Genomic DNA, 104,109 nt, shown 5'->3' with positions numbered 1-104,109 from the left:
CTATGTGGTTCAGTGCTTGGATTTTGTCTGCAGTTTGTGTTATCAGAAGTAAGGCACCATTTTTAATGAGGCCCCTACCTACCTTATACCATTTAGAATAATGTACACCTGTTATGGCAGAGGCACCTTTAACGCTCCCTTAGGGGCCAGAGCTTGGTAGAGACAGATACCACTGCACCCTTATAGCTACGGTCCTGTGTGTTATACCTCACACAGCAGATACTGCAGACAGATACCATTCATACCGAAATCAAGTGTGACCTATTTCAAGAGGGGTACTCTTGCCTGTATGTGGTGCACAGTGAGTTATTAGTTCATACATACCCTTTGAAGGATATAGTTAAAAGGATATGAAGTTCCTCTAGCCTCAGCATGGTTTTACTGAAACTTAGGCAGTTATCTATAGGTGGTGGTAGAGCGTGTTCCATTATTTCTATTAGGAAGGACTTATTTGCCCCCCTTATTAGTACCCCTTTTATGTATGAACACACATTTATACGAACAGGTGTGTTGTGAGGATTGTATTATGGTCTTACAGTTGTATATTGCCCTCAGATGGGTTATGTATAACTTGTGCTGACCTACTGTCTGAAATCTCGCACCTTCTAGACTTTAGAGTAAGTTAAAGAATTGTGCAGGTTAGCTAAATAGTGACATTCTATAGTGATGTCATGTCCCTCGGCATCAAATGGAATTCTCATTTCACGTTATAGAAACTACATCATGGTGCAGCTTTAAAGAGGACCTACTGTATCTCCACCGTCACCATTTCAAGTTCTTAGTAATTGTTAATAGTTGCGGGTTTAGCCTTTCCTCTCTAGTCTCCACTGTTCCTGAGCAGCAAGTGCAGTTAATTTTGGTGTCTGATGTCCTATTTAACTTCTGTAATGTCAGAGGGGGAGTGTCAGGCAGGGGGTGTGACTCAGAGCACCAATCAGAAGCAGCCAGTATCAGAGCTCAGAATCGCACCCCGTGTCTTCTCCTGCCTGGCACCGCCCTCCTGACAGTACAGAGTCTAAATATCATATCAGACACCAAAATTAACAGCATTGCTTGGGAACGGTGGGGACTAAACAGGATTAGTCCAACTGTGCCAGAATTATTGGAAGAGCAGTTATTAAATGACTAAATCTAGGGTCACACTATTTTTTTTTTTATTTTTTTTCAACTAATTTTTATTGAAGATTTTTACATAACAGAATAAACAATGAACAGAACAAAGTGAGAAATCAACAGATCATCAAACATCAAATAATTTAAAGACAAAAATGACCAAACAGGAACAGACAAAAAAAAAAAAAACGGAAGGTGACTACACATGGACGAAGGGGGGGGGGGGATGAGAAGGAAGGAGATCTAGGCCTAGAGACCACAGAAGGTACAGTGTGTGTCCCAAGGATGGAGTGGAAGGCGTCAAGAGTATTGAGACTAGCAGTCGGGAACTCAAGGCTCCTCACATCCTTAATATGGGCCAGAAGCTCAAAGCTAGATGGAGGGTTCACGCTTTTCCAATTCTTAGCAATGAAGGTCTTTTACACATTTTTTAAGCAGATTCAGGGATTCTGTGGGGAACAGTAACCAAGCACTGGTGTGAACTCAGCTTTTAAATAGCTGGACTTGGAGGTGTTGAAAGGTCCTCTTAGAAAACCTCAAGAAACACAGAACTTAGAATAAGTTCAGTGCGCTAAACTGAGAACCGACATTTAATTCACTAGGAATTTGTTTCACAAAAATAAGAACCAAAAGATTCTGGTCTCTGTACAGCCTAGCATAACCCACAGAAAAGCTGTATCCAAAGGCAATGAAGACATATACTGTAGTATTTTTAGTTTTAGAATTTACTATATTTATATTCATCACTTTCCAGCAGGGGGTGCCAAAATACTGGGATGTAGCAAACGCTTTTGAGAAATTTAGTTCTAATGTACTGGAAACCTAGAACATTTAGGCAGTTTGTTCCATCTTTGGTATATTTATGCACTATATAGCATAATTTTGGTCATTCTTGTGCTCATGATGTGAATACACTGTTTTGTGCTGCTATTTAATCCCTTATTTGGATAAAAACTTTGACGTTGCAGATATGTCTAGGGCATAGCTGAACATATTTCTTCTCGTTCTTCTTAAGTTGGGAGCAACTGCCATTTAATTTTTTAAGGCCAACCGGTCATGATCGATGGACTGTGCAACGTACTTCACAGAAGATATCCTGCTTTGATACATTGAAAGGGAGGTGTGACATGTACCCCACTGTACATTAACCAGAAAAGCTCTGCTTTCCTTTATGCACTTGTCAAATTATCTTTTCTCCTCAGTCACAAAATTGACTGACTATACTTATCACTTGTTTTGAGGCTTTGACGGCTTTGTCAGTTTAGTAAATACTTGAAAAATGTCATAAATATATATATATATATATATATATATATATATTTATTTATTTTTTAAGGCTCTATTACATATTAGATTAAAGTCAATGAAAATTTAGGATCTTCACTAAAGTCTTCATTCTTTAGGTGAAATGAAACAAGAACAATTTTTTTAGCTGACAGATCACCGATTGTCAACATCTGAAAAGACATTGGAAGTGTTCCAAATTTTTTGGACACTAGTTGGATGAAAGATCCGTTATCACTAGTTGAGTCATAAAAAGACAATGTTCCTAAGAAGACATCCACACTGTCTGTCTTTGCATGTTTTCTTAAAGGGGTTTTCTGGAAATATGATATTGACCACCTGTCCTTTAGGATATGACATCAATATCATATTGCCGGGGGCACAAGTGGAGCCAGCACAAAATCAATTGATTTAAAGGGCTGTGCATTTAGACAAGTGCTGTGACCTCTTCACTACTTACCAAGTACAGCACCAAACATTATATAGTGCAGGGGTAGGGAACCTTTGGCTCTCCAGCTGCTGTGAAACTACAACTCCCAGCATGCTCCATTCACTTCCATGGGAGTTCCAAGAACAGCAGAGCAAGTTTGCATGCTGGGAATTGTAGTTTTGCAACAGCTGGAGAGCCGTACGTTCCCTACCCCTGATATAGTGGTTGTGCTTGGTATTGCAGCTCATTTGAATGCGACTGATCTGCAATTTGGCCTTATGGCTAATCGACATGATGTCACTGGCCTGAAAAGTCGAGATCTTCAATCATCTGATCAGTGGGGTCCTGGTCTTTACTGATGTAATACTGGTGATCTATCCTAAGAATAGGTCCTCAGTATCATAGTCCCAGAAAAATCCTTTGAGGCTAAGGCTTCACTGGACATCCTGCAACAATTAATAAAGTGCTGCGGGAAAAACCGTGGCAGTGAAGCATCGCAGTTCTTGCAGTGGACTTTTACAATTATACCTATGGGGAAACCACCAGCGTTTCCGTAGGTATAATTGATATGCTGAGATTTCCAAAACTGCGGCGTATCCACACTGTGTTTTTTTCCCGCAATGTGGGCATGGGATTCCCATCCATTTTGCCTGTACTGTAAAACACTGCGATGTTTCTGTACAATGGGGCCCCCGGCCTAAAGGGAACCTGTCACTATGAAAATGTGGTATATTCTGCTTGTTATAGTCCAAGAGCTAAACAGATTAAAATATAATAAGTCATGTATTCATTTAATTCTCTGTGCTTTCTAAGCTTAGATGGAGTAATTGAGTTCAGTCGGTGGTCCTCCTAAAAGTGATTGACACTCTAACTGTATACATAGGCATAGAAGGGAGGCTGTCAGTCAATGATAGAACCCGGACTACTGGACTCGATTCTAAGCATAGAAAAAAAACAGAAATAAATGACAAATTACACACTCAGACATCTATTCTATCTATCTATCTCTACTTGGCCTCTCCTGCTCTATAACATGCTGCCTGCAGATTACAGCGCATTTTCATGGTTCCCTTTAAAGCCACCAGAATTGGTTACATTACCCTTCTCCATTGTCTGTTCTGGCTTGTTCTTCTTTGTCTTAATACGGATGCTAATGCATATCAATAATTATATATTTAATATACATCTATCACATAACCAAAGGTATGAAATACTTGTCATTTTAGGCCATTGTCCCTTCTGTCCTTCTTACTGTAATGTACCACTGCTTAGTGTTCAAGCTAAATCTAAAATCACATCAATCCCCTTCTTTGTGCTCTTTGCATTCAGATGAAACAGACTGTGCTCAGCGGAGAATCTGATCCAATGAATTAAAACATCCTGTCTTTTCACATGCAAGAATTCCAAGTTTTGTCAGGCTTAATGAGACGTAGTAACTTGCTCTGGCGTTGTCAGATCCTGAGCACTTTTTCCATAAGGCGTCCTTTCTCCACCTTTCAATTTTGCTGAGAAAAATGTGGGAGGGCTAAAGAAAGACTCCGTAAGGTACAAGCAGCAGCTTAGGTGTCAACAGAAAGCGTCTGGTAGCAGTAAGAGGCTTGCACACTCACAAGCTTGCACACCCACTGGGGCTTGCTACTCCTTACCATGCAGTTTTGATCTTGTAACACCAGTGGTCATGCTGCCTCATACAAAAATTTGGGTGTGCATTGAAGACGTCTGCTAGAGGAAAGTTCACGGGAGAAAAGAAGAGAAGAAGCTCTCTGTGGTTTTCATTAGTCCCCAGTCTGGTTGCATCTTGTCACTATGACCTCTGGATTACAGTACAGTCTTCTTTTGTTCCTAATTTTTACAGGCTTTCAGGAGTCGCAGGCGGCTCAGGTAAGAGATTCCCTGTAAATCTACTGAATTGTACAGTCATCTAAGTAGCATGAATATAAATCTGCAAATCTTCGAAAATTGTTTTTGGATGTTAATGTTACTGAAGATGTGTGAGGCAAGTAGTGACCATGGGGGTCAGATATTTTTCTATATGTAACGTGATGAACACCTACATTTAGCTTCTCACTAGCCAGAAATAGCTGATAACAGAGAATAACAGATCAACATAGCACATAAGATAGGTTTGGACTTTCTATAAGAATCTAGATCTTTGCTTGCTCTGATTCAGTGTCTGCTTCCAGACCATGGTCATGTCATGTGATGAATATACAGGTGCGCGGCTCATTAGGGCCCCATTCACATGGCAAATTCTGCTGCTGATTTTGAGGCGGAGTCCACCTTGATTATTTTAAATGGGAGGCAGAGATAGCCCACGTTGACATCTTCTTTTGGTAATCCGTTCAGGGTATCTGCATAGGGACCCCCCGAAGAGACTACCAAACGCATTTGCATGCGCTGTGCAGTAAAAGCACATGGACCCCATAGACTATAATGGGGTCTGTGTGCTTGCCATGAGATCTCCGCTCGAGTCATGCGGAGAGGAAAGTAGATTGTGAAGTACTATCCTCTCCGCACTTTCCCTGCGGAGATCTCGCGGCAAGCACACAGACTTCATTATAGTCTATGGGGATCTGTGTGCTTTTACTGCACAGCACTTGCAAATGCGTTCAGTATTTCATTCGGAGGGTCTCATGTGGACTCCTCGAACGGATTACCAAACGCAAATGTGAACGGGGGGATAGAAGCAGGATTTGGGGGTGGAAAATGCAGAGGAAAACAGACATGTTTGCCTAAAATTCCTCTTCATTTTTTTTCAGTGTGAACTCATCCTTACACTTATAGAATAGAAATCAGAGTTCTGTCTTGTAACGAACTGTACACCTGTGTGATTTCATACACAAAGTATATTAGAAAATACAATAACATTTTATTATGCAAATAATGACATTTATTTGCTGAAACTGGACACTCCCTTTAAAGGGGCTGTGACAATACAATATATCCCGTATGCACAGGATAGGAAATAAATGTCAGGAGAATGAGGGATGAAAGTCTCCTTGTGAAGGAAGTGTCAGTATGTGGCTGGCACTCTATTCACTCCAGTGGGCTGCCAAAACTGCAATCTCTGACAGCCCCATTGAAGGAAATGGAGTGCTGGCCAGGCAAGCATATTGGCACGTCATTAGACAACACACTTCACTGGCACAAGAAAGCTGAATGGGGGGGGGACATTAGAACCCCTGTTCTCCTGATTGCTGGGGGTCTCCCAGTGATCTGACACTTGGCCTTGAACCTGTGGAAAGAGAATAGATGTCTGTAATGGCACAACCTTTTCAAGCTCTTGTTTAACATGGTGTTGTGTAACCATAGCCTTAAACAGTCCATATACAGTATGTAGTAGGAAACATGTATATTAGAAATGGAAAACTTATTTGCAGTTGATCTTTATGAAACGCTTTGTTTGATCACATTGGGATTCCCACAAATAGCAAATCCATCTTACATGGGGGTGAGTCACATGTACTCTGACATCCGATTGCCAAATATGGATAGAGGTTGTTCTGTAAAACTCTAGCACTACCATGCACATTATTCTAAACTTGTACTATGTTTCTGCTGGAACCCCTATCAATCATCAGAATAGGGGTCTTGAGCACCACATTCCTCCTTAGTGAGAAGGTCCTTGGATGTAGCATTGTTTTTTTTCCCCTTGTGCATTGTTGCACAGTTGAATGTCTATGGGATTGATAGAAACAGTCGAGCACTCTGCTCATCTGTCTGCAAATACTACTATTATTGTAGTTTCATTTGCTTATGTCGGGCCGCTGCTCCATTCAAAGTCTACCTCATTGGAGTTGTGCAGGGAAGTGGAACAAGGGGCAGTGGATCCTGTTCTAGTGATTTGGGGCCGTGAGCAATAAGACATTTATCACCTATCCCAATTAAAAGTCCACGGCGAAAGTGAAAACCTTCATGGCTTACAGCTAAAAAAGGGTGATAAACAGTAAAAAAATTGCATTTAAAAATATAACTCTGAAAAATTTGTAAAAATGAAATAAAATCAGCTACAACAGTTGGCTAAAGGAAGCAAAACTAACACCTAAAAAAATCTTTAAATATATAAATGCAAAGAAAACAAGGTAGGTCCTGTAAATAATGGTAATGGATAGTTGATCACCGGGGAGCCAGAAAAAGTATAGCTACCAAATGGTTTCTTTAGTTCTGTGTATACAAAAGAACAGGCAGTAGTTGATGTCACCAATGCTGATAATACATCAACCAATATACTAAAAAGGATAAACATAGCAATGGTCCAAGCCAAGCTAAAAAAATTACATTTGAGTGGGACTCCAGATCCAGATGGATTACACCCACGGATACTTAAAGAAGTCAGCCCAACTATTGGATAAATGTATGTAAAGTTATGCATCTGGGTAAAAATAATCGCCATGCAACATATGTCCTGCTGCTTCTAAGGCCAGATATTGACATGTAAAAAGGTATGGACTCATGGGACAGAAATATAATATTAATAGAGATGAGCGAACACTAAAATGTTCGAGGTTCGAAATTCGATTCGAACAGCCGCTCACTGTTCGAGTGTTCGAATGGGTTTCGAACCCCATTATAGTCTATGGGGAACATAAACTCGTTAAGGGGGAAACCCAAATTCGTGTCTGGAGGGTCACCAAGTCCACTATGACACCCCAGGAAATGATACCAACACCCTGGAATGACACTGGGACAGCAGGGGAAGCATGTCTGGGGGCATAAAAGTCACTTTATTTCATGGAAATCCCTGTCAGTTTGCGATTTTCGCAAGCTAACTTTTCCCCATAGAAATGCATTGGCCAGTGCTGATTGGCCAGAGTACGGAACTCGACCAATCAGCGCTGGCTCTGCTGGAGGAGGCGGAGTCTAAGATAGCTCCACACCAGTCTCCATTCAGGTCCGACCTTAGACTCCGCCTCCTCCGGCAGAGCCAGCGCTGATTGGCCGAAGGCTGGCCAATGCATTCCTATGCGAATGCAGACTTAGCAGTGCTGAGTCAGTTTTGCTCAACTACACATCTGATGCACACTCGGCACTGCTACATCAGATGTAGCAATCTGATGTAGCAGAGCCGAGGGTGCACTAGAACCCCTGTGCAAACTCAGTTCACGCTAATAGAATGCATTGGCCAGCGCTGATTGGCCAATGCATTCTATTAGCCCGATGAAGTAGAGCTGAATGTGTGTGCTAAGCACACACATTCAGCACTGCTTCATCAAGCCAATACAATGCATTAGCCAGTGCTGATTGGCCAGAGTACGGAATTCGGCCAATCAGCGCTGGCCAATGCATTCTATTAGCCCGATGAAGTAGAGCTGAATGTGTGTGCTAAGCACACACATTCAGCACTGCTTCATCAAGCCAATACAATGCATTAGCCAGTGCTGATTGGCCAGAGTACGGAATTCGGCCAATCAGCGCTGGCTCTGCTGGAGGAGGCGGAGTCTAAGGTCGCTCCACACCAGTCTCCATTCAGGTCCGACCTTAGACTCCGCCTCCTCCGGCAGAGCCAGCGCTGATTGGCCGAAGGCTGGCCAATGCATTCCTATGCGAATGCAGACTTAGCAGTGCTGAGTCAGTTTTGCTCAACTACACATCTGATGCACACTCGGCACTGCTACATCAGATGTAGCAATCTGATGTAGCAGAGCCGAGGGTGCACTAGAACCCCTGTGCAAACTCAGTTCACGCTAATAGAATGCATTGGCCAGCGCTGATTGGCCAATGCATTCTATTAGCCCGATGAAGTAGAGCTGAATGTGTGTGCTAAGCACACACATTCAGCACTGCTTCATCAAGCCAATACAATGCATTAGCCAGTGCTGATTGGCCAGAGTACGGAATTCGGCCAATCAGCGCTGGCCAATGCATTCTATTAGCCCGATGAAGTAGAGCTGAATGTGTGTGCTAAGCACACACATTCAGCTCTACTTCATCGGGCTAATAGAATGCATTGGCCAGCGCTGATTGGCCAGAGTACGGAACTCGACCAATCAGCGCTGGCTCTGCTGGAGGAGGCGGAGTCTAAGGTCGGACCTGAATGGAGACTGGTGTGGAGCGATCTTAGACTCCGCCTCCTCCAGCAGAGCCAGCGCTGATTGGCCGAATTCCGTACTCTGGCCAATCAGCACTGGCTAATGCATTGTATTGGCGTGATGAAGCAGTGCTGAATGTGTGTGCTTAGCACACACATTCAGCTCTACTTCATCGGGCTAATAGAATGCATTGGCCAGCGCTGATTGGCCGAATTCCGTACTCTGGCCAATCAGTGCTGGCCAATGCATTCTATTAGCTTGATGAAGCAGAGTGTGCACAAGGGTTCAAGCGCACCCTCGGCTCTGATGTAGCAGAGCCGAGGCTGCACAAGGGTTCAAGCGCACCCTCGGCTCTGATGTAGGAGAGCCGAGGGTGCACTTGAACCCTTGTGCACCCTCAGCTCTGCTACATCAGAGCCGAGGGTGCGCTTGAACCCTTGTGCAGCCTCGGCTCTGCTACATCAGAGCCGAGGGTGCGCTTGAACCCTTGTGCACACTCTGCTTCATCAAGCTAATAGAATGCATTGGCCAGCGCTGATTGGCCAATGTATTCTATTAGCCTGATGAAGTAGAGCTGAATGTGTGTGCTAAGCACACACATTCAGCTCTACTTCATCGGGCTAATAGAATGCATTGGCCAGCGCTGATTGGCCAGAGTACGGAACTCGACCAATCAGCGCTGGCTCTGCTGGAGGAGGCGGAGTCTAAGATCGCTCCACACCAGTCTCCATTCAGGTCCGACCTTAGACTCCGCCTCCTCCAGCAGAGCCAGCGCTGATTGGCCGAATTCCGTACTCTGGCCAATCAGCACTGGCTAATGCATTGTATTGGCTTGATGAAGCAGTGCTGAATGTGTGTGCTTAGCACACACATTCAGCTCTACTTCATCGGGCTAATAGAATGCATTGGCCAATCAGCGCTGGCCAATGCATTCTATTAGCGTGAACTGAGTTTGCACAGGGGTTCTAGTGCACCCTCGGCTCTGCTACATCAGATTGCTACATCTGATGTAGCAGTGCCGAGTGTGCATCAGATGTGTAGTTGAGCAAAACTGACTCAGCACTGCTAAGTATGCATTCGCATAGGAATGCATTGGCCAGCCTTCGGCCAATCAGCGCTGGCTCTGCCGGAGGAGGCGGAGTCTAAGGTCGGACCTGAATGGAGACTGGTGTGGAGCGACCTTAGACTCCGCCTCCTCCAGCAGAGCCAGCGCTGATTGGCCGAATTCCGTACTCTGGCCAATCAGCACTGGCTAATGCATTGTATTGGCTTGATGAAGCAGTGCTGAATGTGTGTGCTTAGCACACACATTCAGCTCTACTTCATCGGGCTAATAGAATGCATTGGCCAATCAGCGCTGGCCAATGCATTCTATTAGCGTGAACTGAGTTTGCACAGGGGTTCTAGTGCACCCTCGGCTCTGCTACATCAGATTGCTACATCTGATGTAGCAGTGCCGAGTGTGCATCAGATGTGTAGTTGAGCAAAACTGACTCAGCACTGCTAAGTCTCTGCATTCGCATAGGAATGCATTGGCCAGCCTTCGGCCAATCAGCGCTGGCTCTGCCGGAGGAGGCGGAGTCTAAGGTCGGACCTGAATGGAGACTGGTGTGGAGCGATCTTAGACTCCGCCTCCTCCAGCAGAGCCAGCGCTGATTGGTCGAGTTCCGTACTCTGGCCAATCAGCGCTGGCCAATGCATTCTATTAGCCCGATGAAGTAGAGCTGAATGTGTGTGCTTAGCACACACATTCAGCTCTACTTCATCAGGCTAATAGAATACATTGGCCAATCAGCGCTGGCCAATGCATTCTATTAGCTTGATGAAGCAGAGTGTGCACAAGGGTTCAAGCGCACCCTCGGCTCTGATGTAGCAGAGCTGAGGGTGCACAAGGGTTCAAGTGCACCCTCGGCTCTCCTACATCAGAGCCGAGGGTGCGCTTGAACCCTTGTGCAGCCTCGGCTCTGCTACATCAGAGCCGAGGGTGCGCTTGAACCCTTGTGCACACTCTGCTTCATCAAGCTAATAGAATGCATTGGCCAGCACTGATTGGCCAGAGTACGGAATTCGGCCAATCAGCGCTGGCCAATGCATCCCTATGGGAAAAAGTTTATCTCACAAAAATCACAATTACACACCCGATAGAGCCCCAAAAAGTTATTTTTAATAACATTCCCCCCTAAATAAAGGTTATCCCTAGCTATCCCTGCCTGTACAGCTATCCCTGTCTCATAGTCACAAAGTTCACATTCTCATATGACCCGGATTTGAAATCCACTATTCGTCTAAAATGGAGGTCACCTGATTTCGGCAGCCAATGACTTTTTCCAATTTTTTTCAATGCCCCCAGTGTCGTAGTTCCTGTCCCACCTCCCCTGCGCTGTTATTGGTGCAAAAAAGGCGCCAGGGAAGGTGGGAGGGGAATCGAATTTTGGCGCACTTTACCACGTGGTGTTCGATTCGATTCGAACATGGCGAACACCCTGATATCCGATCGAACATGTGTTCGATAGAACACTGTTCGCTCATCTCTAAATATTAACACTATATAGACCATAGGTGCAGCCTCTTCTGGAATATGCAGTTCAATTCTGTGCCCAGTTCATACAAAGGATGTCCTAGAGTTGGAAAAGGTTCAATGGAGGGCCACAGAAATGATAAGGGGCAAGGAGGACCTCATTAAAAAAAGAGATTAAGGCTGGGACCCCACATTGCAGAAAAGCTGCATTTTTTATTACAAACTTTGCTGCATTCTTGAGCCAAATTTTGGAGTGCACTTATATAGGAAGCACCTATCCTCCCTACTATTTCTCATTCCAATTGAAGCCATCTTGGCAAAATCTGCAACAAAAAAACAACTTTTCCGCAACATGAGGCCTCAGCTTAAATGAATGAGGCGAGTGAGCCGTACACGCGAGCGCTTCCCATTCACTTCAATGGGAACGCTCGTAGAGAAAAAAGCAGCCCATTCATTTCTATGGGGAGCGCTTGTATGCCGGCTCCCATTGAAATGAATGGAATCTGCTTTATACGCGCTGATTCTGAACGTGTTTTAACGTTCAGAATCAGGCAGCGTATCCGTAGTGTGAATGGGCCCTTGCAGTGTAAATTTGTAGTGCCATCAAAATCACTCACCACAAAGCCATTAATGTCTAAACCAACAAAAGTGAGTACAAATTGTGCCTCAAGTATCAATATTTTGTGTGGCCGCCATTATTTTCCAGCACTGCCTTAACTGTCTTGGGTATGGAGTTCACTAGAGTATCACAGGTTGCAGCTGGAATCCTCTTCCATGATGACATCACAGAACTGGTGGATGTTAGAAAACTTTCATTCCTCCATCTTCTGTTCGAGGATAACGCAAATGCTCAATAGGGTTTAGGTTTGGAGATATGCTTGGCCCTTCCAACACCTTTACCCTCAGTTTCTTTTGCATGGCAGTGGTCATCTTGGAGGTGTTTGGGGTCACTACCATTTTAGAATACTGCCCTGTGGCCCAGTTTCCGAAGGGAGGGAATCCGTATGTCACAATACATGTTGGCATTCATGGTTCCCTCAATGAACTGTAGCTCTCCCAGCCCTTTTGTAAAATACTGTAAATGGCATACAATAAATATGGGGAAAAGCTGTTCCATGTAAAATCTCCTCAAAAGACAGTTCTTCATTGTAAGGGACAGTGAATCTAAGGAATAGCTTACCCTGGCTTCAAAAAAGGCTTAGATGCTTGTTTAGCGCAAAATAGCATTGATGCTGATGGAAATGTATAGAATGCTTATTTCCATTACTCTTCCCATATAGTCATACCCTCTCCCTATCCCTGGTTGAATTTGATAGTATAGTTGAAAGAGACATATTTCTATTGGTATGTTAATAAAGCCTGCACATTAGAGAGATCGGCACATTACAAACTTGTATTAGGCTGAAGAAACACATTGCATTTTTGTTGCATTTTTTTTTCCTGCCAATACCAGGAGTGGATGGAGCAGGAAGGACAAGGTTTTTTTCCCCTTACTTAAAATAATTCTATTCTTTTATTCCATTCTTTTGGCTTTGGATCAAAAACTTCCAATGAAATATGCAACAAAAACGCAACATTTGTCTTTAGCTTCATATGGTTTTTATTGTGATCACTTCTCAACACTAGACGCAAAGAGTTCTGGTGACACTTTCTAATACAATCTACAGGCACCTCGACCACTATGAATAAGAAGCCAACATGTAAAGTACTAAACACAAACCAAAAACAGAATTGAAGTACACAAAAATTAAAAAAAAACATACAAAATTTATTGATAAATCATATTAGACTAAAAATATTATTTAAAAAAAAAATCATCACAAAACAGACCTATAGAAGAGGAGAATAAACTATAACCGGCCTCATCAACAGCACAAACATGTGAAGGGGAGATTGCAACAGAAACTGTACAAAAACAAATAAATATAATGGTATATATGACAGGACGTAGGTAATACCCGTTATAACATACCTGCACACAGCTCAAGTAATAAAAAAAAAACCACACACACACACATAACATACTTAGGGCGGGTTCACACCTGCGCCCGGTCTCCGCTTTAGCCAATCTGGTAGATTTCCGTTTTCTGCCCCGAGAAACTGGACAGGGGACTGAAACCCGGCGGTTAGTTTTCAAATCCATTCATTTGAATGGGTTAACAAAGTGACCACCCATGTGCGTCTTCTGCCTCTTCGTGGCAAAATTGTTTGGTTTTTTTTAGCCGGACACAAAGAATGGGTTTGAAAACTGACTGCCGGGTTTCCGTCCCCTGTCCAGTTTCTCGGGGCAGAAGATGGAAACCGGCTGGATTGGCTAAAGCGGAGACCCGGGCACAGATGTGAACCTACCCTTACCTACAGTATAAATACATCTAATAATGTGCAATTGAAAATCTAAGGATATAAAAAAAAATGGATCTGATGTGTAAACCATATAACTAAATTATGTAGAATAATGAATATAGGACCAATTTTTAAAAAACATAAAAATAATAATGCAAATAGAACAAATAGAAATGAACTCATTGACATGGTGACAAAAACTGTCCAGGCTTTGTCAGTGACAGACGCTAATACCCTTCATTAGTTATGACAGAGCCACTATGGAACAATGGCGCAGATTTATTATGTCTTGTACACCAGTCATCCTGAGTACAAGACACAAAAAATGTACAACTTTTTGTGCAAAATTTGCAGCTTTTTTCTGGTTTGCTCCTCTGGTGCAAGGGATATGGAGATTGGCATTACATTTTCCATTCTTCATAAATCACCCCATTGTCTCTCGTACTGGTTTTATCTGCAGCCTGCAAGCAATCCATCACAACTGCTTTGTGGCAGGTTATACTTTGAGGGTTATACGGTGCAGTTCCTAGGTTTTACTGGCACTTCCTTTCAGATATTATTTAGTCATTTGAATAGGGTGAAGACATGAGTGTGAATTAGGCTATATTTCCACTAATACCCTATGCAGCTCGGCTCAGGATTCAGAGTAACTGTGATCAGTTGATGATTCCTTCTTCCTCTTCTCATTTGCTACCAAATGAACAAACTCATTTTTGTAAAGTTTGATAAAAAGCACATATTGCAAAACTGCAAACTGTATTTTTGTATTGAAATTTGAAATTTTATTGTTTTATAGTAGGATAATTCCTGAAGTAGCGCACATGTAGTCTACGTCTATGGTTTTGTGTTTTTTTTGGAAGAGATTTTTTGTTTTGGCTTATATCCTTAATCATGTTGAAAGACCCCTTTAAGAGTTGGACATTGACTTTTAGGGAGCTACCTTCCAGGAGGTGGCGATAGAGGTACAGTTTTCCTTTACATCAAAGAGGAGTAAATTAATGTATATATACCTTACAGGTATTTATTTATGTCTAATAGCTTCAGCATTTATGTCTAGTGTGAATGAGACAATCATACTGCTATATGCATGCAGATAAACTCTTTTTCAAAGTGTTGGGTGAAAGTGTGGTACCGACTGCCGACTCCTCCATACATCATCTGCTTCTGGGGAATCTCAACCTTAAGACAAACCTGTTAATACTGGCCATTAATGTCTACTGCTTGAGCCCTCTACTCTACTCTCTCCATCAGCTCCATAGACATAGGGACATGGATTTTGCTTGACTGCCACACTGTTAGATGGAGCAATGTGCTTGACATCAGTGTTCTAGTGAACATACGGGTCCAGCGGTGGGCCCGTAGTGATCGGATATTTACCTCTACTATAGGTCAGTGACATATGAATAGGGGGCTGTTATATTATTAGGAATGCCCCCATGCAGTCTCAGGCTGCCCACAGATCTCCTACAAAGTCGAGGTTCAGCAGGAGACCAATGACATGCCGGGGTTTGCAGGAGGTCAGGAAGATGACGGGAAGATAATCATTGCACACTAAAGGCCCTATTGCATGGGCCAATATTCAGGGTAGTTATTGGCAATGAGCGCTCATTGCCATTAATTGCCCTATCTAATAGTGTTGTCAATCAGCTGACCAACAAGCAAATGGTTGGCTGAATTCATCCTTTATGCAGATTAAAAGATGCAGATTATTGACATGCATCACCTTATGGCACCAATATCTGGCTGTGTAACGCAGCCCTTAGTGCAGTGCGGACTGTTGTGTGCCCCTTCTTGCTTTCCTTCAAACACCACTACTTTTCTCTTGTCCTACTGGGACTTTGATGATGTATGTCAAGAATTGAGTCTCATATGTCACTTGCTGGGTCCCTGCTGGCCTCTGAGTTTATTTTCCAAAGTGGAGATAGAATAATTCATGCTCTGACTTTCCCAATTGACAATAAATTAGCTCATCCCCACCTCATGGAGTAGGAGGAGGGGGGTACTCTGGCAGGGTGAGTAGCACAAACTAGGAGTTTCACTTTACAAGAGACTGTGACTATATTGGAAACATATTCACACTGTGGAAGCCAGCAAACAAGCTGGGTGTCGGCCATATTTCTCCTCTGAGCTTACTGGAAACAAAAGGACTCTAAGTATAAGGTTCTCCAGTCTTTGCTCCTTCTATTTTTAAAATTGTTTTGCTTGTTTGTGATCGTGTTTGTTTCATTTATATCACCTCCCAACCGTCCCGATTTCTGCGGGACAGTCCCGATTTGGGTGACATGTCCCGCGGTCCCAGTTGGAGGGAGGTATGTCCCGATTTCAACTCAGATCTGCGTCCAGAGGACGCAGATCTGAGTTGAACACACATGCGGCTGAAGGAAGGAGCTGACACAGGTCAGCTCCTCGCTTCGCCGCTGCCCGCCTCTCTCCCTGACACACGCGGCTGAAGCTGCTCGCGTGCTCGCTTCGCCGCTGCGTCTCTCTCTTGCTGACACATGCGGCTGAAGCGAGGAGCTGACCTGTGTCAGCTCCTCGCTTCGCTGCTGCCTCCGGCTCCTGGCTTGTAGACGCGATGTACAAGCCAGGAGCCGGCGGCAGCAGCGAAGCGAGGAACTGACACAGGTCAGCTCCTCGCTTCAGCCGCATGTGTCAGCGAGAGAGAGAGACGCAGCGGCGAAGCGAGCACGCGAGCAGCTTCAGCCGCGTGTGTCAGGGAGAGAGGCGGGCAGCGGCGAAGCGAGGAGCTGACCTGTGTCAGCTCCTTCCTTCAGCCGCATGTGTCAGCGAGAGAGGCGGCGAGGGAGCGGAGGAGAAGGTAAGTTTAATGTGGAGGTGGAACGTGAATCTGGGGGCAGATGAAGGAGAGGACGGCATGACATTGGGGCAGAGATGGGGGACATGAATCTGGGGGCAGAGAAGGAGAGGACATGAATTTGGGGGCAGAGATGGAGGGACATGAATCTGGGGGCAGAGATGGAGGGACATGAATCTGGGGGCAGAGATGTGGGACATGAATCTGGGGGCAGAGATGTGGGGACATGAATCTGGGGGCAGAGATGGGGGGGACATGAATCTGAGGGCAGAGATGGAGGGACATGAATCTGGGGGCAGAGATGGGGGACATGAATCTGGGGGCAGAGATGGAGGGACAGGAATCTGGGGGCAGAGATGGAGAGGACATGAATCTGGGGGCAGAGATGGAGGGACATGAATCTGGGGGCAGAGATGGAGGGACATGAATCTGGGGGCAGAGATGGAGGGACATGAATCTGGGGGCAGAGATGGAGAGGACATGAATCTGTGGGCAGTGATGGAGGGACATGAATCTGGGGGCAGAGATGGAAGAGGGACATGAAACTGGGGGCAGATGAAGGGTGTATATGAAACTGGGGGAGAGATAGAGGGGGACATATAATTTACGGGTGACTGTAGGAGGATTATACTGTGTGCGGGCACATGAAAAATTAACGAGTGGGCGGAGTCAACACAAAAGTGGGTGGGGCTAAATTTGCCACGGCGCGCGCCGCTCATTTTGTCCCTCTTTCAGTTCTTCAAAAGTTGGGAGGTATGTTTATATAAAAGCACTGAACCCCTTGGGCCTTAAATCATTAAATTTAATGGTGCTTTGTGTTTGCATTGCGAAGTGTATTTGCATCTGACTGGAGAGATGAGTGTATAAGTAGTGTTGTCAGCGTGTATTTGGGGTGCGTGGACTATGTTGGGGTGCGATTTACACTCAGTTTGCAGCCTGAGTGAAGGGAGAGTGCCAGACTGAGTGAGTGAAGTGAATTAACCCATGAAAGCTTTGCCCATGACACATGCTAATTTGGTTTCCAGACATCCAAATGGAGTCATGATGTCTGATGCACTCTACACACTGACTTCTTAATTCGATTGATCACTTAGTTCCTCCCTCTGTAGCCTGATTTGTGGATTGTGCATAATTACTGTACATAGAAAGCCTTCAGACTTAGTACTGACAATTTCACTAGGACCAATATCCTAACTACACCATTGAATGAAAAATCTCCTAACTATAAGACAACTGATAAATAAACACAAAAGTCTTGTGTACGCCCCTGTCAATTATGGGAAAGTGCCATCACAGGGAAAATGAAGCCTTGTGATCAGTAGGCATCAAAACCATGTGCTATAAAGGTAGGGTACCCTACTAACTTGACATCAACTCTCCGGGATTGCAGTACAATACATGTACTTTGTTGAGTTCTATTTATATCACATCACAAAACCCCTTTAATCCTACAGAGTTTATCAAATAGAAAGATCTGAATAAAACTTCTCTTTTCAGCAGTACGTAGAAATTTTTTCAAGATCCACATTCCTTTCCATGAATACTTTTATTAAAATTTCATTCATTCCAGGCATATCTGACCAGTTTCAAAGATTCCATAAGCTATATATGAAAACATCATTCATTTTTCTTTGTCAAGATTGAATTTAACGGAAAATTTTTACTGAGCAGTAATAAGTGCAAGGGTTGGAGGAGGATTGTGAAGTTAATAAATTAAATGCTGCACAGTACTTAACTGCGGTTATGGTAGATGGAAATATTTGGGCACATTTCTTTATTTTCTTTTAGAGTATTTTATACTTCTGATCCATGTGGAATATATAACCAGTGTGAATATAGATGTCAAAATGAATATCCTACTAGTATTATAAATGTGAAAATTTGTGTGTTTGGATGTTGCTGCAAAATACCCATTTCATTTGTATAAATGTACAACATAATGTACACGGCAGTTGTGCAGGTTTTCAGGGTCATGCTGACCCACCGTTGCACTAGAATTTCCTCCAGTGGGCCCAGATTCCAACAAAATAACAGGCTGTGAAGGCCCATCAGATGACAACATCATATAGTAATACCTCTGTTTATTTTGGATTAATTCACCCATATTCTGTTTGACATTACATAATACATCCTGTGAATGCAATGACAACCACAATGCAATGAACTTTTTCCTGCTGCAGCCATTTTCCATTGTTGTATTTTTGTTCTTTACTATATGCCTTTCATAACATATAGCTTTAGATTTTTAGTGTTCCTATAAGCCATATGAGGGCTTTTTTTACAGGACAAGTTGAACATTGTAATATTCCATACAATGTATTAGGAAGCTGGAACAAATTGTGAAAAGGAGTGGAATTGGGAAAAAAACATGTTTTTTCTTTATCAGAGTAGTTTTTATGGCGTTCACTGTTTGGTAAGAATGACATGTAATTTCTATTAGCAGTATGATTATGGTGATGCCAAATTCATACACTTTTTCGTTAAGTTTCGATACTGGAATAAAATAAAAAATATCTTTGCAATACTTGCATACTTTGCACTGGCATGCCTCGGAGTCTTTAGAGGGCTCCTGCAATCTCGACCCAGGGACTGTTCATCTGTTGTGGGGACCACCTCCCCCCCTTCAAGATGACGTCTCAGATGACATGGTCACTTTTTGACAAGACATCCAAAAGATTAAATTTGCAATCATGGACATTTCCTGTAGATGCATAAAACAGCAGACGTATACCGAACGCAACTGTTGCTGTATATGTAAGGCAGATGCAAGGAAGTGGTTACTATTAGATGTACATGTCTTGCATAGATAAAGTGGGAGCCCTTAGAATCTTTAGGACCAATAAATGTATATGGGGGGACACATATACCATACCCCGTTTTAGAACACTATAACGGCTAGTTCACACGTGGCGCATTCTGCACCAAAACCCAACCCCTCACAATAGAGGTCTATGTAGACCACTAGCTTTCTTTTTTCCGCTTGCGGAAAAAAGAAGCTAGCTGCCCTTTCTTCAGGCAGATTCCGCAGCTGATTCAGCGGCGGGGTCCACCTCGCGACAGCACCCTCCGGACTAGGCCTATTCATTTGGGCCTAATCCAGAACGGAAAGCCACGATGGAATGTGCACACGCGGAATCCTCGTGTGAACTAGCCTTAAATTGTTTTCCTTAATTCTTCAGTCTCTGAGCTATAAGTAGTAAGGAAATGTTATAAATGAACCTTTTCTTTCTGTTTGTGTCATTTAGAATACAGTAAGGTAAAATAAAGTGAGGAGAGAGACAGCTGTAAATGAAGAGCTGGCAGTGTGTCAGGGGTGTCAAATCATCATTCATGTTCACACAAGGGCATTGAGTGAGGTCAGATCATCATTATGATGGAAAATATCACAAGTATTGCCTAGAACAGACTGCGCCCCGCTCACATTCTTTGAAGTACATACCAGGTGTAAGTGAGGTTAACCTCTGCCTATATGGATGAAGCAACATTTCAAGAATGCATACATATGTTTCTGTTGGCAAGTACACACAGATGTATTTTGCAGTATTTGTGGTTCCTTTTTGGGACAAATTTTTGATGGATATTGTAAATCTTTGTGACTAAGGAATTAAAACATTTCCCTTAAAGGTGCATGTGCTAAACAAAATGTTATGAATGAAATATATATGAGTATAGTATAGGGCAAATATAGTTATATATACAGTAATTCTATAAAACTCACATGGTATCATTAGACTTGGAGGGTGTTACATCCTGACTGCATAGCTTGTGCATTGTGATGTGTTGTTAAGGGAACACTCCGGGGCAAATTTATACTCCGTGTTCTGCCCTAAAGCAGGGCTTGAAGCGGTTACATAGTATCATAGGCTGAAAAAAGCATAGGCCTCTCAAGGTCATCTTTTCTCCATGTATCATACAGCATTAATGCTACATTAGGGTATATTTAACCCTCAATGGTATTAAATACACATTATTTGTGTAGTATCATATATTTATTATTAGAGTATATGTCATAGTGTCTGTTATTACTACCTCGTATTCATGGTTTAACTACTCTGACTGTAAAGAAGCCTTTCCTATATGTATGTACTGTATAAATCTAAAAGTTCTCTGGTTCTTTGAGCAGTTCTTGTTAATATTAAATAGTGTCTTAGCCCTTTAATACCGTTCACACACATATTATACATATAAATGGCTTCTGATGTCTGAGCTGAACAAGCCTTTCATTCCCTTTAATAATCTAGTTGCATGCTTTTGAATACTCTCCAGCTCACGATAAGGTTATAAGGCTATAAGGTTAACCCTACCAAGGCGAAGACCGTCCTCTTAATTATCCCCCAACCGGATGTGCAGTTATTGCGTGGTAATTTTGACTTCCAATGGAAGGAGAAGTCCCTTAAATTCCTGGGGATTCACTTGTCCCCCTCATATTCCATGCTTTATTCTGACTGTTCTGTGACCTTAGGTTGATGTTGGATAAGTGGCGCCCCTTACAGATTTCTCTATTCGGGCAGATTGCTGCAGTATAAATTACACTACTGAAGCTCCTATATTTCTTCGAAACCTTCCCTGTGGCAGTCCCTTGCTCGAAGCTCCTAGACCTCCAGTGGGCTATCTTCCAGTTTATATGGTATGTCAAGTATCATCGAATTCCCAGGTCCGTCATGCTGGCGGGGAGGATGGTTGGGGGTTTATCGGTCCCACACATTTTTTCATTACTATTGGGCCAACCACCTATGATGCATTCCCTTTTGTGCTGAGTCTTAGGCTTTTACAAAATGGGTGGAGATTGAGAGGCAGTGATACCATGTACCCTAATGCTGTCCTGTGGGCTCAGTCCCTCCTCCATCGCCCACATTAGGCCCCATACACTTCACCATAGCTATCTGGCTTAGTTGTAATAGATTATTTCCCCTTGCCTGACAGTACTCCTCTATGTTCTCCCTTTTATATAACCCACTTCTCTCAGAGGGATTGTCATCTCCAGTCCAGGGCTGGCCTCTTCAGACTGGCGGACATTGTTGACCCCTTGACATTGGAGCTCAGGCCCTTAAACACAACAATGCACCTCCCTGAATCTGAATGGTTACACTATCGTCAAATAGTCCACTGTACATTGTCACTATTCCAATCATTCAAGGTTTCGGCTCCTACTGCCTTTGAAAAGCTGTGTCGGTCAGGCACCTCCACAACAGGCCTGATAACCACGATCTGCCACCTCTTATCCTCCCCTGAGGGCCGAAGCCCCCCAGTCCATAAGTATATGACCCGATGGAAAGAGGCTTTGGGACAAAGGTTTTCCTATGCTCGATAGCAGATTATTTGGTCGCATGCAGCTAAATCCTCCACATGTGTAATGTTTAAGGAGGGACAGTTTGGACTCTTGATCCATTGGTACCATACACCACCCCTTTTGCACTTCATGAATCCCAAACACTCTCAGTTTGCTGGAGATGCAACTCAGCTGTGGGCACACTCTATCAGATATTCTGGTACTCTCCATTGATAGGAGGTTTCTGGAACTGGGTCGAGGACATTACTAATCGCCTCTTCATACAGGAAGTTCCCCTTTCAATTCTGCCTCTATTCTTCTTTTTGACTGTATTCTGTATACCTAAAGAATGCTACATTTTTAGTGCGGAGTGTTTTATGTTTCACTATTGACCTCTGTAACTTTTGTCCTCAGTGTCTGTGGACAAAAAAAAAAATGCATGTAAAATGTCAGGAAAAACAGCATATTCTCCCAAACCACACATAAAAGGGTATTGGCATCTGAGACTTTTATGGCATATAGGAATATAACTTTGATGTTCAAGAAGAGAGTGAACATTCTTCATAACTGCTTGGCATCTGGATAAAATTTCGCAGTCATGCAATTATGTTTCAGGTTTTTTGTTTTTTTTCTAATTCCCATTACTTTTGACTTTCTGCCTTCATAAAGAAGCTTTGTATTCTTATCATTGGTTGTGAATGAAACACTGTCGCCACATTATGTGTTATCCTAAGCTATGATGGGTATTTTATCCATCTCTAGGCCCAGGCATCTGTATCATCACCATCATCTACTGTCGTGTCAGACAGAAGTTAAGAGCAATAGGATTCTATGTTTTATATATTAAAAAAATCGATATCTTTATTAGATTTGGCTACTGCAAGGATACTTAATGTCATACAAAGGGTTATAGAAAAGTTTCATTATTGTCAAGTTGACCATTCCTTCATCTCAATGCAATATACTGCATTTGTTGAGTGTATAACTGTATATTTTCACACTTCACTATATCGCTAGGTCATATAGTGTATGAAAAAGAACATATTACACCAAAATACTTTATCATAATTTCAGTTTAGAGCCATTATATGAATGGGCAGTGATCTTCTAATATGGTATAAAATTACAAGTCAAAGCAATCAACAGTATATTATAAAGGTATACAGTTATTTATCCCAATAATATGGAGATAATGCTGCTGGGTACGTATGTAGATAAAATGTGTGTAAATAAAAAAAAAATTATTTTGTAACTTTAATCTTTTTTTTTCTAATGGAATTCTGAGGAAAGTGTTCAAAATATGTATTATAAAGGGGCTGTCCCATATAATCCCCACGTAGAAGACAGTCCATCAGGTTTATGGGTGTGTAATACTATTATTATAATATTCAATACTAGTGACATATGGATGCAATGTGATGTGTAGCGTGGTCATGATGCGGATATGTATTATGCATATTTACAAATGCTCTCACGCAATACTAACTAGATAGTGCATAATTTATTAATTTAATTAATTCATTCATTCAATCATTCATTCATTGTGATGCCTCATTGCTCAGTCTTTATAAGAACCACCTCCTATGGCTGCGTTTTGCAAGGAGGTTGATCAGTTATGTAAAACATACAATATGCCAACGTCACACACACGGCAGTGCAATTGCTTTTTTAATTATTCGTTTAACTTCAGACCTAGCAAAATAGTTGAAGCTTTAGTCAGACTGTATTTTCCCCAGTAGATTTACATATATTACTCAGACTTCATCCTCCGCTATGTCACTGCATTCTTCCAGTAGGGAAAGGGTGTCTGTTCTCAGCAGGGAAGGGCTGGCAGGCAGTGCTTGTCTTGTGTCAGGACTGTAGTAAACTGTAGTGCCTTTTTTACAGGTTGGTGTTTATTATGGCTTCCTGGCCTTCTGGCAAACTGCTTAGTGAAGAAGTTAAACATAGATCTCAACAGAGGGCTTATTATGTAGGGGCATTACAGCATACCAAACAACTCAGCTGACCTTCTCTTTTCACATCCTCCATATTCAACGTGCTGCTAAATCTCATATATTTACTGTCATTTCTTTCTGAAATAAACACATTTCTTCTCCGATATTCCAAAAAAATAAACCCAGAAAACATTCCTGACTTTCTTTCTTCACATAGATTAATTTAAATTTGCTAATTATTGTACCTTAAAGTAAGTCTATCGCCCCCAAATCTCTTCACTTGTACGCTGTCGCAGAGGCAATCGTGAGAATTTTTTTTAAAGCTTTTAATCTATATGAAAATTAGTTGTTAAATGGATGCCAAACCTGACAGAGCAGTTTTTGCTTGTAGTCACCACCCATTGTCACCCCTTAACAGAAAGGTTGGAAGATCTCACTAGAGATAGCCTCAGTACTCTCTGAATCAGATCTTGATGGCAACCACAGGCTCAGATGTACTAAGGATGTATTTGCAGCAACCCAGTGGACAGTTTTTTCATTTAACCCCTCCTTTTTGAGAGAGCATGGTCCAGTCCAACCTATGGTTGGTTTGGGTGAGGGAGGAGACTTAAATTCACTTCAGAGAAGTCCATTATAGCCTCTTATGAGGAAGTTTGTATATGGCTGTTCCTACTGGAGCCATTGCCCATATTGTCATTGGCTATAGCCCTCAGACCGGAAGGAATACCTGCTGACAGCCTACAGAGTGGAAATAGAAAGTGCCAAGCCAAGAAGGAGTTAAAGGGCTTAATTTTGTATGGACCCATATTGTTCACTGGACAGGCACCGGAAATGGCTTTGTACAGCTGATTGGTCTGGGGCCTTCGTGTTTGCCCTCTATTGATCACCTATTTATGGCCTATCCTGAGGATAAGCCTTAAAAAAAGAAGTCAAACCTTTTAAGGTTTGCTAAAACCTTAGAAGTGGACTCTGTCATCCCCTCAGATAGATAGCGATCTTTTGGACTTATAAGGATAAAGCTTTATAGAAGATGGAGCTAACTTGCACTAAATCACCATCTATATATTTGCCATGTACAGTGGAACTCTCATTGCACTACTACTCCTATCAAGAAGATGCATCTGTTGCTCTTACTCCTTCATCTTCAGTAAAGTTCACCATTTGTTCAACTTCAACTGCTGTCCCCTAAGGCATTTACCATCAAGGTTCCTTCCAACCAACATCACCTGGTTCTGCCTCTAAGCCTATAACTGGAAGTGTATACCGCAGGCGCCTTCAGCGTTGACTCAACCCAAAGTTGGTTGAGTGTAACTGGCAACTGATGACAACTACAACTACTACTTCCATCCTCCAATTTCCTCCGGAGTGTTGCGGCACACTGAACATTTTATTTATTTAGCTTACTTATAATACTTATAATAGATAATTGTTGAAAGCCAAAGGTGGGTTTACAAAATAATAAAAATGAAAATTTAGATTTTTAGACAATGGCAGATTGTGTGGTCTCCTCCCGGTGTGTGACTCAGGGAAACAAAGTATAAGCTGCTAACGCATTGGTACCATACCTCGGCTCTTTTACACTAATAATAATAATAATACATTTTATTTTATCAGTGTTCTGGCACTGTCATAATGCCATGGGTACTCTGTATCATATCTTTTGGGAATACCCTCTGATCCTGGGTTTCTGGGGGGAGGTCAGGAGGATGCCTGATAAACTTTTCCTCCAGGGACTTCCCCTGGACCCGCTTACCTATCTCCTGAATCTCCTCCCTGTATCTCTGCACAGCAGTTAAGACTCTAATTGCTAAGAACTGGAGGAGCCTGACTCCCCCCCCACCTTATCTGAGTTACTGGTTAGAATGAAAGACATCCACAGCCTTGAGTTCTTGACTGCAGGTCTTCATAGCACCATGTACGCCTTCCAGGCCATTTGGACCACCTGGAACACATATTGTGTTCTTAAAGGCATTTAAATGCGGAATCCCAATTCACTCCCTTCACCGCCTTCCCCTCTCCCCTGTTTTTGCCCTTGTCTTATTTGTGTTTCTCCCCTTTTGGTTTGGTCTTTTGATAGTATTTTATTGCCTCTATACTCTATCCGGACGTCTGGAGTTTAACCCTTTCTAATCAGTTGCACTTGTTCTTTGTACTTTATTATTCTGCATTCCAAGAATTTCTTTCAATAAAAATTACAGTTGAAAAAAAATTAGATTTTTAGGAGCAAAATAATAACAATGAAGTTACATGACATACTGATTATCAAAAGCTAAATAGATGTAAGTCAAATTTATGTAGAAGATAGCCAAGATGATTGTCTATAAAATGATGGTAGTCTCACGTTCGAAGCTGTAATGGATGGTGGGATATGGAGGATGAAAGTCAAAAGTTCAAAGCATTGTTACCCTTGGCTTGTCAGTGTATTCCTCAGTGTTTTAGAAATTCATCTAACTTGCATACTGGTTATTTTCTTAGCAGCAAAATTTCATTTTGACACAAGAAACATAAAACTTTTTTGCCAACTGCCCCTTTAACTGCAAGTCTATAGAGGAGAAGAGATTTTGGTGGCGGTAGATTCCCTTTAACATTCCATTCGTCTGAGACGGTAGTCAAAATAGAACAAAATCATCAGATCAACTAAATCTAGGACTGTGTTGTTCCAATAGCAATGAAGTTTTTGGATTAAAGAACTGTGTGTTTAGCATCCCATCTTCATGGTGGGGATTCTGCATGACTAACTGCAGCTCAGTAGGAACTTTAATAGAATTTGACAAATGTGATATCACTATCCAGGTGGTTGGGAAAACATATGGTTGCTACACTGACAAGGTCAATGTTTTACAACAAGGTCAACAGTTTGCTGCTCTGCAGTTTACGCACATGGCTATGTCTCTTATGTTGAAATGTTTTTTTTCATGAACTTTTTTGGTGGGGGGTGGGCATGGGAACTGTTAAAAAATACTACAGGCAAATTTAGTTCACTGTGTCCTGCCAAGTGTAATACCATCTGACTTTTGATGTGTAAAGCTTGTTGATTAAGTAGTTTCAATAGATGTGGATTTGATTAAGTCTCGGTTCACATCTGCGCCCGGTCTCCGTACGGGGATTCCGTTCCCTTCTCCACATGAAAATGCGTTGAGGGAAAGCACTGCCAGCAGAGTGTTCTCTCTGCATTTTTCACCCTTTTCGGGCAGAAACCACGCGGACCCCATTATAGTCTATGGGGTTTGTGGGTTTCCTAAGGAAGCCGCTTTTTATGTGGATTATTATTACCCCAAGTGGATCCCCCGAACGGAAACCCGTGCACAGATGTGAACCAAACCTAATCTGTTTTAATAGAATAGGTGATGCCAGCTCATCTCTAGGTCTGACTATTACAGCAGTTCGTTTTAGAGAGCTGATATTTAATAATTATTTATCAATATGCACACAAATATTATTTAATCATTTGTTTTGTTCCATGCTTCTATATTATTGGGCTGCATGTACTCTTATCTGCACAATTCAATCCACAACACAACAGTCATGAAATGGCTGTTGTTCAGTAATATATAAATTATTGGCAAGAAAAATATTTTATTTATCCAGTCCCCAGTTGTGTTGGGATATTTCTGACTGGTCACCGGAAATGGCAAGAAAGTGAACAGGATCAGACAGCATACGTGAAAAATGACATTGGACAAAACGACTTTGTTATACGTGGCACTATTCTTGCATTCCATGCTATATTATTATTGGGCTCATCTGCACATAGAAAGATATTTTTCCCACAGTTCAAACCATATAAAAGCTGTGTCCAATTAAAAAAAGGGACAAGGTCCAGGAACCTGAGTTTTTTTTCTGAACTAGTGCAAAAGGTTGTAGTTAAAGATGTCTTTCCATAGACTAAATAAGGTAAGTTATACACTTTAGGCGACCCCACCTCCCATTCTGTCTAGTATACAGTCATGGCCAAAAGTTTTGAGAATGATACAAATATTAATTTTTACAAAGTACTGCTTCAGTTTTCTTAATGGCAATTTGCATATACTCCAGAATGTTATAACGAGTGATCAGCTTAACAGCAATTACTTGCAAAGTCAATATTTGCCTAGAAAATGAACTTTATCCCCCAAAACACATTTCAACATCATTGCAGCCCTGCCTTAAAAGGACCAGCTAACATCGTTTCAGTGATTGCTCCATTACCACAGGTGTGGGTGTTGATGAGGACAGGGCTGGAGATCAATCTGTCATGATTAAGTAAGAATGACACCACTGGACACTTTAAAAGGAGGCTGGTGCTTGGCATCATTGTTTATCCTGTTAACCATGGTTATCTCTAAAGAAACACGTGCAGTCATCATTGTACTGCACAAAAATGGCCTAACAGGGAAGAGTATCGCAGCTAGAAAGATTGCACCTCAGTCAACAAGCTATCGCATCATCAAGAACTTCAAAGAGAGAGGTTCCATTGTTGGCAAAAAGGCTCCAGGGCGCCCAAGAAAGACCAGCAAGCGCCAGGACCTTCTCTTAAAAGTGTTTCAGCTGTGGGATCGGGCTACCAGCAGTGCAGAGCTTGCTCAGGAATGGCAGCAGGCAGGTGTGAGTGCATCTGCACGTACTGTGAGGCGGAGACTCTTGGAGCAAGGCCTGGTCTCCAGGAGGGCAGCAAAGAAGCCACTTCTCTCCAGAAAAAACATCAGGGACAGACTGATATTCTGCAAAAGGTACAGGGAGTGGACTGCTGAGGGCTGGGGTAAAGTAATTTTCTCTGATGAATCCCCTTTTCGATTGTTTGGGACATCTGGAAAACAGCTTATTCGGAGAAGACGAGGTGAGCACTACCACCAGTCTTGTCTCATGCCAACTGTAAAGCATCCTGAAACCATTCATGTGTGGGGTTGCTTCTCAGCCAAGGGAATCGGCTCTCTCACAGTCTTGCCTAAAAACACAGCCATGAATAAAGAATGGTACCAGATCAACTTCTCCCAACCGTCCAAGAGCAGTTTGGCGATCAACAATGCCTGTTCCAGCATGATGGAGCACCTTGCCATAAAGCAAAGGTGATAACTAAATGGCTCAGGGAACAAAACATAGGGATTTTGGGTCCATGGCCTGGAAACTCCCCAGATCTTAATCCCATTGAGAACTTGTGGTCAATCATCAAGAGACGGATGGACAAACAAAAACCTACAAATTCTGACAAAAAGCAAGCATTGATTGTGCAAGAATGGACTGCTATCAGTCAGGATTTGGTCCAGAAGTTGATTGAGAGCATGCCAGGGAGAACTGCAGAGGTCCTGAAGAAGAAGGGTCAACACTGCAAATATTGACTTGCTGCATTAACTCATTCTGTCAATATAAGCTTTTGTTACTCATATGATTGCAATTATATTTCTGTATGTGATAAAAACATCTGACAAACACACATAAAAACCAGAGGGCAGCAGATCATGTGAAAATATAATATTTGTGTCATTCTCAAAACTTTTGGCCATGACTGTACTAACAGAAGGAGATGTATGGAGTCAGCTGGTGGGTATTACGAGCCAGCAAACTCTCCTATCTTGACCAGGATGTTTAGACATATTGCAAAGGTGCATGTCCTGGCTGAAGGCAATCCTGGCTAAATCTCTGTAGGGTGCATGAACAACCCTAAAATAGACTTGGGCTATATGAAAATTTTTTGTAGTATGATGTTCCCAAGTTCAACTGTTGCATGTCAGGAATATTCTCTGGAAGATTTAGTAAACAGAATTCAGAAGTCAGAATACTGGTATAATTTGTGCCAAAAACTGTGTAAGACCCGGTTCTATGGGTCCCATGTGGTTTCTTAGCTAACTGCTTTTTAAAGCCTATAGGTTTCCGTTCGAAACTCCCCGAACACAGATGTGAACCTGGCTTAACATGCTCTTCGTGCCATATTTATCAAATTTTTAGACAGTTTTTAGACACATTTACGACTACAAAAAAGGGTGGGACTTTGCAGGAAAGGGAAATGACCTATTAGAAAGTGGGTGAGGCTTAAAGCGGTATTCCCATGAACATAACCATTTTTATATTTGTAGATAATTAAAAGTTAAACATTTTTTGAAAATATAAGTAACTAGCAGGAGGACCCGGCTTCGCACGGGTATATTTAATTTTTTGTTTGTGTAGTGGCCCCATAAGAATTGTCGAGTTTTGCACTGGTGTATTTTGTATATCTTTTGTGTGTTTCCATATGTGTCATGTGATCATGTGTATCTCATTTCGGATATCAGTGAAAAACCTGTCATCGGTTGTTATGGAGACCTGGAGTAAAGCTCTGTGTATGTGACCTTGTATAACAGTGTCATCCACAGTGCCCTGCTCCTTTAAGACTGACATAAAGTAGTGAAGAAAAATGGCTGGGTTGCTATGGAAACCTGGAGTAAAACTGTAATATGTAGTACTCTGTTAAGAGTCATGTATATAATCCTCCGGCGTGTGGTACTGTGTGATGATGCACGTATCTATTCCACTGGCATGTGGTACTGTGTGAAGTGGTGCGTATCTAATCCTCTGGTGTGTGGTACTGTGTGCAGTGGCATGTATCTAATCCTCCCGTTTGGTATTGTGTGTATTGGTGCATATCTAATCCTCTGGCGAGTGGTATTGTGCGTAGTGGCGTGTATCCAATCCTCCGGTGTGTGGTACTGTGTGCAGACACGTGTATTTAACCCTCCGATATTGTGTAAAGACATGTGTATCTAATCCTCTGGCATGTGGAACTATGAGCAGGCGTGCGTATCTAATGCGGCATGTGTAACTGTGTATAGACACACATATCTTTGGCATGTTGAACTGTGTGAATACACGTGTATCTAATCCTCTGGCACTTGGTATTGTGTGCATATGCGCAAATCTAATCCTACAGCGTGTGGTACTGTGTGCAAACACGCATATCTAAAAATCTGGTATTGTGTAAAAACATGCGTATCTAATCCTCCAGCATGTGGAACTATGCGCAGACACATGTACCTAATGCTGCGGCATGTGTAACTGTGTATAGATGCACGTATCTAATCCTCAGACGTGTGGAACTGTGTGCAGATGTACGTATCTAATCCTCTGGCATATGGTACTGTGTGCTGACTTGTGAATCTAATCCTCCAGCGTGTGGTACTGTGTGCAGACACGTGTATCTAATCCTCCGGCGTGTGGTACTGTGTGCTGACATGAGTATCTAATCCTCTAGCGTATGGTACTGTGTGCAGATGCGTGTATCTAACCCTCCCTATGTGGTATTATGTACAGTAGTGTGTATCTAACCCTCCGTCATCTGGTATTGTGTGCAGTGGCGCATATCTAATCCTCCATTGTGTGGTATTGTGTAAAGACATGCGACGCTAATCCTCCGGAGTGTGGAACTGTGTGGAGACGCGCTTATCTAATCCTCCGGTGTGTGGAAGTGTGTGAAGACACACGTATCTAATCCTTTGGCGTGTGGTACTATGTGAAGACTCGAGTATCTAATCCTCTGGCATGTGGAGTTATGTGTAGATGCACATATCTAATCCTGTGGCGTGTGGTATTGTGTGCAGTGGTGCATATCTAATCCTGCGGTGTGTGGAACTGTGGGCAGACTTGCGTATCTAATCCTCTGGCGTGTGGTATTGTGTTAAGACGTGCGTATCTAATCCTCCAGCATTTGGTACTGTGTGCAGTCGTACGTATCTAATCCTCTGGCATGTGGTACTGTGTGAAGATGCATGTATCTATTCCTCTGGCGTGTGATACTGTGTGCTGACCTGTGTATCTAATCCTCCAGCGTGTGGTACTTTGTGCAGATGCGCGTGTCTAATCCCGTGTCATGTGGAACTGTGTTTAGAGGTGCGTATCTAATCCTGCGGAGTGTGTAACTGTGTGCTTGCGTGTAGCCAATCCTCTGGCGTGTGGTATTGTGTGCAGTGGCATGTATCTAAACCTGCAGCATGTGGAACTGTGTGCTGACCTGTGTATCTAATCCTCTTGCGTGTGGTACTTTGTGCAGACACGTGTATCTAATACTTTGGCATGTTGAACTGTGTGCAGACGCGTGTATCTAATCCTCTGGCATGTGATACTGTATGCTGACCTATGTATCTAATCCTCCAGCGTGTGGTACTTTGTGCAGATGCGTGTATCTAATCCTATGGCATGTGGAACTGTGTGCAGACACATGTATCTAATATTTAGCCATGTGGTACTTTGTGTAGATGCAGGTATCTAATCCTCTGGCGTGTGATACTGTGTATCTAATCCTGCAGCGTGTGGTACTGTATGCAGACGTGCGCATCTAATCCTTTGGGTTGTGGAACTATGTGCAGACATGGATATCTAATCCTCTGGCATGTGATACTGTGCGCTGACCTGTATATCTAAACCTTCAGCGTGCGATACTTTGAGTAGACGCGCGTATCTAATCCTCTGGTGTGTGGAACTGCGTGCACCTGAAGTGTTTGTGTGTCAAATTTGGTGAAGATCGATCCAGTTGGTTGGTCGCGCATAAAGAACAGACAGATAGACAGACAAACAGACAAGAATTCATTTTTATAATATAGAGAGACTAGCCTCTGCCCGCAACTTCGTCTGTGTGTTGTTGGCATTGATGATCCGCCTATATTCAGCCCATTTCTGCCGTCGATGGTTTGCCTGCTCCAGTGTTTCGACAGCTCTTAAGATGTCCTGCTGCTGAACTTGTTCCTCAGGCAGTGCCTGTGATTGTTCCAGCATCTCAGCTGCTTGCTGGGACGCCATATAATGAGAATGTTGTTGGCGTTGATGATCCGCCTGCTCCGGCACTTCGGGAGCTGTGAAGCTGGCCTGCTGAACTCATTCCTCGTGCTGTGCCCATAATTGTTCTGGCATCTCAGCAGCTCACTGGGAACCCTTATAATGAGCGTATATTTGACGTTGATAATCCGCTGCTCCAGCAGCTGTCAAGCTGGCTTGCTGCTGAACTCATTCCTCGAGTTGTGCTCGTGATTGTTCCGGCATCTCAGCACCTCGCTGGGACTCCATATAATGAACGTGTTGTTGGCGCTGATGATCCATCTCAGCTCCGCTTGAGGAGAACTCTGTTGACTTCTGGCTACTTTCATAGCTCTCATTGTTTTAGAATTTTGTGACAATTTAGATTTTCTTTTTCCCGGCATGTTTAAAAGTAGCAAACTGCCAATATAGATTAAAGGTGTTTTCCCATCCATTGTGTGTCAGCATGTTGCCTGGAGCAGATCAGATCATATGTAAATGCATGTACAGAATGGACTGAGGGTTAGTTGAATGTTTGCACAGAGAGATAACAGACCTGGCTTTATCAGAACCTAAGATAAGCTGCAGCAAGAGCAGTTTAATATAGTATGTGAACATAAATTCATAACAGTCGTGAAGCCATGTCATTTACCGGGATAAAAAGTAGCCTACATGTTAATCGAGGTTACAAACTATCTATGTGCCAAATTTCATTCAAATCTGTTCAGCTGTTTTTCCGTGATTGACTAACAAACACACAAACATACAAACACACAAACAAACTTTCACATTTATAATATTAGTAGGATTAAACATTTTGCAGAATTTTAAAGATTTTCTCTAAATATGTTGTGGTCACAGTCTTGTTGTCTTGATTGGTTGCCAGTGGATACGACCATGAATGCAGGAACTTTCTAAGGTCAGAAAATCTGCCATAATTTCTTTAGTGTGGCTGGGATATCTTCTCATACATGTAGAGTACCTGTCTGATAATCAAGCTACAATAAGAAAATCATAGTGGGATTCCTGACAAGTTCCAGACCATAGAAAGTTTCTGCAGTAGTGGTCGTATCCATTGGCAACCAATCAAGACAACAGACTGTCACCACTAAGAAAGTTAGAGAAAATCTTTAAAACTCTGCAAAATTTTTAACTACTTATTATTGCAAAAATGTTTAACTTTTAATTATCTACAAGTATTCTATCATTAGAATCCTGTTTTCAGCTAAATCCACGTCAGAATAGCCTTAAGAAAGGCTCTTCTTCCCCTACCTTTAGATGTCTTCTCCATGCTGCCGTTCCTTAGATATCCCGTTTTTCGTCCATATGCTAATTACTTTTCTCACAGCACTGGTGCGTCCCCAGTGCTGCAAGAAAACACTTCAGTGCTGCCTCCTTCTTGGTCTCCACCTCCGCCTCTTCTTCCTTGTCCTGTATTCTTCAAAAAGCGCCAACTGTGCATATCCATCGCCATTTTCCTGTGGCCAAACAGGAAAGAAGAGGTGGAGGCGGCGAAGAAGAAGAAGGCGGTGCTGGAGAGTTCTCTCGCAGCACAGGGGACAGTCCCAGTGCTATTTGCAAGAAAGCTAATTAGCGTTTGGACAAAAACCGGGATATCAAAGGAATGGCAGCGCGGAGAAGACATCTAAAAGTAGGGGAAGAAGAGCCTTTCATAAGGCTATTCCTATGTGGGTTTAGCTAAAAATGGGATCCTAATGATAGAATCCCTTTAAGTTGTCATAATATAAGTCAGTTAACAAGTTGAAATAGATGGTCTAAACACACATCAGATTCATCAAACAGCATGGACAAAAACTGCCTTAAAGGGATTCTATCATTTAAAAATTTTTTTTCTAGTTGACACGTCGGAATAGCCTTAAGAAAGGCTATTCATCTCATAAGTCATCTCCAGCCCGCCGTTCGGTGTAAAATCTGGTTTTTTTGGAATGCAAATGAGTTAACTAGAAGCACTGGGGGCGGGCCCCAGCACTCAAACAGCACCAGGGGCGTCCCCAATGCTGCGAGAGAACTCTCTCCAGCGACGCCTCCATCTTCTTCAGCAACCGCCTCTTCATCTTCTTCTTCCGGCTAGGGTCAGACTTGTGCGCCTGCGCAGTCAGCTCTGCCATCAGAACCCAGGCACAGCCGAGTGCACAGGCTGGCCGGTGGCCAATTTTTGAAGGCCACTTACGTGTGCATGCGCAGTACGCTCCTGTAGTTCTATGGAGAACAGGAGCGTACTGCTCATGCGCACGTAAGCGGCCTCCAAAGAATGGCCGCCGGCTGGCCTGTGCATTCGGCTCTGCCTGGGTCCCGATGGCAGAGCCAACTGCTCAGGCGCACAAGTCTGACCCCAGCCGGAAGAAGAAGATGAAGAGGCGGTTGCTGAAGAAGATGGAGGCGTCGCTGGAGAGAGTTCTCTTGCAGCATTGGGGACGCCCCCAGTGCTGCGAGAGAACTCATTTGCATACCGATAAAAAACAGATTTTTCACCAAACGGCGGGCCGGAGATGACTTATAAAGGTAGGAGACGAACAGCCTTTCTTAAGGCTATTCCGACCTGTCAACTAGAAAAAAAAAGTGTTTAAATGATAGGATCTCTTTAAAGACATGACCCCATTTTCAAAACTAACATGTCACTTAATGTGGCAATAACTTTGAAATTCTTTAACTTACCTGAGTGATTTTTGTGACACATTGTACTTTGTTAGTGGTAAACTTTGATCAACATTTTTTGCATCTATTTCTGAAAATAAAATAGAAAATTAGGAAAATGAAGTAATTTTCAAAATGTGACATGCTCTGCTTTTTCAGATAGTCATGCCGCTTAAATTTGTTAATAAACATTATCTATCATAATTCTATTGTTTCATAGATTTTATTAACATTGGGACATGAAAATGAAAATGGTACTGTTTTTCCAATAAAACATCACTTTGGCCTCAAATGTTTCATTTACACAAGGTGATAGAGGAGAAAAAAACACAGTTGGTTACATAATTTCTTCTGTGCCATTTGGCTTTTGGAGAGCAGATTTTGCTGGAATAGTTTTCAGGTCCCGTGTTATATTTGCAGAGCTCCTAAAGTACCAATACAATGAAAAACCCCTAAAAAGTGACCTCATTTTTGGAAACTACACCCCTTGTAGAATTTATCAAGGCATATAGTGAGTGTTTTGACCCCACAGTTGTTTTACGGATTTTATTAACACTCTGATGTGAAAATAAAAAAAATAAAATTTTTCATTTTGTCAAGGGGTTAAAGAGAAAATTTGATATTCAATTTCTCCCAAATATAGAAATACCCCACATGTGGATCAGATCTGCTGACTGCAGCCAAAGACAGTGAGGGGAGCTATTAAGTTTTTGAAGGGCAGAATAATTTTAGGTTGCTATTACTCAAATGCAGAGCCCCTTAGATGCCAGTGGAAAGTACCAAGAAGTGACCTCATATTGGAAACAGTACTTCACAAAAACATTATCTATTATTATTCTGATCATTTTGATTCAAGAGATGGTAAATAGTAGGAAGATGCAAAATGAGAATTGAAATGTTCCCAGATATCTGCTATTTCAATGCCCAATATGTCAAGACTAGCTTGCGGCACTGTGAAAATTCAGGTCTCCAGTTATTATGTTCTTTTTTCTGATTTTGGAAATTCCCTACATGCAGCCCTAATCTTTCCCTGGAAATACAACATGTCATGGAGGACTTCTTCCTCAACTAATTTCAGATTTACAACAACCGACAACCAATGGACTCCATTATAGTCAATGGGGTCTGGTGGACTCTGTGTAATAATAATAATAATAATAAATTTTATTTATATAGCGCCAACATATTCCGCAGCATTGTACAAATTGTAGGGTTCAAATACAGACAGAAAGATGCATTACAAGAAAAGTCATTTCACATAATGGGACTGAGGGCCCTGCTTGCAAGAGTACCAAAAAGAAGAAAAAGACAAGCGGCACTACTGATATCGGAACAGTCAATTATATGTCAATCTTTCAGAGGAGAGCCATAATGATGCACGGAGTCCATCACGGATCACCACATATCAAAACCAGTCCAAGGTGGTGTTCACTGTTAAAAAATCTTCATAATAACAAATGCAAAAAATGTAGAGGATCAGGGCACTCACCAAACAACGGGTGTTAAAATCGATAAATTTTTATTTCATCTTCTTAAAAATACAGCATTAGTGCACGGGAATAGAGTGCGATGGAACAATGTATAAATGAAGCGACGATCATTTCATGCAGATTGCCTGATGAAATAAAAATTTATCGATTTTAACACCTGTTGTTTGGTGAGTGCCATGATCCTCTACATTTTTGCACCTGCTCACAAGAGCTTACAATCTATGAGGTAGAGGGGGGTGACACAAGAGGTAGCAGGGCCGGCATTGCTTATACAGTGGTCAGACAATTTTGTAATAGAGGTTACTGTAATTACACAAACATAAAACTTTGAGCTGTCACTACTCGTGTCCTTTAACATGTGGATGGACATATAGAGTTAGCCTGAAATGGCATCATATCGTGTGGGGAAATGTGGGAGCGGGGACAGAGGAGGGTTAAATTTTGGGGATTCTAATGACGGTACGGAAGAGTTTACATAAAGAATTGTGATAGGCCTGTCTGAAAAGATGTGTACTTAATTTGCGCTGGAAGCTGTAGAAATTGGGAGTTAATCTGATTGTCCGGGGTAGAGCATTCCAGAGAAGTGGTGCCACTCGGGAGAAGTCTTGTATATGAGCGTGGGAAGTTCTGATAATAGAGGATGTAAGTGTTAGGTCATTGAGTGAACCGAGAACACGGGTTGGGCGGTAGACAGAGATGAGGGAGCAAATGTAGGGAGGTGCGGCATGTGTATTATTGCTGTTATAGTTGTTCACCTCTCCCTGGCTCGGGTCTTCCCAGACGGATTCAAACAACAGAGAGGCGATGCTAGTATGAACTTAGTGTAACCCACTGTGATCAATTACATTACCATTGCAGTCATCTCTTACATCCACATAAGGATGATACGAGTGACACAACATACTTCACATAGGATAAAGTAAAATATAAGCCTTTAGGAACTATTGCTATTGCACTGTGTTTGCATGTAGTCTGAACAATGTGGATCTATGGCTGGGGCTGATTTAGCTGGTGACAGTTCTGAGCTGCTATAAATGGTTATATAGCGTTTCAGCCCATGATTTCCTGTCGTGGTATGCCTTCATTACTGTCCGACCCCATTGTTTACTAGACTTGGTGTAGATGAACACTAGAGATGAGCGAACACTAAAATGTTCGAGGTTCGAAATTCGATTCGAACAGCCGCTCAATGTTCGTGTGTTCGAACGGGTTTCGAACCCCATTATAGTCTATGGGGAACAGATACTCGTTAAGGGGGAAACCCAAATCCGTGTCTGGAGGGTCACCAAGTCCACTATGACACCCCAGGAAATGATGCCAACACCTCTGTAATGACACTGGGACAGCAGGGGAAGCATGTCTGGGGGCATCTAACACACCAAAGACCCTCTATTACCCCAACATCACAGCCTAACAACTACACACTTTACACACTCAATACCACCTCTCTGACAGTAGGAAAACACCTTGAAACATGTGTATTTGGCACTTGCAGTGAGGAGAGCTTGTCACCAGCAGTGAATTTGGCCCTTGTAGTAAGTTGAGGTTGGCACCAACATTTGTTTTGAAAATCAGGGTGGATTGAGCCTCTAACCAGCAGAGTTTGGGCAAATTCATGGTGGAGGGAGCCTCTAAAAAACCCAGTTTGGACCAATTCATGGTGGAGGGAGCCTCTAAAAACCCCAGTTTGGACCAATTCATGGTGGAAGGAGCCTCTAAAAACCCCAGTTTGGACCAATTCATGATGGAGGGAGCCTCTAAACAGCCCAGTTTGGGCAAATTCATGGTGGAGGGAGCCTCTAAAACCCCCCAGTTTGGACCAATTCATGGTGGAGGGAGCCTCTAAAAACCCCAGTTTGGACCAATTCATGGTGGAGGGAGCCTCTAAACAGCCCAGTTTGGGCAAATTCATGGTGGAGGGAGCCTCTAAAACCCCCCAGTTTGGACCAATTCATGGTGGAGGGAGCCTCTAAAAACCCCAGTTTGGACCAATTCATGGTGGAGGGAGCCTCTAAACAGCCCAGTTTGGGCAAATTCATGGTGGAGGGAGCCTCTAAACAGCCCAGTTTGGGCAAATTCATGGTGGAGGGAGCCTCTAAAAACCCCAGTTTGGACCAATTCATGGTGGAGGGAGCCTCTAAAAACCCCCGTTTGGACCAATTCATGGTGGAGGGAGCCTCTAAACAGCCCAGTTTGGACCAATTCATGGTGGAGGGAGCCTCTAACCAGCAGAGTTGGTGGAAATCAGGGTGGAGGGAGCCTCTAACCAGCAGAGTTGTGGGAAAGCAGGGTGGAGGGAGCCTCTAACCAGCAGAGTTGGTGGAAATCAGGGTGGAGGGAGCCTCTAACCAGCAGAGTTGTGGAAAAACAGGGTGGAGGGAGCCTCTAACCAGCAGAGTTGTGGGAAAGCAGGGTGGAGGGAGCCTCTAACCAGCAGAGTTGTGGGAAAGCAGGGTGGAGGGAGCCTCTAACCAGCAGAGTTGGTGGAAATCAGGGTGGAGGGAGCCTCTAACCAGCAGAGTTGGGGGAAATCAGGGTGGAGGGAGCCTAGTATTAGCAGAATTGTGCAACGCTTATGGTGGATGAGTATGAGGATGCGGAGGAATTGGAGAGGTTGAGTACAGACATGGAGTTTCATGTTGGGGTGCTTTACACAGGTGGGCCCAAAAATGAAGGCTCTATCCAGTGGTGGTTCATTTTTATCAAAGTGAGCCGGTCGGCACTCTCAGCTGACAGACGGGTGCGCTTGTCAGTGATGATGCCACCGGCTGCACTGAACACCCTCTCAGATAGGACGCTGGCGGCAGGACAGGACAGCACCTCCAAGGCATATAGGGCAAGTTCAAGCCACAGGTCCAACTTCGACACCCAATACGTGTAGGGCGCAGAGGGGTCGGAGAGGACAGGGCTGTGGTCGGAAAGGTATTCCCGCAACATGCGCCTATACTTCTCACGCCTGGTGACACTAGGACCCTCCGTGGCGGCACTTTGGCGAGGGGGTGCCATCAAGGTGTCCCAGACCTTAGACAGTGTGCCCCTCGTTTGTGTGGACCGGTGAGAACTTGTTTGCCTACTGGAGGAACTGCCCTCCCTGCCGCCAACGTCACATGCTGGAAACATCTCCATCATATTCTGCACCAATTGCCTGTGGCAAGCATTGATGCGATTGGCCCTCCCCTCTACCGGAATAAAAGACGAGATGTTGTTTTTATACCAGGGGTCAAGGATAGCAAAGATCCAGTACTGGTTGTCCTCCATGATTTTGACAATACGCTTGTCGGTTGTAAAGCACCCCAACATGAACTCAGCCATGTCTGCCACAGTGTTAGTTGGCATGACTCCTCTGGCCCCACCGGAAAGTTCAATCTCCATTTCCTCCTCATCCTCCATGTCTACCCATCCGCGCTGCAACAATGGGACGATTCGAAGTTGCCCGGAAGCCTCCTGTATCACCATCACATCATCGGACAACTCTTCTTCTTCCTCCTCCTCCTCCTCCTCCATTAAACGCAGTGAAGCGGACAGATGTGTGGACCTACTCTCCAGCTGTGACGGATCGGATGCTATCCCTAACTCCTCTGTGTGATCTGAGTTATCCCTGATGTCAATCAGGGATTCTCTCAGAACACACAAGAGCGGGATTGTAAGGCTCACCATCGCATCCTCAGAGCTCACCCTCCTTGTGGACTCCTCAAAGACCCGTAGGATGTCACAAAGGTCTCTCATCCATGGCCACTCATGGATGTGAAACTGAGGCAGCTGACTTTGTGGCACCCTAGGGTTTTGTAGCTGGTATTCCATCAAAGGTCTCTGCTGCTCAACCACTCTATTCAACATCTGAAACGTTGAGTTCCAGCGTGTGGGGACATCGCACAAAAGCCGGTGTTGTGGCACATGCAGGCGTTGCTGGAGAGATTTTAAGCTAGCAGCAGCTACTGTCGACTTGCGAAAGTGGGCGCACATGTGCCGCACTTTCACCAGTAGCTCTGGAACATTGGGGTAGCTCTTTAGGAAACGTTGCACCACTAGGTTGAAGACGTGGGCCAGGCATGGAACATGTTGGAGTCCGGCAAGCTCCAGAGCTGCTACCAGGTTCCGGCCGTTATCACAAACGACCATACCTGGGCCCAGGTGCAGCGGCTCAAACCATATTGCCGTCTCATCGAGGAGGGCATCCCTCACCTCGGAGGCAGTGTGCTGTCTGTCCCCCAAGCTGATCAGCTTCAGCACAGCCTGCTGACGTCTACCAACGCCAGTGCTGCAACGTTTCCAACTCGTAGCTGGGGTCAATCTAATAGCGGAGGAGGAGGCGGTGGCGGAGGAGGAGGCGGTAGAGGAGGAGGAGGAGGGGGGTGTTCTTCTCGTGTCACTGCCAGGAATGTTAGGCGGGGAGACGAGGTACACCGGGCCAGTTTGGGAAGCAGTCCCAGCCTCAACTACATTCACCCAGTTTGCCGTCAGTGAAATGTAGCGTCCCTGTCCGCATGCACTTGTCCACGCGTCGGTGGTCAAGTGGACCTTTGTGCAAAGCGCGGAACTAAGGGCCCGTCTGATGTTGAGTGACACGTGCTGGTGCAAGGCGGGGACGGCACACCGGGAGAAGTAGTGATGGCTAGGGACGGCATAGCGAGGTGCCACAGTTGCCATCAGGTCCAGGAAGGCGGGAGTTTCAACAAGCCGGAACGCCAACATCTCCTGGGCCAGCAGTTTAGCGATGTTGGCGTTCAAGGCTTGCGCGTGTGGGTGGTTAGCAGTGTATTTCTGCCGCCGCTCCAATGTCTGAGAGATGGTGGGTTGTTGTAAAGAAGCGCCTGATGGTGCCTTTGATGGTGCAGGAGAAGGAGATAAGACAGGAACAGGGGAGGATGAGGGAGAAGTCAACAAAGTGGCGGAGGCAGATGAAGTGGTGTCCTGGCTCGTCCTCTGGAGTGCATCGCCAGCACAGTCAGCAGTGGCAGTGGCAGAGGCAGAGGCAGTGGCAGAGGCAGTGGCAGTGGCGTGAACGGCAGGCGGCCTTTGTCCTGCCGTTGCTGCCTGCCACTGATTCCAGTGCTTGGATTCCAAATGACGGCGCATTGAAGTGGTGGACAGGTTGCTCTTCTCAGAGCCCCTAATCAATTTCGAGAGGCAAATTGTGCAGACAACACTATATCTGTCCTCGGCGCATTCCTTGAAAAAACTCCACACCTTCGAGAAACGTGCCCTCGAGGTGGGAGTTTTTCGGGGCTGGGTACGAACTGGAACATCTAGGGAGATTCCGGGTGTGGCCTGGCTTCGCCTAAGCTGCTGACCTCTGCCTCTGCCTCTAGCTACCCTTTTTGGTGCTGCACCTGCCTCAACATCCACACTACTTTCCCCGCTTGACATCCCCCCTGTCCAGGTCGGGTCAGTGTCCTCATCATCCACCACTTCCTCTTCCAACTCCTGTCTCATCTCCTCCTCCCGCACAATGCGCCGGTCAACTGGATGCCCTGACGGCAACTGCGTCACATCATCGTCGATGAGGGTGGGTTGCTGGTCATCCACCACCAAAACGAACGGAGATGGAGGAGACTATAGTGTTTGAGCATCTGGACACAGATGCTCCTCTGTTAGGTTCGTGGAATCGTGACGTGGAGAGGCAGGTTGAGGGACAATGAAAGGAGCGGAGAACAGCTCTGGGGAGCAGGGACAGTTGGGGTTATTGTTCTGTGAAGCTTGGGAATTTTGGGAGGAAGGAGGACAAGACTGTTGGGTAATAGGAGGAGAGGAGGCAGAGTCTGACTGGCTGCTGGACAATGTGCTGTAAGCGTTCTCTGACAGCCATTGCAAGACCTGTTCCTGGTTCTCGGGCCTACTAAGGTTTGTACCCTGCAGTTTAGTTAATGTGGAAAGCAACCCTGGCACTGTGGAGTGGCACAATGCTTGCTGCCCCACAGGAGTAGGCACGGGACGCCCTGTGGCTTCACTGCTACCTTGCTCCCCAGAACCATTCCCCCGACCTCGCCCACGGCCTCGTCCACGTCCCTTTCCGGGAGCCTTGCGCATTTTGAATTCCCAGTTAGAAATTGGCACTATATACCAGTAGCAAAAATTGTGGGTGCACGTAACCCCAATATATTCTTTGAATTCCCAGTCAGAAACTGGCACTATATACCAGTAGCAAGAAATGAGGGTATTTATAACCCCAATATATTCTTTGAATTCCCAGTCAGACAATGGCACTATATACCAGTAGCAAGAAATGAGGGTATTTATAACCCCAATATATTCTTTGAATTCCCAGTCAGACAATGGCACTATATGGCAGTAGCAAGAAATGAGGGTATTTATAACCCCAATATATTCTTTGAATTCCCAGTCAGACAATGGCACTATATACCAGTAGCAAGAAATGAGGGTATTTATAACCCCAATATATTCTTTGAATTCCCAGTCAGACACTGGCACTATATACCAGTAGCAAGAAATGAGGGTATTTATAACCCCAATATATTCTTTGAATTCCCAGTCAGAAACTGGCACTATATACCAGTAGCAAGAAATGAGGGTATTTGTAACCCCAATATATTCTTTGAATTCCCAGTCAGAAACTGGCACTATATACCAGTAGCAAGAAATGAGGGTATTTATAACCCCAATATATTCTTTGAATTCTCAGTCAGACAATGGCACTATATACCAGTAGCAAGAAATGAGGGTATTTATAACCCCAATATATTCTTTGAATTCTCAGTCAGACAATGGCACTATATTCCAGTAGCAAGAAATGAGGGTATTTATAACCCCAATATATTCTTTGAATTCCCAGTCAGACAATGGCACTATATACCAGTAGCAAAAATTGTGGGTGCACGTAACCCCAATATATTCTTTGAATTACCAGTCAGAAACTGGCACTATATGGCAGTAGCAAGAAATGAGGGTATTTGTAACCCCAATATATTCTTTGAATTCCCAGTCAGACAATGGCACTATATACCAGTAGCAAGAAATGAGGGTATTTGTAACCCCAATATATTCTTTGAATTCCCAGTCAGACAATGGCACTATATACCAGTAGCAAGAAATGAGGGTATTTATAACCCCAATATATTCTTTGAATTCCCAGTCAGACAATGGCACTATATACCAGTAGCAAGAAATGAGGGTATTTATAACCCCAATATATTCTTTGAATTCCCAGTCAGAAACTGGCACTATATACCAGTAGCAAGAAATGAGGGTATTTATAACCCCAATATATTCTTTGAATTCTCAGTCAGACAATGGCACTATATACCAGTAGCAAGAAATGAGGGTATTTATAACCCCAATATATTCTTTGAATTCCCAGTCAGACAATGGCACTATATACCAGTAGCAAGAAATTAGGGTATTTATAACCCCAATATATTCTTTGAATTCCCAGTCAGAAACTGGCACTATATACCAGTAGCAAGAAATGAGGGTATTTATAACCCCAATATATTCTTTGAATTCCCAGTCAGACAATGGCACTATATACCAGTAGCAAGAAATGAGGGTATTTATAACCCCAATATATTCTTTGAATTCCCAGTCAGAAACTGGCACTATATACCAGTAGCAAGAAATGAGGGTATTTATAACCCCAATATATTCTTTGAATTCCCAGTCAGACAGTGGCACTATATACCAGTAGCAAGAAATGAGGGTATTTATAACCCCAATATATTCTCTGAATTACCAGTCAGAAACTGGCACTATATGGCAGTAGCAAGAAATGAGGGTATTTGTAACCCCAATATATTCTTTGAATTCCCAGTCAGACAATGGCACTATATACCAGTAGCAAGAAATGAGGGTATTTATAACCCCAATATATTCTTTGAATTCCCAGTCAGACAATGGCACTATATACCAGTAGCAAGAAATGAGGGTATTTATAACCCCAATATATTCTTTGAATTCCCAGTCAGAAACTGGCACTATATACCAGTAGCAAGAAATGAGGGTATTTATAACCCCAATATATTCTTTGAATTCCCAGTCAGACAATGGCACTATATACCAGTAGCAAGAAATGAGGGTATTTATAACCCCAATATATTCTTTGAATTCCCAGTCAGAAACTGGCACTATATACCAGTAGCAAGAAATGAGGGTATTTATAACCCCAATATATTCTTTGAATTCTCAGTCAGACAATGGCACTATATACCAGTAGCAAGAAATGAGGGTATTTATAACCCCAATATATTCTTTGAATTCCCAGTCAGACAATGGCACTATATACCAGTAGCAAGAAATGAGGGTATTTATAACCCCAATATATTCTTTGAATTCCCAGTCAGAAACTGGCACTATATACCAGTAGCAAGAAATGAGGGTATTTATAACCCCAATATATTCTTTGAATTCCCAGTCAGACAATGGCACTATATACCAGTAGCAAGAAATGAGGGTATTTATAACCCCAATATATTCTCTGAATTACCAGTCAGAAACTGGCACTATATGGCAGTAGCAAGAAATGAGGGTATTTGTAACCCCAATATATTCTTTGAATTCCCAGTCAGACAATGGCACTATATACCAGTAGCAAAAATTGTGGGTGCACGTAACCCCAATATATTCTTTGAATTCCCAGTCAGAAACTGGCACTATATACCAGTAGCAAGAAATGAGGGTATTTGTAACCCCAATATATTCTTTGAATTCCCAGTCAGACAATGGCACTATATACCAGTAGCAAGAAATGAGGGTATTTGTAACCCCAATATATTCTTTGAATTCCCAGTCAGACAATGGCACTATATACCAGTAGCAAAAATTGTGGGTGCACGTAACCCCAATATATTCTTTGAATTCCCAGTCAGAAACTGGCACTATATACCAGTAGCAAGAAATGAGGGTATTTGTAACCCCAATATATTCTTTGAATTCCCAGTCAGAAACTGGCACTATATACCAGTAGCAAGAAATGAGGGTATTTGTAACCCCAATATATTCTTTGAATTCCCAGTCAGACAATGGCACTATATACCAGTAGCAAAAATTGTGGGTGCACGTAACCCCAATATATTCTTTGAATTCCCAGTCAGACAATGGCACTATATGGCAGTATCAAAAATAGTGGGTGTATATAGCCCCAATTCTATTGCTAGGGGACTTGCAGGGTATTTCTGGGATGAAGGTGGGGGGGCACACCGTTGGAACGGGTATCGGGGGTATATATCGGGTATACGGGAATACACTGACAGTGTATTCCATTCAGGATCCTGGGAAAGCTGGGTTGCGGCGATTGAGCCCGTCAGTGCCACGTTACACTGACAAGCTTCTCCCTGGAATTGAAGTTATATGTAAGCCCAATATATTCTTTGAATTCCCAGTGAGACAATGGCACTATATGGCAGTAGCAAAAATAGTGGGTGTATATAGCCCCAATTCTATTGCTAGGGGACTTGCAGGGTATTTCTGGGATGAAGGTGGGGGGGCACACCGTTGGAACGGGTATCGGGGGTATATATCGGGTATACGGGAATACACTGACAGTGTATTCCATTCAGGATCCTGGGAAAGCTGGGTTGCAGCGATTGAGCCCGTCAGTGCCACGTTACACTGACAAGCTTCTCCCTGGAATTTAGCTCTTATAAGAGCTGTTGGTTGTCTTCTCCTTCCTATCCTAGCCTGTCCCTGCCTACCCAGAATCTAAGCCCTAGCTAACTGGACGGAAACCTCCGTCCCCGGTGAATTGCAAGCTCAGAATGACGTGAAGCTGGGCGTCGCTGTTAAATTAGAGGTCACATGTTTTCGGCAGCCAATGGGTTTTGCCTACTTTTTTCAACGTCACCGGTGTCGTAGTTCCTGTCCCACCTACCCTGCGCTGTTATTGGAGCAAAAAAGGCGCCAGGGAAGGTGGGAGGGGAATCGAGTAATGGCGCACTTTACCACGCGGTGTTCGATTCGATTCGAACATGCCGAACAGCCTAATATCCGATCGAACATGAGTTCGATAGAACACTGTTCGCTCATCTCTAATGAACCAATCTGTACTAGAAAGAATGTTCACATACCTTTGGCCACTTACAAGGCGGTAATTTTATAGTGACAATAGTGTTTTTAATTCATGGGGTTTGCTCATAATGTATAGTTACTTATTTTTCTGTTTAAGTCCTATCCTTAGTAGTCTTTAAAAATCCATATTAATGTAGTTTCCATGGCCTTTGACTTGAAATCTCCAAGGTAAGTCATCAAATATTTTTCTCCATTCAGAAAACATAATGTTCTCCAAATTTTAATCTGTATCATATGGTTGAGTGCGATAAGTGCTGGCGTATCTAAAGTCCAAACCTAAAATTTATGATATCACAGGATCAGAGATTAAGCTCTCTGTCTTCGCAATTTATCTTCACTAGCTACTTTTTTCCGGCCTCCCAGTCTCAGTCCAACTTTCATGAGTTTCTCACAAGTATTAGTTTAAGCTTCTAAACCATATTTGTCACAACCTCTAACATCAAGGTTCCATTGAAACCCACTGTGTTGTAGGTTGTAGACCTTGTTGTACTGTTGTGTCATCGTTCTTGGTTTTGTTACCTGAACTTTGCGTATATAAGGGAAGGCTTCAATATCTTTGTAGTCATTACATTAGAAAGCTACTGTATATTATTGTATGGAAAAGTTGTCTGCACTATTGTGTTGGAAGCTTCCATTGCAGGTTAAAAGAGTATCCAATGCACGTATGAACACAAATTTGGCCAAGTAACACGGCTGTAGTAATCTAGTCTTTGTAATACAGCTGCAAGTCCTGTTATATTAATTTTTACCGTATGTAGGGGCAATGGCATAACTAAAGTCTTATGGGCCCCAGTGCAATATTTTGTCTGATGTCCCCTACCTTATCCTTACAGCGAATTCTTGATAGTGATGATTATGGGTGCTAAAGAGTTTAATCACCCTTAGTGTGGTTGGGATAATCTGTGGTTCTCCTTGGATTATGGACCAGGTGGAAGCTGCAATCTTAATACTGATGCCAGTGCTTAAGGACCCCCTAAGGCTCTTGGGCCCTGGTGCGACTGCACACCCCTAAGTTGCGTCTCTGGGGTCGAGAACATTCATTATTTCTGGGTACGCCTTGGTCTTGTTGTGCTGGTGGTCTGTAATACCAAATTAGCTGTCTCTACTTAGATCTTACACAAAGATAACCACAATCTCAGACTTGTAGTAGATTTGCTCCCTATCTAGAGACACTTATTGGACTATATCATGAGTGAAGTTAGAGACACTCAAAGCTGCTACAGCACTGACTTTTATGGTTTACTTTTCTATCTATGGCCATGGACATGCAGCTTGTACATATCATAATATCCTACCTATCCAATAAAGCAACCAAGAGGCTAACTCAATTTGAGGCCAAGTTCTTATTAAATAAGCAAGTCAACTTCACACATGTCAATTTTAATTTTAATCTTTACTTTTAAGACTACTCTTCATCCCATGGGTTAACTTCCAAGAAGCCATTGGGCTTGATATTGTCCTCTCAACCCCATTTGTCTACACTCTCATTTGGACTTTGTTGTGCAGACCTCTCACTAGGTCTCTGGGCAGCCAATCTCTCATTATCTGCTGTCTCTCTATTTCTTACTGCTCACTCTGACCAAGCATTAACTCCCAAACTTTAGTAGTCTCTCTTATCGCTCAATGGCTTTTTTGTCCCCACTGACAATACCTGGGTCTACTTGTGCGGTAGCACTCGGCATTCTGGATCTCCTCTGGTCTGCTGCCAGTCTCACCATGTGTCTCTGCACTAGTCCTCGTGGGCTCCTCGTCCATCTCTGTTATGTACAGTGTCCAGATGGATAAATATCAGACATGGCTAGATTTGATGTTGCTATGGGGTCCCCCTCTTCAGTGCAAGCTACAGTTTACAATAGCTTGTTGCTAAGTACAAATTGTTGCAATGCATACTTATACTGTCAGCTAATTTATTTTTTAATATGTTTTGGTATGTCTTTTCTGGAAGATAGACATAGAAAACTTGTAACATAATGAAATAGTTTGGGATATAGAGAACTTGTTTAGGCCAGTTACATAGCAAAACAACAGACAATCACTGTAATGCATGTTTGATCATTTCCATGGAATCCCTAAATATCACTGGGCAAACATTGCAGTCCCAGGACATGTTATTGCAGTTAAATGTAACAAGATATGTAGAATGAGCCGCTCCAAACTTGTTTTTGTGTATTTGCCATTCAATCAGTTACTTCACTGAAAAATGACAGAGGCTGTGTCTGAAGATTTCTGGCAGAGCTGTGAATGTAAAGGTTGCAGGTCAAATCTGTGGTAAGCCTTTAAGTCACTACTAAACTAGAATGTCTCAAACATGCTAATGAGGCCGAGCCAAAGAACGGTGACCTGTGTATGCGCCTTACTACTCGTGTTTTCTTTACATCAGTCAATGGCTTGTCTTATAGTAGAAACGTGCTTGTATATAAAATGCTGCTTTGTAAAGCATTTAGAAAATACATGGAGGCAGAAGCACATAATACCAATGGTTGTGGTAGTCCTATAGATTACATATACTGTGGGGAAGGTATCTGGATAGAAGCAGTGGTGCAGACCAAAACAGTCAAGACAGGAACACAAAATGTGCAGCAAACTGGTTTATTTAAAAAAACAAAATAAAAACCTGCTCGTCTGAGCAACTAACTAAATGTGTGGCTTACTTCCAGCCACACGAACAAAACAAACATAATATTGTCTCACCGGAATGAGGGTTACGGGATAGAACCATACACCTCCTTTCACCTCATGGAACTGCCCATAATGCAAGAGTTGGCCCAGTAATGAGACAAGGATCTACAACTGGGCTGAGATCGACTCCAGATCCGCCCTGGACCACACATATGTCAGAAACTTGGGGGAGATATATCTGGACTCCAGCACTCTGCCTGTCACCTTCTCACAATACAGTCCTATGAAAAAGTTTGGGCACCCTTATTAATCGTAATCATTTTTAGTTCTAAATATTTTGGTGTTTGCAGCAGCCATTTCAGTTTGATATATCTAATAACTGATGGACACAGTAATATTTCAGGATTCAAATGAGGTTTATTGTACTAATAGAAAATGTGCAATATGCATTAAACCAAAATTTGACTGGTGCAAAAGTATGGGCACCTCAACAGAAAAGTGACATTAATATTTAGTAGATCCTCCTTTTGCAAAGATAACAGCCTCTAGTCGCTTCCTGTAGCTTTTAATCAGTTCCTGGATCCTGGATGAAGGTATTTTGGACCATTCCTCTTTACAAAACAATTCAAGTTCAGGTAAGTTTGATGGTCACCGAGCATGGACAGCCCGCTCTCAAATGATCTGAAAACAAAGATTGTTCAACATAGTTGTTCAGGGGAAGGATACAAAAAGTTGTCTCAGAGATTTAACCTGTCAGTTTCCACTGTGAGGAACATAGTAAGGAAATGGAAGAGCACAGGGACAGTTCTTGTTAAGCCCAGAAGTGGCAGGCCAAGAAAAATATCAGAAAGGCAGAGAAGAAGAATGGTGAGAACAGTCAAGGACAATCCACAGACCACCTCCAAAGAGCTGCAGCATCATCTTACTGCAGATAGTGTCACTGTGCATCGGTCAACTATACAGCGCACTTTGCACAAGGAGAAGCTGTATGGGAGAGTGATGAGAAAGAAGCCGTTTCTGCAAGCACGCCACAAACAGAGTCACCTGAAGTATGCAAAAGCACATTTGGACAAGCCAGCTTCATTTTGGAAGAAGGTCCTGTGGACTGATGAAACAAAGATTGAGTTGTTTGGTCATACAAAAAGGCGTTATGCATGGCATCCAAAAAAAGCAGCATTCCAAGAAAAACACTTGCTACCCACTGTAAAATTTGGTGGAGGTTCCATCATGATTTGGGGCTGTGTGGCCAATGCCAGCACCAGGAATCTTTTTAAGTTGAGGATCGCATGGATTCCACTCAGTATCAGCAGATTCTTGAGAATAATGTTCAAGAATCAGTGACGAAGTTGAAGTTACGCCAGGGATGGATATTTCAGCAAGACAATGATCCAAAACACTGCTCCAAATCAACTCAGGCATTCATGCAGAGGAACAATTACAATGTTCTGGAATGGCCATCCCAGTCCCCAGACCTGAATATCATTGAACATCTGTGGGATGATTTGAAGCGGGCTGTCCATGCTCGGCGACCATCTAACTTAACTGAACTTGAATTGTTTGTCCAAAATACCCTTATCCAGGATCCAGGAACTGATTAAAATCTACAGGAAGCAACTAGAGGCTGTTATCTTTGCAAAAGGAGGATCTACTAAATATTAATGTCACTTTTCTGTTGAGGTGCCCATACTTTTGCACCGGTCAAATTTTGGTTTAATGCATATTGCACATTTTCTGTTAGTACAATAAACCTCATTTGAATCCTGAAATATTACTGTGTCCATCAGTTATTAGATATATCAAACTGAAATGGCTGTTGCAAACACCAAAATATTTAGAACTAAAAATTATTAAGATTAATAGGGGTGCCCAAACTTTTTCATAGGACTGTACATACAATGGAAATGTGTTATAGTTGAAAAATAGAACTTAATAGAGAAGAAATGACTTTAACGTCTTATATCAAACCTAACTACACTTCAGTTCTCATGTATCCTACTTACATCTAGTAAATGGGGTGGTGGTATACTTTACCTGTACCTGCTACACCCCTTTCTGTGTCTGCATCAGCTGTATGGATGAAAAGAGCAGGTTTACATTTTTTTCTCTAATAGTAGCTGGGGGAAGGTCTTGTGGTCCGTGTGGGGAGCAGTCCAATAATGAAAGTTATGTTACAAAGACTGTGGAAAGCATAAACCATGTCTGTGTCATTCCATTGTTCTGTAATAAGGCTGGAGAAATGGCCAAAGATCCCTAATTTGGTAGTGGTGACATGGTTTATCCTACATCTCCAGCATATGTCTGAGGCTACAAAGTAAATGTTCATGACACTATCTGGCACTGTGTACCATCTAGATATGATTTTATAATTTGATTTTTGTTGCTGATATGAGTAAATGTAATATTAGGTTCCTGTATCTGTGCAATAGAGCTTTCTAGACTAAATAGCTTGTGGACAGGCACAGAAGTAATTCTGTTAATACAATTTCCTTTAAGACATACAGTATAATAGACACAAACTGTAAAGACTAAATCTTAACTTTTATTATATTGATTGAAATCAATTGTGCACATTAAAATATAAACAGAGTTCTGTTCTGAGTGGTATACAGAGTAAGTATAACGATAATTCAGGTGGAAGTGAACCTCAATAAGTCCAAATGCACCAACTATTCCCTATTACCACCTCACCACCCTCAATATACTCCTATAAATTGACCACGTCATTGCATCATCCAACTCCCAGAATAAGACACCATAACTGGATTGGATAAGGCTTGAGGTCCACCAACGATTGCCTATCTGGCACAATATTCCCAATTAGGCTAGTGTGAAGCTATACGTCCCACCTCAATAATGCTTGCTACCATCCAGTCCATGGCCAGTGTGTATTCAGTTACCAGCACTTAAAATTGGGCTGTTGTATATATTCAGTAACTGTATTCAAAATGCTACACGTTCCTTTAACCGGCTGCTATAGACAACCTTGGTTCATGTGCACCTAGTATCCATGGGTTCTACTGAGTAGCTGAAAAGTCTTGTCGCCCTTCGTGCTCCAACTCTTAATTTGCTATTTCACATATTGGGATTACACCTTCAAGGATAATGTCATTCCTCAACCAGTGCAATCCCACATTATTAGCACATCAGGTTGGACTAGCGGTGTCTTAATCACATACAGCTTACAGCGCTACACATTCCTATTTACAGCCTTGGTCCGTGTGCACACGCTGTCCGTGATTTCTTCTAATTCATTCAGACTTCAGCCCCCACTGGTGCTCCAACTACTGGTCTGCTGAATGATAGACGGGGATAATTTTCATGATTATACAGTCCTATGAAAAAGTTTGGGCACCCCTATTAATCTTAATCATTTTTAGTTCTAAATATTTTGGTGTTTATAACAGCCATTTCAGTTTGATATATCTAATAACTGATGGACACAGTAATATTTCAGGATTGAAATGAGGTTTATTGTACTAACAGAAAATGTGCAATATGCATTAAACCAAAATTTGACCGGTGCAAAAGTATGGGCACCTCAACAGAAAAGTGACATTAATATTTAGTAGATCCTCCTTTTGCAAAGATAACAGCCTCTAGTCGCTTCCTGTAGCTTTTAATCAGTTCCTGGATCCTGGATAAAGGTATTTTGGACAAACAATTCAAGTTCAGTTAAGTTAGATGGTCGCCGAGCATGGACAGCCCGCTTCAAATCATCCCATAGATGTTCAATGATATTCAGGTCTGGGGACTGGGATGGCCATTCCAGAACATTGTAATTGTTCCTCTGCATGAATGCCTGAGGATTTGGAGTGGTGTTTTGGATCATTGTCTTGCTGAAATATCCATCCCCGGCGTAACTTCAACTTCGTCACTGATTCTTGAACATTATTCTCAAGAATCTGCTGATACTGAGTGGAATCCATGCGACTCTCAACTTTAACAAGATTCCCGATGCCGGCATTGGCCACACAGCCCCAAAGCATGATGGAACCTCCACCAAATTTTACAGTGGGTAGCATGTGTTTTTCTTGGAATGCTGTTTCTTTTTGGACGCCATGCATAACGCCTTTTTTTATATGAAGCTGCCTTGTCCAAATGTGCTTTTTCATACCTCAGGCAACTCTATTTGTGGCGTACGTGCAGAAACGGCTTCTTTCTCATCACTCTCCCATACAGCTTCTATTTGTGCAAAGTGCGCTGTATAGTTGACCGATGCACAGTGACACCATCTGCAGCAAGATGATGCTGCAGCTCTTTGGAGGTGGTCTGTGGATTGTCCTTGACTGTTCTCACCATTCTTCTTCTCTGCCTTTCTGATATTTTTCTTGGCCTGCCACTTCTGGGCTTAACAAGAACTGTCCCTGTGGTCTTCCATTTCCTTACTATGTTCCTCACAGTGGAAACTGACAGGTTAAATCTCTGAGACAACTTTTTGTATCCTTCCCCTGAACAACTATGTTGAACAATCTTTGTTTTCAGATCATTTGAGAGTTGTTTTGAGTAGCCCATGATGCCACTCTTCAGAGGAGATTCAAATAGGAGATCAACTTGCAATTGGCCACCTTAAATACCTTTTCTTATGATTGGATACATCTGGCTATGAAGTTCAAAGCTCACTGAGGTTACAAAACCAATTTTGTGCTTCAGTAAGTCAGTAAAAAGTAGTTAGGGGAATTCAAATCAATAAAATGATAAGGGTGCCCATACTTTTGCACCGGTCAAATTTTGGTTTCATGCATACTGCACATTTTCTGTTAGTACAATAAACCTCATTTCAATCCTGAAATATTACTGTGTCCATCAGTTATTAGATATATCAAACTGAAATGGCTGTTGCAAACACCAAAATATTTAGAACAAAAAATGATTAAGATTAATAGGGGTGCCCAAACTTTTTCATAGGACTGTAGCTTCACACTAGCTGAACAGAACCCGGTAGGAGTGTTGACTCATAACACCCACCAACAAGATTTTAGCTACACCGCTACGCTCTTTCTACAGAAGAGTATTCCTGAGTTTGCCCTCCAAATGCCTACCTATGCGTTTCTACCATGAGGTATCATCAGGGGATAATTCAAAGGCAAGTGTGTGATCTTTTCGGGGGAGTCCAGGCTGCCACTGTCCAACAGCTGAGCACTGGCATTTCCTCCTTGGCCCTATAGTACTTCAAAGTTCATCAAAACTAGAGATACTAGCAAGTTTTACTATATATATATATATATATAGTGAGAAGGTGACAGGCAGAGTGCTGGAGTCCAGAAATATCAGCCCCAGGTTTCAGACATATATGTGGTCCAAGGTGGATCTTGAGTAGGCTTCAGCCCAGGTGTAGATCCTTTCCTCATTACTGGGCCAGAAAAGGCTACAGCTCTTACATTCTAGTGCAGTTCCATGGAGTGAAAGGAGGTGTATGGTTCTGTGATGTAACCTTGAGTCTGGTGAGACTATATTGCTCCTCTTTTGTTCGTGTGACTGGAATTAAGCCACGTATAGTTAGGTTATCCGTTATGTTTAGTTAGTTGCTCAGACGAGCAGGCATTTATTTTGTGTTTGCCTGAAGCTAAGGCTGTATTTTGTTTTGCTCCTTTTGTGCCTGAAGTCAAGGTTTATTTATTTTCCTGTTTTTTATCTAAATAAACCAGTTTGCTGCATATTTTGCATCTCTGTCTTGACTGGGTCCACACAGGGTTTCTACCGAGATAACTTCCTCACTATATATATATATATATATATATATATGTACAGTGCTGCGGAATATGTTGGCGCTATATAAACTACATAAACCACACTGTTTTAGAGTTTGTATACCTAATAGAATCTCTTTATGATCTATGGCTTTGTGACCACACACACTTCAATACTGAATCTCTTACATAATACTACTTTTGAAACATGTGTGACCAACATTAGAATTTACAAGAGAAAGATAAAGAAATGCACATGGCAGGGGAGTTACAGCGATAAGCCATTAAAGAGATGGACTATTCAATACTGAGCTGACGCATGATCCGAGACTGTTTTCTTTTTCACCACCCTTGTGATCCTCCATATGGCAATGACCACCCAGAAATGGATCACACACAGCATATGAAATAAAAAATGTAACCATCTGTGAAATTAAGCACATGTAACATGGTCAAATGCAATCTTTATGGGGCCAATGTATGCCACCTGCTTGGCCAAGCACACTCAATTACACACCCCAGTCCTGCTCCTGGGCCAGACACCGCTGAAGAGGGTCCTGAAGTACTACCTAGATGGTGATGGTCGTAGTTTCAGTTTCAGTTGGAGAGGGGACCTCTCTTCTCTTAGGGGGTGTTCACACTTGCTCCCCTGTGTGCTCTGTGTCATTCCGCTGGGTTTCCATCCTAAGTCCCAGCAAAACTGCATAGGGAGCGGCTTCCCGGGGGTCAGTTTGAAAAATCATTTGAATGGTTTTTAAAAGCAAACTGCCAGTATCCGTATGCAGCCTCTCCGGGGGAAAACTGTTTTTTTTGGCCAGACACAAAGTCCTTCATATCTGACTTTGTGTCCGGCCAAAAAAAAAAAAGGTTTTCCCAAGGAGAAGCTGCATACGGACCCTGGCAGCTTGCTTTTAAAACCTATTCAAAGCCGTCCCCTGTGCGTTCGCCAGGGCTTAGGCAGAAATCCGGAGAATGACACAGAGCACACAGGGGCGCAAGTATGAACATCCCCTTAGCCAGTATGATGGTGTTTGGAAGGGCCCTGATGTTACAGCAATCTTCCGTGAGTGGTCAGAGGGTTTTATGAACATTGATGGGCTGGCAGCATGATAGATGCATAGGGATCATGCAGGGAAAACTGCATGCTTTAACCCTTTCCAGATATCCGCTGTAATAGTATGGCAGATGCCGAGTCTTTAAAGAGTTCTGCTGCAGTGCAGCTGGCATAGCAGAGTTAATTGCAGAGCAAAGGACTTTGCAGTCCAGGGCCCCCTTAAAGTTAAAAATGGCCTCTAGGGCTTGTCCCGTCCTTTAATGAAGCAGGCCAGCTCCTGCGCAGCAAAATCATGGGAGCTGGCTTGTTCTTCTGACAGCCGGGAGCCCTCTAAAGGCTCCCAGGCTTGTCATAGCACTATTGCCTCAATAGCAACATTCTGAATTTCCCATAGACTGCAATACATTTATATTGCAGTCTTTGGTACTTGCAATCAAATGACTGTAGGTTCAAGCCCCTTCTTTCCCTGGAATACATGTAAAAGTTTAAAATTACAGTGAAACACATACAAATTAGGTATCCCTCTAAACCAAAAATACCCGTTCTACAAACTTATACAAATATTTTTTCCATACGGTAAACGCCGTTACCGGAAAAAAAAAATCAAAAGTGCTAAACCGCCGTTTTTTTCACTGTTTTGCCTCTGCTAAAAATTTTAATAAAAAGTCATCAATGACCCCGCAAAAAGTGACACCCTATGCATCCCTGTACATGGAAATATAAAAAAATTATTGGTGTTAGAATATGGCACATATAAAAACAAAAATTTTGTTGCAAAGGTTTCAATTTTTGTTAAGGGGTTAATATGTAAATAAAACTACATAGATTTGGTATCCCTGGAATTGTACTGAAACATAGAATACAGATGACATGTCATTTTGGCTGCACAGTGAACGCCGTAAAAACAAAGCCCATAAAAAAGTCGCACAAATGCAGTTTTTCTTCAGATCCATCCCATTCTGAATTTTTTCCCACTGAATTTTTTCCCAGTTTCCCAGTACATTGTACCAGATAATAAATGGCAGTAACATGAAGAAAAATTTGTTCGGCAAACAGTAAGCCCTCATATGGCTCTGAAAGTTAAAAAAGTTATGGGGTTTGGAAGGTGGGGAGTCAAAAACGAAAATCGAAAATCAAAAAATGTCACCAGTGGAAAGGCGTGACAAAAACATGCGTGGGTTTCATGAACTGCATGCATTTTTAAAAAAATGCAATTTGTTTTCTGATAAAAATAGCCGTTATTTTGAACAAAACCACACAGTGTGAACACAGACTTATTGGAAAGCAAGACATTACAGATGTTCTCAGTTCATATATATATATATATATATATATATATATATATATATATATATATATACACTCACCGGCCACTTTATTAGGTACACCATGCTAGTAACGGGTTGGACCCCCTTTTGCCTTCAGAACTGCCTCAATTCTTCGTGGCATAGATTCAACAAGGTGCTGGAAGCATTCCTCAGAGATTTTGGTCCATATTGACATGATGGCATCACACAGTTGCCGCAGATTTGTCGGCTGCACATCCATGATGCGAATCTCCCGTTCCACCACATCCCAAAGATGCTCTATTGGATTGAGATCTGGTGACTGTGGAGGCCATTGGAGTACAGTGAACTCATTGTCATGTTCAAGAAACCAGTCTGAGATGATTCCAGCTTTATGACATGGCGCATTATCCTGCTGAAAGTAGCCATCAGATGTTGGGTACATTGTGGTCATAAAGGGATGGACATGGTCAGCAACAATACTCAGGTAGGCTTTGGCGTTGCAACGATGCTCAATTGGTACCAAGGGGCCCAAAGAGTGCCAAGAAAATATTCCCCACACCATGACACCACCACCACCAGCCTGAACCGTTGATACAAGGCAGGATGGATCCATGCTTTCATGTTGTTGACGCCAAATTCTGACCCTACCATCCGAATGTCGCAGCAGAAATCGAGACTCATCAGACCAGGCAACGTTTTTCCAATCTTCAATTGTCCAATTTCGATGAGCTTGTGCAAATTGTAGCCTCAGTTTCCTGTTCTTAGCTGAAAGGAGTGGCACCCGGTGTGGTCTTCTGCTGCTGTAGCCCATCTGCCTCAAAGTTCGACGTACTGTGCGTTCAGAGATGCTCTTCTGGCTACCTTGGTTGTAACGGGTGGCTATTTGAGTCACTGTTGCCTTTCCATCAGCTCGAACCAGTCTGGCCATTCTCCTCTGACCTCTGGCATCAACAACGCATTTCCGCCCACAGAACTGCCGCTCACTGGATGTTTTTTCTTTTTCGGACCATACTCTGTAAACCCTAGACATGGTTGTGCGTGAAAATCCCAGTAGATCAGCAGTTTCTGAAATACTCAGACCAGCCCTTCTGGCACCAACAACCATGCCACGTTCAAAGGCACTCAAATCACCTTTCTTCCCCATACTGATGCTCGGTTTGAACTGCAGGAGATTGTCTTGACCATGTCTACATGCCTAAATGCACTGAGTTGCCGCCATGTGATTGGCTGATTAGAAATTAAGCATTAACGAGCAGTTGGACAGGTGTACCTAATAAAGTGGCCGATGAGTGTATATATATATATACTAGAGATGAGGGCGTAGTACTCGATCGAGTACCACTCCCTATTCGAATGTAAAAGTTCAATGCAGAACCAGCATTGATTGGCCGAATGCTATACAGTCGGCCAATCAATGCTGGTTCTTCTCCTACCTTTAGAAGTCTTCTCCGTGCAGCTTCCCCGCGGCGTCTTCCAGCTCTTCATTCACTCTGCCAGGCATCGGGCCTGGGCAGAGCAGACTGCGCATATCCGCTTGTAGTGCGGCATGCGCAGTCGGCTCTGCCCAGGCGCAATGCCTGGCAGAGTGAATGAAGAGCCGGAAGACGCCGTGGGGACGCTGCAAGGAGAAGACTTCTCGGAGGATCAAGCCCGACCCTCACTCGTGGACTTGGTAAGTATAATTTGATCGAATGTTGCCTACCCCTGAAACGAGCATTTTCCCCCCATAGACTATAATAGGGTTCGATATTCGATTTGAGTAGTCGAATATTGAGGGGCTACTCGAAACGAATATTGAACCTCGAACATTTTACTGTTCGCTCATCTCTAATATATACGGGTACACATGTACTGAATTTGTTCTTATATACACATACATTTGCATATATATATTTATAGTTAAATACATAGATGTATGCATATATATGTAACTTTATCATGTGTGTGTATATAAAACATATATACACATAAGTAAGTAAGTAAGTAAGTACACAGGGCATGAATAAAAAAACCTTTTAGGGGCTGCAGTAAACTGAGAGGTGTTGCCTGGAAAGGCTCTGACACTCCCACAACCGGGAACTAGAAACCCGGAAGCGTTGCATGAGCCTGAATGAAGAACTGTAAAAATGGTCCATAGACACATAAAGATACTCAGTTATGTTTCTTCATTCATGTGACAAGCATTTCCTGCCTTTAGCCACATTTTCCTTGTCCCGGAAAACCCCTTTAAGTAATGATTATAACAAAGTGTAAACCATATTAAGATGATTGTTTTTAAAGAGATTTGTTTAACGCTCTAGAAAAAAAACTGCAGTCCAATAAACTTCTCTTCTTGGCTACATCTCAATGGACCGCATCAACTTTTACTATAACTCATCCAGCAAATGATTAAAACATCTTTTTTGGCTGTGTATATCTGGTTTGGGAAAACAGGAAAAAATGGATCTTAATGAGTTTATAATATAACATCTTCTAGATGATTCATGTTCTAAACAATGAAATGAGATCATCAGACCTAAAAAGAGCTATTATGTAATCGACAAATGGTGAATTATTTCTATTCAAGATTTGTTTCTAAGTGTGGTAGAAGCAATTGATGTCATTGTAAATTTATTGATAAGATTGGTTATGATGGATGGAAAGGTGGTGCATTAATAATGTATATTCATGTATGTTCACATCTTTTTGTTTTCAGTGTCCACAATATTGCAAGCATTTTATCTGGGAAATTCTTGTGAGCACAAGAGTTTTATATTGGGACTACACAGTAAGCTGGAAAATGCAAACACTGAAAAAAGTTTAGCAGAGATTTATTGTGAATTTCAGTCCTTGCCTCCTTTTACAGAGGCCGCCACCTGATTCCCTATCAGAGATTATCACAGCGCTCCAACAACGACAGCAAATAGAACTTCAAATGCAATGCCTGACACGGGATCCCTATAATAATAGCAGGCACAGAACCCCCATAGTATTGACAGCAAGAAAATACAAATGCCATAGCATCCCATAGCAATAACAAGCAATAACATTAATAATGACATAATACCTTGAGGGGCTGCTGTCTCTGGGTGGAAGGAATGTCATGTGTGGTCGGGTTAATGGCAGAAGGAAAGGAGCGGAAACTCTGACACTGTCGTGAGCTGCAGAAATGTGTCAGTCATGGAAATGGGATGTTAACTTTCCTGTTACCAACATTAACACATTGTGCACTTTTCATCTTGAAAATACATTGTTATTTTCAATATGGTGTTTAATCTTATTTCTCAATAAACTATACAAATACGCTCTATGGCCACTGTTGGACTGGATTGCTTACTGACTCCAGTAGAATTCATTTTGGATGCACAATATACAGCTAAATGCAAATATTTCCTGCCTCTCATTCACAAATTCCTAAAACTCCACAGATGCACATTTTTTTCAGTATTAGTCTGCTAACTAGCCCTTTCCTTGGAATATTTCTTTCCTATGGCCGCAACCCTTTACTGCAACCCAAGTAGCCTGCTGACTTGCCCTTGCCTTGGTTTAGGGACCCCTTAGCTCTGGACCATGCAGTGAGGTTGACCTGCCTCTGTGCCTAGATGTCATCTTAACCATCCAATGCATCTATATATAATAGATTAGGTAGATTCTTAAATATTCTGCACTGTTTATTATAGGGAGATGCTCTATGCTGCCTATCTGCATGTAGTGTTGTGTGTGTACTGCATCATGCACCACTCTTGTAGGGGTTGGGGGCTAGGAGCCTTCTAGCCCCATGGATCAAGGAACAGTGAAGGATTCACCTGCTTCCCTATGAGACAGTCTGCAAAAATTAGTTTTTTTTTTCACAAGTATTGCTGACCTTTCTTTAGGACAGGTCATGAAAATCTTATAACCGTTCATGGATTGTTAGGACAGGTTCATTAATATCAGGACCATTCATAGATCAGCTGTAGGAAGAGAAAGGAGCATTTGGGTGATTGCTGTGGCCTCTACATTGAATACCAGAAAGAGTACTGTACATTGCATATAAGACTGTGTCTGGGATTGTAGCTCAGAACCATTCACTTGAATAGGATTGAACTTCAGTTGCAATTTGTGACGCCATCAGCAATAGCGCGAATAGCAAGAAAACGGGTGACTGCAGGGGTTTTGGGTATTGCACCCCTACTAACCTGACTTTGCTGATCTTTTGATCACTGTTTTAGTTCTGAAAAACACTTTTAGACTGAGGCCCCACATAATGGAAATGGAGCTTTTTTGTTGTAGATTTTATGTGGATTTTTGAGCCAAAACCAAGAATGGCTATCAAAGGAATGGGAAATATGTAGGAAGTTCTACCTTCTGCTCAGTTCAGCCCTGCCTTTGGTTTAAAAAAAAACACAGCTAAAACTGCAACAAAAGGAATTGTTTGTCTACAACATGGGACCTCAGCAACTTTCTCCTTTATTTTTACAGTGTTCACCGTACAGCCAAAGTGACATGTCACTTGTATTCTATGAGTTGGTACGATTCTAGTAATACCAAATTTCTATAGTTTTTTTTATGTTTATGTCAAAAACTTTGCAAAAAATGTCTGTGTATGGGGATGAAATAGGCATATTTTTTGTGTTGGCAGATGTACGTTCCAATTATTTAGAGGAATGTCTGTTGCTTTGATCGCTTTGAACTAAAATTATTATGGGAGGATATTTTTTTCCCCGCTATGTCGTTCACCGTATTAGAAAACCTAATGTGTATGGGTTTCACTTCATTGTTTTTTTTGTTTTTTTTTTTACTTTTTTATGTGTTCTAGGGAAAGGGGTGATTTGAATTTTTTTTTCTAGTTAATTATGTTATATTATTTTACTTTTTCATTTCTTAACTGTACTTATTAGACCCCCTAGGAGTCTTGAAACCCAGGGGGTCTGATCACTAATGCATGCACTACAATGCTAAGGCTTATTAGTTAATTATCATATGCATGAATTTATTACTTATGGAGTTATTAATTTTATATATTTTTGTTTACATTGAATGTAAAAATCAAATATAGAAGAGGATATTCCCATTGTAATTACACCCAACAGGGTATTGTCTGGAGGTACAATTCCTTTAAGAAATAATGCGTACTGTAGGTATTCTGCAAGAAAGGTTTACTGTATCTATCAGTTATATGAACTTCTTTCGAATAATCTGGGAATTTATATAGTCTATAAATGACGAATCCTATTGGAATATTAACTGCCAGTGATATGTTTTTTTAATGCCAGCTCCAAATTGAATTGACATCTTTAGTACCATTAAGATACAATTAATCTATGGAGCTGTTACCTCCTGGGGTGTCACATGTTGGGTGGGCCGGAGCCGCATGTTGCTTACAAGCCACTGGTTGGGGAAGTGTTACTTAGCTTATAAAGTAATATTTCTCTGCAGTTCATCTGTTCTTTGCTTGACTTATTATTTATATATGAAAGTGATATAGCAATTTGTTTACTGTGAGTCTGTAGATTTTTGTTGAAGGTTTTTGTTCTTTTTCACACGATAAAGGTGTTTCTATGCTGTTTTTAACCCTAGAACTGTCCAAACAAACAGCAGATGCTGACTGTCATCAAACAGATGCAGCAATTCTTAAAGGGTCAAGAAACAAGATTTGCAGAAGGAATCCGTATTATGAAAAGCAGACTTAATAATTTGCAAAACACTGTCAACAAAGGTGGCCCGGACCCACAACCAGGTTAGTATAGAATATAAAACATATACTGGAGGAGATTTAGGAGGACTGGTGTATTGTACACTGGTCTGCATAATCCATGTCCCGTCATAAAGTAGCGACTTCTTTTGTCAGGCCATGCACCAGATGATGTATCCTAGGTATCAATTACGCCATCAATTATTCCCATAGTACACTATTGCCTTGTCCCCTGTTCAGAAAGTGGCAAAAATGGTGCATAAATGTCACTTTCAAAATTTTTGTTGCAAGTGAAGCCCAAAGTCTGTGACTTGTTCATGTCACAAAAGTGGCGTACCACGATAACAAATCTGCCCCAATGTGACTTGTATAGTTCTGTAACAATATGGAGTTTGGAGGTAGCGGTCATATCCAGGTCCCTGTGCCTAAGTAAGCCCAAGTGTCCCTCTGTGACGTAACAAAGCACCAGTATAATACGCTATATACTATATGCTAGATTTGTGGTCTTTTCAGAAATGTGCCTTTGGAACTTTAGGTAAGGACACTGGGTTTGTTAATATGGTTTTATTTACATAGAAACCATTAATACTTAATGACCACGGGATACTGGAGAACTGGTACTCTGGGTAACCTGTAAGTATGACTTTTCTCTCCGCATTTTTCAAGTGGAAAATGACAGACCCCATTATAGTCCATTATGTGGTCTGTGGGTTTCCATGAGTAATCGCTTTTTAAGCGGATTGGGTTTCCATTTTTCGGGTCCCCAAGCGGACCCGAAGAACAGAAACCCGAACCCAAGCGTGAAACTAGAGTTATCTGCTGAGAAGACAGTCTGAGCAAATTTCCAGCTTACTGTATTAATAGGTATCAAATACACACAAAGTGCTTTAGTAACATGAAATCTATCTTATAAGTTAGTTTTTAATACAGTGAATACTCTCTGTGACCAGAAATTATTTTGATATTTCTGCCCTTTACAAGTGGCTTCCCCATATGGAACCTGCACCATAAGGACGGAAGTGTAATTTACATATTCTTACTCTTTCCCAGAGATGTACCTGCATCTCAGTTGTCCCGTTGGTCTGCAACTTATTTTCTCTATTTAGGTGTTATGCCTTGTGTTTAACCAGTAGACCATGGCAATTTTCATATTACTGTATGAATAGGACTCAATTACAAAGAAAGTGTATATAAGCCATTAGTTGACATTATTAGATGACGCGTAACACCAAATGTTTAAAGACAAAGACATTATAGCCAACAAATGATGAAAATGTAAAAAATATACAGAACAAAATAGAAGCCTTCAGCAGTACTGTAAAAATACCAATGAAATTTACAACAGGAGATATCTGATTGTTTTGTATTTTTTTTCAGTCTCTTGTCCTTCACTGGAAGCTCCTGAGAACGGCAGAAAATTTGGTTCCAAATATCTTGTTGATCATGAAGTCCATTACACATGTGATCCTGGTTACCAGCTCATTGGTGCAAGCAGCAGACTGTGTCTGCCAAATGGAAGCTGGACGGAAAGCGCCCCACATTGCAAAGGTACTGAAATTAGGACTTTATTAATGCTTTACAATCAATTTACAATAGTATATTTTTTGTATTTGTGAGCACCCAGAATACTATACTTAGATTATTTTTTTTATGTAAAATGACTATTCTTAAATAAATCATACATTGATATGTGAAGTGGAAACATGTAAGTGATTTTCCAATGTAATTTTTGATGCAGCGTTAACTGTTAAAACAATGCATTTCGAGGTCAAACTACTCCCTTTATTAGTCATTATTTTAGCAGCAAAAATCAGTATTAAACTAATGACAGCACCTTGTAGGGCTGATTCTGTATGTTCCAAACATGTTTTTCTTATTCTGCGTTGCAGCTCCATTTTATTAAAAATCAGGATTCTATTCTTATGCAAATTTATTGAAAGTGGCTTCAGGGGCATTTCTTCTTCTGTTGGAACTTCACTCTCTGCTCTAAATAATCACCCCTAAATTCTGAACAGCTATACACCCCATTTCTTTAGGGATAACTTCCACTTTATCACACTTTGCCTGCACTTAGAAATGGCTATCAAGGGTGGAGAAGAAAGCACAGTAGGAAAAGTAACACCCTTAGGCTAAGGCCCAAGGGACAGAAAAATTGCGGCGTTTTACAGTAAGTGAAAAATGGAATCCTGTGCCCGTTTTGTGGTAAAAACTGCGGTGTTTTTACTGAAAAAAACGGTGCGGTTTTGGAAATCGCAGCATGTCAATTATATCTACAGAAATACTGGCAGTTTCCGCATAGATATGATCGTAACAGAAAGTCTGCAGAGGAAAGCTCAGTGAACTTTCTGTTTAAAGCATTGGAGAAAGAACTGCGATGCGTTCCCGCTGTGTTTTTTGCCGCAGAGCTTTATTGTTGCAGGACGTCCCGTGCTGCCTTAGCCTTAAAGCCCTTTTCAACTAATTTACATAAGAATATAATCCTGATTTTTATGAAAACGGAGCCACAATACAAAATAAGAAAAGAATCTTTAGATAGTTTAGAAACCTTATAAGCTACTCTCATTAGTTTGATACAGATTTTCCTGCTGACAGACTCTCTTTAAAGTTTCTACCCTTTACAAGTGACTGTCCAATATGGAACCTATACTGCAAGGAGGGAGCAGTAATCTACATATTCTTCCTCACCTTTTTCCTTCCCCCTAGATGTGCCTATGTTTGCACTTTATACTTAACAGTAGGAGCATGTGATCTTGTCACTTTGGTGTGTGTCTATACAAAAGCCTAAACTCTTTATCTGCCCTATTTAGGTCTTTCTTGCTTTTATCCAGTTATGCATTCATATTTGTAGCTAATTCTCTGTTGAGAGATGCATTGAACCAGTTAATAATCTTATGAGATCTCAGGTCTGAAGCAATAGAACTGTTAGGCTGGTCTTACACGACCGTAGTGGTTTTTGCGGTCTGCAATTTGCGAATCCGCAACACAAATTTCACTCTAAAAATTCATTCCGCAGACATCCGTTCCCAACCACAAAGTGCATCTGCAACGTTCCGTGTGTATCAGTATTATGCGGATCCGCAAAAAATAAAACACACCACAAAACACACATGTTGACATCCGCAATTGTGGATATAAACTGATGTACGTTCAGAGTATATCCGCATAACTGCACGCACCCATAGACTTGTATGGGAAAGTCCGTGCTGTAAAATCACGGCCATTACGGACATGCAGTATACTGTCCGGACCACGGTTATGGCACGCCACACCACGGACAAAATCTATGGTGGTATAAGAGGCCGCATAGAAAACAGTGGGTCCACAATTTAAAACCCACAATTGCGGACCATTTGCGGTCTTAAACTACGGTCGTGTAAGACCAGCCTTAATTCAGCTTGAACAATAATATAACCTGTGACTAAAGATTGGTGCAAGATAAATAATACACAGTTTTAGTTGCCCATAGCAACCATTCACAGCACAGCTTTCATTTTCCTTTAGCAATGTAAGAAATAAAAGCTGTGATGTGATTGGCTGCTTTGGGCAACTGAAACAGTTTTCCATGAATCTATCTATATATTTACATATGTGCAGTATTCATGCATATGAACTCCATGTATACAGGTTACCCAGAGTATTACGGCACGATACATGGAACTGTTACTGTGCACTTCTGCTACCTTCACTTCTATTCCCTAGTTTAGGAGTTTCTATTATTGACAATCCAGCTCTGGCCCTAAAACATTTTCATAAATAGAAACAGGCCCCAGAGCAGTCGATGACTACGGGACAACCGACCTCATAGTGACAGACACGAGAACGACACAACATGTAATAAGCAATAAATGATGGATTAAATTGGAACAAAATGTTGGATCACTATCACACAACCACTGGCTTGTTAACTCTGTCTAATATCCCTCCAGTTGTACAAATATGCGTATAGCAGAGGACTAAGAAATACGGCTAAATCTTCATAATTATATACAAGTGTTACACATCTCAGGAAACAGAGGACATAGATATTAAAGAACCATTTAATCTCTGCCAATGCATAGTAATACCTGCTCTGAAGTATCACATGTACTGGATTAGATTAAGATTCCATGCATTAAATTGGGGTTTAATAAAAAAATAAATATTTGGATAAACTATTGCTTTGAAAGGGACTGCCATTAATCCTGACATGGTTGTTTTAGTACATACTGACATATATCATGAAATGACTATAGTGTTTTTTTTTTTTTTACTTAAAACTTTGTTTTGTCTTATTATTTCTCCTGGAAAAGTATGGATAAATTGATAACTTAATATTACCATTCCCTTGTCAATATGGTAGCACAGTCTAGGGACGAACCCTTCTGACAAGTGGCATTATAACTAGAGATGAGCGAGTACTGTTCGGATCAGCCGATCCGAACAGCACGCTCCATAGAAATGAATGGATGCACCTGGTACTTCCGCTTTGACGGCAGCCGGACGCTTAACCCCCCGCGTGCCAACTACGTCCATTCATTTCTATGCGAGCGTGCTGTTCGGATCGGCTGATCCGAACAGTACTCGCTCATCTCTAATTATAACACTGATTTTAGCTTACATACCCATTTGGAATAATAGAGTAACAATGTGGGGTTTCATGTACAGGTGACCCAGAATTGTTGTTTTATGGTTTTATTATTTACTATAGTAGAAATGTCTAAAGAACCAACAGAACCTCTTTAAAACTCAATTTAGACGGCTCCCTGCTTCATTGGGACAGCAGGAAAGTCTTTCATATGCTGTCCTGCCATCCAAAGCTGCCCCAGTTGCATACGACTGGGGCAACTGAGCATCCTTGGATGGCAGGAAAGCATATGAAAGACCGGCCTGTTGTCCCAATGGGTCCTCTGCTACCATAGGGCCAGGTGGTAGTGCGCCATTGGCCGTATGGTTAAAGTGGCCCTGCCTCCAACATCTAGTTTACCTCTAATATCCCAATCTTGACTAGACACTACCAGTCTCAGATCACTTCATCATGAAGACCCATAACTAGTTAGTGTAACATGGATTTACATGAATACCAGTCTTAGACCTAATATACATGACCAATTGTGCTAATGCGCCACCAAAGGGGGTGTCTGATGGTTCATTCTGTTCTGTTGAATATAAATCAGGCCCTATCATGCTCCATGTCATCAGAATGGAATTCATTGGAAGCCCCCATAGAGGTAAAATGCGTTATGAAATGCACTAGGATGACACTCTTGAATCTGCTGCAAACCTATCTTCACATTAGACAACACACTCAGTCATGTGCATGGAGATTAAGATGTGTGAGATTATAAAGTGTTGGATACAATCATATTTTATACTTTACATGTGTTTTATGGTTGTCATAACAGATTTATTTGAGAAGAGTATCTTGAAATGCATTTTTTAATTAAAATTACTTTGTTTGGATCCTGAAAACATCTGACCTCGCTATAGCTGACATTTCAGTTTAAAGGGATTCTACCATTAAAAATCTTTTTTCTGTGGCTAACACGTCGGAATAGCCTTTAGAAAGGCTATTCGTCTCCTACCTTTAGATGGGATCTCCGCCGCGCCTCGGAACTATGGCCACGCATGCGCAGTTGGCTCTACCAGTGTAAGAGCCGACAGAGGTGACGCTGCTGAAGAAAGAAGGGGAGGATCCAGCAGAAGATAGAGGTGGCGCAGGATCCTGTTCTCGGGCAGCGGTGGGGACACCCTCATCGCATTTTCAGCGCTGGGGCCCGCCCCCATCGCTGCCAGAGAACTAATTTACAAAAACGGTAAAAAATGGTATTACTAAGGAACGGCGCGGCGGAGATCCCATCTAAAGGTAGGAGAGGAATAGCCTTTGTAAAGGCTATTCCGACGTGTTAGCCACAGAAAAAAGATTTTTAATGGTAGAATCCCTTTAAGATCAATACTCTATAGGTACATTGCTGTTCTTATAACTGCATGTCAGGTATGACATATCAACTTTTTAAAGAAATAATCCCTGAACTGATGGCTAAGACACTGACAGCCGGCTAGTACAGCACCCAAATTTACAATCTTGCAGAGTTTAAGGGTATGGAGCCTTGTCTATAATTTGCTAATACATACATATTCCTAGCTCTACTGTAGCTTAAGAAGCCGGCATTGTCTACAGATTTTCCACCTGTACATTTTTACTTGATGCTTTCATTTTGTAAGTGTTATCTAATTTCATCTCCGGCCCATGAAATTGATGCCTGCCCACCTGCAAGCAACCCCTTCTACAGAGAAACAAAGATCAGTGTATGTGGAAAGACGCATAGGTTAATGCTTCTGATTTTTTGTTGAGTAACTTCATGGTCTATTTGTCTGTAGATATTTAGACTATGCTACTGATGGCAGGGAGAATCAGTTTTTGGCAGAACCTCGGGAATGTCTTGCCATGTGGCATTTATTGACTCTTTCTGTATAGACATTCCTCGGCCATAAGTAACAATAATGGAATATAATATCCTGCTAAATGTCAAATATAGTATTTTGGGCATCAGAAAAATTAGAATAATATCCTAATAATGTATTTTACAGATGTTAATTTGATACTTGATAGATGCTTAAAGTGGAAACAAGTTGTTGCCAGGTGAACTGTATTTAACCCCCAGTATAAGACAGTAGATTTGTAAAGGAAAATGTTAGTACGAAAAGGCTTAAAAAGTAAGTTGCAGACAGTAAAAGTATGAAATTATAATAGTTGTCCACTGAGCAGAAATGCATGACAAAATGCACATATTATGCCCCGTAAGCATTATTGCTATAATGTAATTTGTTTTACACTTTGTATTGTACTTATTATTATAATTACTGTCATGTAGTGTGAGCAGCATGGTGGCTCAGTGGTTAGCGCTGGTTAATATTCTTGCTGAGCTGGGGACTTACTACTTTATTAGCCCCCTAGGGGGAGCTTGAACCTGTAATCATTTGATTTCAAGTCCCATACACTGCATTACAACTATATTGCAGTTTATGGGAGATTCTGTACATTACTATTGAGGCTGGTAATAGACCAGCCACAATAGTAATATTACTATGACAGGCCTGGGATTCTTCAGAAGGCTCCTGACTGTCCCAGAAACAGGTAGGCTCTTGCGATTTCACCGTGTAGAAGCCGGCCTGCAACAAGAAAGGTACAGGGCCGGTGGGGACCAGCCCCAGGGGGCTTCTTTTACACTTTAGGAGGCTCAAAAGTAGTAATGCCTGCGATTAGAGTGGACTCTGATTGCAGGCATTAGCTCTGGCTCTCTGCTGTACATTACCACTCTGCAGCAGCAGACCACGCATCCACTGTAATAGCACGGCGAATGCCAGGAGCTTCACTCTACTGGAACACCCTTTCAGCCCTGGGCCCACAGCATCACCCTACTCCTTCGGCAGCCCCACTGCAGGAACCCAGCAGCGGCAGGAGTGGGGTGATGCTGCGACCCCTAGTCCTCTGGCTCCCCTGGCCAAAACACCCCACATTTCGACTATAAGACACCCCCCCCCATTTCCCTCCCAAATTTAGGGCAAAATAGTGCATCTTATAGTCCAAAACATATGTTAACCGTATTGGGAGTAGATGCCTGTCTGTGTTTTCATACACACATGGGCATTGTGATTGTATTGGAAGAAGTAATTGGGGGTTCTTTTTTTTACTATATTTTTTATTATGTCACCAGTGGCATCAACAGTATGGAGATGTCTGACTAAGGAGTAGCATTGGCAGCATCAGTGGTAGTACAGTATGAAATTTAACACGAAGGACCAATCTGCAAGAGATGATACTGGGGTTTGTAGAGGTAGCATAGTAAATGGGTGGGGTAGACATGATAGACAGAGGGGCTGCAGCATGAGCATCATTGGGCCTATAATTGGGCCCACACTGTCAGCAGCCCCATTGCCATTCATTAGGATCCTCCAGAGGTGTGTATGAAATTCTTACAGATATGCTTCTCCGCTTTGTGCGTGTACCATATGGCGTGGCCATTTTGGGTATGAGACCATTCATCTAGAAGAAGTCTGTTTTGGTATTTTAGACCATATCAGCATTACTCAGGCACCTGATTTGTTATGTGAGGGCAATGCATAATGTCTCATTGGAATTCTATCTCTTGTCAAGAATTAGCAGAATGAGAGTCGTTTGCATGTTTTTTCGCAGAGATCACTGCCTGAAGTAGTTTTCCTTCCCTGTTCATTTTCTCGCAGATGCATTGGTATGCCTATGAAACATATCCCAGAATGTCAAGAATTCTACAGTGTTTAGTAACATGGCAGAATTTTCTTTCAGTTTGTACTATAATCTTTACAATCCTATAAAATGAAATTTAAGGGACGTATAGGGTCTTATAAATATAGTTATTATGGCTCAGTTATGTCAAGTTTGAATTCTTCTAAATTCTAAATCATTTTATTTGAGTCTGTGGGATCCATTGTACTCCATTACAGTACAGTATAAGGTTTCTAAATGGCTTTTTAATTTTATACTGTAGTTTCAAAGAAAATTTATAAGTTACAAGAACTTTATCTAATGTCTGGGCTTCAGTAGTGATTACAATCCCAGCAAGTCACTTGTTCCATTTTAAGCTAACCAGATCTTGCTTTCTCTGAAGCCAAAACCCTGTGTTGTAATGGAGATCTGGAACTTCAACTGTAACTGTAATTCCTATCTGTAATTTCTTTTCGGTTCTAAGAATAGTGGAATTACAATTTCAATTTGTATATTTCAGCAGTTTGGCATACCGTACGCTAGCAGGATTCTAACATCCAATCATATTCCTGAAAATATGACTTCTAAGCAAGTATTTATGGGGCCCCACAGCAATCCTTGGCATGGCATCGCTCTTCTGCATGACTACTTTGTGTAGCAAAATAGTTAAAACATAAAAAGCTTACAATTATTTTAGTCTCCCACTGATCTACTTTCAACTTACACTAAAGCTTCCATCATCCATGTAGGCCAATACCTGCATCTCTCCTTTTGTGAAGGTGGGCCCCATAGGAGCTCCTATTATTATTTATTTTTAGAGCACCATTAACAAAAAACAAACAAAACCCAAAACAAATACAATACTAACATAATGACTAAGTGGTACAGTGGGATATAAGGCATTGGGATAGAAGGCCCTGCCCACAAGGGCTTGCAATCTATAAGGGGGGGTTGAAGGAGGCTGTGAGATTAGAAGCTGCTAATATGGTCACATAGTGGCAGCAGGGTTATTGAAGGTTATTAAGCTTTCCTGAAGAGATGAGTCTTCAGGGTCCTCTTGAAGGTTGCATTTGAAGGTGGCAGTCATGTGTTGCTAGCAAGTTACAGTACAAGCAGTGGCGTAACTACCGCCATAGCAGCAGAGGCAGCTGCCACAGGGCCCAGGGCATTAGGGGCCCGGTGACAGCTGCTACCGCTGCTATCATTATACTCGGGAGTCTTTTCGGACCCCTGAGTATAATGATTGGTGGACCGGGAGAGGTAAGGGAACGTAAAAAATACTGTTACTTACCTCTCCAAGCTCCTGCCAGGCCTCCTTCCTGGTTGACTGACGTCTCTGACGTCACATGAACCCGGCCTGCGTCCCGGGTCATGTGACGTCCGACGTCATTGATGAGGGACGGCAGCGGAGAAGACAGCGTAGGAGCCAGGGACAGGTAAGAAACAGTAGTTTTTTTATGTTTTTATTCCCCGGGTCTCCAATTATTATACTCTGGGGCCCCGCCATTTAATAATAATAATAATAATAATATATTTTATTTATATAGCGCCAACATATTCCGCAGCACTGTACAATTTATAGGGTTCAGATACAGACATACATAATAAAGAACGTCATTTCACACAATGGGACTGAGGGCCCTGCTCAAAAGAGCTTACAATCTATGAGGTAGAGGGGGTGACACAAGAGGTAGCAGGGGCGGCATTGCTTATACAGTGTTCAGACAATTTTGTGCATTAGGAATTGTGATAGGCTTGTCTGAAAAGATGCGTCTTTAGTTTGCGTTTGAAACTGTAGAAGTTGGGAGTTAATCTTATTGTCCGGGGTAGAGCATTCCAGAGAAGTGGTGCAGCTCGGGAGAAGTCTTGTATACGAGCGTGGGAGGTTCTGATAATAGAGGATGTAAGTGTTAGATCATTGAGTGAGCGGAGAACACGGGTTGGGCGGTAGACAGAGATGAGGGAAGAAAAGTAGGGAGGTACGGCATTATGGAGAGCCTTGTGGATGAGAGTAATAACTTTATATTTTATTCTATAATGAATAGGCAGCCAATGTAGTGACCGGCACAGACCGGAGGCATCGCTGTAGCGTCTAGCCTGATAGATGAGCCTGGCCGCTGCATTCAGAATAGATTGTAGAGGGGAGAGTTTAGTGAGGGGAAGACCGATTAGTAAGGAGTTACAGTAGTCAAGGCGAGAATGAATCAGAGAGACAATAAGTGTCTTTAGTGTATCTCTGGTAAGGAAAGGGCGTATTCTGGAGATGTTTTTGAGGTGGAGGTGACATGAACGTGCGAGTGATTCAACATGAGGGGTGAAGGAAAGGTCTGCGTCAAATATGACCCCGAGGCAGCGGGCCTGCTGCCTAGGAGTTATAGTAAGGGCTGAGACTGCAATGGATATATCAGGGACAGATCTGTTAGATGGTGGAAACAGTAGTAGTTCAGTCTTAGAGAGATTTAGTTTCAGATAGAGCGAGGACATGATATTAGAGACAGCAGAGAGACAGTTGCTGGTGTTCTGTATGAGTGCAGGGGTGATGTCACGGGAAGATGTGTATAATTGGGTGTCATCAGCATAAAGATGGTACCTGAAGCCAAATCTGGCGATGGTTTGTCCAATGGGGGCTGTGTAGAGAGAAAAGAGCAGGGGGCCGAGGACCGAGCCCTGAGGAACCCCAACAGCAAGGGAAAGAGGGGAGGAAACAGAGCCCGCGAATGATACACTGAAAGTGCGGTCTGAGAGATAAGAGGAGAACCAGGAGAGCGCAGTGTCATTGAGGCCGACTGAGCGGAGCATAGTGAGGAGAAGTTGATGGTCAACAGTGTCAAAAGCTGCAGAGAGGTCCAGAAGAATAAGAAGAGAGAAGTCACCATTGGATTTAGCCTTTAGTAGATCATTAGAGACTTTTGTGAGAGCTGTTTCAGTAGAGTGCAGAGCGCAGAAACCAGATTGTAAGGGGTCAAGCAGTGAGTTAGCAGAGAGATAACGGATTAACCGAGAATAAACCAGGGGTTCCAAAAGTTTAGAGATGAAGGGGAGGTTAGAGACGGGTCGATAGTTCGCAGCACAGGATGGGTCCAGGGAGGGTTTTTTCAGTAGCGGGGTTATAACAGCATGCTTGAAGGAGGATGGGAAGATTCCAGAAGAGAGAGAGAGAGGTTAAATATTTTAGTAAGGTAAGTAGTGACAGCAGGGGACAGAGATTGGAGAAGGTGTGAGGGGAAGGGGTCACTACTGCAGGTTGTGGGGCGAGATGAAGAAAGTAGCTGGGAGACTTCCTCTTCTGTAACAGGTTCAAAAGATGAGAATGGACAGTCTGAAGTGCGGCTGGTGAGGGGATCAGTACTATCGTAGGTGTTACGCCACTATTTACGCCACTGAGTACAAGTATAGGGGATGCACAGGAGAAGTCTTAGAAGTGTTATAGAAGGTGCTTGTTGCTCATAGTTACAACTATAGTCTACAAAACTAGACAATGTCTACTGTCATTTCAGACTAAGCTAAATGCTAAAATGTATACTATCGGGCAGCCTTGCAGCACTGGAGTCCTGGGCTCGAATTCTGCCAGGGACAACATCTGCAAAGAGTTTGTATGTTCTCCCTGTGTTTGCAGGGGTTTGTTCCCACACTCCAAAGTCATACTGATGGGGAAAAAAAATATAAAAATTGTCATTGTAATTGTCAAGTGATTTTTATATTTACTGTACTTTGATTTCCTTAGCTACAGAACATAAATATAAACTCGCATAATGCAGAAAGTAAAGGAGACTATACATACACAATAAACAATAATCCAATATCTTTATTAAGTCAATCCATAATAAATAATTCAGAATATATGAAATTGCTAAATGCAATTAAAAACAATGAACATACATTAAAAACACAAAATAATATATGTTATGTAAATATCATAAATGATGTTTACGTTTTTTTTTTTTTTTTTTGGGGGGGGAGGGGTTACCTCCCATAAAAATGTTGATAAAAAGCAATAGACATTCCACAAATTGGAATAAATAAAAAGTACATCTGGTCCCACCAAAAAAACAGCTTATTAAAAAGTTCCAGGTGTCCGAATATGGCGACTCCAAGAATTGTTTTTGCAAAGTTTTGGATTTGGTATCACTGTAATCTTACTAACCCATAGAATATAGATGACATGTCATTTGGCCACGCAGTGAATGATGTAAACACAAAGCCCATAAGGAAGTTGTTCAAACACAGTTTTTCTCCAACTGGACTCCCTTCTGATTTTTTCTCCAACTTCTCACTACATTGTACATTGGATATTATGTGGTACCACTACAAAGTACAATTTGTCCCACATACATTAAGTCCTCATATGGCTCTGTGAATGGACAGATAAAAAGATTATGGCTAGAGATGAGCGAGTACTGTTCGGATCAGCCGATCCGAACAGCACGCTCCATAGAAATGAATGGATGCACCTGGTATTTCCGCTTTGACGGCGGCCGGCCGCTTAACCCCCCGCGTACCGGCTACGTCCATTCATTTCTATGCGAGCGTGCTGTTCGGATCGGCTAATCCGAACAGTACTCGCTCATCTCTAGTTATGGCTTTTGGAAGGCCAGGAGTCATTGAAAATTGAAAAATGGAAGCAAATCACGCCATCCACAGATAGCAACTACTACAGATCAGGTTCTATTCAAACCCATAGAAACTGAACTGCAGAGATCGCTGACTGCCACTACACAGTGGCCACTAGTCCTTATATCTTACTGATATCAGAGGATCGGTAGGGATGAGGGTGTTGTCAAGTTTACTACATCCTTATGCAGCCTTATTTAACTATAAAAAGCCAAACTCTGATGACTGAGCTATGTTTTATGTCTAGTGTAAGGTCTAAGATTACCAAATAGAGAAGCACATTGATTATTGTACTAGTTACAATACATCTCTGATAGATACTGAAATATCATGCATATACCACATATGCCCAGAATTCGGCCAAACTATTTATTAACGTCTACCATCTCCCAGGTGAATTAATTAAGAACAGTCTAAAGTTGTCTCTAGACAGTGGTAACTATGCCAAGTCTTAACTTGGCATAGACCTGGATGTTATTAGGTTGCCAATTGTATAAATTAGTATGATATTGGCTGCTTCTATGCATGCCTACTGTTACTTAACTTACTCGGTATTATTAGTATTTTATTAAGCTATACTGTTATTATTTCTATAATTTAATATTATTTAAAACATTCTCTACAATAAATTGGCTTTGCCAAACATACTTATTATTGTCTATATGTGTTCTGTATTCTTCTTTGTGATCTCCATGTATTAGTAGAAATTTGGACATAGCCTTATAATACTCCATGGACTTCATCTTATGTATAAGTTTAACATACGAGTTGGGAGAGCTGCAGAAGCGTACTTTAAATGGACATATAAAACTGAATGGCATCTGTTTCCCATAGGTGTTAAATATAAAAAAAATATACGCAAACGCAGAACAGCAGAATCTCCAATAGAGACTGTTTAATCTTCCATAAAGTGAATGAGGAGTCTATGGCTCCAAGAAACATATGCACCAGAAGCTTCCCTGGGACAGGGTTAACAATACATATATATAAAGCAGTTTTATCTTGCCCCGTCTGACATTTTTTACTAACATTGACATTGACTCCTATTTTCTAGACATCAGGCCTTGCAGTAGCCAGCCCTGCTTAAATGGAGGGACATGTCTGGATGGAACCACTCAATATAAATGTACCTGTCCTCCAGAATGGAGAGGAGCCAACTGCCAGATTAAAACACCAACAGGTAAAGAAAGACCACTTCTGGGTATACACAATACTATTATAAAAGTGAGTCTTGTAGCCGTGAAGCATTTTCCTGTATACATGGTATATTTACACTGTAGATGTCTATGTATCAGTGCTAACACTACTGGATGCTGGCAAAGCCCTTTTTATTTGGATGAGTTTCTACGAGACACAGTTTACGGATAATAATGAAGCTGTTGCAATGTTTTTCTAATCCCATACATTCCCTTTAAATGCGTTTTGCCATCTTTATTTATAGCACCATCGGATTGGCCTGTAGTAAATGACGCTGCATTAAGCCGTAAAGCCACCTGTACCAGAATAGACCACACGCAGCACTGTAGTTGTGATCCTGGTTTCCAGATGAGTGGCACTCCAGAAAACAGTTTATGTCAAGGTAAGTAAAACATTTTGGCATATCTTCACAATAAAGAGACAATGGTGTAAATTCAATGAGAGGCCATTGAATTCTTGCACAAAAAAACTGTCTAGCATTCATTGTTTCTCCTTTATCAAGTGTTTTAGACTTTATACACACTTTGAAGACTTGTACATAAAGGGGCGTGACTCAAGTCGCTCCAAAAATTAGCAAAAATTTTGTGCATTTTTTGGATACTAATTAAGCCAACTAATAGGAGGTGGAAATGTAACAGGTACTGACGGGCAGTTACCGGCACCCTGAATGTTTCCTGGAGGAGAAAAGACACACTTGACTCCTGACTTCTCACTGTGGTTTCCTCTGCACTACAGCAGATCTTCAAAAGGGTTAGCAAATACAGTGATAAAATAACTGTGCAAGCCTCCAGGCGTTGATGACTAACAGACTTCCACTGTCGCTGCAGAATCTGTATTCCTGACTAACAAATGCTTTCTTCTCCTGCAAGCTATCCACTGGGATACTCTTGCCTGCTTGGGCTTCTCAAGATGTTCTCCTCCTGTGAACTCTAGCAGCGAACTATTGTAAGGATTGGAGTCAGGGTCAGGCAGTGCAAAGTGACACAGCTGGGAAAGCAACACTGTGCAACTAATGACAAAAGGGGTCGTAGGCCCTGTGGCTATGACTATGCTGTAGTATCTAAGATGAGGCAGACCAATGCACTTCCTAATTGAAGTGCGCCTACCATGACTACCAAGCTTCTATCCCGGCAGCTAGGATAAGGGAAGAGGAGGCTCTGAAAGTCCTAGGGACTGGAGTCACGGGGGTCACACCTAAACAGAAAGCACAGTGTAAATGCAATGCAAAACAAAAGACTAAACAGCATGGAACCAGGGAGGACCACAAGTCCCAGCAAGACACAGAAGAGAAGGCGAGGTCAGACTAGTAAGAGGTCGAGGCAGGAGATAATAATAGAGGTACTGAATCAAAAGACAAGGGATAGTCAAAAATACAAGCCGGGATACAAACCAAGGAACAGACCGAATACAAACAGACAGGGAAACAGACTGAGCAGGGGAACCAGGAAACACAAAGTGAATGGCTGGCAAGGATCCATGCCTGGGTGGGGTTTAAATAGCAGCAGAGAACACACCTGATGGCTAATGGCATGGAGACTGAGAGCAAGGAAAAGATTAACCCTTAATGACCTAAGCACACCCAATAGAACTCCTAACACGTCTCCCAGGGAGACGCCGCGCAGCAAGGAGACCGCGGCGACTCCGTATCCTGACAGCTATCCTCCTGAAAGCTTCCTTTCTGAAGTACAGGAGCAGTCCCTTTAATATCAAGCCACAGGGAAGTGTCTTCTGCAATGCAACTCATGGGTACAACTTGAACCCATCACTAAGGAGTCAGCATCCAATGCAGTCTATAGAAATAACCAGAATTACTGACTGTATTATGACCAGTACCATCACACATTCAGTGCACACCAAATACAATATAATGCACATATAACGTATAACAATGCAATATACAACTTCAGTGTGCAAACTCACAGCAGTAAACTCCCTTAGTCCTGCACTTATGCTACCACTATGCATGCAGCTTACTCTTGGCTTATCTCCCTGCACTTGTCCCAAGCAAACTCTTACAGGAAAAATAGCCAACTGCTCAAGGTGTGTGTCTGCGACACCCAACATAGAGTTATGTAATATTGTGGCTGATTTATCATCCAGCATTGGACATGAAGGCAAGACTGACCATCTGGCAATTCTGGGAAATGCCAGATGGGCTGGTGTTTTCTGTGATTTACTATCCTACTTTTCCCTGACAGCCAGTGTTTCTCTCAGAGCAACACATAGACCCTGCATTACACAATATGGAATTTACTGACTGCAGTTGGCTGAGTAGTGCAGGGTCGCTTCAGGCTATATACAACATCTCATCATCCTGGGGTGAGGGACATGTATCCTGGGCTTCTGCAAGCTTCCATTAACTGTAGTCAGAATGGAGAACAAGGGGCAGTCTGCATCCATAGTAGCAGTTAGAGAGACCAAGAAACTTCATGCTGGGCTGACACTTCTGCCTGCTGGACTGCACTATATAATAATGCAAACCATATGAGTAGGAACAATATGAACAACTGTTCATCCCCATACAGTTCAATGATTCATTTAATGGCAGCAAATCAACTTGCTATATTTTTAGTTTCAAAAGTATTTATTGAAATATTGCAATAACAAAAAACATAAAAACAGAACAATCATAATATCAGTACAAAATGCAAGACAATAGTTTATACATAGGAAAAGGAAGGCATGTAAAAAGGTATAAAAAGCAAAAAAACAACACAGTGGTAGTGTGTAACGCTAGCGTGTGGAGGAAGTTTATCATGACATAAAATAGACATGCAATGCATTTATGTTTTACATATTTGGTCTGCATACTATGAATTGCAAACATATTAAGATATGTATCTTTTTTTGTGTCCTTTCTTGTAGATGTTAATGAATGTGAGGTGTACAAGGCAGAAGGAACAACCCGGCTTTGTCTACATACTTGCATTAACACTCCTGGATCTTACCGATGTGCCTGCCCTGCAGGATATAAACTTCTTAGTGATGGTAAAAACTGTGAAGGTAAGAGCAGTGTAAGTGATGCGTGTAAATGCATAAAATGTAACTCCTACTGTAACAGGTCTAGAGCTGAAAGGAGCGGAAGTCTATATTTAATAAAGCCTTCCCGTGGTGAAGGATAGCCAGAAATATGTGTGAATGAAAGAGAGAAAATGAGACAGAGAGATAGGGGATTGCAATGGGATATGAAATGCAGTGGTACAGGTATCTCTACAATAGTATTTAGCCAAAAGAGAACAAATAAGTAATCAGAATACAATACAAAATGACTGGACAAATCAAAGCAGATCTGTCAGCGTAATATGCTGCCCTATCTAATAAGCATATTAGAGCTGGTTTTCTGTACTATTACTAGCCAAAATTGTAAAATGTTGTGCTGTTTGGCCACGAGGAGGGTTGAAGGAATACACCTAACACATAACTTATGTGTTCAGGTTTGCTCATACATCATGTGACTTGCAGTCTGACCTTCTGAATCCTAAGGCATCCACTATGTGGCCAGATATGAGTCACTCCTTCTCTGCCAAACTATGAGAGCCTCTATGTAAGTTTTATAAGCTTGCATAGAGACACAGACTTGCGGTATGCTGCAGGATTTGGAGGGTCAGACTACAAGTCACGAGACATAACAGTGGACCTGAAGGGTGCAGGGATTTCTGCAACAAAGCACCAGTAAGCAAACTGCTAGCATTATATTTCACCATAGGTAGTTTACCAACAGTGGCAAATTATAAAAAAATATGCCCCATTGCTTTTGAAAGTCATTTTGAATATCTATCTGAAATGTATAGTTTGGAATGTGCTACGAAAGTCAAGAAAAGTCATTACCAGATGTTACACACTCTAGTTTTAACTCGTCCGTCCTGTAAACAATTATATGAATCGTATAATTAAATTAATGGGAAAAGTTTCCAGATTACATTGCCATGGATGATTTCATTAACCTCAAAATGGAATACCTGAACTTACTATTTAATTATGTCAAATGCGCCCCAGGCACAAATGATTATTGTGAATTAACATTATTTTTATAATTCCATTATTGCACTTGGCTGGTATAAACTATCTGGCGACTATTCACATGCAATTGAGTTTAGTTTTCTTTTTCTGGTTCATACTTGCCAGAATTAGAGTTACAGTGCAGCCACATCTTGGAGCGCTACTCTTTTTCAAAGCATTGAGGAATTGCTTTAACCCCTATTACTTTTGTCTTAGATTTGTTTGGGCTTTGAGAACAGGACCTAACAGTTTAGCCCGAGTAGCGAGGGGGTGATGGCTATCCTCTTCTCCCTGCATCTTCTCCAAGTGGTTAGGGATAACCAGAGATATAATAAAATAAAATAAATAAAATAAAGCTTGGGCAAAGTATTCTAGGGGATATTAAGACATTCTCTGCTCCATGCCTTCTCCCTGCATGTCCATGTATTCCATATGTACCACAGCCCCTTACCCATTCTTTCACCTTCAATATTACTCTACTCCCTGCTGTCTGATGTTATCTGCTCCATTTCTACATCCTCTCAATGTGCGATCTTCAATTTGACTGATTGTTTACATAAGATCCATCTTCATATTCAGCCTGACACACCCAGAGCTCTATGGAGAAGGGAAGGGTAGAGTAGGAGGTTGTTGACAGCTAGTTAATTGATATATTGCCTCATTCTGTGCACTGGTAGCCTCTTATCCACAACCTAATAGCATTAAAAGAGCAAAGAGTAGCAGCAACAATTATTTATATGTCTTTTTTAACACCATCTTCATCCCACTTCCCTCTTCACAGACTAATATTACTTATATTTCCTTGTACCAAGCTCAGATTTAATGTATAATTGTAACTGTTTAGGCATAGGAATAACATTAGCTCAATTTTATAAATCCAAATATCTTTTAATATACTTTAGATGTTTTTAAAGGGGATGTCCACTTTCTAATATTGATGACCTTAGGTTAAAGGGATTCTATCAGCAAAATCATGCTGATAGAGCCCCAGATATGCGTAAATGTTATATTAAACTACCCCCCGTTTTAAAATAATACCCTAAAAAAGAATGTGATCTACTTACGCATCGTGCACGCTGGGTGGGCATTCAGGGTGTGCCGTCTTCTTCATCCACGCCTCCTCTTCCTCCGATGTCCTCGGGTCCCATCCGCCTCCGGCACTCACGAACTGACATTGATAAAAAAAAATGGCCTGGGCGCATGCGCAGTAGCATGCGGCTTCTACTACGGCTATTGTGCATGCGCCCTGGCCATTTTTTTAAATCAATGTCAGTTAGCGAGCGCCGGAGTAGGACGGGACCCGAGGACATCAGAGGAAGAGGAGGCGTGGATGAAGAAGAAGACACACCCTGAATGCCCGCCCAGCGAGCACAACGCTTAAGTGGATCATTCTTTTTTAGGTTTTTCTGATAGAGCCAGCAACATTAGATCTGCAGATGAGTTAGAACAGTGTAATTCCTACTTGGGAATCAGGCTTTCCTTTTCTCATGGTGGGGTCCTTGCAGTCAGACCTCCAGTGATGATACATTTATTATTTTTAGACTACCCCCAGACTTAGTAGGGAGTGTAGCTAAGCTTGAGCCACAGGTCACAGGTCTGTCCTAATGGAAATGGACAAAAAAGCCGCATTTACTTTTAGGAATTATACTGTATATTATCAAACTATACATAACATTGTTTACTTTTCAGATTTGGATGAGTGTACTTTAGGACTACACAACTGCTCAAAACATTCCATGTGCATAAACACTGCGGGTGGTTTTCAATGTGTCTTCCCTGAGTGTCCAAAACCATATGGGAATATCAGCTATGTGAAGACATCACCCATGTAAGTAGAGCATCTTTAACATGTTTGAGTAAGAGTTCACTTATTCTTATGAATCATTCTCTGTATGTAACATATGATTTTGTATACTGCTACATATTTCCTGTACACTGGAGAGTTACTCTTACTTAATGTACCTACTATGTTGCAGAATGATGGGGTTCACTGCAATTTATGAACCTAATGTTTAAAAAGAAACTGTAACATTTGCAATTTGTAGTTTTGTAAAAGAAAAATGTCTTGCCTTTCTGGAACATTATTTGCTTATTGATGCATTAGAATTACTTTAGGCTCTGTTCACATCTGAGCCGTGCTCCCTGTTATTCTGGTTCGGATGTAGAGCCTGACCACTAAAACAGCAGCTACACACGGACGCACAATGTGTCTGCCCTTTTCATATTGAAAGAGGCAGCGAGAAAAGTCCTCAATGCAGGACTTTCTGTCCCCGGATTTCTGGCGGTTTTGGCAGCAGAGTCTCCAATGGCGCAGATGTGAACTTAGCCTCATATGTAATATTAACATAAATAATAAAAATTTGTGAGTTATAAATTGGATGTTAAGTATACGACACCAGAATAGAACTTAAAGTTCAATGATGATGATGATGATGAATATTCCTTGCAAGAACCGGATGAAGAATGGAATGAAGCAAAGTTCTAAGATAATATACTCCATATTTGATACTTTCTGGACTAATACAAGTATTTAAATAAACACATAAGGAGAGTCGTCTTATAGCAACAAAATGTTTGCAAAGGGAGCTGGAGATAAATATACTTGCTGGCTATTTTACTGAGATTTTTATTGGTTGTAAAAAGGCTGGTATTGGGCTGCAATGGGACTACAAATGCAGCTGATACTTACATCACAGATTCCTACCTCTGCTTTTCTCACCAAGATGGGCTATTGCTGTGGTCACTGTTGGATGAGAGGCAATTCCGGCCATTTTCTACCATGTCCGGACAGAAGCAAGAAGTGTAGCGCAGTGGGGTCCTGTGCACCAAAGTGGAAGCAGAAAGGGATTGGTGAGGTTTAGCCCCCTTGTTGCTCAATATCAGTCTTTTTAATACAGCCCATGCATACCTGCAATTCTTTCTCAACCTATCATGTCAACAAAAAGCTAATATGAGTGTCGCCTGTGCAGAGGAATCTGGATTATTCTATTTCCTGCTACATGGTGTGCTTGTTCCTAACATCTCTGTGTACCAGATCCTGTATTATGCCTGCCTCGAAAACCCTCTTTCTATTATAAGTATTCCTTATAAGATATATATATTTATCTACTCATTGACAAAACAGAATAATGTAGCCAATAGGAATTGTTTGAAGCAAATGATACTTTACATGTGTTAATATGTAGGATATCTTGTGGCACAGTTGCCCACAGATGTAGCAGTTGACCCTGTAGATCCTTGTAGCTTGGTGAATCTGACATCCTTGATAGTTCCATAAATGCTCAATTGGCAATGAATTTGTTGATCAGAACCTAAAGGCAGTGTTTTAGTCTGTCTGAGACATTCCTGGGAAATCCTTGGTGTGGGTAAGCAAGCATTATCCTGCTAGAAAAATTCCAATTGGACGCCTTGCCATGAGAGGCTCCCCATGTAACTGCAGGATGTCCTGCACATATTCATCACATATTACTAGCTCCAAATTTAGTTTGCAACAGGAAAATGATCCTAAATAAACAATCAATAACAACTATCTTCAGTATAAAGAAGAACAATGAGTCCTGGAAGTGTTGATATGGCCCAGAAAAGGGATTACATGAAGAGACATAAGGATTTGAGCAAGCCTAAATCCAAAGAAGATCTGTGGTTAGTATTCCACCATGTTTAGAACATGCTCCTGTCAGGGATCCGTAAACCCTACTAATCACATAAACATGCGTAACCCTGGCTAGGATACAAAGGAGTGAAGCGATCCCACATACACACAAATAGCTGCCACCATTTACAGTAGACGAGACACTGATATATACAGACCACTCCCGACTGCGCCCATTGGCTCACAAATAATACAATAAAAAATAAAAAATAACAAGCCTAAGCATTACATCTACTCTCTTTGGAATCATAGAGATGTTTAAAGCCAAGAAAAACCTTATTTATTTTTAGATTTTAAGGGTGTCTGAGTTTTTGATGGAACTTACAAATAAGAGTCTTCCTGGGAATATCGCTCTGTTGATGTCTGACCCTTCAAAAGTGTTCAATTATTCTATTTTCTGGTGATAATTTCCCAATTTTGTTTGCATCTTGATCTGCAGTTCGCTCAACAAGGGGGAAGCGTTAACCTCCGTCAGTAACCTCTGTCAGTAGCTTATTGAGCAACACTTCCCAAGATGCTCAGGACTGTGCACAAAGTCTCATCCAGTTGTCTATGTATTACATATTGTCATTCTAGTTATGACACTATCTAGACAGGTCTTATATATGCAATGTATATACTAAATAATGTTTGTGGTCCTATATAATCTTTTTTGCAAGCATCTCTCTCCTTACATCGCCATGCTGAGTCCTGAATCATGTCCTTTACCTACTCTGTGCTGAGCTATTGGAATCTTATCACAGGCACAGATCTGCACTGATAGACTTACCCCAGTCTGTCAAGTGAAGAGGAGTTCTGCTTGTGAGCCAAGGAGGAGAGGTGTGCACGGAGCTGAAAGGAGAGAAGTGCCTTTGCATAGATTGTGCTTGTGAAGAAGGTGCTGGATCTACCCTTTTATTTCTTAGATTCTTGTCTCCATAGCCTCTACTGCTAAGGACATAATTTACTTAGTGACAGGTCATGGACAGCAGATTTAAATGATAGTGATTTGCAATTATTTTCAGGAAGGGGTATTCTATGAATTCAGCATAATTTATCTGAAAAGTTAGTGACCATTTAATATATAAAAAAAAATAGTACAGAGCTTATTAATAAAAGAAGTAATGAAAAAGACACATAAATGCAAAGAATACAAAACAAATATGGAATAAAATGCAACACCTCTTATAAGCCTGGCTGTGGAGCTCAGCACAGATGTAAAGGCTTAGCTGCATCTCCAAATATCGGACACTGAGCTCATGTACATCATCCCTTTTTGAAGAACCCCTTACCCCATCCACTTTCCTTGAATCTCCCACCTGTGGCTGGTCAGGCCAGTAACCAATCTAGACAGGTATGACATATGTTGGGAATATCCTATAACTCTTGGCGAGGACCACATATACAGTGCCTTGCGAAAGTATTTGGCCCCCTTGAACTTTTCAACCTTTTGCCACATTTCATGCTTCAAACATAAAGCTATAACATTTTAATTTTCGGGGGAAGAATCAACAAGTGGGGGCACAATTGTGAAGTGGAACAAAATTTATTGGATATTTTAACCCCTTAGTGACCAGCCTGTTTTGGACCTTAATGACCAAGCCAAATTTTTGAAATTTGCCCTGTGTGACTTTATCAGTGAATAATTCTGTAACAGTATATTGCATCCAAGCGATTCTGATATTGTTTTTTCGTGACATGTTGTACTTTACTGAGAAGGTAAAATTAGACTGATATAACTTGTGTAAATTTATTAAAAAACTCGCAAATGCTGAAAATTTTGAAAATTTTTCAATGTTTTCCATTTTTAGCTGCGATATCTCACATATACACAATAATACAGGGCAAAAAAGTTAGTAGTTATATATTTCCAAATGTTCCTTTTGTGTTTCAAGCATATTTGAGATAATTTTAGCATATTTGAGTAACTTAGACAATTTACAAGTTTATCAAGTTTATAAGCAAATTTGGGAAATTTTGAGTGTGTGATTTTTTCCTGTACCAAGCTATGTTTGCAGACAGGAATAGGTGGCATAATGACAGAAACTCCCATTAAATGACTCAGTTTGGAAAACTAGACCCCTTCAGGTATTCTTTGAGGGGTATAGTGAGCATTTTGATCAAACAAATATTGTTTTGCAAGAATTATTACAAATGACAAAAAAAATTTCATTTTCATTTTCTTCAAATATGTGTAATTTTAAAGCCAGTTTTTTTGCACACAACACATCAAAAAGAAGAAACACACCCCAAAATATATCACCCCACTTCTCCCGTGTTAAAAAATGTTCACTTTGTGGCCTTAGTCCTATGTACGCACATACAGTAGGGCCTAAGAGGTCGGGAGGGCCAAATGGATTTCAAAACACAAATTTTGCTTGCAGATATTTTATGTCCATTGCACATTCAAACAAGATTTGAGTTACCAAAGCAATTGAAAACACCCATAAATGACACCATTTTATAAACTAGACCCCTTAGGGTATTCATTGAGGGGTATAGAGAGTACTTTGACCCTATAAGTTTTGAGAAAATTTGCGTCAAACAAAAAAAAATCATATTTTTTACACAAGTGTCATTTTATAGGCCGTTTTTTTTTGCACATAACACAAGAAAATGAAGAAAAACACCCCAAAATAGATGACCCCATTTCTCCCGTGGTCAAAAATGTACACTTTGTGGCCTTAATCCCATGTACGGACGCACAGTAGGGCCCAAAAAGAAGGGAGCACCAACTGGATTTCAAGACACAATTTTTGCTTCTAAATGTTTCAGGCCCATTGCTCATTTAAACAAGATTTGAGTTACCAAAATAATTGAAAACCCCAATAAATGACCCCATTTTATAAACTAGACCCCTTGAGGTATTCATTGAGGGGTATAGTGAGTATTTTGACCCCATAGGTTTTAAAAGAATTTGCGTCAAACAAAAAATTCTCATATTTTTTACACAAAAGAGTAATTTTAAAGGCAGTTTTTTTGCACATAACACATGAAAATGAAGAAAAACACCCCAAAATAGATGGCCCCATTTCTCCCGTGTTCAAAAATGTACACTTTGTGGCCTTAATTCTATGTACGGACGCACGGTAGGGCCCAAAAAGAAGGGATCACCAACTGGATTTCAAGACACAAATTTTGCTTGCAGATATTTCAGGCCCATTGCACATTCAAACAAGATTTGAGATACCAAAACAATTGAAACCCCCCATAAATGACCCCATTTTATAAACTAGACCCCTTAAGGTATTCATTGAGGGGTATAGTGAACATTTTGACCCTATAGCCGTTTCACAGATTTTACTAACTTAGGGATGTGTAGGTTAAAAATTAGTAAAATGTCCCTTTATCCCCAAAGTTTTCATTTTCACAAGGGGTTAAAGGAGAGAAAGCCCCCCACAGTTTGTTACACAATTTCTCCTGAACATGGCAATACCCCATATGTGGCCATAATCTGCTGTATGGGTACATGGTGGGGCTCAGAATGGAATGAGCGCTAATTGGATTTTGGAGGGCAGATGTTGCTGGAATAGTTTTCAGGTGCCATGTCGCATTTGCTGAACCCCTAAAGTACCAATACAATGGAAACCCCTCAAATGTGACCCCATTTTAAAAACTACACCCATCAAAGAATGTATCAAGGGGTATTATCATTTTGAGCCTAAAAATGCTTCCCAAAAATTAATGTACAAAATGAAAATTGAAATTTTTAAAGAAATATGCCATTTCGGTGCCCAATACGTTGCACCCACTTTGTGTTGTCAGAGACCTGCACTCCTAAAACTATTAAGGGGCCATCCCGAGGGGCAAAAAATTATATATGTGGGTGTAAACTGCTGCTTGGGAACACAGCAGGGCTCAGAAGGGAAGGGGCAGTGCGCTTTTTAGCTATTGGGGTACAGTGTTAGAGGGACTTTCGGGGCGCCATGTTGCTTTTGCAGAGCCCTGGAGGTGCCAGTAAACTGGAATTCGCCAAGAAGTGACCCCATTTTGTAGGGGAAATTTTAGGGTCTCGGCAAATATGACATGGTGTCCAAAAACCAACAATCTAAATCTGCACTCCAAAAGCACATAGCGCTCCTTCACATCTGCGCCCTGCTGTGTACCCAAATGGCGGTGTATGCCCACATGTATGACACTGGTGTACCCCGGATAACAGACTTAATGCCATATGTAGGTAGAATCGGCTGTTTGGACACAGCCGGGCACAGAAGGAAAGGAGCGCTATATTGGTTTTTGGAGCACAGTTTGGTTTTAGGACACCATGCCACTTTTGCAAAGCCCCTGAAGTGGAATCTGCAGACATGTCACCCCATTTTGGACACTACCCCACTGATGGCATTTATCAAGCGGTGTAGCGAGCATTTTAACCCTTGAGGGTTGCATTTATTTGGTTTCCAGAAATGAAATTGCGGCTGATAATGAGAAGTTAAAAATGAAGTTTTCCAGAGATTCGCCATTTCAGTATCTGATATGTTGTGCCCAACTTATGTCAGCAGAGATACACACTCCAAAAACTGGTAAGTGGGTATCCCGGGCACAACAGCTTTCAGAGCGTTCATCTCTGATACGAGTCGGACACAACATATTACGCACTGAAATGACCGATTCTTGGAAAAATTGGCATTTTCACTTCTCACAATCAGCTTTGTATTCATTTATGGATAATATGTTATAGCAACACTTGGGGGTTAAAAATGCTCTCTGTACCCCTGGATAAATCCTTCAGGGGTGTAGTTTCCAAAATAAGGTCACATATCAGGGGATTCCACTTTACTGGCGCTTCAGCTCTGCAAAAGCGTCATGGCATCCAAAAACCAAACCGTCTGTGCTCCAAAAACCCAATAACCCTTCTTTTCCCTTCTGTGTCCGGCTGTGCCCTAATATCAGTTTATACCCACATATGACATTATGTCCGTTATCCTGGGTACACCAGTGTCATACATGTGTCATACATGTGGCATAAACTGCAGTTTGGGCGCACAGCAGGGCGCAGAAGGGAAGGAGCGCTATGCGACTTTTAGAGTACAGATTCAGATGTTTGGTATCCGGACGCCATGTCATGTTTGTAGAGCCTATAACGTACCAGAAAACTGGATTCCCCAAAGGAGTCACCCCATTTTGAAAACTGCACCCCTGAAAGAATATATCAGGGGGTGTAGTGAGTATTAGTACCCTGGACGTGATTGCAGAGGGGATGGCGAAGGGGAATATATAAGCGGTGTGGAGAACATTGCAAACACCACATTCCCTACTATGTCCCATGATTGAGGGAGTCACTCTGGGGTCACTTAGGGGGTCACTTCCGGTGTCTTTTCCCTCGTAAGTTGTAAATCTGGGGTGTCCGCTGATATTCACTCGCACAGCTTATATATTCCCTACCTGACGCAGCCAGTTGTATTCTAATGATTTGGCGATTTTGGGGTTGTTTGTCTTCACATTACTAGATGCTATATTTTCTTTATTTTTATGGTGTCGTGGCCATCTAAGGGCTTGTTGTTTGCGGGATGTGATGCATTTTGTAATGACACCATTTTTGGGTGCCTACAACTTACATTTTATTAACCCTTTTTTGCAGGATTTTTTAAAGAAAAATCAATCCTGGCATTGCATTCTACCTTTTAAATTTTTCGCCATGCAGCGTACAATATAAGTAACATGTTCCCTTTATTCTACGGGTCAGTACGGTTACGGCGATACCTCATTTCACCTTCATGTACGAATGATTGTTGTCCTATGGACAGACTCTCCCACCTCAGCTGTTGATCTCTGCAGTTCATCCAGATTGATCATGGGTCTTTTGGCTGCATCTCTGATCAGTCTTCTCCTTGTTTGAGATGAAAGTTTAGAGGGACGTCCGGGTCTTGGTAGATTTGCAGTGGTCTGATACTCCTTCCATTTCAATATGATTGCTTGCACAATGCTCCTTGAGATGTTTAAAGCTTGGCAAATCTTTTTGCATGCAAATCCAGCTTTTAACTTCTCCACAACAGTATCTCGGACCTGCCTGGTGTGTTCCTTGGTCTTCATGATGCTCTCTGCACTTTAAAAAGAACCCTGAGACTATCACAGAGCAGGTGCATTTATACGGAGACTTGGTTGCACACAGGTGGATTCTATTTATCATCATCAGTCATTTAGGATAACATTGGATCATTCAGAGATCCTCAATGAACTTTTGGAGTGAGTTTGCTGTACTGAAAGTAAAGGGGCCGAGTAATTTTGCGCCCCCCACTTTTCAGTTTTTTATTTGTTGAAAAAGTTTGAAATATCCAATAAATTTCGTTCCACTTCACAACTGTGTCCCACTTGTTGTTGATTCTTCCCCCAAAAAATTACAATTTGATATCTTTATGTTTGAAGCCTGAAATGTGGCAAAAGGTTGAAAAGTTCAAGGGGGCCGAATACTTTTGCAAGGCACTCTAAGTATGATATACTCAGCAAGTGATACCAAACATTTTTACCAGTCCAAGCATACCAATCATGAAGATCAAATTATATTCCCTTTCATAGATACTTAATTTGGTGTTGTTTGGAAGTAGCATGGTCTCTGTTCTTGATGTCCTAAACAGGTGTGTATCCACCAACCACACTCCTGTACAATGATGGTTATGAAACTTATGTTTTTGAGGTTATGGTACTTTGCTCGATCACACAATTTTGGCCACCATGCTTCCAGACTGACAAAGGAACCACAATGTCTGATACTCAAGCCACACACAAAGAGCCATTTGGCCTCTTAGTATGTAAATTGACTGGTGAATTCACTGGAAAGTCACAATTTAATTAATACTGGGTCTTAATTGATCACCTGCACTCTGAGCAGTGGATTGCGAATTAGTTAAAGGGGCTCTATCAGCAAAATCATGCTGATAGAACCCCACATATGCGTGAATAGCCTTTAAAAAGCCTTTACACCCCCCCCCCCCCCCGTTTTAAAATAAAACCCTAAAAAAGAATGTTATCTACTTACGCATCGTGCACTGTGGGCGGGCATTCAGGGTGTGTCTTCTTCTTCATCCACGTCTCTTCTTCCTCCGATGTCCTCCGGTTCCGTCCTCCTCCGGCGCTCGCGAACTGACACTGATATAAAAAAAAATGGCCTGTGCGCTTGCGCAGTAGCACGCGGCTTCTACTATGGCTACTGCGCAGGCACCCAGGCCATTTTTTTTTTTTAGCAGTGTCAGTTCGCGAGCGCCGGAGGAGGACGGGACCGGAGGACATCGGAGGAAGAAGAGGCGTGGATGAAGAAGAAGACACACCCTGAATGCCCGCCTACAGTGCACGATGCGTAAGTAGATAACATTCTGCTTTAGGGTTTTATTTTAAAACGGGGGGGGGGGGGGGTAGTTTAATATAACTTTTAAGGTGCCTGAATAGCCTTTTTAAAGGCTATTCACACATATGTGGGGCAGCATGATTTTGCTGATAGAGCCCCTTTAACACAGATAGGAGCCGCAATCAAACCCAACCAATGTACTCAACACATTGAAGCGAACTACAACAATGAACACAAAAACATAACTCGACCCATACATCATAATATTGTATGACTTATACATAGTTACTCACACCTACCCACCATGGTGTGCAAATGTACCTATAAGAATTGGTAATGCTTTGAAGGCAAAGGGTTGTCATACAAAATATGAATTTTGATTTTGTTCATTTCATTCACTTTGCATTTTGGTTAATTGGCAAAATTAAAAAATTAACATTAAAGCATTCTTACTTGCTAAAACTTTTGCATAGTACTATCCATGTGTATATAATCTATATAATCATTATAATAGAGCTTTTTTCCTTTACAGTCAATGTGAACGAAATCCGTGTCCAATGGACAGCCGATCTTGTCATCATGCACCAAAGACAATCTCTTTCCATTACCTCTCCTTACCTTCAAATATTCCTACACCAGTTTCACTTTTTCGTATGGCAACAGCATCAGCACCAGGAAGACCTGGCCCAGACAGCCTGAGGTTTGGAATAGTAGGAGGAAATAGCAGAGGTAACTTTGTCATGCAAAGATCTGATCGACAGACAGGAGAACTAATACTTGTTCAAAGCCTACAAGGACCTCAGACAATAGAAGTGGATGTGGACATGTCCGAGTACTTGGACCGCATGTTCCAAGCAAAACATGTGTCAAAAATCACTGTCTTTGTTTCATCTTACAGCTTTTAGGTTGAGGTGAGAGAAGAATGAACATTAAGACGCAACATGATTTGTGAAAGGTGGTAAATTACTGTTTACAGAATGGACTTGTGGAAACTTTATGGCACCTCTAGATATAATCTACTCTTATTTACATCACAGTCAATGCAAGTATAGGTTTAACTCTTTCAGTATACGGTATATAATACAGAATATATGCTACTGCATTGTACTATTGCTATGGTTCAAGCCTAATCCAATAGTAAAGGTTGTCAATACCTCAGTGATGATGACGTATATAAAGAGGAGCTTCCACCACCTCCACCAGTTTTTTGCACCCTTTAATCACTGCCACGTCACTGATTCCGGTACAATTGGCAGTCAAAACAGTTTATTTTGGTGTCTGATGTTAATAAAGATGTCTGTAGTCAATTGGGAGTTCTCTGGCAGTATCAGACAAGGGGTCATGGTTCAGAGCTCTTGGATATTGTCTAAGCTCAGAGGAGTCAGATCTTAGAATCAAGACACCTTATCCATTCTGGTCAAGACCACCAAATTTACGGCGGAAAGACTAATTAGCATACTAGGCAATGGAACTAACTGCACTCATTGCTCAGGAATGGCGGGGGCAAGAGAAACTGCATTGGAATCAGTGGAAAAACACATATATATATATATATATAGGGAGAAAGGAACTGAATTTTGTAAAAGTGGTGAAAGGTCCCCTTTAAGCAAGTTTTAAAATCTGATATAATACTTGAATTAAAAAAGTTTTAAAGGATTGAAAGAGACATTGCTACTTTCTTCCAAAAACTGCCCCACACCTTTCTGCAGGTTGTATGGTATTGCATCTCAGCCTCATTTACTTTAAAGGATCTGAACTGCAGTGCTGCACATGACCCCTCTTAAAGGGGTATTCCCATGTACATAACCATTTTTAAATTTGTAGATAATTAACAGTTAAACATTTTTGCAAATATAAATAATTAAATGTTTTGCTTAATTTTAAAGCTTTTTCTCTAAATATCTTGTCGTCACAGTCTTGTTGTCTTTATCGGTTGCCAGTGGATACAACCATGAATGCAGGTCCTTTCTAAAGTCAGAAAATCCGCCGTGATGTCCTGATTGTGGCCGGGATATCTTCTCATACATGTAGTGTGGCTGCCTGATAACCCAGATACAGTAAGAAAATCACGGCTGGGTTCCTGACCAGTCCCAGACCATAGAAAGTTTCTATATTGGTGGTTGTATCCATTGGCAACCGTTCAGGACAACAGACTGTCACCACTAAGATAGTTAGAGAAAATCTTTAAAACTCTGCAGAATTTTTAACTACTTATATTTGCAAAAATGTCTAACTTTTAATTATCTAGAAGTATAGATATGATAATGTTCATGGGAATACCCCTTCAAGTGTAACACTGTTTCTGGAAGAGCTGCTATGTTTTTCCAAACCATTACAATTCATCCCCCCCCCCATCTAAGCACAGACTAAGGGCTAGTTCACACGTGAACTGCCCGCGCGGGTTTTGACACCGAGAGAGATGCGCCGAGCCGTGTCTCCCTCTGGTCAAAACCCGCCTGCTGCGACCATCGCGGTCGCGGCTTTCCCCTCCGCTGTCGGCTCAAATGAATGAGCTGACATAGGAGGATGCTGCCGGGGGCGGAAGTCGCGCGGCTCAGCCTGAAGAAAGGACATGTCGCTTCTTTTCTCCGCTAGCAGCAGCCTGCCGCTAGCGGAGAAAAGAAGCCTGGCGGTCTGCATAGACCAACATTGTAAAGGGGCAGATTATGAAGCGAAATCCACTGTCAAAAGCCTCCACTGTGCTCACATGTGAACGAGCCCTAAAGATTTTTCCTCACTCAGTATACTAACATTGTTCTGTAAGCTACGCTGGTTTTAGAGAGACATATAAAACAAATTGCATACTTTCTTTGACTTATATAGCAAATTTTTACTGGGAGAGTCAAAATGTTTTATAAGAATGCATAAAATGATTTTTCACAAAGGCAACCTGTCAGCCCGTTTATGCTAGCCTCTCCAAGGGCAGCATAAAATAGACCGCCCCCCCCAGCACACATTGATTCCAATGGTTGTCATTTAAAGAGGACCTTTCACCAACTCTGCAGAGACCAGCTCTTTGCACCATTTAATATGTGTTGTTCCACTGATTCTGGAAGAGATGGAATCTTTTAGCCCCCACTGATCCCAAGCAGTAAATGCTGTTAGTTTAGGTGCCTGATATGCTATTTAGATAAGTGGTTTCCATCCTGCGGCTCACATTCCTCAGGGGGTACTCCAAGCACCCATGAGATTCACCATGGGTGGGGACTACTGCACTGGATTTGGCAAATTTTGTGAGTGATCAGGGTCCATGCTCCTGAGACTCAGTGGCTTCCAAGCAGAGGCAAGCATCAGAAGACATCAGGTATGAGTTACAGGGGCGGGTCTCTAGGACAGCGGGTAGTTCTTCGTGAATAGACAGACACCTTCAGAGCCATGATCTGATGGGTGGAAAGCTGGTTGGAAGTAAAAGACCCTCAGAACTTTTATTATGCCTGCAACAGATGTCCCCTCAAGCAAAAGGATTTGCTTGGGGTGCTATGTGGGCTAGGTTTTCTTCGCAACTTGAGATCAGGAACAGTATCTGTCATGAAACAGTGTCCATTGGGGTACTGGGTTTGAACTTTTTTCACAAAGCAGTACTCTGTTTGAGAAATACTGATTTAGACTCTGTACTTTCAGATGGGTAGTGTCATGCAGAAGTAGGCAAGGGGGTGTGACACTGTCTACCTCTGATTGGAGCTCTGAGTCACACCTCCTTGCCTGCTCCTGCCTAACACTGCCCACCTGACAGTATAGACCTTAACCCCTTCCCACCAATGGCATTTTTTGATTTTCGTTTTTGACTCCCCTCCTTTTAAACCCCATAACTTTTTTTATTTCTCCGCTCTCAGAGCCATATTAGGTCTTAATCTTTGCAGGACAAATTTTTGTTCATGATTCCACCATTAATTATTCTGTATAATGTACTGGGAAGCTGGAAAAAAATTCCCCGGGCAGCCGCCATAGTTACACACCCGGCATGCACCGTACTAGTACAGCGGATGTCGAGAAAGGGTTAAGTAGCATATCATTAACTGATAACTGATTGCTCAGGAACAGTGGAGAATAAAGAAATAATTCCAACTGGTCTGGAATCAGTGGAGCTGCAGATATTAACAGATTCCCAGAACTGGAGTTGCTGGAGGTGGTGAAATGTCCTTTTAAGGCTCCAGTCTCACATAGCAAAACACAGCTACAATACACTGCGGAAAAAAAAACCTTATGGTCCATTCAAATGGAGTAAACGTGTACTCATTTTGGCCAAATACACGTGTAAATAATGCACGTGTAAAAATAAGACTCCCATTGACTTCAATGACATTTTTTTACACGTTTAAAAAAACACTTCAAAAAACACGTCAAAATACAAGTGTAAAAAATGTCATTGAAGTCAATGGGAGTCTTATTTTTACATGTGTATTCTTTACACGTGTATTTTGCCAAAATGAGTGTGCGTTTACTCCGTGTGAATGGATGCTAAGTTATTTTTCTACAGCAGTTTTCATAGAGTTTTTGCTGCATTTTTCTGCTGTCTTTTTCAATGTATAGGGAAGATTTAACAATATTTTATTCACTTTGTTGGTTTTTGCATTTTTCCTCCGCGTTTCCACAACATGGGGCCTTAGCCTTAAGTGTGAATTTACTGCAGTTTTATACAATTTCCAGGTTATTCCTGACAGACTCCCATTAAACATCTTCATTTCTGTTCAGATTACAATGAGGTCTCTAGTCAGATTTAGAAATAGCTATATTTTGGAATTTATTCTTTATGTATATTGGAATCTTGCATATCCATTGTCAGCTCTTATAATCCCGAAAGGAGAAAGGTTTTTATGGATTTGATGGAACGGATAATCTATAATTTCTTTTAGAAGTCAATGCAGAGATACATAGTTTATAGATGAAGCTGGATGCACTTTTTACGTTGCAGCAATGAGTTTGCTGCTTTGACTTAATGCATATATATAAAATACATATATAACTAACATATTTTGCACAAAAGACAATGGGCTCTTTTGTGCTTGTGCAATCTCCAGACAACAAGATTTGCTCAATCTTAAATTTGTAAAGACTATAGTGAACACGCTGCTTTGTATATGCAAATAGCAACAATATTGAGTAGATATGAATATGATTACTATGTTATATATTATTAGTGAAGTCTTAAAAACTGTTTTTCACTGCCAGGACGTTAAAGTTAGAGCTATAGCTTGTAATCTTTAATGGCTACCCAGCCATTACTCAAGGATGACCTTACATTCTGCTATGCTGTATGAGATGTCACTTTATATGGGATTTTTGTACTGAATGAAGTATAAAAAGAGATATGGATTTCCATGATGTGTAAATTTATAGAACAGCTATTCACTCCTGCAAAAGGGCAGCAAACTCTGTACCCAAGGATCTACATCTTACAATGGGAATTTGTGTAGAGAACACCAAGCCCTTACTGTATGTGCCTGGTGGCAAAACTCTGTACCATTTCACTGTTTGCTATGAGTTTGCTATTCCATCTTTATATGAAATTAATCCTTTTTACTACAATAAAAAGAGTCATAAATGAGATACTTAGATGTCGTGAATTCAGAACAAAGAAGAATAAACACCATTAGCAATATTCATTTCAGAGGAACCTTTGCAAAGTAAGAATGTGCTGATCATGCAAAAAATGATGATAGGAAATTCCTTCCCTTTGTGTGATGGGGAAAAGATTGGTCCACAGAGAGGTAAAAAGTAAAATCCTCTCCATTCACTTGTATCATAAAATGGTATAATAAAAACTTTCCATTTACTAAAAGCATGCCAATAAAGTGTGGACTAATGCTTATCTGCAAACATGAAGGTATCAGTAATGAATGAATAACTGCTTGAGATCATTTGGGTTAAATACATTCATGTATAATGTAAATATTAAGAAATTATAGTGTGAAAATGATTTGGTTTCCTGTTTTTTGCTATAAATATTTTAATTTTAAAGGCTTAGTTGTCATTTATTCAATGTCTTGTATTCTAATGTTATCATTTATAAAAAAGTTAAAGACGTTATGGCACAACTTGTATTGTCAAACCTATCCTGCTGAATATACCTTGCGATATTAGTATCTAAGACAAAGTTACATAAGAGCCTATTAAAGGGATTCTATCATTAGAATCCCTTTTTCTACAAAGACCACATCGGAATAACCTTTATAAAGACTATTCTTCTCCTACCTTTATTATTATTATTATTATTATTATTATTATTATTATTATTATTATTATTGACAGTGGTAGGGGGACACCTTACAGTTCCAGTGTCATATACACTTTTTAGGATGCTGCAAGCTATGAGCTATTTGCAGTAATGATGGAAATAGGGAATGATGATTCGTCTGCATCTTTCATTGGACAGTTCTGAGAAGCTTGCAAGCAATGGTTGGAATAGGAGAATTTAGTCAGTCAATTTAGTATACACAGGCGTAAGGCTATATGGTGTATACAAAAACACATACATGTATCTAGACTTTGCTGGCTAGGCGTAGGTATAAGGATGCAGAGATATAAAGGTAGGTAAGGTAGATAACAATATTATACATATGTGGTGATAAAAGAGAGGCAAATGCTGTATAACATAGTTCTATGGATGAACAGACCAGTTTAAATAAAGAGAACAGGCAAAGGAGAACCAGGCAGAAGAGAGGGGCAGACCAGTATATAGAGAGTATGCAGGCTAAATGGGAACCAGGCAGAAGAGAGGGACAAAGAGGCAGAAGATCTTACTCAGGGATGGCGTGTATCTGTTTGCTGCCACAAGATCAGGGACCAGGTCACAAGTGGCTTGGCTCTGAAATAGTGGTATTGCGGCTACTTTCAGTCATGTGACAGGAAGTAGTAAGTCACTGTGGAATTCAAATGCGTTCTGCCAGTGTTATGTTATGATAGGTTTGTTAAGGAACTGTAGTAGTGACTAGAAGATGACTAGAATTGGCGAAAGTGATCATAGAGGACAGGTGATTATGAAAAAAGGGTGAAATACAAAGACAATGTGTCATTCCACCTAACTGCAGCGCAGCAACAATATTGGTGACAGTAGGAGTTGACGAGGAGCCATCCATGCTGCAGGATACAGTAGAGCATCTCCTCCATTGTGTGGCTGCTCTGATCCAGGCTCATTAACTGTGAAACCGAATGGTAGTACTTCACCTTATACTCTTGAAACGATGAAGGAGGAGTAGAAGCAATGCTTGCCATAGAGAAGATTGGTGGGGGGAAAGCAGTCCAGAGAGGAGGCAGATGGGCCCTGCATGATGATGGAACTGGGCCAGCACAAACAGGACATGCTCCTTTCCCCAGACTGACATATCCAGTGGGAGGTTCGCATTCTTTGGCACATGGAAAAATAAAGCAGGTACAGCTTTCCTTGAGAAATAATGGTGGCTTGGTATCCTCCATTGAGGTTGAGCATATCTCACCAGCTGGTGAAACGCAGTGGAATCCGCTGAGTTGTACTGGAGTGACTGGATCACCAGCAGCTTAGCCAGGTGAGAGTTAAGTTGCAGAACACATGTTGGCAATTCCCTGGTCTGTAATGGACTACAGTGATGATGTGAAATGTCAAAACATGACCACTGCGACCAATCACTTACTGTGATGTTGACATGCCAAAATCTCTGTCGACACATTATCATGGGAGCCTTATAAATAGAGAACTTGGCAACTAGAAAAACTATCAGCATCTAAGTTTCAAGGTTTACTTTTTATATAATTAGAACAGCTTATACAAAGTTGGAAAATTTAAGAAAAAAAGTACATAGTCTTCTTCCAAGCAGAAGAATCCTCTCTCAAGTCACTGTCTTATAATTGTCTGCAAATGTGCTGGACCACTAAGCAATATAATTCAAGAGTCCCATACCAACCTTCTGAAGCATGACGCACATATTGTTTGACTTTTTACACTATATATTTACAAAGTTACATAGTGAATTCAAGACCAAGGGTTATCAGGTTCATACATTTTATATTTATAAACCAAAGTTGATCCAGAGGAAGGCATAACCCACTCTGTTATGACGTAGACCCAATTCACCATTAAGTGGAAAATTTTTTTTCTCCAATGGACAGAAACCTTGTATAATAATCTACAATAATAACAATAACCATGTATATTAGAAGCCATGTGTATTATACAAGGCAGCTCTTCCCCATTCTCCATTACCAAATACTGTAATATAGAAAATAGTTTTCCTAATTTTACAGTTCAGGTACTGGTCTTATAATAATAATTGATTGTACTTGTACTTGATTGAGTTTTATTAGGACCATTTACATTTTTATATAAGGATATCATATTTTCCCCTCCCAGCTTATGAATGAATTTAGTTGGATGACCTATGTTCATAAATTATATTTTCCATACTGCATATTAATTTGGTTGCCCTTTCTCTGAACTCTCTTCATCTCTCTGATGACTGTTTTATGAACTGGACTGCGTACATAAAATGCAGACACACCAGTGCTTTATAGACGGGGAATAAATATTTTCTTATCTAGAAGTCATGTCTTTGCCGATGCAGGACATTGGATCCAGCAGACTGGCATTACATGATGTAATTTAGTTTATCAACAATTACTCCCAAATCCTTCTCCATTGTAGACTTGCTGGAAAGTGATATACTGGGTGAGTCTACAATAGAAATGTTATTTTATGGTTATTTTATTTATATGTCTAGTAGAGATGAGCGAACGGTGTTCGATCAAATTGATATTCGATCGAATATCAGGCCGGTCGAGGTATTCGATTCCAATTGAACACCAGGTGGCAAACTCACTTAAAATTTGATTCCCCTCCCACCTTCGCTGGCGCGTTTTTTGCACCAATAACTGCGCAGGGGAGGTGGGACAGGAACTATGACAATGGAGGCAGTTAAAAAATTTTAAAAAACCCATTGGCCGCCGAAATCAGGTGACCTCCAATTTAGACGAATGGTGAATTTACCATTCGCTTAATTTGGAGCAGTGAACTATATGAATGTGACACAGGGACAGATCTACAGGCAGGGTTAGCTAGGGATAACCTTTATTTAGGGGGAAATGTTACTCACCCAGCTCTTTGGGGCTCTATCTTGTCAGGATCCCTGTCAGCTTGCGATATGCGCGAGCTGACTTTTTCCAATAGGAATGCATTGACCAGCGTTGATTGGCCGAATGCCCATACACTGGCCAATCAACGCTGGTCAATGCATTCCTATAGCGAGATATAGCAGAGCCCGTGCGGTTAGCCCGGCTACTCCAGACACCGGAGATGAAAGAGCTCTTCACTACACCCAACCATCCCTCCAGCTACTCCTCCTGTACTAACACGCTAGCTTAGTTTAGCTATTCCTTAGTACTACTAACATGCTCAGCTTGGCTATTCCTTAGTGTAATAGCTGAGCTGAGCGTGTTAGTAGTACTAAGGAATAGCCAAGCTGAACGTGTTAGTCTGCTGCATATCTGCCAGCTCTCCTACACACTCAGCTTGCTATTCCTTAGTACTACTAACACGCTCAGCTCGACTATTCCTTAGTGTAATAGCCCAGCTGAGCATGTTAGTACTAGTGTTAGTACCTGGAGTAGCCGGGCTAACCACATGACCAGCTCTGCTATATCTCGCTATAGAAATGCATTGACCAGCGTTGATTGGCCAGTCCAATCATATAGTGCATATAGTACAATTACAATGTTCTGGAATGGCCATCCCAGTCCCCAGACCTGATTATCATTGAACATCTGTGGGATGATTTGAGAGTGGGCTGTCCATGCTCGGCGACCATCAAACTTAACTGAACTTGAATTGTTTTGTAAAGAGGAATGGTCCAAAATACCTTTATCCAGGATCCAGGAACTGATTAAAAGCTACAGGAAGCGACTAGAGGCAAAAGGAGGATCTACGAAATATTAATGTCACTTTTCTGTTGAGGTGCCCATACTTTTGCACCGGTCAAATTTTGGTTTAATGCATATTGCACATTTTCTGTTAGTACAATAAACCTCATTTCAATCCTGAAATATTACTGTGTCCATCAGTTATTAGATATATCAAACTGAAATGGCTGTTGCAAACACCAAAATATTTAAAACTAAAAATGATTAAGATTAATAGGGGTGCCCAAACTTTTTCATAGGACTGTATGTCTATGGAAAATAAATGTAAGCAGTGGATACAAAATCCAACTTTAACCATACACTGCGCTGACACAAACTTTTACAGATTTTAACACTTAAAATGCTTCACAAATTACCCCTTTATGGGAGAAAACTTGTTTGTCTGTGGATTGGCAGTTATATTGCAAAAAACAACAGTTTTGGAGAATTAGCCCATTCTGATGACTTGTAAGTGCCACAGGCTTATTGTTATTTGGAATACAAATTTGAGCTGTTTGAAGTTGATATAGAATTGGCTTTTCAAAAAAATATCCCATGATAGGAGCATATGTGAAATCAAAAGCAACGGTATGGTGTAGTGGAATGTGATGGTGGACTAGGCCACAGGACATGTCTGTCTGAGTGGTGGCAGTGGTGGTAGACAGTAGGTAGCTGTGGCAGTATGTGTAGCAGTGCAGCAAGTACTAATGTGATAGACCAGGCTGCAGGACTTATCTGCCTCATTGGTGCCAGGTACTAAGCAGCTGTTGCAACATGTGTTATAGTGCAGCAGGGCATAATATGATGGGGTGGTGGTAGCTGTGGCAACATGTGTGGCAGTGTGATACAATGAAATATGATAACCAGGATATGTTAGCATGAAAGGATATGTCTGCCTCAGTGGTGGCATATGTGGTAGGCATTAGGCAGCTGTGGCAACTTGTGTTGCAATGCAGCAGGGCACAATATGATGGACCAAGCCACAGGACATGTCTGAGTGGTGGCAGTAGTGGTAGCTATTTAGGAGTAGCAGGCGGTATCAGAAGCAGTACAGTAAATGTAATATGATGATAGGGGGAGACATGAACACAACTATTCGGAACTATTCATCAGCCGGAGGTATTTGAAAATCCTCACAGGTCCATGCTTGATTCAGTTTAATAAAAGTATTTTTTTCAACACTACCTATGGACAGTTTCGTCAGGTGTTACACCACTGGCAGCACTACACACCCTCCTGGCCATAACACTAGAGGTTAGAAAATATAAAACTTCCGTGGCAAACTTTTAACCCTATGGTTGAATGTCTGTAGAGCACAGAACAGTATATTAAATAGGGAGTCAAAAGAGTTGACTTTTGGAGCCTAATGATCAAGCTAACTGAAAAGGACCAAAATTCCCATCACTACTTTCCAGTGTAGGCACAGACCCACGAGCCTGCCATGGTTGGTGTTCTTTGCCAGCGTGGTCATCATAATCATCATCTTGAAACAGATAAGAGTCAGCCTCCTCCCCTAGCTCTGCCTGTAACATATCAAGGGCCCCTTTTGCATCCAAAGGAAAGTCTTCCTCCTCTTTCAGTCTAGGAGTCTCAGTTCATAATGAACCAGATCCTCATTCTCCTTCATCAACAAAGGGCAATGACACTGTCTAAGGCAAAATGAGCCATAGTTATGTCAAATTGAAAAGTGACATTATCATACTTTGGGGTCTCTTCAGACCTCAGAGAATATAATAGGTGGAGACACAGGAGAGATGTGAAAAAATAAAAGAAACATTCTTACTCACCTTCTGTTACTTCTTTGGAGCTCCTCACGGCTTGCAGCACTCTTCTGGTGATATCCGGTACTCTTCTGTGATGTTATTGGCCCGAGGGTCATGATGTAATGAAGCTTGGTGTGCTCAGGCCACCACTGAGGCCGCGCGGAACATATCACAGAAGAACACTGGATGTCACCAAGAAAGCATTGGACGCCGTGCGGAGGCCCAAGAGAGGACATTTTAGTTAGTCCCTGACAAATTTCTGTTTGTTCAGTTTTGTCAAAAAACAGTTTGGAATACTTTGATCAAACCGGCTCAGCACGAACTGATTTGCCCATCACTAGTTAGAATAAGGGCAGAATTATTTCTTGGTTCCTGTGAAAATAAGGGGAAACTTTAGACACAAAACCTGGATTTTATAATATTATCCTTTATTATGTTGAGGTAAGGAAGAGGTATGGTCATATGGCTTGAATAGCGACCCAAGAAATAGTTTATAATGAAAGGGATTTAACTAGAGATGAGCGAATACTAAAATGTTCGAGGTTCGAAATTCGATTCGAACAGCCGCTCAATGTTCGTGTGTTCGAACAGGTTTCGAACCCCATT

General features: G+C 41.7%; 1 protein-coding gene across 1 annotated transcript; it reads left to right on the top strand.

The window, feature by feature from the left end:
• The first annotated feature begins 4,418 nt into the window (after positions 1-4,418).
• FBLN7 (fibulin 7) lies at positions 4,419-92,927 on the top strand. The gene is made up of 8 exons (XM_075267714.1): positions 4,419-4,708; positions 62,824-62,983; positions 64,316-64,486; positions 76,825-76,950; positions 77,212-77,349; positions 79,833-79,970; positions 82,656-82,794; positions 92,409-92,927. The coding sequence occupies exons 1-8, from the start codon at positions 4,634-4,636 to the stop codon at positions 92,779-92,781; spliced, it is 1,320 nt and encodes a 439-aa protein (XP_075123815.1). The 5' UTR covers positions 4,419-4,633; the 3' UTR covers positions 92,782-92,927.
• The last annotated feature ends 11,182 nt before the right edge of the window (positions 92,928-104,109 follow it).

Source organism: Leptodactylus fuscus, chromosome 3, assembly GCF_031893055.1.
Source record: "Leptodactylus fuscus isolate aLepFus1 chromosome 3, aLepFus1.hap2, whole genome shotgun sequence".
Lineage (NCBI taxonomy): Eukaryota > Metazoa > Chordata > Amphibia > Anura > Leptodactylidae > Leptodactylus > Leptodactylus fuscus.
Note: the sequence above shows the minus strand (reverse complement) of the source record. Positions and strands in the feature narration are given on the sequence as shown.

What these genes read in the sequence shown, in the direction of transcription:
- FBLN7 (XM_075267714.1), top strand. Translation starts at nt 4,634, where the DNA reads ATGACCTCTGGATTACAGTACAGTCTTCTTTTGTTCCTAATTTTTACA. An exon ending in AGGAGTCGCAGGCGGCTCAG is followed by an intron (nt 4,709 to 62,823) that starts GTAAGAGATTCC and finishes TTTTAACCCTAG; the next exon opens with AACTGTCCAAACAAACAGCA. An exon ending in AAGCGCCCCACATTGCAAAG is followed by an intron (nt 64,487 to 76,824) that starts GTACTGAAATTA and finishes CCTATTTTCTAG; the next exon opens with ACATCAGGCCTTGCAGTAGC.